Source organism: Gracilinanus agilis, chromosome 5 (assembly GCF_016433145.1).
Source record: "Gracilinanus agilis isolate LMUSP501 chromosome 5, AgileGrace, whole genome shotgun sequence".
NCBI lineage: Eukaryota > Metazoa > Chordata > Mammalia > Didelphimorphia > Didelphidae > Gracilinanus > Gracilinanus agilis.
In genome coordinates, this window is record NC_058134.1 from 111,543,731 (window position 1) to 111,687,909 (window position 144,179).

The window sequence follows — 144,179 nt, forward strand, 5'->3', positions numbered from 1 at the left end:
ACTCCATGCGGGGGCAGCTGGGGTAGCTCTGTGGATTGAGAGCCAGGCCTAGAGACAGGAGGTCCTGGGTTCAAATGTGACCTCAGACACTTCCCAGCTGTGTGACCCTGGGCAAGTCACTTGACCCCCCCATTGCCCACCCTTACCACTACTCTGCCTTGGAGCCAATACACAGTATTGACTCCAAGACGGAAGGTAAGGGTTTAAAAAAATAATCAACCAATTCAAACTCCATGAAGCTGCCAAAGTGATCTTGGTAAAGTCCCAGTAAGACCTTGTTGGTCCCCAGCTCAAGAGACTGCAGGGTCTTCCTCTTGCTCTAAAGTAAAATACAAACTCCTTTGTCATTTAAAGCCTTCAGCAACCATGGTTATTATGAGGAAAATGATCTAGTATTTTATCATTATTCAGTATTCACAAAGTTCCTTAATTTTCCTTTATTTTTTCTTTTGATAAACTTTTTACCCACCCCATTATAGCCCGTCTTCCTGTGCTGCTATCACCGAAGATAGCCATCTCCCGGAGGCCGGCCACCTTTGTGGCGATGAGCCCTCTACGAGCTGGTGCCCGGCTGACAGAGGCACCGTCTCTCTCCACGTCTGGTCTCAAAGCCTTTGCAGCTTGATAACACCCGTCAGAGGCTGCAGACCACTGGTATCATCTCCCACAATTCAGGGGCCCCTTTGTGCCCCACGAAGGCATCGGGCTAGGATTTTAGTGGAGGACCATTAAGTCCATCATTCTTTTCCAGGGTAAATGAATAATTGTCAGAGTAAGCTTTGCTCCATAGCTACACTGAGGGAGATTCAATGACTCTAATTGTGGGCAGGATGAAAGAATCTAGTATTTTAGTTGGAGAGAGTCATTATAATTATAAGTATTATTATTATTATTTGACACAGATGTAGAAACATGAACTCCCTTTCTGTCTTTCTAAATAGTCCCATTGTTGAAGTCTGAGAAGCCTGAAGGATTCCGTTTGGGACTTAAAATGTCAGCCTTCTTAGGATTCTTAAGCTTCTCCTACCTGTTTGGATATCGGTTTTCAAAAGGACATTTTCAGCCTCCCCAAAGCAGTTCTGCGCTCTGCCCTCTGGCAGATACTGTCTTTCCCAATAGGAAGTTTTAACAAAATCAACGATTGTGTGTTGGAACTCCTTTCCTACTCACTAAATGAATGTAGTCCAAAATTGGTGTAGCCTGATTAGTCCATCCCTGCTCGGTGCACCCACATATACAGGAGTTTCTTTTTTTTTTTTTCCATGACTACATTTTGTGTTTTTTTTAATTGTATTTACTTAATTAATTTAGAATATTTTCCCATGGTTAAATGATCCATGTTCTTTCTCTCCCCTCTTCCCCCCCCCTCCCTTCTGTAGCCAACGTGCAGTTCCCCTGGGTTTCGCATGTGTCATTGATCAAGACCTACTTCCATGCTATTAATATTTGCATTAGGGTGATCGCTTAGAGTCTGTATCCCCAGTCATATCCCCATCGATCCATGTGATCAAACAGTCGCTTTTCTTCTGTTAAATGTGAGTTTCAGCTGCAGGAATTAAAAAAAAATCATTTAAACTATTTTTTCTTCAGTGTTAAAAATAATGGATACATTCATTACTTTGGAAGAAAACATGAATGAATGAATAAAGAAGCCTTTATAAAAAAAAAAAAAAGCTTACTATGTACCATGGACTTCGCTAAAGGGGGCATGGGGTGAGATAGAAAAAAAATGAGCTGCCCTCAGGGAACTCACATTCTAATGGGGGAACTTGAACCCAGGAGCCAGAAGTAAAAGGATGGGGTTGTGGTCAAAGCATGCTTTGGAGAGTAAAAACTGGCATGGCAACCTGGTTCAGGTCAAGAAGAGGTGAAAAGCTAGATGGTTCCGTAAATAGAGAGCCAGACCTGGAGACTAGAGGTCATGGGTTCAAATCTGACCTCAGACACTTCTTAGTTGTGTAACGCTGGGCAAGTTACTTAACTCCCCCCCCAACCCCCCCATTGCCTAGCCCTTACCCCTCTTCTGTCTCGGAGCCCATATTTAGTATTGATTTTAAGACAGAAGATAAGAGTTTAAGAAAAAAACGAAAGAAAAGAAAACTCCTGGACTTCCTAACAAATAATTCCCCTCCCCAAATCCTGAGAAAGTACATTCTCGGAAAGTTAGTGTATCAGTGAACAAAAAGGAGGGACTTGGTCTTCTATCCCCAGGGTTTAGCGCTTAGAAAGTGCTTAATAAATACTTCTGGTTGTATCCAAAATACTTGGACAGTAGATACTATGCCACCTTGGAAGGAGGGCGCCAGTTAGGGTGGGGATGGCCTCTCACAGAAGGGGATGCTTGAGGGAGGGATGAAACTAGGCATTGTAAGAGGTGATGGCATGAGATGGCAGCGCATGGAGGGTGCGAGGGATGGCCTATACAAAGGAACCAAGAAAAGAGCTGGACCGCTCTGCCTGAGGAACAGCAAGTAGGCAGATGTGGCCGGATCACGGAATGAGTGGAGGAAAGCAACGAGAAGGTAAGAAGGAACCAGACTGTGCAGAGCTTCAAAGGCAAAACATTTTGATGCTAAAAGGAGCCACTGGCCTTCAGAGGGCCATAGATTTAGCTCTGGAAGGGACTTCATTCCACTTTTGCATTTTACACATGAGCAAACTGAGGCATAGAATAGTCCGGTGCCTGGGGACATGGTTAGGTGTATACTTTAGGGAAAAAAATTGCTTGTGGAAAGGATGGAGTAGGGAGAGATCTGAGGCCCGGAGATCAGGAAATGGGAAACCTCTAATATTTTTGCCAAGAAAACCTGAAATGAGGTCATGAAGAATCAAACATGACTGAAAAAATGACTGAACAACATTTCTTTCAATGTGCAAGGAGCATAATAGAATCACAGACTTAGAATGAGGAAGAGTCTTTCATACTTATCCTTTTTACAGATGAGGAAGCTGAGGTTTGACAACCTACTTTTATGAAAACCCAAATTTTCTGGCCACGTGGGAACTTGCCTTCAAGAAACTAAATAGGAATGGTAGAGATAGTCACATTTTAAGAACCCTTTTTTGGTTTCTTAGTTTCTCTTATTGTAGTTAGGCCTCTCCCAGATACCCTAGTCTCTGGCTATACATTCTTTCCCAAGTCTCTAAGTAACCAGACAGTTGTTTCACTTTGAGTTGTATTCCCTAAGCTATAAATAGAACCCCAACTTCTTTTAAAAAATTCCCATTCCTGGGGGCAGCTGGGTAGCTCAGTGGATTGAGAGCCAGGCCTAGAGATGGGAGGTCCTAGGTTCAAATCTGGCCTTAGACACTTCCCAGCTGTGTGACCCTGGGCAAATCACTTGACCCCCATTGCCTACCCTTACCACTCTTCTGCCTTGGAACCAATACAGAGTATTGACTCCAAGACAGAAGGTAAGGGTTTAAAAAAAAAATTCCCATTCCTGATGTTTTTTTCCTGGAGACAATTCCCAGAGTCTCAGAGCTTGGCTCTGATTGATGTGTGTGTTGAGAGAGACTCTGTGTGGTAGCCCTAAGAGTATTGTCTTCCCTTGTCCTGATTAAAGACGTGTTCCTTTGGAACTGCTTGGTGGGTTGTGTTTTTCCAGGTTGACAGGCTCCTAGAGGTTAAGTAACTTGCCCAAAGTCATATAGCTGTCAAGGGTCTCAGATGAGATTCTCAGCCAGACCCTCTGGCATTTTTCTACTATGCGACACTTTCACTCCTAGGAGGGGATGTTCTTTTCCTTTTTGGAAACTCTTTATTTTCTGTCCTAGTAACAACTCTAAGACACAAGGGCAGGGACTAAGCAAACAGGGCTAAGTGACTTGCCCACATCACACAACTAGAGATACTCTAAAGCCAAATTTGAATCCAGATTCCTTGCCTGGCATTCTATCCACTGAGCCATCTAGCTGCCCTTATGTCCTTTTTTTTTTTTTTTGTAGAAAATAGGACTTTATTTTTTAATTTTAAAATTTATTTAGAATATTTTTCTGTGGTTACATGATTCATGATTCCCCACGTCCCTTTCCTTCCCCCCTCAAGGAGCTGACAAGCAATGCCATTGGGTTATACATGTATCATTGTTCAAAACCTATTTCTATGTTATTCATATTTGCAATAGAGTGATCTTTTAACATACAACCCTAATCATATCCCTATTAAACTACATGATCAATCCTATGTGTGCATTTCTGTTCCCACCCTTCTTTCTCTGGATGCGAATAGCATTCTTTCTCATAAACCCCTCAGAATTATCCTGGATCATTGCATTGCTGCTAGTAGAGAAGTCCATTATATTCAATTGTGCCATAGTGTATCAGTCTCTGTGTATAATGTTCTCCTGGTTCTTCTCCTTTCACTCTGTATCAATTCCTGGAGGTCATTCCAGTTCACATGGAATTCCTCCAGTTCATTATTCCTTTGAGCACAATAGTATTCCATCACTAACAGATACCCACAATTTGTTCAGCCATTCCCCAGTTGAAGGACATTTTCTCATTTTCCAATTTTTTGCCACCACAAATAGCTCGGCTATAAATATTTTTGTACGTGTATTTTTCCTTATTAATTCTTTGGGGTACAAACCCAGCAGTGGTATGGCTGGATCAACGGGCAAGCAGTCTTTTAAAGCCCTTTGTGCATAGTTCCAAATTGCCCTCCAGAATGGTTGGGCCAATTTCGCAACTCTACCAGCAGTGTATTAGTGACCCAATTTTGCCACATCCTCCAACATTTATCACTTGCATTTGTAGCCACATTGGCCAGTCTTTATAGGTGTAAGGTGGTACCTCAGAGTTGTTTTGATCTGCATTTCTCTAATCAGGAGGGATTTAGAACACTCTTTCATGTGCTTTTTGAGTTTTGATTTCTTCATGTGAAAACTGCCTATTCATGTCCCCTTGGACATTTGTCAATTGGGGAAAGGCTTTATGCCCTTATGTCCTTCTGATAAAGATTAATTTTGTAGTGGGGAGAAGGATGGGTTTGGGGTGGGGTGAACTGTGGACAGGGATTAAGGAGAGGCTATTGAATTCAATCATGTGATAACAAGAGATTGTGTTAGGAGAGAGATATGAGAATAGAATAGAGTGATAGGAGGGTCAGCTTGCAGGAAGATTAGATAGGATTTGACAAATGGAATTAGAAATTGTGGGAGAGGGTGGAGTCCAAAATGCCTCTTGAATTTCAAGCCTGAATGACTAGAAGAATGATAATATTATTACCAGAAAGTACAATTCCAGGAGGAAGAGCTGAATTGGGAAGGAAAATAATGACTTGGCTTGCTTATAGTGCATCCAAAATGTTTTTTATTTCTAGGTATATACCACTGCCCCCCACCCCCACCACTGATTTCTCCTTCTGTAACAAAGGAGACAAGTATATTCTCTTCTCTGATCTCTAGAACCAGTTCTTTTTGCTTTCTCAATCAGTTGGATTTCAGATTCCTTATTGTGAACTTTCCCTTTTTATCATAGCAGTAATTATTACATTGATATATCAGTTTACTTATTCTCTACCTATTGGGCACCCACTTTGTTTCTAGCTTTTTGTTACCACAAGGAATCTTGCTCAGACTCTTGTTTTAATCTTTGAATCTCTTAGGGTTTATGTATAGTAAAAGGATTTTGGAGGTCAAGAAGTATAAACAGTGACATCACATTTTTGCATAATTCCAAAGGGATAAAGAGAATAGTTGGATCAATTTACAGTTCTTCCAACAGTGTACTTTTCTTCCCATAGCTCCTCCAGCATCAATTATTCTTATTTTGGCTTTCTTGTTTAACTTTTTAAATTCAGTAAACATTAATCACCTACTATTTACAGATAGCAATAGAATCTAAGATTCTAAAATGTTTAACATTTCTTTTTCAACGGTAAAAAAGGATCTTTAAATATAAGCAGAAGAAAAGATAGTCATCATGATTATAGAAATAACTTAAAATTCTACTTTGCACTAAACAATCATCTTATTGCCCCTCTTAAGATTTAGTAAATCCTCTCCTGCAGTTTGTCATTTTGTCAATTCTCATTTGGTGTAAGTGAACTTTTTTCTTTTTAAAAAATTCTTTATTCTTTAGATAGATAGAATGCATTCCCAGGTATCTCAGTCCTTCCTCCCTCCCTCTTACCCCCAATAGAAGGGATCACCTGACAAAAAAATAAATATATATAAATTATATCTTTAGTGTTCCTATTAAATCAACTAAGAAGCTAGTGGAAATAACTGATAGCTTTAGCAAAGTTGCAGGATACAAAATAAACTCACATAGATCATCAGTATTCCTATATATTTCTAACAAGCAGCAGCAAGAGTTAGAGAAATTCCATTTAGTGTTTCTATTTATTAGTTCTTTCTTCGAAGGTAGACATTCACAAATTATCTTCAAATATTAATTTGGTAGCTGTGCATAATGTTCTTTTGGGTCTACTCATTTCACTCTTCACTATTTCATGTAAGTCTTTCTACATTAAAAAAATAATCTGCTCACAGTTTCTTTTAAAAATTTTTTTTATTAAAACCCTTACCTTCCAACTTAGAATCAATACTATGTATTGCAAAAGAGTAGTAAGGGCTAGGCAGTGGGGGTTAAGTGACTTACCCAGGGTCACACAGCTAGGACATATCTGAAGCCACATTTGAACCTAAGACTTCCTATCTCTAGGCCTGGTTCTCAATCCACTGAGCCACCTGGCTGCCCCCCTGCTCATAGTTTTTTTTTTTTTTTTTAAACCCTTAACTTCTGTGTATTGACTCCTTGGTGGAAGAGTGGTAAGGGTGGGCAATGGGGGTCAAGTGACTTGCCCAGAGTCACACAGCTGGGAAGTGTCTGAGGCAGAATTGAAACTAGGACCTCTCGTCTCTAGACCTGACACTCAAACCACTGAGCTACCCGGCTGCCCCCCAGCTGCTCATACTTTTTTAAGGCACAATTATATACCACAATTTATTCAGCCACCCCCTCCCCAGCTAATAGACATCCCCTCAATTTCCAATTCTTTGCCACCATAAAGAAAGTTGCTATAAATATTTTGAGACATGCAGATCCTTTTCCTTTCCCCCCAATCTCCTGGAGGAACAAACCCAGTATTGCTAGGTTTAAGGGTATATGTAGTTTTATAACTTGCTGGGCATGATTCCAAATTGCTCTCCAAAGTGGTTGGATCAATTTGCAGTTCCACCTGTATCCCATTCCCCACCCCACCATTTGTCATTCTGCCCTCTTGTCATTTTTGCCACTCTGATAGGTGTGAGATGACACATCAGAGTTGTTTTGGTGTGCATTTCTCTAAGCATTAGTGATGATTTAGAGCATTTTTCATATACATGACTAAAATTTCTTTATCTGAAAATGGTTTATTCATATCTTTTGAACATTTATCAATTGGGAAATGCCCTTATTCTTATAAATTTGACCAAGTTCTCTATATGTATTAGAGTGGGGAAAACTCAAGAGTTGTTTTAATTTGCATTTCTCTTGTTCTCAGTGGAAGTTAATGTACTTTGTGGTTTGCAATTCTTTCAAAAACTCTTCATATCCTTTGACCAGTCGTCTATTGAGGAATAGCTCTTGATTATTGGCTATTACTTTTTTGTTATCCTTTGAGTGTCAATAATGCTGGGAACACAATTGCTATTTCATAAATTCTTCCTGTTGACTCAATTCAACAAAAGTTTATGGAAATAATTCTGTTATTAACAACAGAGAAAGAGAAAACTATCAGGGTCAAGTAACCCTTTGAAACTAGGTGGGAAAGAACTAATACCTTTTTGAAATTGGACATTTCTTCATCTGTCCTCTTTTAAAAAGCAAAATGAATCTTATTTCAAGACTTCCCTTCATCTAGGAAACTGGTAGAGTTTGGTAGTCTTGACTATAGAGGCCCAAATTTCATGCTTGTGTGTACTTGGATTCATCAGGTGTCATCTTTCTGAGTTTACCCACACAGAACAAAATGAGCGTGAGAAACCAGAGACTCCAGCCAATAGCTGCTGCAATCCAACCGTCTTCATTCATTCCATGCTTACAGCACTGGGCCGCCTGAGAGCAAAAATCTAGACCTATTGAAGAGGAAAAAGAGACATATTTCACCTTCCTTCTGCTTTTCCTCCTCCCCACCTAAATAGCGTTTCACTTCAAGGTCTCTATTAATAGGAGGTGGAATTTCCACCACTGTAGAGAGTTGGCAGGTAGACTTTCAATAACCCTTTGCTGAATGATGAAGTGATACTATTGACCAAGGATTAGAAGCATGTGGAATCTGGGTTATCCCGAGAGTGGGGATGAATTTGCCTGATTTATCTGCAAATTTCCCTGGCTCCCCTCCCCATAAATGAGCCATATTTATGAGAGAATGTGCCTGTGTCAGAATTATGGCCATTGAATAAATCAGGGGGTCTCCAGGAAAATCAAATCACTAAAATCTTGAATTCATCACCTTCATGTTGTTACCGGCAGAACTAACTGATCTCAGACAGTGAAACACGAAAGGGACTTCTAGCTTTATTTTGTAAGGGCTGCCCTAAAACAAAGTTTTTATTTGACTGTAGTTTGTAGAAAACAACAAACGTTTATGTCTAACTCATCTGAACCCCCAAACCAGTTTATGATTGAACTATTGACTACTGTAGTACTTTCTTCTATCTGTTCAGAAATAGGCAAAAAATGCTGTTTGAGCCCATAATAATGCATTTCACTCAACTTCACCACTTGATTAAGGGCCATCAATTAGCAGCACAGTAGAATTCAGACAAACGAACACTTTCATTTTCTATATAGTAGTTTAGCTAACGGTTGATGACTTCTTTGGGGATATTCTCAAGTTGTTGTTTTTTTTAAATCTGGAAGTGCAAAAATGTTTGTTTCCCATGTTCCTAATGCTAATTAAGTTTTTGAATATCATTGTAGAGTAAGATTATCTCCTTAAAAAAAGATGATAAAATAAGTAAAACTAAAGATCAAAGAGAACATTGTCAGAACAGGCACAAATCTACTATTTATTATTTCTAATATTTTAATCATAGGAGCATGGAAATAGAGCTAGAGGGCATCTTAGATACTGGGGAGTCCAATTCCCTTGTACAGATGAGTACCTCAAATCTTGGAGAAGGTAAGTGACTGGTTCAAGGTCACCTAAGTTTTAAGTTACTGAGCTAGACTTCTAAGCAGGTACTTTTACTCCAAAAAAGCCCCATGATCCTTTATAGTAACACGTCCACCTTCCCTTTCCATCCTGTCCCCCAATAGGTCTGATATTTTGATATGCAGGTGAAAAACCTCTAGATCCTAACAAATTGCAATCAGTGTCTACGAGAAAACTTACTTCCCAGATACACTGGCACCTCTGTGAGTATCCAGGGGCCAAAATGTTAGTATCTAATGGAAGTTTAAGGGATACATATTTTGACTCAGCATGGAGGGAATTATTATCATGATTATTTTTTTAAACTTTTACCTTCTGTCTTAGAATCAATACTGTCTATTGGTAGGCAGAAGAGTGGTAAGGGCTAGGCAATGGGTTTTCAGTGACTTACCCAGGGTCACACAGCTGGGAGGACAGATTGAACCTAGGAGCTCTAGCCTCTAGGTCTGGCTCTCAATTCACTGAACCACCCAGCTGTCCCCTATAGAGGAAATTAAAACAATCCCCCCGCCCCAAGCCCTTATCTTTTGTCTTAGTACCAATTCTAAGACAGAAGAACAGTAAGAGCTAGGCAATTGGGGTTAAGTGATATACCCAAGGTCACACAGCTATGAAGTATCTGAGGTCAAATTTGAACCCAGGTACTCTTGACTCTAGGCCTGACTCTCAATCTTCAGCTTCCTTCAGAGGACATTTCATTTCAGACCTGTCAGCCTGAGGGGCAGGGAAAAGAGCCCTGGACTTGGAGCCTAGAGACTTGGGTTCTATACCTACTTCTGCCTCCCCCTTGCTAGCTATGTGGCCAGAAGCAAATCTGAACCCAAATCCTGCCTCAGCCACTCATGACTTGAGTGATCTTAGGCAAGTTATTTTACCTTCCTCTGCCTCCTTTTCCTTATCTATAAAATGATGAGTCTGGAGCAAATGACTTCTTTTTTTTTTTTTTTTAATGAAAAACCACTTAAGTGCCTATTATATATCAGATACTGAGGCTATAATACAAAAATGAAATAGTTTCTGCCTTTGAAGAGTTATAATCTTTTTTTGGTTTTGTTTTACTTAAAAAAATTGCATGTAGGGGGGGCAGCTGGGTAGCTCAGTGGATTGAGAGCCAGGCCTAGAGACGGGAGGTCCTAGGTTCAAATCCGGCCTCAGACACTTCCCAGCTGTGTGACCCTGGGCAAGTCACTTGACCCCCATTGCCTACCCTTACCACTCTTCCACCTATAAGTCAATACACAGAAGTTAAGGGTTTAAAATAAAAATTAAAAAAAAAAATTGCATGTAGAAACAAATTTTGACTGTTATTTCCTGGCATTTTATTTGTTAAATTAAAAAAAAATTATTTAAAAATTTTATAACTCTTACCTTCCATCTTGAAATCCGTACTGTGTATTGATTCCAGGGCAGAAGAGTGGTAAGGGCTAGGCAACAGGTGTTAAGTGACTTGTCCAGGGTCACATAGCTAGGACGTGTCTGAGGTCAGATTTGAACCCAGGTCCTCCCATCTCTAGGCCTGGTTTTCAATCCACTGAGCCACCCAGCTGCTCCCTTCCGGACATCTTATGGTTCAGATTCACTTCCTCCCCTCCTCCATTGGTACATAGTCTGCTATAGGTTATAACAGTGTGTTCGCCAGTGTTTTTCTGCAACACATACTTCCATATTGCTCATGCCCTGGCAGAAGACACATACACATATGCAACAAAAAGCCTATGAAGGAAATCAAGCAGAAGATGGCGAGCAGATGACTTCTAAGGTACTTTCCGATTCCATAATGATTTCTGTTCCAAGCAGTCTTATGAGGTAGTAAATTCCCTTTCACTGAAATTCTTTAGAGACTAAGTGACTTTGTCAAAAAAAAAAAAAATACTACCAAAGAAGCTCTTGCACTGAGTAGACTGGACTAAGTGCTTTTCAGTCCTCTGCTTCTGTCATTCTGAGGTCCTCCCTAAGATTTGTCCCCCAGTTATATCAGGTGCCTGGATTATTAGGTTCTCCATGAAGTCTTACCCACAACAACCTAGAAGATGGATTATAATCAGTAATCTTAAACTTCTTTTGGAGCAGAGGGGGAAACTAAGTTCATGCTCAAGAAGAGCATAAAGGGGGGTGCAGCTGGGTAGCTCAGTGGATTGAGAGTCAGGCCTAGAGACGGGAGTTTCTAGGTTCAAATCTGACCTCAGACACTTCCCAGCTGTGTGACCCTGGGCAAGTCACTTGACTCCCCATTACCCACCCTCACCACTCTTCCGCCAAGGAGCCAATACACAGAAGTTAAGGGTTAAAAAAAAAAAAAAGAGCATAAAGGGCCACAAGATGCCTAGTAATCATTTCAACTAATAAATGAGACTTAGTTTATAAGTCATAGTTACTCAGGGTACACAGAGGTTAAGTGACTTGCCCAGGATCATCTAGCTAGTAAATGTCTTATGCCATTTGAACCCAGATCTTCCTTATTCCAAGTCCAGCTGTCTGCTCATTACTCACTATCGCATCCTCTTAGAGATACTAAAACCCAAACAAAACTCTTAAATCTGCAGTTCGTGGAGTTTTAGCACTTGTAGAAAGCTTACTAGAGCACTGTGCCTTGATCGCCGCGTCTGAGACAGGAGCATGAAACACGGATGAGGAATTGTGTGTTTCTGAAAGAATAAAAACGAAACAGAGAAGCAGAATCAGTTCAACAAAGTACCCTCAGAGAAAGGTTTACCAGTCTTTCCTGGAAATCAGAGATGATTTAGAGCCTTCCTGACTCAAAGTGAGGGGGATCGCCATTGTTGCCATTACAAGTTTACCCTTGTCGACGTGGAATCTAGAGACCCCAAACTTGTGGCTCAGTGAGATCTGATGAACCCCAAGTTTTAGAAATAGCTTGTAGGTTGGAGACCCCCAGAGCTTGTACTTCCCTGTTCTCCTGAGAATCCACCCTGAAGGGAATCTCAGACTAGCAGTTGCAGATGGAATAATGGACCCTAGGGTAAAAGCTAAGTGATTCTTTTGCCACATCCCCCTTCCAGGGATCGAACTCAGGACCTTCAGCTTACAAGACTGACACACTGCCAACTGGACCAAAGAGTCAGCTTTTTTTTAAGCTCATACCTTCCGTGTTAAGATTTGTTAACTGGGAAAAACCCACAGAACTATCAAATAGTCAGAAAAGCCACTCTTTAATTAAAGAAAGAGGTACAGGGATGAGTTAGGCCTCCACACAGAGCTGTGCACCACACGCCTACAGAGTCCAAGCATTGAACTCTGGATGCTCTGGTCCCTAACCCCTTGGAAAGCCAACAGCACTAGATTGACAACTCCAAGGAGCCATTAAAATTGGGAAGCTTAAATACCTTTCTAGGGGAACATGGGGACTATGGATGAGAGGGATTGACTTTACAATGGTAACAAAGGAAAATGAGGAGTCCTAGACAGGAATAAGGGACTCATGCTTTAGAATGGACACAAAAGGGAAAGATCCAGGCAAGGGCTGGGTCACCACAGTATAGGACTTAGGTCTAAGGGGAGAAACCTTAGGGGCAAAACACCGAATCATCACTCACAAGGTCAACCCCCGGACTTTCACCTTTGAGTGAAAGGGGTTCATCGAGTCTTTCTAGGCTACAAGTTTGGGGGCTTCCAGATTCCACACTCAATACTGTGTATTGGTTCCAAGGCAGAAGAGCAGTAAGGGCTAGGCAGTGGGAGTTAAGTGACTTGCTCAGGGTCACACAGCTAAGAAGTTATCTGAAGTCAAGAGATTTTCATCAGCCTGGGGCATTCTGGGTTTAGAAAGTTCCTCCCAACAAAGCAAATCTATGTCAAAGATTCCAGATTCACAGAGGTTAAGGGACTTGCTCAGGATAATAAATATCTTAAGGGTTTAAATCCAGATCTTTCTAATTCCAAGTCCAGCAGTCTATTTATTACTCAATATTGTCTCCCCTTAGACTGATACTAAAAACCAAAACAAAAGTCAGGAATGTTTAAACACATAACTTGTTTTCAAGTTAGCCAGTTTTGCAAGCTGCTTAAAGTCTTAGACACACTGTATGCAAGGCTAAGCAATGAGGACTTTAGGTTATCAGTCTAGTCCTTCATCATTGACACCACCTTCTAGGCCATTCCTTATCCTCCTGAGCATGCCTTGTGTCAGAGGTTATAGGGAGCCTCACTTGGCAATCAATGATTGCAAGACACTGATAGAATGTATATGAAAGTTCTTTGTGATTGTAACTTTTTTTTAAAATAACCCTTCCCTTCCACCTTAGAATCACTACTGAGTATTGGTTTTAAGGCAGAAGAGCAGTAAGGGTTAGGCAATGGGGGTCAAGTGACTTGCCCAGGGTCACACAGCTAGGAAGTGTCTGAGGCCAGATTTGAATCTAGGACCTCCCATCTCTAAGCTCGGTTCTCATCCACTGAGCCACCCAGTTGCCCCCATGATTGTAATTTACTGTACAAAGCTGAGTCACTATGAAGTGGATTTTAATGAAATACACATATTTATTAAGGAATCTGGAACATTACTATAGGTGCTTAAAGGTACAAACCCTCAGGGTAGCTAGGTAGCACAGTAGATGAGGTACCAGGTGTGGAATTGGGAAGACCTGGGTTCAAATCTGGACTTCCTAGCTGTGTGATCCTGTGCAAGTCACATAATCCCCATGACCTAGCCCTTACCACTCTTCTTTCTGTCTTAGAATTGATACTAAGACAGAAGGTAAGGGTTTCAAAAGAAAATTCCAAACCTTTGAGCAGCCCTAGAGAAAAGGGGAGCTGATTAAAGCCTTTTATATACATGATAGGAAGAAGATAAATATACTGTTTGGGTTTCCCCAGCAGATAGTGCTAGGAAAAAGTTTTGAAGATGCTGCTTCCAGGATATCATAATGGTATTCTTCCTATTTTCCTGGGGTGGCAGAACATTCTGGAAAGCTCCCAAGTTCCCATCCTAGACCACCGTGTCCTTCTGGGGCATTGGTTTTTGCAGTGGCAGTGGAATACTATTTTGAAAAGGGGTCTATTATTTAGCCAAAGGCATGAAACTGTTGTTTCAACTACAGTTTTATGCTACCCTACCTCAAGCATCTCAAATGTCTGGCCCAAGTAATATAATGTGTAGATGTAATTTGACAAATTATTTACATCTGAAAGACATTTGGGTGGGAGAAATTTTGTTTCCTCAACTCTTTTCACCTTTCTAATAAAAATTATTTTCTTGACTTTAAATGTTTCCCACTTCTGTGGAGCCAAAGTCTAGTGGTGATAGAGTTCCTGCAGAAAGGAAACCCCCCCCCCCCCATATTATTTCAGGATTACAAATGGAGTTGGGGGAACTTTCTAAGCACTTTGATGCAAAGGAAACCTTTAGCTCAGGATAGGAGAAGAGTTAAGGATCATTCATCTTCAGAAGTTTTGTCCTTAGGAGCAGGTCTGGAATAGGATGCCAGGAGCTAGGGGGCCGAGCTGGCTTCACCCAGAAGAAGTGGCTTGCCCATAGTCACTGATAAGTGTAAAGTTTGAACCCAAATTCTATGACTCTAGCCAGTACATTGGTATGTTGGATGGTGATATGGGTTTGATACCACTAATAGGCAGAAACTCGAGATAAGGTTTTATCTCTTTAGAATAAGTAGTTTTTTAAGGTTGTTTTCCAAAAATATTATTTTTCCTCTAAAGATTTAATCTTTCCCTCCTGTTCCCTTCTCACCACATGTCCTCATGCTGTTTTCCCTTTCTGTGAGCCATTGTTGCAAATCAAGAAGTCTAGAAAGTAGGGCCAGAAAGGGGAGGATTAGATTGGTTTTGGCTTCATTACAAAATAGATAGGAAAAAATAATATAATTTTTAAAAGTATAAAATCTTTATAGCAGCTCTTTGTGGTGTAAAAAAACAAAGACAAATGGGACCTAAAAGGATGCCCATCAATTAAAGGAACAAGTAAACAAATCATGATTTGTGAATATGATAGAATACTATTGCACCATGAGATATGATGAAAGATGATTTTAGAGAAATCTAGGAAGACTTTCAAGAACTGATACAGAATGAAAAGGGCAGCACCAGGAAAACAATTTATAAAGTATTAACATTATAAAGAAAACAACTTTGAAAGACTTAAAAGCTATGATCTGTGCAATCCCAGCGAGCTAATAGTAATGCATACTACCTACCACTTAACAGAGAAGTGAGAGCTTAAGGAACAGAACCCAGAAATCTGTTTTATTTGACTATATTTATTAGAAAGATTTTGGTTTTCTTTCTTTTTTTTAAGTGGGGGACGATAAGACGGGATCAAAATGAAATTAAATTAAAAAAAGAAATGGGATGGATCAGTCTGTTCAATAAAGGATGGATTAGGTGGTGGGCCATGATGGCTACATAGGTCTTAGATCAAAATGATTTTCCTCATTTTATTCCAAGACAAATCTGAATATCCATTTTGAACATCAGATTACCCTAATCTTAAATTTCTATGGCTCGAAGTCTTAACCTTGTGGAGTGCCTTTTTCCCAGTCTTATTTTATTGTGGATAGGGATGAATGGTATACAAGACAAAGGTGCTCATTCTGATACCTTGAACTGCTATAAAGTAAGGTGACTGATTAAACAGCAACAGAATTTCTACATCCTGTTAGGTATTGTCCCTTTCAAAGTCACATTGTATACCTGTTTACCAGTGGTGATTTACACGGCGACTTCATTGTTACCAAATGCTCAGCCTCTCTGGTCTCGGATAACCTAAATGTTTCAAGGCTCCCCTTTTAAAAAGAAATAGCCTGAGTCACTTTACACGCCCTAAAATGAAGCATCTCATGGCTTTATACTGATTCCTGGTTTGGAACCAAGAAGCTAGCCGTATCCACCTTATTCATCATTAATTGCATATGCCTATTAGTTGTTTTCAAAATTCAGTTCCTTGGAGAGATGTAAAATAATATACTGAAAGCCCTTCGTAAGCCTTAAGCACTAGGCTGACTATCCGTATTACTGCTATTATGATTTTGTTATTACAGTTTATTAAGATCTGCCACCAAGAAAGCTTTTTCCAAAAAGAATGCGTCACAAACTCGGATGCCAATTCCAGCGGAGAAATTTCAAGAACTCTTTTAAGCCGGAATACAGGCAACGTTAGAACTGGTAAATAGTCTCTCACAATGACTGCTCTTCGGGACAAAACATTCAGATTCTGAAATGTTTGTTACAAATTAGTCACGTTACCTTTTGAATCCCACGTCATGGCTCTCAACCACTTGCCACAATAAACATTCCTGGTAGTTATTTTCTGTCTGCTTTGTAATGAAGCCAAACTCATGGAACCCTACCCTTTCTGACTCTACTTTCTATGCTCCGGGGAGAAGTCTGAGAACCCCTGGGTTTGCCGCGGCTCACAGGAAGAGAGAAAACAGCACAAGGAGAGCCAAGGGCCGAGAAGGGAGCAGGAAGCGGAGATTAAATCTCTGGAGGAAGAAAAATGGAAGTGTAGTGTAGTATTTCCTAACAAAACGACACTGGCAACTGGTTGTCTTCTCTAGAAGCAGTGTGGTCACCAGCTCAAAGCGGAAGGAGCAAGACCGGGACGAGAGGACTGCGGGGAAATAAGGGGGGGAAAAGCAGGACACAGAGAGGGGTCCTTTGAAAAAAAAATATTATATGTGTGTGTGTGTGTGTGTGTGTTTCACAGGGCAGCTAGGTCTCACAGTGGATAGAGAACCAGGCTCAGGAGGAACTGAGTTCAAATTTGACCTCAGGCATTACCTTTCTATGTGACAGGACAAGTTACTTAACCTCCCCCCCTCCCCCCCATTGCCTAATCCTTGCTGTTCTTCATATCCATATAGACTTATATCCATATAGTTATTTATATATACTTATAGATGTATATATATATATGTGTGTGTGTAAACAAACATATATATACTTATCAATTCTAAGATGGAAAGTAAGGGTTTTACATAAGGATCTTTATAAATAGATTAGATCACTTACCTGAAAAACAAAACTATGCAGTCAAGATAAGAAGAAAAACAACCAATGATTAGGAAAACTATATGACAAAAAAAAACAAAAAAACGACAGATACAAATTGAACTCCTAAGATTTATAAGGAATTTGCTCCAAATCAAGGGCAACCTCCAGTTCCCACTAGGGTATGGTCAACAGATATGAACAGAAAATATCAAAATGTGGGGAAATGTATTGCAAATCATCATTAGATCTTTTACATAAAAAAATCCCATCAAAAAAAATTGAGACATTCTCATACTTCTATTAAAGTGGCAAAAACAACTAAAAGTGAATAGAAGAGTTGAGAAGAAATAAGGAACTAGATCCATTGCTGATTGAATGAAAATTAGGGGAATCTTTTCTTTCATCTTTATTATCTTTAAAAATTTTATGAAACAGAATTGTAGGTGGATATAATGTATAAAAGAGTAAACTACTTATTAGGTGCTAAGGTGTATTTTGTAATTGGTTTTCAAGATAAAAGTAGTAAAATTTCAGCTTAATTCTTGTTTAAAGTTACATGCATAATGTATTACTTAATTTAAAAGAAGCAGCAAGGATTTCCATTAGTAACAGACCACTAAAATTTGCTGTCAGTGCTGGTCCAGACTGGCAGTTGGGAAATAATAGTGCAGAAAAACAGTTCTCCCTGGAAATTAGGGGAATCTGATGCCTCAGGTTCTTCATCTGTAAAATGAACAAGTTGGACTAAATATCTCCAAGTTCCCTCCCACCTCTAAGACCTATTCTAAGAAATGTGTGGCACATAGTAAATACCATACAAATGCTTGTTCTTCCCCCCCTTTAGATCCTTTTGATGTCCTGAACTGTGATCGATTCTGGGTGCTTTCTTAACCTCTATTTCCATTAGTTTCTTCTGCTTGTCAAATGAGGATATTATCTCATTCTATCTTCTTGGATCAGATTATAAATCAGTTTACTAGAAAAAGCACCTGGAGTGATATACTAAAAGGATTATCCATTTTGAAGGAAAAGAGAAATAATAGGGGGTTTAGACTATTATAAGAAGGAAGCACCTCCCGTAGGGAGGAAGGAGAGAAGACAAAAGAAATATACACACTTCCAAAAGATTCATGACTTCATTGGTGAGGGTGCTCCCTCTCAGATCTAGATCACAAACCCTTCATGGATTAGTAGACAATATAATCAGTCTACTATTGGCCAGTTGTTGTAGCCAGCCCAGAGATAATGAGCCTTCTAGAATTAGGCTAACCTGGCCCTTAGATGACAGACAATCCATTCCAGATCAGAGTGGAAAGAAGCCTTCCCTTCTCTCTACTGGCATAGTCTCCTGAGGACTCGGGGTCCCTACAGTAGAAGTAGAAAAGGTAACCCCAAAAAAGGCAAAAAGGATCATTTTACTGACCTCCTGGGGAAGGAAAGAGAAGCTAGTGGTAAGTAATAAAATAAAAATCCTCTGGGATTATTTGAATTGTTAGACTTGGGGAAACCTTTTTTTTTAATGTTTTGCTTTAAGCAGTGGCAAATAAATGCTGACTGAGTGCGTATAGCTAGCGGTAATAGTTTGTAGGTAAGATCTGGGAATTTGATCTTTGTCAACAGACTCTCCCCACCTTTCAGCTATCTTTTGACTGTAAAGTCCTGATTCTTTTTTCTTTGGGTCAAAAGCCCTCCTTCCCTCACTCTACTGTCCCCCCCCCCCTTTCCCTCCTCTCCCTCTCTCCTTCCTTTGTGGAGAACAAACCCCACAATTCTACCTGCTAAGCAAGTTGTGTGCCAGGAAGCGGACAGGAGGACGAGGCTGATGGGAATGTAGATCATCACACAAGTAAACAGCTTCATGGTGGAGATGGGAAGCTCTGGACGGACCGCTCTCCAACCACTTGTCCTCGGGAAACCTTGAAAATGACTCTGGCAGACCACGAGGAAATCTCAGCTCTGGGGTTTAGGAGCAAAGAGAAGGGGTGGAGCAAAGAGAACTCACACATCTATCATGCCAGTTGTTTTTGCTTCCGTAAGAGAGAAAGGATTTCCTCCCCCGCCCCGGGGTCCCCCTCCCACCTTCAAACTCCGTTGAGTCTGGGGAGAAGTGGGGACAATTTTTCAAGTCCTGACTTAAAAAGGGAGTTTTTATTCATTTGTGGAATAGTGGACATTCTATTCAATGCTTTCTTTGAGCAAGACCTCGAGTCTGGGTGTACTAAGAAGAAAAAACAATTATGAACCAGTTGCGCTTTTCAGGTACTTATATTTCATTAAAGGCAAATAGGTGGGGCAGTGGATGGAGTTATGAACTTAGAACCATGGAGACCTGAGTTTGAATCCTTCCTCAGACACTTGCTAACTGTGTAAATCATTTGACCCCTCTCAGCCTCAGTTTTCTCATGTGTAGAATGGGGATCATAATAGCACCTAATTCACAGGGTTGTCCTGAGGATCAAATGATATAACATAAAGCACTATATAAATATCAATGATTATTTCTAGGGAGGGAGAAGAAACAAAGCATGCATAGTAAGTAAATGCAAAAAATATTGTTGCCCATTCATTGTCAGTCATATACAACTCTTCTCATCCCCATTTGGGGTTTTGAGGCAAAGATAATGGGATGGTTTGTCATTTCCCTCTCTAGCTCATTTTACAGATGAGGAAACTGACGCAAATGGGGTTAAATGACTTGCCCAATATCACAAGAGCCAGTGTCTGAGGTCAAATTTTGAACCTGTGTCTTCTGAACTTTAGGCCAAGAACTCTATCTGCCTGACTATCTAGCTGCCCACAAAAAGTAATTTTATTTTATTTTACTAAAAATTTTTTTATTTTTAAATATTTTCCCATGTTTCCATGATTCATTTTCTTTCCTTCCCCTCTTTCCTCCCCCCTCCCAGAGCCAACAAGCAATTCCACTGGGTTGTATAAATGTTATCACTTGATACCTATTTCCTTAGTATTCATTTTTGCTATAGAGCGATCTTTTAAAGTCAAAACTCCAAATCACATACCCATATAGACATGGGATAAGCGATGTCATGTTTTTCTTTTGCATTTCTACTCCCATAGTTCTTTCTCTCAATGTGGATAGTACTCTTTCCCATAAGTCCTTCAGGAGGGTCCTGGCTTGTTGCATTGCTAATAGTAGCAAAGTCCATTACATTGGATTGTTTTCCACAATGTTTAACTTTCTGTGTACAATGTTCTCCTGTTTCTGCTTATTTCACTCTGCATCAGTTCATTGAGGTTCTCCCAGTTCACATAGAAATCCTCCAGATCATCACTCCTTACATTACAATCTGTAATCTGCTAGGTATGAGGTATATGCCAAGTAATTTTAAGAGGAAGAGAATACTAATAACTCATGAGACCTGAGTTCTAGTCCTACATTTACCTTTAACTTCCCACATGACCTAGAGCAAAACATCTACCCTCTTTGGGTCTCATATTCCTCATTATATAAAAGAAAGGGGTGGAGTATGGAGATCTTAGAGGTCTCTTTCAGGCCTAATGTTCTAGCACTAGATGGGCTCCTTATTGCTCCCATTTAAGAAACCATTGTTTGCCCCCCCCAAAAAGCTGCTCTATTAGATTACAGAATTTTGGAACTTTACTGCATGGGACCTAGGAAATTTATGTAGTTGTGCAGTTTATAAATATTCTAAGCCTCCCTGCTACAACTTCCCCGACACCTCCCACTTCCACTTCCACTTCCTTTGTGGGAGGTGTTGGAGAAAGTATAAAAGAGAGTTTTGGCACCTTTAGAGGCTCTCTGGACCCTCTCCCTCTCTTCAGACTACCAGGGAGGCGGAGGAGACCCTCTTTCCCTGCCTAACCTTTCCCTTTCCTAATCTAAATAAAACCTAGCTATTCTATAAACCCAAGTTGTTTTCTGATCTTTTATTTGAGCCCCAAAGGGCTCTGGTCAATTTCCCCTGCCAGGGCTGGGCACTGCTACCTTCCTTTCCCTTCCTCTACCTTCCTCTCTTTCTCCCATCCATCCGTCCTCCTACCTTCCTCCCTTACACCCCTCCCATATAGTCCTATCCTTCCAATTAAGATGTGAGGGAAAATGAGACCTCAAGAGATTGAGCCTTTCCCAAGGTCATACGGATGATCAGTTTTAGGGTCAGGCTTTTGAACCCAGGTCTCTGATTTCAAATCCAGAACTGTCTACAACAGGCTGCAGAGCTTTTCAGCTGTAGGTTCCCAGTCATAATAATATGCGCCATCATGGCCTTTGGCTAATTTCCATTTTTTCTTGGAAAGAATGCTGGACTTGGAGCTCCTGAATTTAAGTTATTTACAAGCTAACCTGGATAAGCCTCATTTTCCTAATGAGGGAAGTTTGGACCTAATGATCTCTAAGAGCCCTTCTAGATCTTAAATCTACCATCCTATGACGAGTTGCTTCAGTTACAAAATGGAAATGATGATCCTTGTCTCTGAGTTTAGAGTGCTACAGTGGTGGTGACCTTTCATAACATCAGTAGGACTTGTATGCTGATGCTTTTTTTTCTAAGACGGGTCTGTAGTGCACAGATCTCTTCACATTTTCCTTGTGACAATGGCACTTGTTTTTGTGAAGGCTGGAAGGAGCTAGGTCTGAAGACAACAAAGGAATAAACTAAAAACAAGGCACCCTTCCTCCCACTCCCTACTCTGAAAACTACCTTCTCCCTTGGATGTCACTTTTCTTTTTGTTTTGTTTTGTATCTCTCTAATGCAATTTGTTTTCACTGTGTTTACATGCTTTCTTGCTTTATTAGATCTGCCTAAGGCCCAAGTTGTCCCAGAAGTCCTTAGTTCTCATAAATTTAGTAAAATTGGAATTGGACAGGACCTCAGAGGTCACCAAGTCCAGAATACAGCTGTAGATGAATCCCACTTGTGATCTCACCAAAGGAGCATTCAGTCTCTAAGGGAAGATCTCCTTTGCTGGGGAGCTTACTATGTCCTAGGAAAGCTCATTTCACTTGTGGACAGCTCTAACTGAGCACCTATCACAAAGGCCCCCAAGAGGTTTTTTCAGTGGATTCACACATGGCAATATTCTTCCTGATAAGCAACAGCACAGACTGAGAGCTTGGATGTGATATTAGAGATTATATATTCTACCACATCAGGTATATAGTTGCTGTTGTTCACTTGTTTCAGCTGTGTCTGACTCTTCCTGACTCTGTTTGGGGTTTTCTTAGCAGATATAATGGAATGGCTAGCCATTTTCTTCTCTAGGTCACTTTACAAATGGGGAAACTGAGGCAAACAGGGTTAAATGACTTGCCCAGGGTCATGCAACTAGTGAGTGTCTGAGATCAGATTGGAACTCAGTTCTTTCTGACTCCAGGCCAGCCCATCCAATGGGGCCATCTTGCTGCCCTATACAGTCTATAGAAAGAAAATAATTTGCCCAAGGTCACAAAGACAGGAAGTAGTGGAGTCAGGATTTGAACTCAGGAACTTATGGTCAAATACAGGACCTTTTCTACTATCATATCCTCTCATAAACAAACTTCCCCTCCCCCATAGCCCTCCCCCCAAAAAACCAAAAAAACCAACAAAAAAAGTGGTGACCACCTAGTTTTATGAAACCCTCAAGCAATTCCTGGGTCACCCTAGGTAGGATTAGTCAGGCTGTCCTAGACTGAAAATGAACCTTCAAGTATCCATTGATTTCACCCCAGATAAGATTAGCAGATATAATCAGATCTCCAGGACCCTTTTGACTTAGAAATTTTCCCCACTATATTTAGGCTTCTCCACAAGTAGCTCAACCTCTTGGTAGAATCCTTCTTTCCCCAGCCTCCAGGTAAGCCAATCAATTGTCCTTCATTTCCTAAACTCCCTAAAAAGTATTTCAGACCCCAAGTTCTTCAGTTCCATGGAAATTCCCGCCATTTCTGGTATAGTTCCTAGAAGACATTGTTCCTAGAGTCTCAGACCTTAGCTTGGCATGGTGTTGGGGTATGTACTCACTCTGGTGACTCTGAGGTGGCCATAAGAGCATCTTCTCTCCAGACTTGATTAAAGACTTGTTCTTTGTAACTGCTTTGGTGAGTCTATTTTTCCAGGTTAACAGGAGGTATACTAAGAAAATAGATATGATGTAAGAACACTTGGCTTCCACAATGCCAAAGGGCACTCTGGTCATGTGGAAGCCACTTTCCTTCTAGACCTCTGGTACCTCATAAGTGGGTTGCATGAAGGTCATCTCCATGACCAAAGTTCTAGGATCTTGAGAAAGCTTGAAAAAGCTTTCCCTCTTTACCTCCAGAGATTGTTAGGACGGTCCATTAAGACCATGTATGTGAAGGTGTTTTGCAAGCTGTCAAGTATGACATATACGGGCCCATAATTCAGTGTTGACCCAAAAAGGCAGGGTTGTACTGGTAAATATTTAACATCTGCCTCTCTGGGTGGAGGGGAGGAGGTGGGGTAAATGTACTCATGAAAGAATTTTTAAGTTTAATCTTTATTTTTAGCATTTTCCCCATCACTTAAAAAAAAACACAAAAAACCCCTTACCGTGTGTCATAGAGTCAATACTAAATATTGGGTCCAAGGCAGAAGAGGGATAAGGGCTAGGCAATGAGAGTTCAGCAATTTGCTCTGGATCACACAGCTAGGAAGTATATGAGGCTAGATTTGAACCCAGGTCCTCCTGACTGCAGGCCTAGCTCTATCCACTGGGCTACCTAGCTACCCCTCAATTGTTTATTAAAGTCTAGACAATCAACAAAATAGTAAATATGACCTGGATTTGTAGCATTTGTCTTTTTTCATGCTGGAAATTCAGCTGATCTTTGCAGGCCCCAACATATCCTTGGTTGAAGTGCTTGCCTGATTACCTAGAGAGGCTGCCTCAGTCTTTTGGTGCTTTAGAAGCTTCTCCCATTGTACCAAATCCCCCTTTCAAGGATCGAACTCAGGACCTTCAGCTTACAAGACTGACACGCTGCCTACTGCCCTAAAGAGTCATTAGCTTTACTCTAGGGTCCATTATTCAGTCTGCAACTGCTAGCCTGAGATTCTCTTCAGGGTGGATTCTCATGGGAACAGGGAACAGATTACAAACTTTGGGGAGTCTCCAACCTACAAGCTATTCCTAAAACTTGGGGTTCATCAGATCTCACTAGGCCACAAGTTTGGGGTCGCTAGATTCCACGTCGATACTACCTCACCTTTAAGCATTCAGTGTCTAAAATAGCAAATGAAAAATAAAATAAAGTAAAACAGCAAATGGCACTGAGCTAGGGTTAGTGGCAAAAAGAGGGGGGGAAATGCTGTTAGTAGGGAGAAAGGGAAACATGACAACACTGCAACAAGTCTGTGATTTTCACAGTATCAGGCATTCCCACCACTGCCTGAAGATCCCCAGCCTTCCCTCTAGCTTCAGGAGGTGGTTTTTTGTAGTTGCTTTTGGCTCTACCAGGTGCTAAACCTCTCCGAATTGAACTAATCTGGTTATCCGAAAGCAAAAATACTGAATTTAAGAGACTTTTATTGAAATCCTAGCTCTGCTATCTATCTCCTAGCTGTGTGACCTTGGGGAAGTCATTTAGTATCCCTGGGCTTCAATTTCTTTCTCTGAGAAGAAGGTGATTGACTAGCTGTCCTTCGTTCTTCAAAAAACAAAGCAAAACAAAACAAAAAACCCCTTATCTTCTGTCTTAGCATGAGGGCAGGACTTCAGAGGTCACTGAGTCCTAAACAGGGATGGAAGACTAAGCAACTAGGGTTGTTACTTGTCCAGTGTGGCACATCTAGGAAGTGTCTGAGGTCACATTTGAACTCAGGTCCTTCTGCCTCCAGGCCTGGCATTCTATCCACTGAGCTACCTAGCTGCCCCCTGCCCTTCCTTCTTATGCATTTCTGTATTTCGGAGTTGTTGACAGGATATACAATGGGCATTTTCAGGTGGAGGAGCCCCCTCTGAGTCTATGAGGAGGATGGGGAACGCTCACACCCCAGAACTACAAATATTTCAGTTTTCTCTCTTTGTGAGAGATATTTCAGTTGGCAATGCCAAGCCTGTGGTCAGATTGGCCTGTTGTTTGGTAAACACAAGTCTGAGGATGCAGAAAGTAATTCTAAGGTAAGGTGTTATGGCAACAAACAATATGTTCTAGAAAGCCAATCAGCTCTTTTCCTTTTTTCAATCTGGTCTATATAGACTTGGGATGGAAAGTGAGTTTGGTCAAAGGGTTGGCTGGCAAATTAGAGCTTTGTGCCCTCACTCAAGGACACCCCAGAGGCCACCGATTTCATCCAGAAATGAGCTTAGCAACCAAGTTAGGAGCATTGTTGATATCACCCATCTAAGGGGCAGTAGAGTAATGAATCCCCCTCCCCCTCCTCCCCCCACACCTCTCTCTCTTTCTCTCTCTCTTTTTCTCTCTGTCTCTCTCTCTCCAGATTTATCCTAATTTCCATCTTGTGTAACTTGCATATCATGAATTACAAAGTTGATTTGAGGGCCCTCTTGCTGTTTTGTTGGAACACAAAAATGGTTTTTTGCAGATTTGTTTAGAATTCTTATTTCTCCCTTCAATTTTTTCTTCTCTTTTTTTTCCTTCTCCCTTCCCTGCTAATGATTTCTGAGCTTGATGGAAGGCTTTGGGGCTGAAGAAGTCAATGACTCCAGAACACCACCACCCCCAGTCGGGAAACCTGAATTCAATTTCATCACCCTCTTCTGTTTTAAGGAAGTCAGTTTACCTCCATGCTCATTTTTCCATTTGTAGATTGGTGATCATTCTGCCTTTTCCTGGAAGAGAGCATTCTATAGCCTAGAAACAGGAAGCAAAAGAGGGGATTGTGGATATGAACAAGGTCTTTCTGTCACTCTCCACACCTATTGAGTCGGGGAACTCAGTGTCCTGAGAGATGTGTGGTCCTTGTCAATCCACTTCCTTAACCAGCCACATCATGTTATCTGGAGTGAATAGGGCAAAGGGGTAGGGAGTGGGATGCCATTTTACTGTTAGTTAGGATTCTGTAATGATTCTCTTTTCCTCATTATCTCTATCTATGCCCATGGCAGGTAAAGAAGAAGATTTGGTTGTCAGGTTCAGACCCTGAGTTGGGATAGTGATATTGAGATTTTAGGGTTTACCAGCATGTAGCCAGGGTGTGTGTGTGTGTGTGTGTGTGTGTGTGTGTGTGTGTGTGTGTGTGTATGGGTGACCTGGAGTCAGCAAGATCCAAGTTCAAATCTGGCTTCAGATCTTTATTAGTTGTGTGACTCTGCGGAAGTCACTTATATCTGCCTCAGTTTCTTCATACTATAAAATGGGGACAATAATAGCCCCTACCTCCAGTTGTTGAGATAATTAGTTATAAAGTGCTTAGTGTAGTACCTGGAATAGAATAAGTGCTCTATAAATGTTAGCTCTCCTTAGTTTTGAAGGGATAGGTGCTTCTGATGACATTTCGCAAGATGATCCCACATGGCTGAGGCATGAACTTCTGCCAAATGTCTTCTGAATCCCAGGTACAAGGACACAACATAAAGGAGGCTCTCAGTTTTTAGTTCACTTCCATTCTCTGAGAGCCAGGGGATAGGTAACTACGGCTCTCATCCTTCCATGAACATCAGTGCCAATTTGGAGAAATTCCCTAGCATATTACAATCTTTAATAAGAGTCATAGAAAGACAAGTGTCTAATTGGCAGTCTGCCTTGAGATTCCCCCATGGAACTGAAAATAAATTTCTCTTAGCCTCAGTTTCCTCATGTGTAATAGAATTTCTTTTTTTTAATTTAAAATTTTCTTTCTAAAAATATTTTTCTACGTTTACATGATTCATTTCCCCCTCCCTTCCCTTCCCCCTCTCAGAGCAAACAAGTAATTCCACTGGGTTACCTATTTCCATATTATTCATTTTTGCAATAGAGCAATCTTTTAAAACCACAACCCCAAATCATGTAACCATATAAACAAGTGATAAGTCACAAGTCATATATTGTTCTTCTGCGTTTCTACTCCCACAGATCTTTCTCTCGATGTAGATAGCATGTACAGTAGGATTTCACTGGTGGGAGTAAGGAATTCTTTTCCTCCTCATTTCCTCACCCCAACTTCCCTTATCTCTCTCCAGTTCCAGCTAGATTCCCACCTTCCACAAGAAGTCCTTCACAACCTCCCGGGGCCAATGCCTTCCCTTTTTGATTATCTACAATTTATCCTGTAAATAGCTGGTTTTGTGCAAAGTTGTTGATGTGTTGTTTTTCCCCAGTAGACTCTTTTGTATTTCTTTGCATCCTCAAAGCTTACTAGGTGCCTACCGCAGGCTTGTTTACTCATTGAGAATCATGTGAAATAACATGTAAAGGAAGCAGGAAGGAATAAACAATTATCTAGCTCTTATGGAGTCCTAGGAACTGTGCTCAGTGCCTTAGAAATATCTCTTTAATCCTTACTTTGCAAGCCTCAAAGAAGTATGTAAATAATGTTCATTATAAATCAAAGAATTTGGGCAGCTAAGTAGCATAGTGGATAGAAAGCCAGGCCTAGAGAGGTCACAGACACTTCTTGCTGTGTGACCTTTGGCAAGTCACTTAACCCTAATTGCCTAGCCCTGTGTTAGTGAACCTATGGCACGCCTTCTAGAGGGGGCTGCTCCCTTCCCCCTCTCTATGCGTGTCTGAGGACATTTCTTTCATCATCTGCCCTTCTGCCCAGCAGCCCAATTCAAGCTGGAGCACTTCCTCCCTCTCCCATTTGGGTAAGGTGGGTGTGTGGGAGGTGTATGGGGAGGCTCACATGTAGTTTGAGGGTTGCCATTTGGGCACTTAGTCTCTAAAAGGTTCACCATCACTGGCCTAGCCCTTGCTTCTCATCTCATCTGTCTTAACTGATACTAAAGCAGAGGGTAAGGGTTTAGAAATCAATTAGTCAAAGAACTTCAGACATATAAAGGAACTTGGAGATCAGTTAGTTCCAGAGACCCATTCTCCAGATGAAGAAATAGTCCTAGAAAAGTTAAATAATTTGCCCAAAAGTATACAAGTAATAAACAGCAGAGGTAGGATTCAAACCCAGTTCTCTTTCCATTATACCTTGTTGTCTCTGCTATCCTAACCCTCTTTAGCATATTCTTCCACAGCAATATGCCATACTTCATACCTAATGTAGTTTTAAGAATGTTTATTATCCCAAAGGATGGCAATGAGATGTATCCTCTAAGCTATTTTTTTCATCAGTAGCAGTATAGATAATATTAAACTTTATGGGCCATTGGTATAGACATCATTTGGCTCTAGACAAATGAAAGGCGGTGAACATGGAAGACTGCTGGTCCCAGGAAACTACTTCCAGCTCCTCAGAATTACCTCTAGAATCCTGGGGGAGAGAAATAGGCAGCTGTTCTCTTTAGAGCAGACTTGCCAGGGGGGGGGGGGGTAGGAAGACTGAACCCAAGAACCTGTACTTCTAGCTATGGGCCATGGAGACAAGAGATGATGGAATGTCTTGGATGAGAAATATCTAGCAGGCTCTTTTGACTTAGAATGGTGTCTGTGAAGGAGAGCGCTGTGGAACAATGGCTGGAACAGTAGGGGGGAGCCATCCTGTGGAGATTTAAGTGCCAGACGGAGGATTCCAATCTTTAAGAGGGAGCCACTAAAGTTTGTTGAGGAGGTTAGTGATAATATTCTGATAAGTCATTTAGGCTCATCTGTTTGGCCACTGGATGGAGAACTGATTAGAGAGGGGGGAGATTGGAGGGAGGGAGATTAGGAGACTAAAGCAATGGTTCAGAGATAGAAATGATTCAAGTAATAAAGATGGTGCTCAGAGACAACAGTTGAGGTGGAAAAATATAATGTAGAGGTAAATTTGGAATTTCTGTCTCAACTTCTTCAAGTCCATAAGGATTTCTTAAGTTCTAAGTGCCAGGACTTATTCTGACCAACAGGACGACCGAGAAAGAGGGGAAAACAATTCCTGTTTTCAGGGAGCAACAGGAAGACAGAGGCAAGTGATACAGAGGAAGAGTTGTGGATAATCAACAGAAGGAAGGCACTAAAATTAGGGGGGATTGGGAAGGGCTTCTTGTAGGGGTGGAGAGTTTAGCTTGCACTTGAAAGAAGCCGGAAAGCCAGGAGTTGTATGTAAAAAGGAAGGCAATTCCAGGCATAGGGAACTGTCAGATGGAGAATCCTGCAAGCAAAAAAGCAAAGGGGTCATTTTTGGATTGCAAAGTACTTTGGTGGATGGTGATAGGGATGGGGTGGGAATAAAATATGAGAAGATTGAAAAGTGGAGGGACCCAGGTTAAGAGGGAATTAACAGAGAATCATTCTCCCATATTTTTTAGGATCAATATTGTGTTTTGGTCCCAACCCAGAGGGCTAGGCAATAGGGGTTAAGTGACTTGCCCAGGATCACACAGCTAGGAAGTATCTGAGGCCAGATTTCAACCTGGGACCTCCTGTGTCTGGGCATGGCTCTCAAACCACTGAGCCACTCCGCTGCCACCAATTCTCCTCTGTCTAAATTCTAGTTGACTAGGATCATAGGTGAAGAGGATTGAGTGTCAGAGCTGGAGTTGAATTCAAACCTGGCCTCAGACACAGCCTGGCTGTGTGCTCCTGGCCAAGTCACTTAACACTGTTTGTCTCAGTTTCCTCATCTGTAAAATGAGGAAGTAGCAAACCACTCCAGCATTTTTGCTGAGAAAACTGCCAAGGGGTCACAAAGATTGGATCTTGTTCAAAGCAGTACGAGATTGTAATTCCCTGGGAAACATTTCTGCCGCCTGAGAAACCGTGGCAAGGTGGAGGACATGACAAGGGTAAAGCTGTCCTCCTCTGGGCAATGCCCACTTTGTCACCATTTACAACAGGCTCCTTGTTGACACAATAGAGCTGGCTCTAGTTAGGGTTTAGACATGCAAGAATGAGAATGAGCCAGATGTGGCCAGCTCACCCTTAGGCCAGCTGGCTTGCTGGGGTGGAGGATGGGGAGGGGAGGGTGTGGAGGGGGAGGAGGAGGGAAGAGAGAAGAAAATTCCTTCCTTCAACCCTCCTACCCTTTGCCATAGGCTAAAGAGCACCTGGAGGAAAGGTCATTAAACTTTCTGCTGGAGGCTGCCGTAAACTGCTGAAAGAGAGAAGTCCAAGAGAAGGCTTCTGGCAGCCTGGCGAGAGGCAGGAAGACTCCTGGCCCCGGCTCCCAACCACCCTTAAGGAGGAATAAGGATTGGATGAAGTCAAGGTAACAGAAAGCGTTCCACTGTCTGGAACCCCCTCCATCTTCCCTTCCTTTCTCTTCCCCTCAATTTTCCTTGCAACGGAACATTCTTCCTAGATATTTGCTAGCATGCCACAAACTCCATGAGGGCAGGAATGGTCATTTGCTCGCCTCCCCTAGCACACAGTAGATGCTTAATAGATGGTGATTGGTTGAACATTCCTGCAAGGACAAAGGAGTCCTTTTTAGCCACTGGAGGACACATTTAACAAGCATTTCTCAAGTCTCTGCTGTGTGCCAAACCCAGTGCTAAGTGCTGATCCTAGGAAAAGCCGGTAGCTGTTCTCTAGGAGTTCCCAGGCTGATTATTGGAGAAAAGAAGGAAGCGAAAAGCATTTCTTCAGAAGGAGAGCTCTGTCTTCCCTTGGGAGTGATGTCAGAGCTCTCAGGATAACCAGGGAGACCTGGGAACTAAAAGGTAAACTTGGCTAGCTTCGCTGTCCCTGCGCCAACTGCTAAAAATACCCACCACGAAGATGGAACTATTGCTTGGCAGTGAGCGAGCTTCTGTCAGTAGGTAGTCGGCCTAGCACTGTGCGTGGGTGCCTTTGACAGAGTATGCGCTTAATCTTGCAGGTAGTCTAACAGAATATTTTACGGAAGGGGGGATTATATTGATCTCCACTTGAAGCATAATCGGTTAGCTTTTTCCTGGTCTTAGGTACTTTGCTAGCCTGGGTAAATCAGTGAATCTCTGAAGGCCTCAGTTTCCTCATCTGAAAAATGAAGGTAACCCTGCTTCCCAGGGCGATTATGAGGATAAAATGAGATTTTTGTAAAGTGCTCTGCAGACTTTTAAAATGTTACATAGGGGGCCGCTGGGTAGCTCAGTGGATTGAGAGCCAGGCCCAGACGTGGGAGGTCCTGGGATCAAATCTGGCCCCAGACACTTCCCAGCTCTGTGACCCTGGACAAGTCACTTGACCCCCCTTTGCCTAGCCCTGACCACTCTTCTGCCTTGGAACCTATACCTCGAATCCATTCCAGGAAGGTAAGTGTTTCAAAACAAAACAAAAAATGCTGCATAAACAAATGCTGGCAATTTAATTCTTTGTTTTTAATCCTTACCTTTTGTCTTAGTTTTAGCTCTAGGGCTAATGTCTCGAGGCCATATTTGAGCCCAGGTCCTCTAGACTTCAAGGGTTACCCAGGTGCTCCTTATTATTTAATTCGTAGAGCAGGCTTGAGTTTTATTACAAACTTGGGAAGTTCCAGAAGTTTTCATAGTCGAGACAGCTTTCCTGAGGGGATATACTCAACTAAATGAGTCCGGAAAGACAGGAGAACTGATTAGGTCCGTGGGGCCTCGTATGTGGGGTGGCCCAGTGGGATCTGGAAAGAATGAGACCCTCTCCCAAACCACTGAAGTCTGATGGTATCTTCTTTTTGTTTTGTTTTGTTGTTGTTGTTGTTTTTTTAAATAAAGTTTCTTCCCTGAGTCTATAGGTTTTAAGGGTAGTGTGAAGTGTCTGGGCTTGGGGATTGGTCATACTGATGGGAGGAGGGAAGGTTCCTTGAGAATGAGTGGCTAGATGAGTTTCAAACTCTCCAACCCTGGAAAAGAGGATTTCTGACATTACTGTGCTTCTTTTTTTTGACTAGGTGATTTGGTTTCTTTGTCCAGTCCTTTTGAGCTTCCTTGGGGCTCTTTTCTTTACTTGGGTGGGGAAGCTTCAGGGGTCTTTACAATCTTCCCTGCCTTCCTACTTGCTAAACAAAACTTGATCCTCTTTGCCATCTTGTCCAAGGGAGCTTGCAGCTGGTATAAAATCCAAGAGCCACGTTCATAAAGAGCCAATTAAAAGGGCTGTGAGTCCACTTGCAATATCTGTATTTGCCAGTCACTCCCATTTACCTGGGTGGAACTAGGAAAAATAACCCACTGCTCCTTCCTCCAACCCTGGAGCCCCTAATATCCAGGGGTGACAGGCTGTCATTCTTCTGGGAGGCCTGCTGATTTTAGCCCCAGTGCTTGCTGGTTCTCAAGGGGGAAATTCATGGATCTCCTACCTCCTCCAGTTGGCAGTGGGAGTTACTACCTTAGTGCAGGAGGGATGGTAGGAGGAAAAGTTAGCCAGGTGATGTCAGAGACTGTTGCTTCTCCCAGGACATACCCAAAGTCAGCCCAATTCTGCTGCCCAGTTCTGGGCAACACCAGCAGGCAATCACAGCAATGGTGGATCCCTGGGTCATTTTTATAGTAAGCTGTATTGGTGTGAGCAGATTGTTTTCCCAAGTCACCTAAACATAGCCGTTCCCTTCTCCCCCAGCCCATAGCACTGGTAGTAAGGACAGATCAAATCTCCATGACCTTATTCTCTCCTGCTGCTTGAGAGAACCCTGACCCCTAAGTAAGTCAGCTTTGTGTTATGGAGGCTGGTTAGAAGAAGTAGCCCCTGAAGAAAATTCAGTGAGGTTTTATTCCTGTCCCATTGCTTCTCCCCTTTCCTTCTCCTCGTACCTTCTCTCCACCCTTTGCTTGGTAGCTGGAGGATTAGTAGATAAGGGAGAGAAGAAAGTGGAGATCTGGTGACTGGGAATAAGGGTGAGAATTCAATCCTAAACAAGCTTCCAGTGTACCTTTGTTAGGTGGAGGGTCCGCCCGCAGCCTAGTGTCCCCGTGTCCCCTCTTCCCAAGCCTCTGACAGATTGACCAGATTATTGAGTACTCTGATTCATCATGACTCCATGGACTGTATTGTCCAACGGGTTTTCTTGTCATTTCCTTCTTCTGTGGATTAAAGCAAACAGAAGTTAAGTGACATCCCAACCTCACGTAATAAGTGTCTGAAGTGGGATTTGAACTCTGAGTCTTCCTGACTCCAAACCTGGCACTCTATTCACTGTGCCAACTTTCTGCCTCCTTTGGCGGGATCCCGGTGCAAAAAAAAAAAGAAAGAAAGAAAGAAAAAGAAAAAGAAGTCCAAATGCAGATTGAAACATACTGTTCTTCACTTTATTTCCTCCATGGATTTTTCCCTAAAGAAAGCAACATGTGACCTTTCACAACATGAGGAACAGGTAATATATGTACAACCTCTCATATTACCTGCCTTCTTGGGGAGGGGAATGAGGAGAAGAATGAGACAGAGACTTACGGACATAGCTCAAGTGAGAATTTGTTTCTCTTGGATAAACATATTAGAATAGCAAATCACATATTATGCCATTGTTGTGTTGCAGATTATAACATATGAACAAAATATGCATATTATATATTATTGCATAATATATAATGTATAACATATAATATATAGTTATAAAATATAATGTAATAATAATATATAACAAAGTAGTGTATATTTTTAGAGAGAGAAATAGACAGAGATAGGTAGGTTGACAGACAGACACAGACAGACAGATAGATAGACAGATAGACATAGATAGACAGACAGACTGACAGACAGACTGACAGGCAGACAGACAGACAGACAGACAGACAGACAGACAGACAGACAGATAGGTAGATGTTTGTTATCCGGGTTGATGCCCTGAGTTACTGGTTAGGAAATTTTGGTAGTTACCGGGGGAAATTCTGGTGATGTAAAAATCTCAGAAGACATAAATTACAAAACTTAATTAAAAATCACCACCGCTACATTTCAGCCTTAGCTTCCAGGTCCTTCCAATATAGGTATGTATGTGTGTGTGTGTGTGTGTGTGTGTGTGTGTGTGTGTGTGTGTGTGTGTGTGTGTGTATGTATATTTTTCCTTCTCCCCTGTTATCTGGGGTTCTTAACTCTCCATGTAAAAGGACACTTCAAAGCTTCAAAGTCCTCACTCACTACCACCCCAGGGTCAGTGAAAATGAGGACTATCCATTTCCTCAGGCTCTCGGGAGGTCCAGAACCTTGACAATGGCTCTAAGCTCCCTTGCTGAGCTGAGCTGAGCTGAGCTGAGCTGGGTTTGTGTCTCTTTGAAGTAAGGCGCCAGAAAACAGGTTGGAAAAACCTGGCTCTATTATGTAGAGGAGGCTTCTTGGCCTCTCTCTCCAAGTCTTTCTTTCTCTCTAAGCCTCCTGAGCTGGTTTTGAATGCTGCAGGATAGGGAGAGCAAGCAGCTCCTGTAATGTGGCCATATTATCCCATGCCTCCTTGGCCACCCTTCATCTGATTAGGGACCCAGGGATCCCGAGCCTCTCTGGGGGTGGAGGATTTCTCTAAGGAACTTGGGGACTTGGGAGATTGTTTTTCAGTTTCTAAGAGGGCAAAGCAGGGATCCTGAATTTAGCAATGCTTCAGGAGGCAATGGTCAGTGTCTAGGAATGTTTTTTAAACCAGAAACCCAGAGGTAAGTACAGATCCTTATGCCACAAGTAAACAGGAATGGGGTGGGGACGCCTGGCCAAATACTGCCTGAGGGGCCACTGATGTTTGATAAATTAACAGATTTTGCTGGAGTCAGTCAAATGGTGCAATGACTAGAGAGCCAGGCCTGGAGTCAATAAGACTTGCAGTCAATTTTGATCTTGGACAACTGTTAGCTGTGTGATCCTGGGAAAGCCACATAATCTCCACTTGCTTCAGTTTGCTTATCTGTAAATGGGGACAATAATAGTGCTTCCCTTTCTAGAATCAGGAAATACAGAAAGATCTATTAATAAATCAGTAAATTAATACTATCAGTTAATAAATTAAAAAAATTCAAGAGGCAAGAGATAGGCCGCCCTCAAGGAGTTTACAAACTCCCAATAGGAAATTTTATTCCAACTGGTAAGAGGGGAGAAAGAGTATTTCTATACTAATTCAGACACAGAAAGAGCCCAGTTGTGTGCCTTGGTTTTACTTCTGGATGCACCAGGTTTTCCCCAGCACACACGTGTAGTGGGCCGGCCTTTTAAAAACCCACTCATTTTAGGCAACCCCTCCTGAGCAAGCCTGCCTATTGTTTTGTTATCCTGTTCCTTTCCCCATTTTGTCTTAACACAGGCTTTGCAATGCCAAAGTCCCTACGGAAAAATGTGGCTATCTCCCTTAAATTTTACTTATGTTGCCAGGGGCAAAAAGATGGAGGGACAAATGGTTAACCTTTTTGGAGTAAGAGAAGTGCTTTCTCCAGAAGACTTGGGATATAGATATAGCTGCTAAATTCTTGGCCAAATTCATTTTTTTTAATCCCTCAAAGCATTAGTGCCTTAGGGGAAGGACACTAGTGACTAGGGAAACTGGGAAAGGTATCCTATAAAAGAGGGGACTTGAATTAGGCCTTCAAATGGTATCATTTCCAAGGCAGAAGAGTGGTAAAAGCTAGACAATTGGAGTTAAGTGACTTGTCCAGGGTCACACAGCTAGGAAATCAGGCCAGATTTGAACCTAAGTCCTCCTTGACTCTAGCCCTGGTGCTTTATCGGTTGTGTTACCTTAGCTGTCCTTCTATCAGCATTCTTAACCCCTAAGAGCCAACAAACACATCTACTTTTCTTTTCTTTTTTTTTTTTGTGATTTGAAAAATTTTAATTAAGAATATTTTTCCATGGTTACATGATTCACGTTATTTCCCTCTCCTCCCACCTCCTGTCCAGAACCAATGAAGCAATTCCACTGGGTTTTACATGTATCATCGATCAAGACCTATTTCCATATAATTAATATTTGCTACTTTTATTTTCCATTGAAGTGAAATTCAAATTAAGGTAAAAAACTCAATAGTAAATTTGCTTTGATAATGAATGAGACTCTACCATATAGACACCATTGAACTGTGTTGAAGGAGGCAAAACTGAGATCAAATATGGGTCTAGACGTGGATTGTAAATTAAATTCAGAAACGGTCCATTAAGCACCTCTCTGTGATGAACCCAGCACTTCCCTAGATGCTAGCTAAACTCTTTAGATGAGGGTCTTTTTTGTCACTGATTTATGTAGAGCTTCCACTGGGGGCCAAAGGGGTAGAGCAGGAGATAGAATGCTGGGGCTCCAGTCAGGAAGTCTCATCTTTCTGAATTTGAGTTTTGTCTCAAATACTCATTAGCTCTCCGACCCTGGGCAAGTCTCTTAAGCCTGTTTGCCTCAGTTAAATCATCTGTTAAATGATCTGGACAAGGAAATGGCAAACCACTCTGGCATCTTTGTCAAGAAAACCCCAGGGGCAGCTGGGTAGCTCAGTGGATTGAGAGCCAAGCCCAGAGAAGGGAGGTCCTGGGTTCAAATCTGGCCTCAGACATTTCCCAGCTGTGTGACCCTGGGCAAGTCACTTGACCCCCATTGCCTACCCTTACCACTCTTCTGCCTTGGAGCCAATACACGGTATTGACTCCAAGAGGATGGAAGGTAAGGGTTTAAAAAACAAAAAAACAAACAAATAAACAAAAAACCCAAATGGGGACCTAAATAATTGGATGGAACTGAATAACCAGGAGGGGGGAACAAAATACCAACCTCTGTGTTCGAGATCAAGAGGAAAGATTGTGAAGGACCTTGAAGGCAGGCAAAATGGCTTGTACTTTATTCAGGAAGCAATAGGGACAAAAGGTACTGAAGTTTTTAGGGTTATGTATAAGGAAGGTTTTTCTGGTAGAAATATGAGTTCTTGCCTGCCATGTGCTAGTGATAATCAATAAACATTTATTAGACACCTACTATGTGCTAGGTACTGTGCTAAGCCCCCAGGATACAAAAAGAAACCAAATAGTCCCTACTCCTGAGGAGCTCATAATCTTCTTAAGTGATCTTAAGAAGCTGATATTTGGCCTTAAAAGAGATAAGTTAAAGAGGCAGAGCATAACAACTGAAAGAGGAATTTGACAAGGTAAAGGAAAGAGGTTTGGGATGATGATGGAATGTGCTGAGACCCAACTATACTCACCTTTGTCTCGCTGGTCAGAAACTTCACTGTCACGGCACCATCTGATGCCTTGAGTTTTTCCATAGCTTTCTGGTTTTTTTTTTTCCCCCTGCCTCAGTTTCCCCCATATTCCAATCCCACCCTTCATTTAGCTATTAATGTGATCTTTCTAAAGCACAAGTCAACAAACTACAATGGTTCCCTTTTAACTCCAGAATCAAATTTTAAAAATCATCTGTTGGGATTGTTTTTTTAAAAAGTAAAACTCTTCCTTTTTGTCTTAGTAGCAACTCTTAGACAAAAGGGCACAACGATTGAATTTGAGTGACTTGCCCAGAGACATACAGCTAGGAGAAGTGTCTGAGGCTAGATTGAACCCAGATCTTTCTGACTCCAGGCCTGGTGCTCTATCCACTGACATCTATTTGGTTGTTAAAGTCCTCCTTTATCTTTCTCTACATATTCTCCTTTCCATGGGCATTGGTTTTCTGCTTCATCTCAGGACTGCCTGGTATTTTTAAATTTAATTAATTTAATTAAATTAGTTTTAATATTGCCAATGCCTAGAATGCTCTCCCTTATCTCAACCTTCTGGATTCACTGGCTTTCTTCTAGTGTTAGGGAGAATTGTACCTTCTGTAAGAGCGCTTGCACAGTCTCCCTTAGTGCTAGTACATTTCCTTTGACATTACCTCCATTGTATCATATATATATATAATTAATTTCTAGGGAGATTTTTGCATGCTGCCACCCTCAATTCGACTGTGAGCTTCTTGAGGGTACAGATCACATTTGAAGCTGAGTGGACAGAGCAGTAGAACCGGAGTTTAAAAGACCTGAGTTCTAATCTGGCCCTAGATAGTTACTAGCTGTGTGATCCTGAGCAACTCATTTAATCTCTGTTTGCCTCAATTTCTATCTCTGTAAAATGGAGATAATAATAGCATCTACCTGCCAGAGTTATTGTGAGGATCAAATAAGAGTAAAGTGCTTTACACAGTGCCTGACACAAAGTAAGAGCTATATAGATGATGGGTTTTATTATTCTTATTCCCCCAGAGCCTGGGAAATACTGTGTATAATAAATGTTTATTGACCGATTTGGATGTGGGAACTAAGGGACAACTGGGTGTAGGAGTGGGCAAAGCCTGGGGAAGCCTTTCTCTCCTAGCAGTAAAGAATTCACAGCCCTTTCTTAGCCCTGGGAATCTTGCACTTAGAGTAATAACAAGGAGAGAACTGGAGGAAAGGTTTGGTTCCAAAGTGAAAAAATTTAGGAGGCATCCTATGCCTGGATCTCCCAGCACAACCAGCTCCCACTTACGTGAGCTCCCTGCCCTATCTACTCCAGAGGCAAAACCACCTCAACTTCTTTAATGTTTCCCTCTTCCCCCCACCTCTGTTTCCTTGACTTCCTTCTAGAGTCAGTTCAAAGTCCACTTTCTGTTAGAGGCTTTCCTGCCAAAGCCTTCTTCTCTCTACTCTGTATATATTTTTATTTTGTTTTTTTAAAAAAGAACTCTTTACCTTCTGCCTCAGAATGGATACTGCATATTGGTTCCAGAGCAGAAGAGCGGTAAGGGCTAGGCAATGGGGGTCAAGTGACTTGCCCAGGGTCACATAGCTAGGAAGTGTCTGAGGCCAGATTTGAACCTAGAACCTCCTGTCCCTAGACCTGGCTCTCAATCCACTGAGCCACTCAGCTGCCCCCTCATGCAGCATTTTTATGGGAACTGATGGGAGTCAGTGAAGTGTTAACTTTGGTAGTCTTCTTATATGTTAGGTGATGACTGTTGGTGTCTAGTGCCAACAGGCAAACACATAAGCAATCAACAAGCATTAATTATATTAATAATATATTAGTGGGGGCAGCTGAGTGGCTCAGGGACAGGAGGTCCTGGGTTCAAATGTGGCCGCAGACACTTCCTAACTGTGTGACCCTGGGCAAGTCCCTTAACCCCCATTGCCTACCCCTTACCACTCTCCTATCTTGGAGCCAATACATAGTATTGATTCTAAGGTGGAAGGTAAGGGTCTTAAAAAAATATTTGATTAATGCTATATTAACATAATGATATGAATAATAAACAATATAATTAGCATTACTGTGTTAGCATGTTAATATATTAACATTGATAATTAAAATATTAACTAATTTATTAATTCCTATGTGCCAGGCACTGGGGATATAAAGAAGAGCAAAAATAGTCCCTGCTGTCAAGGAGCTCATGTTCTCATTGAGGACACAACACAGGGACATACGAGATCCCTGAGGAGTAGATAGAGGCTAAGCCAGGAAGTCCTTGTTAGGGGCAGCACAAATAAAGGCAGAAAGACTTGGGCTTGGTTCTCATCCCTTGCTACCTCTATGGAGCCTCATTTTTCTCAGTCATAAAGTTGAGCTTGAACTGGAGGGTCCTTTTGAGCTCTAAATTCAGTCATTCTATGTGTCTGATGTGTATACCTCGTCTCAATTCTTTCTGGTTGCTTGAATTTACTATAGTTTTTCGGACCTGAAATATAGGTACCTTCTTTGATGTCTTGCTATGGTAACACGCCCATCACTTCAGTAACGTCCTTTTCCCCCTCCACGTTTCAGACCAAGACCGAGCCAACATGGCATCCATGTTTCGGAGTGAGGAGATGTGCCTGTCACAGCTGTTCCTGCAGGTGGAGGCTGCTTACTGTTGTATAGCAGAGCTTGGAGAACTGGGATTGGTTCAGTTTAAAGATGTAGGTACAGTATCATTTGGAGACACAGAGGGGTGGGAACCGGAGACTTAACGATTACTCTCTGCTTAGCCTTTTTGTTTCTGTGGGGTACCTTAAGGTTGATAAAGTTATAAACTTACAACCTGAGGGTTATAAGGTTTATAAAGTAGTTTTTCTCCTCCTTTCCCTGTGAATTATGTTGTAAGAGTTTTTTTTATTTTGTTTTTTAAAATGTGGGTCTATTTTTATTTGTAAGTGATGAAGGCTTTCCTTCTGGTGTGCTAAATTAGTGGAGACTTTGGGTAAAAGAATTTTTACAAGAGCCACCTAGTGGTTGTAAATCCCAGACTTCCTCTATCAGTATTTTTTCATTTTACAACTTGATCTGATGTTTCTTTAGTTATTTTTTGAAATCCTTTCTGTCTACTGTAAATCTTACAAATGTATCTGTGAATAGTAAATCTGCACTATTTCTTCCCTTTTGGAAGTTGCAAATTCCATAATCTGAAATTGTATCTTCCCTTTTCTCCCCGACATATTTAGAGACTGTATAAGCTTTAGGAAATCTCTGTCTTTTACTTAGTCTTAATTAGGTCTCACTCTGGGTCTAGGCTGAGCTTATAATAAACCTGTGGTTTTTTTTTTTTAAACCCTTAACTTCTGTCGTATCAATTTTAAGACAGAAGTACAGCAAGAGCTAGGCAATCGGGGTTGAGTGACTTATACAGGATCACACAGCTAGGAAGTGTCTGAAGCCAGATTTGAACCCAGGTCCTCCGAATTCCAGGCCTGGCACTCTATCCACTGTGTTACCTAGTTGCCCCTTAACTTGGTTTTCAGATGTCTTTCTGTTGAGAAGTGTCATGGGCAGCAATATCTATCAACAAATCATTTCATATTGTTTATTTCATTTTATTCTTATAAAAGCTTCCATGAGATATATGATGTAGTTGTTCACACTTATGTCACAGCTTAATATTTCCAACTGGTGTACCAGTATTATTCCTCCCAAGACCTTATTAGATGTTTTTTTCCCCAATTGCATGCAGAAACAGTTTTCGACATTTGTTTTCTGACATTTCGTGATCCAAATTCTTTTCCTCCCTCCCATCTCCCTTTCCTGAAGCAGTAAGCAATATATTATAGGTTATATATGTGCTCTCATGCAATACGTATTTCCCTATTGGTCATATTATGAAAGCAGGGTGTACAAGTATTATTAACCTTTTTTACTGATGAGAAAAAACCCTAAATGATGAAAAAAAAAAACCAACAACCCTTGTACACAGTCACGTGGCTAGAGTCAGGGTTCAAACTCTGATTTCTTAATCCCAGATCCAGCACTTTATGAAATTCCTCCAGAAATAACAGTGTTCCACATTAAAATATAATTTTTTTCCCTCTGTGGCAGTTTTTGGAAACTTCGAATTAGTTCAGTAATTTGATCCCTAGATATAATTAGCATAATGAGTCACTGAAACTTAAATACTTGCCTACACAGTTAAAATTTTTTCCTCAGATGTGAGTAGGATAATGGTTCATTGAATCTAATCTACCTAGATAGGTGGCATAGTAGATAGAGTGCTAGTCCTGCAATCAGGAAGACATGAGTTTAAATTCTGCTTCATATGATTTACTAGCTGAGTGACCTGGCCAAGTCAGTTAACCTCCGTGTGCCTCAGTTTCTTCCTCTGTAAAACAGTAATAATAATAATATCTACTCTGGGGTTGCTGTAAAGATCAACTGTGAAAATACTTGTAAAAGTGCTGTGCAAACCTTAAGGATTATATAAATGTTAGCTCTTATTAGTTGTGTGAACACAGGAAGTCCCTTAACATCCCATATCCTTAGTTAACTCATTTGCAGAATGGAGGTGGTACTCAATTTGACCTTTTATAATTTTGGAGACGACTCATATTTTTATCAATTTGGCTCAGTTCTCTATATATTTGAGCAATGTGGCCTTTACAAATTTGCTGTTAAATTTCCCCCTGGATTTTGCTTTCCTTCTAGTTTTGGCTGCACTGGTTTTGTTTGTGCAGAAAGTTTCTAATTTCATGTAGTTAAAATGATCAGTTTTACCTTCCATGATCACCCTCGCTTATCTCTCTTTTGGTCATAAACTCTTCCTTTATCTACAGATCTGATAGATAAATTTTCCCATGCTCCCCTTATTTGATACCTACCTTTATGACATGTATCCATTTTGACTTTATTTTGGTAAAATAATATGAGATCCTGGTCTATACCTACTTTCTGCCAAACTGCTTTCTAATTTCTCTAGTTGTTCTTGCTCCCCAAATCTTGAGTTTTGGGGCATATCAAGCATTAGGTTACTATGGTCAGTCAGAGAATTGACTGGGGCAATAAAGTGAATGTGGGTCAGAGAATATACTTGAACCCTGATTATCTTAACTTGTAGATCACACATATTCACTATGCCACACTGCTTCTATGTTGGCCAATGACAAAAATACCAGACTGAGATCTAGACTAAGGATTGAGGGATAAGACTTTTTCTTTTTCCTGTGGTGGAGATGATATTTGGAATTCTAATGGAGAGATGGGGATTCAGATAGTACCTAAGATTATTTCCTATTTATGCTGAATATAGTTTGTTTGTACAGTTATTTTTCATGTTGTCTTCCTCATTAGACTGTGACTTCCTTTAGAGCGAGAACTCCCTTTTGCCTTTTCTTTTTATCCCTAGTGCTTAGGGCAGTATCTGGCACATAGTAGGTGCTTAATAAATATTTAATGAATGATTGACAAGACTGTTGTTAGGATTAAATGAGTAATAAATGTAAAAAAAACTTTGCAAACTTTAAATATTTATAGAAATAAATTATATTTATTTATTTATTTATATAAAAGTTATAAATGCGTGTTCTTGTCATTTACTGGCCCTCACATTCTCATTGGAATGGGAATTTTAAGTTTCCCCTTAGTAGTAGGTTTGTGAAATTTCTTTTGTCTTCCCCCCTTCTCACCATGATCAAGCCCATACAAAGGGGCTGGCTATCTGAATCTTGATGGTTTTTCATTTTACTGAGCATGGAAGGGGCTCAGTTTGAAATTGAAATTGATGGAGTGGATGGAGCCACAAGTAAGGAACCCTTGGAAGTGAAACATTTTTAACTTTTGTTAGGTTTGGGGCAGATCCAAGTTCTTGCAAGGAGTATGGAGGGTACCTGAATGTGCCAGTCTGTCTCATGTAACTTTTTCAGAGTTTTTTAAAGGGAAGAAAAGGAATGAATAAAAGAGAAGATGCTAGCAGATAACTACTATTGCATTCTTTTTTTTTTTTTTTTTATAGCTAAATGCAAATGTGAACAGCTTCCAGCGAAAATTTGTGAATGAAGTCCGAAGGTGTGAGTCTTTGGAGAGGATCCTCCGTAAGTCAGAAACCTGCTAACTGTTTGAGAGAATTCTTTGGTCGGTAGCCACAGAACAGGGACTAAAGGGAGCTCATGCAATGCTAACAACAGAATAATACAGCTGCCACACATTGGCAGACTTTCTCTCCCAACGACTGTCTAGTCTTCTGTCTTTTACAGATACATAAAGGTTCCATTTATAGGATAAGCAGGGCTCCTCTGCACTTGAGTTTCAGCAACAATGGGGAACATCTCAAAACTGCCTTAATAAATCCATCCCACAATATTTCAGTTACTGTGTATACTATTCTCCTGGTTCTGCTTTTTTTACTCCACATCAGTTCATGGAAGTCTTTCCAGTTCTTATAGAAATCAATCAGTTCATCATTCCTTATAGCATAATAGTATTCCATCACCATTAGATACCACAATTTGTTCATCCATTTTCCCAACTGAGGGACATCCCCTCATTTTCCAATATTGCCACCACAAAAAGTGTAACTACAAATATTTGCACAAACAGGTACCTTCCAGTATTTTAAAGCTCATTTCCTATACACGGGCATTATAAGTTGTATTATAAAGGTGGTTATATGTTTTGATGAGCAAATCATTATTTTCCTTAAATCACATTCCATTTTAGCCTCCTTTTTTCCAAATGAAAACATCTTAGTCCTTTTCATCCTTTACAAGATTTTAGATCTTTATCATATTTTCCAGCTTTTAAAAAAATTCCTTCTTTGCAGCAATGAAGTCACCAAAACTATACATAGAATTTCAATGTTTAAGGCCCCCCCAAACCATAGCAATGAACATGCTTCATAGAATCCCTAGCTTCCTTTAAAGTTTACTCAAGTACTATTATTTAGAGCAGGGCTTCTTAATTTGGGGGGTGGGAATGCATCTTTTAGATTTGGGGGGGTCTATAAACTTGGAACAAATTCCATCTTTATTTGCACTAATCTCTAAATGAAGATTAGATTTCATTTTATGAATTATTTTTTAAACCCTTATCATCTGTCTTAGAATTGATGCCAAGGATCAAATGAGATGATATTTGTAAAGCTTTGTAAATAACTAGCTATTATTTTATAATTGGTTACCATGCTGGCACATGAAAGATTTCATACTGCGGACATATGTCACAAGCTGGGGGTTCCTTCATTCTTATATTCTTATTCCCTACCTCTTCTCTATCATCCTTCATAGCCCAGGCAAGTCCCTTCACTCCATAATAGCAGTGAGGGAAATGCTTCTGTACTGCTAAGATGATCCTTATCCTCAGTAAGTGAAATGTTTTTAGTTAGTTTGATCACAGTCTCCCTGGCTTCCTTTAAGACTCAGTTCAAGGGGCAGCTGGGTGGCTTAGTGGATAGAGTGCCAGGCCTAGAGTTGGGAGTACCTGGGTTCAAATCTGGTCTCAGACTCTTCCTAGCTGTGTGACCTTAGACAAGTCACTTAACCCCCACTGTCTAGCCCTTCCTGCTCTTCTACCGTGGAACTGATACCATTCAAAGAAAGAAGGTAAAGGTTAAAAAAAAAAAGACTCAATTCAAGTCCCATCTTTTGTAGGGGCACCTTTCCCAGTCTTCCTAGTCACTGGTACCTTCCCCCTAAGGCTATTTTTCTGTTTAGTCTGTATATAGCTGGACATGGTTATGTATGTGTCTCTTATTAGAATAAAATCGCCTTGAGGGCAGGGACTGTTTTTGCCTTTCCTCATACCCGTATCTCAGCACAGTTTCCCCGCCAGGAGTAAGAACTATGTAAATAAATGTCTGTCTTGTATTGAGTAATTGAACTCTTCTTTATTTTGGTTGGCCAGACTTGGGGTCTGGAGCCTCAGACTTTTATGAAGTTCAAGCCACAAGATGTCATCATTGACAACATCCTTAGAAGACTCAGTCTAGAGACAAGAAGAGGAGGAAATTGTGGGTGGGTTCTTCGAAGCCTGGCTGGGCTGGGCAGGACAGGTGAATTGGTCCAGATGGCCCTCATGGACTGGGAATTCCTGGACCCCTCTCATGTTGGAATGGCCCCTTTACCAGTTTTCTAGGTCAAAAGAGAGAAGATAAATTTCTGGATCAAGGCGATGATCCTTTAGCCTAATTTCTCTGATGTGTTTTTCCCCTCTTAGGTTTTCTAGAAGATGAGATGAGAGAGGAGATTGTGATCCAAATGCCTGAGAAATCCCCACAGACACCGCTGCCTAGGGAAATGATTGACCTCGAGGTATGTTTAGGATGTTCTACCAGTAAAGAGCACCTCGATAGAATGCCTCTGTCCCTTAGAGCACTGAAATCTGGGCTGATAATGCCTCATTTGCTGCAGGAGTTGAGGAAAATTGGCAGGTAGATTTCTAAAAAGTAGAGGAACTGGCTCTTAGATAACAGAGCTGGAAGGGACCTTAGAGGCTATCTAGCCCTTTTATAGTTAAGGAAACTGACTTGCCCAAGGCCATATACATAGAAAAATAAAAAGTGGGATTTGAGCCCATTGACTATTGTTTAGCCAGTTTTCAGTTGTGTCCAGCCCCATTTGGGGTTTGCTTGGCAAAGATATTGGTGTGACTTGCCATTTATAAGGAAACAAGTAAACATAAGGAGGCAAGTAAAGTCTCATAGTAAGGGTCTGAGGCTAGATTTGAACTCAGGGAGATGAGTCTTCTTGACTCCAAACCTGGCACTCTTATCTACTATACCATTTAGATCCTCTAACTCAGTGATGGGCAAACTTTTTAAAGAGGGGGCCAAAGGAAAGGAAATGCTCATCTGTCAGTCTGTTTCTAAGGCAAGTCTTTTGAAGTTTTACTGTATTGTATCCTAATCATTGTATTTGTCAGATTAGGAATAATGTTGCTTGCAGATGTATAGAACATTTCAGCCCCCACCCCCACCCCCATCTGGCCCTCAGGCTGAAGTTTGCCCATCACTGCTCTAACTCTATTTTTTTTTTATTCAATTTTTATTTTTTAGAAAATTTTTCCATGGTTCCATGATTCATGTTCTTACTCTTCCCTCCAACCTCCCTAACTGTGGAGAGTGGAGAAGGGACACACTGTGGCCTTTAACCTCTCCCACTAGAGGTCTGGTATCCTTATCTTAAGAAGAATGGGAGAGCCACAAGGCAGGAGGAAAAAAGGGAGACACTTTGCTATGTGCTAGATATTTTCTTGACTCCTACTACTGAAGCTAGTGGCCTTAGCATCAGCATATTGAAGAGATAAATAATGGGAAGAAATGAATCTTGGCTCCATCTGAGATGGAATGGAATGGATTCAAGAGTGCACATGACTGTGTGACCCTGGGCAAGTCACTTGACCCCCATTGCCTAGCCCTTACTGCTCTTCTGCCTTGGAACCAATACACAGTATTGATTCTAAGTTGGAAGGGAAGGGTTTAAAAAAAAAAAAGAAAAAAGTGCACATGAGCTTAAGGTGAGACCATTTGAGAATAGGAAGAATAATACATTTGTCAGTAACCTGTAGGGTTGATCTTGGGTCTTTCCCTTGTGTGGTCATACCTTCCTGGAGTGTACTTTCTCAGGCTACACCCCTCAGGATTTGCCCTAAGTAAAAATATCGACACCTAGGACTCCAAATAAGATCCAGCTCTATCTAGCTTTACTCTGCAATAACCTGCTGGCAAATCTGTCTTTGTCAAGTGTTTCCTCATTCTGATCCATACTCCATTCAACCATTGAAGTGATTTCCTAAAACTCTGGTCTGATCATGTTACCTTCTCCCCCTCAATAAACTTCAGTTGTTCCCTATGTCTACAAGATCAAGCACAAAATCCTGTTTGATTGGTATTCAGAGCCCTTCATAACTAGCCCTTTCCTGCCTTTTCCATCTTTTTCTACCTTATTTCCTCACACATACTTTTTTATCCAATGACACTAGACTCTGTACCTTTTCATGAACAAGACACTTTATCACTCTCCTCTGCATATTTTCTCTGGCTGCCTCCCAGGTCTGAACTGCTCTCCTTCCTCTTCTTTTGCCTATTGGCTTCCTTTAAGTTTCAGCAAAATACCACCTTCTATAGGAAGCCTTTCCAACCCTTCTTAATTCTAATTTCGTCTTTCTTTTAATTTCCTACTCATACTGCATATAGCTCGTTTGTACATATTTTTTTTTTAAACCCTTGTACTTCGGTGTATTGTCTCATAGGTGGAAGAGTGGTAAGGGTGGGCAATGGGGGTCAAGTGACTTGCCCAGGGTCACACAGCTGGGAAGTGGCTGAGGCCGGGTTTGAACCTAGGACCTCCCGTCTCTAGGCCTGACTCTCACTCCACTGAGCTACCCAGCTGCCTGTACATATTTTTTGACTTGTCTTCTCTATTAGATCGTGAGCTCCTTGAGGATGGAGATTACCTTTTGCCAATTTTTTTTTGGTATCCCTAGTACTTAGCACAATGCCTGGCCATAGAAGCTGCTTAATGAATCTTCAGTTCACTCACTAGCTATATTGTGCCAGATGAAGTGACACCTAATTTTCTGGGAATGGATTTTGGTGATGTTATGTAGGAGTTGGAACTTTGGAGTTGGAGCCAGAAAGAAATGGAATCAAATTCTTTTCACTAGATTTATAACTCTGGGCTTCACCTCTCTCATTTCCTTTTATAAAATTAGATTAATTCTTTCTACCTTTGGGGGCTGAGTCAATCAAATGAGATATTGCAGATCAGACCATAGTGAGCTATTATTGTGGACCTTTGGTTTTGTAACTGGAATGAGAGTAAAGGTAAGGTCTGTGAATGATGGAAGAATAACCCGTGGAATTTAATCTGAATAATTCACCATAGATGCAAGTGGGCATCATATTTCCACATTGGAATTTTCTACTGGATTGAGTTATTCTCAAACCTCCCTTTTTGTTTTGTCAGCTAGGTTGTAAGATAGATAGAGCCCTCAACCTGAGTCAGGAAGACTCATCTTCCTGAATTCAAATGTGGTGTCAGATATTTATTAGCTATGCGACCCTGGGAAAGTCATTTAACCCTGTTTGCCTCAGTTCCTCATCTATAAAATGAGCTGGAAAAGGAAGAAAAACCCCACAAGGGGTCACAAAGAGTTGGACACAACTGAAAAAAAAATGACTGACCCAAAGTGGCTTGAAGACTGTGCCTTTGTCTTTTAGTTTTCTGAAGTTATTAACTTTATTATTCACACTGAGAGTGTCCAGAATACTTGCAAAGTTGTTCCCCCTTTCTTTTTCTTTTTAAGATTGTTCTGGAAAAGTTGGAGAGAGAACTGCAGGAAGCCAACCAGAACCAACAGGCTCTGAAGACCAGCTTCTTGCAACTGTCAGAACTCAAATATCTCCTGAAGAAAACTCAAGACTTCTTTGAGGTGATGATTTGGGCTGGAGTGGAAGGAGAGTCCACATTCTTTCATTTGGAACACTAGGCAATTTGATTTGGAATAGGAAGAAATCACTCTCTATTTTTATATTCCATATGGGTGGGACAAAAGATGGGGGATAGACTTGGGGAAAGAGGAAGCAGCATTATAAAAGGCAATAAGATTACACTGAGTCCATCAAGTGATAGCCTGAATGGAGTAGAACTCTGCATGTACTAGACACTCATGAATACACTTTAGGGGCAAGATAGGTCACCAGGCACAAAAAGCTTAGACTCACTAGCTTCCTTACTCTGGGCAAATCACTTAATGTCCTCATTTGTAAAATAGGGATAATAATAGCACCTACCTCCCAGGATTATTGTGAATACCTGCGCCTTGTACAGAAAAGGTGATGCATAAATGTTAGTTAAGGGTTTGACTAAATGTATGAGAATTCTAAATTAATATTGTGATCACTGATTTAAAAATATAGCTCAAGCCAAAATGACTTTTAGTAGTTTTATTTATATAGAGGTAGAAAGAGTGAAAGTAGAGAAATGTAAGAAGAGGTTAGAGAAGATGTCTAGCCTATCACACTAAATGTTGCTCCGGTGCCCTGCTCAGTTCAGCAGGGCTTGTTAACCCTGGATTGGAGGACCCGGTGTTTCACTCACGTGGTCTCCTCCAAGAGGAGAAGGCCTCTCCAGAACTAATCTCTCCAGAAGCCAGGAAAGGAAGGCCATCTACTCATTCACCCAAGACAGACTCCAAAGGAGAAGATCTAGGAGTAGTCCTCCCAGAAGCAGTTTAAGAGCCAAACTCCCAGTCCAACCTGACTCATCAGGAGAAGATCCAAGCTGAAGATCAAAGGAGCAGTCTCAAAAGCCAAGGTCACCTCCAAGAGGCAAGTCACCAGCCAAAGTTCCAAGACAAAGATTCAAGTGGAAAACTCTTTGGTCAGGAATTTCAGGACTTCCTGTCCCTTCCTCCATTTTAAGGGAACCAATTTCAGTCTTTAAATTTGCCTAGCACTGCCCAGGGGCAGGGCAGTCACCTGGGCTTTTCACCTCTCCTTCTCTGAGGGTATAAACTCTTAAGGATTCACAAATTTCTGACTGATTGAGTTAAAAGGGTGGAGCTCTCCAAGTAAGTGATTTGTGAGCTCCCTTACTTAGTGTTAAGTAGGGGTGTTTAAGGTTTTGGTTGATTAACTCAAAATAGACAAAGAGAATAAAGAATTTCTTTTTTACAATTCCCTCTGTGATTCTTTGGGAGACTAGTTTCCCCAATGAATCTTTTAACATAACCAGCTTATACCTCTAAAGGTCTTCTAGCTACAGGTGCATACCATATTGCACTTTTTAAGAGGAAACTACAATAGTTAGAGATAAGAGGGAAATAGAAGAGAGAAAGAGAGCAAAACCAATGTTTGCTAAGTGTATTGACAAAAATCTAACTAGGGGCTGTCCCCTTTGGCATAAGAGTTTACATTCAGAATAAATGTAGTCAACCCCCTTCAGTTCAATTGATTATATCACAAAGTTCATTCTGCATCTTCTGATGCAGTGGAGGTTTTTTTTGTGGTACTTTCTCCCAACAGTTCATTTTCTTGATTCAAGGAGTTAGCTAGTGGGCTTCTTCCTGAAATTTTTCTCAAAAAATTTCTCCTGGATCTTCTCCTTTGGAGTCCATCTTGGGAGAGTGAATAACTGGCCTTCCTTTCCTGGTTTCTGGAGAGATTAGTTTCAGAGAGGTCTTCCCCTCTTGAAGGAGGCTGCGTGAGTGAAACACCGGGTCCTCTGGTTGAGGATTAACAAGCCCTGCTGGGCTGAGTCGGGCACTGGAGCAACATTTAGTGTGATAGGCTAGACATCTTGTCTACCCTCTTCTTACATTTCTCTACTTTCACTCTTTCCACCTCTTTGTAAATAAAACTACTAAAAGTCATTTAGGCTTTAGCTATAATATTTTAAAATTGGTGACCACAATATTAATTTAGAGTTCTCATATATTTAGTCAAACTCTTAATTTCATTCCTTACATTTTTTTTTATTATTTATGTTGTTTCAATATGAAAGCATTATCATCTCAGTAAAATTGGGAGGAGTCTGAAGGAGCAGATACCAAATAATGTTCAGATAAAAGCAACAGGTGGTAAAAGGTATCCCCATCCCCATTTGGGTTTTTGCTAGGGAAAGATTGGGAAACACTTTCTCATATGCCAAAAAACAGAGCCATTAATACTTTAATTCTTACCATCTTTAAAACAAGTAAGAGATTCTGCCTTTAAAGATGTTTAGAAATATGTGAATTCAATGGATTGTGTTTTGACTTTTCAGACTGAAACCAGCTTAAATGATGATTTCTTTAGCGAAGACACCTCTGGCCTCCTGGAGCTAAGGAGCATCCCTTCAGCAGTGGCTGGGAAGCTGGGGTTAGTACACTGACTCTACCCACACTCATGTTCTCAACACTTTCTTTAATTCTGATTTGAAGCTTGGCTTACTAAAATTCTTTTTATATTCATGTCCTTAGTGTCCCCTAAAAGCCTATCTTCTCAAGGGCACCTCAGACAGGGAAATACAAAACCTTCATATTGTGAAAGAAACAAGTGGTTGTTTTTGGGATGGGAGAGAGTGATGATAGTGCTTAAATTGAGAGTTTAGGAGTCCCAGGTTACAATCTTAGTTTTAATCCTTACTTTACTACCCTATGTGACCTTGAGCAAGTCACTTAAACTCTGTTTTTGTTGGCTCATCTGTAAAATGGAGTTAATAACAGACTACAACTGATATCTCTTCTTGAATAGAGCTGTGGAAAAAGGTTAAGAGGCAGCCTGTAGTAGGAAGAGAGGGCAGGTCCTAGAGTCTAGATGGCCAGGACCAAGTCCCACCTCCCACCCATCCTAGCTCCATGATGGTAGGCAATTCACTTAACTAACTTCTCAGTGTCCCAGGCAACTCATTAAGATTTCAAACTCAGTGTTATGGAGAGAATTGCCTGTATGGATAAAATCACAGTCCATCCCTTGTATATATAAGAATATACTCAAAGTAGCTAGATGGTCCACTGAATAGAGATTTCTATATATAGAGTCACCAAGAAGAGTTCAAATATGATCTCAGATACTTCTAGCTGGGTAACCCTTGGTAAGTCAATTAACCTCTGTCTGCCTCAGTTTCCTCGTCTATGAAATGAAGTTAATAATTGCACCAGTCCTGTTGTGAAGATAAATGAGTTAATATTTGTATATTTTCAATACATAAATATTAGCTATTATTTTAAGCTTTTAATATTAAATTGTACTAAGACTTCTGGGACAATTATTTTTGTTTAAATTTTTTTGTTTAATTTTATTTTTTCTAATTATATGTAAAACTAATTTTTAACATTCATTTAAAAAATTTTTGAGTTTCAAATTCTTTTCCTTCCTTCCTACCCTTCCCTCTCCTTGAGAAGGCAAGCAATTTCATATAGATTATACATGTATAGTCATGTAATTTATTTCCATAGTAGCCATATTGTGAAAGAGGACACAGACCAACCCCTCCAACCCCTCCCCTGCCAAGACAAACAAATAAACTAAGAAAGTAGAAAAAAAAAGTAGGCTTCAAACTGCATTTAGACTCCTTCAAATCTTTCTGTGGAGGTGGATAATGTTTTTTTTTTACAAATTGTTGAATAGCTAATTCATTCACGGTTGATCATCATACACTATTGCTGTTACTATGTATACCATTCTGCTTCTGCTCAATTCACTCTGCATCAGTATAAGTAAATCTTCCCAGGTTTTTCTGAAACTGTTCTGCTTGTCATTTCTTATAAGGCAATAGTGTTCTGTTATAATCACATGCCACAACTTGTTAGTCAGCCCCCAGTTGATGGACATTCCTTCAGTTTCCAGTTTTTTGCCATCACAAAGAGAACTACTATAAACACTTTTGAACATACAGCTCCTTTTCCCTTTTTTGAAAAAAGAATCTTTGGAATACAGATCTAATATGGGATAATTTTTGATGAGTTACAATGCAATCACCCAAAAGCCTATACAAGAGGAGGGTAGAGGTCCTCAATGGAACTTAGTCTGACCCTGTTTTTACTCTTCCTTTTAACACACACAGTTTAGAATGCTAATTTGTGGATCTAAGTGATCATTTATACTATTTTCCAGTAAGAAAACTTGTTGGCATCAGTGAAGCACCTACAAAGTACCAGACATTGTATCAAGCACTCTACAGGTGCCAAACGTTTGTGATTTTTTTTGAAATGGGCTTAAGGGGGAAAAAGATGTTCCAGATGTTCCAGTTGTGTCTCACCTTTCAGTAACAATAGATGTTTCAAACACCAAATGGAAAGAGTTATTGAGAAATAATGGCACAAATTCAAAAGTGACCATTAACATGGGTAGTAATCGTTTCAGTGTGAATTGAAATTTTATGAAGGTTTGTGGCTGAGATAATTTGGTATGTTTAGGAGACAAAGGGTAGGACATGAACATATGACCTAAGTCATTTTATGGTGGGAATTATTTTTTTAAAACCCTTACCTTTTGTCTTAGAATCAATAATAAGTATTTATTCCAAGGCAGATGAGTGGTAAAGGCTAGGCAATGGAGGTTAAGTGACTTGTCCAGGGTCACATAGCTAGGTGGTACCTGAGGCCAGATTTGAACCCAGGACTTCCTCTTTCCAGGCCTGGATTTCAATCCACTGAGTCACATAGCTGCTCCATATGGTGTGAATTATTCTCAAAAAACACATGTAATGTACCTATGACCATAATCTTCATTATAAGTGTCAGGTTGCTAAGGCATGTGAATATTTTTTTGCCATAGTTGAGACTAGTTGTTTTATTTTAAACCCTTACATTATGTATGACTTCTAAGACAAAAAAAGAATGTCTAGGTCTAGGCAATGGGGGTTAAGTGACTTGCACAGGGTCATACAGCCAGGAAGCATCTGGGGCTACATTTGAACCCCGGTCTTTCCAACTCCAAACTTATCAATTATGCTACCATGGTGCCCCTTGAATGAATATGGGTCTAAAAGAATGTAGCAACATCTTAAGAATATGAGATTCTCTGAAAGTTTTTGCAAAATCGACCATTCTCATTTTACAGATGGTTATACTAAAGTCTTATGATGGAGGGAAGCACAGTGGATATAGCACCAAGTCTGGAGTCAGGAGAACCTGGGTTCAGATCTGACCTTAGGTGCTTCCTAGCTATATGATCCTGGGCAAGTCATTTAATCCCATTCGCCTAGTTCTTGCCTTTCTGTGTTAGAGCTGCTAAGATAGAAAATAAGGCTTAAAAAAAAGTCTCACGAGACTCATCTATTTCTTTGTGTCACAGAATAACCCAGTAATACACATGTAGATACTTACATACACATGCACACATAGCTGAATGCACATGTCATAATAATTCATACTTATATAAAACTTTGTAATTTACAGGATATTTTTTTCTCCAACAATCCACTGCATAGGTTTTAGAAATATTATTATCTCCATTTTATAGATGGGGAAACAGCTTCACAGAGGCTAACTGTTTGCCCCAGGACAGAGTGAAGAAATGGGAGGTCCTAGAGATGGGAGGTCCTGGGATCAAATCTGGCCTCAGACACTTCCTAGCTGCATGACCTTGGGCAAGTCACTTAACCCCCATTGCCTAGACTTTACTGCTCTTCTGCCTTGGAGCCAATATTGACTCCAAGACGGAAGGTAAGCATTTAAAAAAAAAAAAGAAAAGAAAAGAAAAAAGAAATGGGAAGTAAGCATTTGTGTTTTCCTGATGCCATGAGATTGATTTTGTGTATGTGTCCCCCTCTGAGACGACTGTTGTCCTTCACACAGATGCCGCATCTCTCCCTGTCTCCCCCATACTTCCTTAGTTGTTATAGTACATTTAAATGACTCAGGAACATTTTTGTTCTTATAACCTACTATTCAGGTTCACGGCTGGTGTCATAAACAGGGAGAGGATGGGTCCCTTTGAGCGCTTACTGTGGCGAGTTTGCCGAGGAAACATCTATATGAAGTACACTGAGATGGATACCCTCCTTGAGGATCCTGTCACAGTGGGTATCTCGGGCTGCTCCTCTCTGTGGCCCTTACGGGACGCTGGTCCATCACCTCACTCTCCTCACCAAAGGGCCACCTTCTTCTAAGACAGAGCGAAGGAGTCAATATGGGTTTTTCTAGCATTTTGTTCTAAAGATGCTGCTCTGGTGATGTTTATCATCTCTTCATAATTTTAGTTTCTTTTCGATATTTTTACAATTTAAAAAAGACAACTTACCTTCCATCTTAGAATACATGCTGTCTATTGGTTCTAAGGCAGAAGAGCAGTAAGGGCTAGGCAATGGGGGTTAAGTGACTTGCCCAGGGTCACACGGCTAGGAAGTGTGAAGTCAATGTGAACCCAGAACATCCTGTCTCTATAAAATATTGATTCTAAGGTAGAAATGCAGTAAAGGCTAGGCAATGGGGGTTGGGTGACTTGCCCTGGATCACACAGCTAGGAAATGTCTTAGGTCACATTTCAACCCCAGGATTTCCTGTCTCTGCTAAGTATTGGTTCTAAGGCAGAAGAGTGCTAAGGGCTAGGCAATGGGGGTTAAATGACGTGCCCAGCTGGAAAATGTCTTAGAACCAATAGACAGCATGTTTTCTAAGATGGAAGGTAAATTGTCTTTTTTAAATTGTAAAAAGATTGAAAAGAAACTAAAATTATGAAGAGATGATAAACATCACCGGAGCAGCATCTTTAGAATGTCTGAGGCTGCATTTAAACCCAGGAATTCCTGATTCCCAGCCTGGCTCTTTGTCCACTGAGCTTCTTAGCTATCCCCTTTTTCAATCTTTTAAAAGAAATGTATTTGGGTTTCTCAAAAAAGCCCAAAACAGATGTCATGCCTAAAACTTGGACAAACTGTTATCAGGAGACAGTGCTGTACTTGGATTCAGGAAGACTTGAGTTCAAATCTACCCTCAGACACTTAGTAGTGTAACCCCGGACAATTAATTAGATAATTGCCTCTTATCTGTAAAAAGGGAATGATTAAAATAGCACCTCCTTCCCAGATTGTCCTGAGGATGAAAGGAGATACTTGTGAAGCTTTGTGAACCTTAGAATGCTGTCCAAATGCTAGTTATGATGCTGACAACGCGCCCACCATCGATGTTATATCAATCACAGGATGCCATGGCTACACCTTAGACTCAATCATGATTTGAGGGTTACACCCCTGCCAGTATTCCCAATTTGGAAAATCCCATCATCTGAGCACAACCTGGATCCCTTTTTCTTTTTTCCCTCCTGCTAAACTCACTCTTTATCTTTGCAGTGATCACTCAGGCTGTCCCTACTCAATCTTTCTTCCTTCCATTTGACTCCTACCAGCCCTGGTCTCGTACCCTGCTGCCCCTGTATTGTTGTTCTGGCTCAGCTTTGGCTGACCCTGGGATCCATCCCCAAAGGTTACGTCTGCTACCGGCCTGAAATTCATGGTTTCCCAACCTTCTGCTCTTCTCAATCTGGGAATCCTCACGCTTGAGCAACCCGCACCATCTGATTTCTGCATTCCGGTGCCAGGACTGCTGAGCGATCCCGGAGCCAGACAAGAAAGTGAGGGGATTTTACCCATTACAAACTGATGGTGCAGAGCTTGTGGCTGCTTTGGGACAGTCTTAACTTTTCTTCTTTTCATTTGTAAATTGTATCTTTTGTTTTTATATTGTCTGTTTCCCTTTACATGACTTTCATCATCCCCTTCTAACCAAGTTACTCAGTGGTTAGAGTGCTGGATCTGGAGTCAGGAAGACCTGAGTTCAAGTCTAGCATCAGGCAGTTAGTTGGCTGGATGGTGGAGTGCCTGGCCTGAAAACGGGAAAACTCACCTTCTTGAGTTCAAATCCAACCTCAGACATTTACCCAGATGTGTGAGCCTGAGCAAGTCACTTAACCCTCTTCCGTGCCATTTCCTCATTTGTTAAATGAGCTGGAGAAGGAAATGGCAAACCACTCCAGTGTCTTTGCCAAGAAAACCCCAAAATGGGGTCACGAGGAATTTAAAGTAACTGAATAACAACAAAACTCAGGCCCTTAGTAGTTGTGTGGCCCTCAGCATCACTTAGCTTCCCTATCAGCAAAAAGGGGGTAAAAGGGGATAATAATGGCATTTACCTTCTAGGGCTGTCCTAATAAAATGGTAGAATATCTGTAAGGTGCTTTGCAAATCTTAAGGTGTTATCTTCAACTACTATAAATATTTAAATACTAACTATGATTATTAATAGTCTCTCTTAAATCGGGAATGCTGTCCAGGTTCCCTTTACCTAGATTGGTAGGTGAAGCATTTGACCAAGTTTGGTGTCATTCTTGTGGACAAAAGGGAGAGCTGGGAGGCAGACAGTGAGGCAGTTTCAAAACGATTTGACTGTCTGCTTCTGAGGAGTTGTCATGAAGGGTGGGAAGAGAGGTCATTGGGAAGCAACAGGGATCATCAGTAAAACATTTCCTGCAAAGAAAGAGCAGCCACTAATTATCCTGATGTTGATTTGGTAGTAAGAGTGTAAGGAGGGGGCAGCTGGGTAGCTCAGTGGATTGAGAGCCAGGCCTAGAGACGGGAGGTCCTAGGTTCAAATCTGGCCTCAGACACTACCCAGCTGTATGACCCTGGCAAGTCACTTGACCCCCATTGCCTAGCCCTTACCACTCTTCTGTCTTGGAGCCAATACACAGTATTGACTCCAAGACGGAAGGTGAGGGTTTAAAAAAAAAAAAAAAGAGTGTAAGGAGACAGAGCTGACTGCCATTTATGTGATTGTGGCACTCACTCTTTATATTTGTTGGCCCACTTTCTCCTCATGAGAGTGTGAGCTTCTTGAGGGCAGGGACTGTCTTTTGTCTCTTTTTTGCATCCCCAGAACTTAACACAACTGGGTATTTATTTGCTTAATAAATGCTTAATGATTGATTGATCTGTAGACTGAAGGAATTGGAATCGGAGTGAGAAAAGGTCTCTAGTGGATCCAACAAGCCACAGAGGGCTAGACTTGAATCTTAAAGATTAGGGTTCAAATCCTGCTCCCAGTGCTTACAGTGGGACTCTCAGTTTCACTTTTTATAAAAATTCTAGTACTTACCCCTCAATGTTGTTGGGCAGATCAAATGAGATGACATAGAGTGCTTTGCAGATCTTAGGAGTGGGTGCTATAAAGTGTTGATTATTTTTATCTGTTCAGTTTTAGGCCATTGAACAGCATATCCTTAGAAAAAGGCACAGATGACATGCTTAATTTTTATAACCCTTTCAAGTTTGCAAAATATGATCTCATTTCATCCTCACCAACAACCCTGGGACGTAGGTGCTATTATGACTATTTTAAACTGAAGGAAATAAGAGTTAAATGACTCACCTGGGGAATGACCCTGGGCAAGTCACTTAACCCCCATTGCCTAGCCTTTACCACTCTTCTGCCTTAGAACCAACTGATTCTAGACTTAGAACAGTATTGATTCTAAGATGGAAGGTAAGGGCTTAAAAAATAAATAAATAAATAAGAGATTGGGTCAGGCACTGCCCATGTGGAACTCTCCATATGCTATAGATGCACATGTTGGTTAGTTTTGTGGAACTCTCCTTTCTATAAGAGATAGTCCAAAACCCCAAACTCTTTAGTAAATAAAAATTCTATGTTGATCCTTCAGAAAGAAGAGCTGAAAAAGAACATATTCATTGTATTTTATCAAGGAGACCAACTCGGAAAGAAAATCAAGAAGATCTGTGACGGGTAAGAAGGCATGACAAAGACGATTTCCACACTGGATCTGTGTCAATTAAATGGAGAGACTTTGAGCAAAGAGTCAATTTTATGGGGCTGAGATTTTAAGGACTACTAGAAATTTCCAGTGCCCATTTATCTGCATTTCTTAGGGTACACCTGAGAATACAACCAGGTCTTAATTACTTAGTTATACTGTGAGAATCAGTCCCAGAGAGGGTCTCGATAAACATCATCTGTGTACATGGTTCAAAGCAGATGTTTCCCTCCACCAAATTTTTTGCCAGCTGCTAAACTAATCCCGTTGATATCTGGTGAATCCTAAGGAACCCTTCTCAGAACAATGCTTTCAGTGCTTAGAATACATATGATTCCAAAGAAAACTCAGTGATGTTGAGTTAAATATGTAAATTTTTTTCCCATGAAATTTCATAGACCTCTTTGGAATCATAGATCCCATGGATCCCTTGGAGAAAGAGTGCTATTCAGAGCCCCTGTGCCAAATGGAAGGAAAATGGGTTAATTTGCTTTTCCCTTTTGAGTCTGTCTCCACAGAAAGTTTCTGTTCAGATCCTAGTGATACAAATCCACACTCAGAAGGACTGATTATGAAATTCTGACCCCAGGGTGGCGCGTCTTGCCCTAAAGCCTCCCTGCTTAATTTGCTCAGATGTTTTCTGGTTCAAAAGCAGGCCGTTTATGGACTAGTATTCCAGTGGCGATTCCCAATTATAGTGAGAAAAATGGGAAATCCTAGGTCTTGGATTTGTTTCCCAGTTACTAAGAAGTTTATTTTGCTCTAGGAAATCATTCATCCTGTCAAGTCTATAGCCACTTAAGGATGGCTAAGTTCTTTTGAAATATGGTAGAAAAATGTTCTAGGCTATTTTCAGTAATGCTATATGGAACATCTTTGGCACACAGGTTTAGAGCTTCTGTTTATCCCTGCCCTGAAGTAGCTGCTGAGCGAAGAGACATGCTGGCCAACGTCAATGTGAGACTGGAGGATTTAAATACTGTAAGTAAGAGTGATTTTCTTTTCAATGGGGGTGATCATGATTATTCTCAGGGACCTCTTTTGAATGAAGTTCACATCAGAGGCAGTGTGGAATAGTGGGTAAAATAAGAGCCAGTCCTGCTTCAAATACTTTCTAGGTTGTTAGAGTTTTGGGCCAGAAGTCAGGAAGACCTGAGTTCAAATCTTGTGTCAGATGTTCTCTGGCATTGTGATGTAGGATGAGTCATCTGTAAAATGAATATAATAATGATACTTGCCTCACAGGGTTGTTGTGAAGTTTGGCTAAGATAATATTTGTAAAACACTTTGCAAAATGTTAAAGTGCTAGAAATAGCTATTATCTTTAGTTGTGTGACTCTGGGTAAGACACTTAACTTCTCTGCCTCATTTTCCTCATCTGTAAAATGAAGATGTATTCACCTGCCAGGTCAGGATCCATAGTCCTGAGGTTCTGTGTTTTATTTTTGCTATTACCAGATGGTGTTTAGCATCCAAAAGGAGACAATGGGATAATACTAGAAATTATGTTCAATTTGGAATCCTAACCCCTTGGCTCTTTCTCGTTGTTGAATTAGTGATTCTAAACCTCAGTTTCCCTATCTGTAAAAATGGGTGTAATAAGCTTTGAAATACTTAGCCCATGGGGTTGTAATAAGGGACAAATAAGATAAAGTTTGTGAACATGGTTTGTAAACTGTAAAGTACTATATAAATATGTCAGCTATTATTTTTAGATTCTCTCTTGAAATCTGCCTGAGGGTGCAAGGATCACATATAATGTGGGACATAACTACATGACTACCATGTGCCAATATTTGCAATTTAGTCTATCATTCAGTGATTTAAGGACCCTTATATCAGTCCAAAGACAGAAACTCCAAGTATGTCAATAAAATAGCCTATCACCAAGTTCTAGAAAATGAAATCCAGGAAGCTATTCAGACTTCCTGTGTCCTTTTCCCTTCATCATTGAAACTGACCAAAAGGTGAAATCTTACCCAATAATCTACAGCTAGTTGATGGCAGGTAGCCTGGCACTAAATCCTAGGTTTCCTGAAGAATGGTCCTCTTTACACCCACCCATAACATGAATGAAATATGGTGCAATCTTTGTGTCCGAGGCTCCCTCATAATTCAGAGGTCCTGGATTGCTTTGGGTTCTTCTTCTCTGGCTTATTTGCCTAGAATAGCACTTGGGACTTGGGAATTGGCATTCCTTCAAATGGTAGCTATCAGTTCCCCTTATTAAAAATCAAATACAGAATAAATTTTATTTATATAATAGAGAGCACTTTTTCTCTATGGCTCCTATTTCACACAGTGAAGACTTGTAGATTCTTCAAAATGCTCTTTATTATAATCTATCAGTGGGGCTCTAGTGGAGATGGTAGGTTGAATTATTCTTTACTTTGTATTAATTGGGTAATTTGAACAGTCAGCAGGGGGTGTTATCCCATTATCCTGACTTCTGTAGCCATGATACTTATTTCACTTTCTTTATCTTTGAGAGAGATGGGACTTGTGATTAAAACCCTTCTTTCTCATTCTGCCTATACTACCGAATCACTTTTATAGAATTCTCACTTAAATGAAAGCACTTAGAAAAAATACAACTTCAGAAATGCTCTGAAAATATGCCTGACGTAAACCATGAGCTCTGGACATTCTGTATAGGTGAGGTTCATAAGAAGTGTTCTCCATCTCTTCCATGGATGTATTTGCCTATCTAAGTGCATTTGCCTTGATTTTCCCTATTTTTTCCTCTCCATGACCACACTCTTTCTTGCCTGTGCTTCCTATGTCTCTTGTCTCAATCTTAGCAGCAGATATTCATATATTCTTCCCTTCAGTCCCCCAGAGAGTCTTGTGTAAGTCACGAACTCACCAAAGGAGATACTGAGTTTTCTCTCCTTTCCCTTTAAAAGAAAAATCTTTATTTTATTCCAGTTACAAATTTACATACAAGTTTTCCAGGATTACCTGATTCATGTTCTTTCCCTCCTCTCTTCCCTCCCCACTCCTGGTGTCAACAAGCAATTCCCCTGGGTTATACTGGTATTGTCTCTTAAAACCTATTTCCGTATTATTCATTTTTTTTTTTTAAAACCCTTGCCTTCTGTCTTGGAGTCAATACTGTGTATTGGCTCCAAGGCAGAAGAGTGGTAAGGGTAGGCAATGGAGGTCAAGTGACTTGCCCAGGGTCACACAGCTGGGAAGTGTCTGAGGCCAGATTTGAACCTAGGACCTCCCGTCTCTAGGCCTGACTCTCAATCCACTGAGCTACCCAGCTGCCCCCTCGTATTATTCATTTTTGCAAGAGTAATCTTATAAAAGCAAAATCCCAAATCCTATACCCAAATAAGCAAGTGATAAATCATATGTTTTCAATTGCATTTCTATTCTAACAATTCTTTCTCTGGGAGGTGGATAGCTTTCTTTTTCATAAGTCCTTCAGAATTATTCTGGATCATTGTATTGCTGTTAGTAGCAAAGTCTAGCACGTTTTATCATTCTACAATGTTTCAGTTACTGTGTACGATGCTCTTCTAGTTCTGCTTATTTCATTCTGCATCAGTTCATTGTAGATCTTTCTAGCTCTTTCTGAAATCATCCTGTTAGTCATTCCCTATAGCACAATAGTATTCCATCACTAACATATAACACAATTTGTTCAGCCATTCCCTGACTGCTGGATACCTCCTCAATTTTCAATTGCTGGATACCTCCTCAATGTGCCACCACAAAAAGCGCAGCTATAAACATTTTTGTACATGTAAGTCCTTTCCCTTTTTTTAAAAAAAATCTCTTTGTGATACAGACCTACTAGTGGTATCTATCCCTGGATCAAAGGGGAAGCATTGTTTTATAGCCCTTTGGACATAATTCCAAACTGCCTTGGGTATTCTTTTCTTATGTAGATTATAATCCATCTATGTCTACTCATTGAAAATTGGAGAAGGGAACAAGCAATTATTAAATTCTTCTTATGCTAAAACTGTTCCCTTTCACCAATACATAAGAACATTTGAAGAATATTCCTGTCTATAGATTATCTCTTTCCCTATTGGACTGAGTAGCACTTCATAACAGTGTTAAATGCTTTAGGAATTGTCCTTACTCTGGGCCTTGCCATATACACAATCAAATGATTGTTGATCAATTATCTCTATGATTATATCTGTCAAGGAATACCATATCTTCTTAGCCAATGCTTGGGAGATATCTTGTTGAAGGACCTTGTGTTTTACCTTGTCAAATTAAAAAAAAAATAAACATATAAACATCTCAATATCCTCTATATCTTTTGATGAATTGTGTAACAATAAGTGTGAGTTGGTGTGGAAAATTAACTATAGGAGCAGTTAGGTGACTCAGTGGATAAAGAGTCAAACCCAGAGTCCAGAGGACCTGGGTTCAAATTTGACTTCAGACATTTCCTAGTTGTGGGACCCTGGGCAAGTCACTTAACCCAAATGCCTAGGCTTTACTGCTTTGCTTTAGACCCACCAGTTTTGAAGAATTTAATTATTTAGTTTCCAATTAATTTTAAATTTGCCTTTCCATGGACTCTTGTTAATTATAATTTTTATCGCATTATGATCTGAAAAAGTTGCACTTATTATTTCTGCTTTTCTGCAATTGTTTGTAATATTTCTATGCTAGTAAATGGTTGATTTCTTTATATCCCATGTACTGCTGAGAAGAAGGCATATTCCTTTTTATCCCTGTTCAATTTTCTCCAGATATCTTATTAACTCTAATTTTCCTAAAATTTCATTCACTTCCCTTACTTTTTATATATATTTGTTAGTTTGATTTATTTAGTTCTGAAAGTGGAGGGTTGAGATCCCCTACTACTGTGGTCTTACCATCTATTTCCTCCTTAAGCTCCTTTAATTTCTCCTTTAGAAATCTAGATGCTATACCATTTGGTGCATAAATGTTTAGTAATTATATTACTTAATTGTTTATAGCACCTTTTAGCAAAATGCAATTTCCTTCCTTATTTTTTTTAATCTGATTAATTTCTAATTTAGCTTTGTCTGGTATCTTGATTGCTACTCCTGCTTTTTTTACTTTAGATGATGCATAATAAATTCTGCTCCAGCCTTTTACCTTTGATCTGTGTGTCACCCTGCCTCAAATGTATTTCTTATAAAAAACATATAGTAAGATTCTATTTTTTAATCCACTCTATCCATTTTATAGGTGAGTTCATCCCAATCACATTCAAAGTTATGATTACTAACTGTGTATTACTCTTCATCATATTATCCCCTTTAGATCTTACTCCATTCCCTTTCTCTTTGTTCCTCCTCACCAGTATTTTGCTTTTGTCACCCCACCACCTTCCCCTCCCTCCAATTATCTCCTTGCTTCCTTGTCTTATTCCCTTTCTAAGTCTCTGTAGGGTAAGATATAATTCTATACTCCACTGAGTATACTTGTCTTTCCCTCTCTGAGACAGTTATGACGAGAGTAAATTTTAAGCATTTCCCATCACCACTCTTATCCTTTCCTTTCTATAATGATTTTTCACACCTCTTTATGTTATATAATTTATACCAGTTCTATTCCTCCCTTCCCTTTTCTCTCAGTACAACTCTCTTTCAGCCCTTGATTGATTTAAAAAAAAAAAATATATATATATATATATATACAAACATCTATCTATCTATATATATCTTCTTCTGCTTTAGAGTCAATATTAGTATAAATTCTAAGACAAAAGGTAAGGGTTTATAAAAAGAATAGAAAATGAATTACAAAAGCCTGCAGAAGAGTGGCCTTCCATATATACATAAATTAATCTCCCCTAAATTCTTGAGCATATTTACCTTCTCTGAGATATCACTATCTATAATTTGTTTCTTTCCTTTTTTTTAAACCCTTACCTTCTGTCTTGGAGCCAATACTGTGTATTAGCTCCAAGCCATAAGAGTGGTAAGAGCTAGGCAATGGGGTCAAGTGACTTGCCCAGGGTCACACAGTTGGGAAGTGTCTGAGGCCAGATTTGAACCTAGGATCTCCCGTCTCTAGGCCTGGCTCTCAATCCACAAAGCTACCCAGTTGCACCCCCTTACCTTCCATCTTAAAATTGATATTGTGTTGGTTCCAAAGGAGAAGAACAGTAAGAGCTAAGCAATGGGGTTAAGTGACTTGTCTAGGGTCACACAATTAGGAAATGTCTAAGGCCAGATTTGAACTCAGGACTTCCTATCTTCCTATCTCTAGGCCTGACTCTCAAACCACTGAATCATCTAGCTACCTCCATATAATCTTTTCCATTCTCTTGGGATCTGGCTTTCTTTGTGATCTGTAAAACAAACCCCATTGTGCATTTAAAACTTGGTCACTTCTAGCCTGTGCTTTTTCTGTTGGTCCAAGTCCAGATCCTCTTGATGAGTTCATCTTTTCAAGTACCAGTTTGTTTCCTTCATAGAAGACCTCTCAGCTTGAGGTATTAAAAGCCTGGATAGGGTCATTTCTTCCTCACAGGTGTAGGAGTTAAAATGAATGAAATACTCCAGATAATTTTAAATTAAAGGATTTAATTAACAAAAATGAGAGGGAAAGGGATTCCTTCAGTTAAGTGAGCAGAGCACAGAGCCAGAGACCCACACCTACCACACTTTAATGAAAGCAAAGCTCAAGCTCTCCAAAAAGAGCCCTGCAGTGTGGGTCTCGGCCAAATTTATCTCCCGAACCCCTGTAGGTCAACTGAGGATGTACTTAAAAGGATGCTGGGAATTTAGCTCAGGTGTGGCAAATTTCCCACCTGCACACAGGTGATGAGATAAACCTGGTAAATGGTACAAGTTGGCCACCATCTGGCATCCACACATTGAGGTCTTTTTGCTCATGCTTCTCATGAGTGTGACCCTGCAAAGATTGCCTTATGATCCTTATCCTTCCTCTCAGGAGAGAACCTGTGAATCCTGCTATCATGAGCTGGAACTTCTTTGTCTTCTGGTTTCATTTAGAGTGAGACTATCTATAGATAGATTCATTTCCTCCAGGAGTGTGTGTAGCATCTAGTTGATTGTTGGGCAAAGATTTTATATATAGAGAATGTTAACAATTAAATGGTTGCTTGTATATGGTCTACAAACTACAGGATTATTAGTCCTCTGCTTCTCCCCCATCTCCATTTTCTAAAAGCTTTGTAAATCCCAGAGTTCTTTATCGATGCTAGCTATAATTGTAATTACAACAACTATTGCAAAAAGATCCATCTGAGATAAAGCATCATTTTGGGTTTAAAAAACGCTTACCTTCCATCTATATATTGGTGGTATATATACCATCAATACTATATATTGGTTCTAAAGCAGAAGAGAGGGGTAAGGGCTAGGCAATGGGGGTTAAAGTGACTTGCCCAGGGTCACACATGTCAAATTTGAACCTATGACCTTCTATCTCTAGGACTGGCTCTCAATCTACTGAGCCACCTAGATGACCTCTTAAAAGAGCTATATTACCCTGACTCTGAAAAGGTTAAGGAAGAAGACTATATAGGTTTCCTCCTTCCCCTCCCCCCAATCCCTTAGCTTCCATCTTAGAATCAGTACTGTGTATTGGTTCTAAGGCAGAAGAGCAGTCAGGGCTAGACAATGGGGGTGAAGTGACTTGCCCAGGATCACACAGCTGGGAAGTGTCTGAGGCCAGATTTGAACACAGTACCTCTCATCTCTAGGCCTGGCTCTTGATCTACTGAGCCACCAAATTGCTTCCATTTCATATTTTTAAAAATCAGTTTTATTCATTGATGATTCATCTATTGATATGCATTTATGCCAACCTTCTGGCAAATGAGCTCCTTTGCCCTGAGCCAGGTAAGTCCTCTCTGATAGTCTTTGGGGACTGAGATTGTTCCCTAGTTTCCTTTCTTTATATTCCTAGTACCCAGCAGAATGCTGGTATATGCATGGTAGGTACTTTTTTTTTACTTTAATGTAATTTAATTTTTTAAAATATTTTCCCCATGGTTACATGATTCTTGTTCTCTTCCTCCCCTCTTCCATCCCCACTCACTTCTGGAGCTGACAAGTAATTCCACTGGGTTATACATGTATTATCATTCAATACCTATTTCCATATTCATCATTTTTTAAAACCAAAACCCCAAATCATATCATGGTAGGTACTCGATGATGCTTATTGAGGTGGATTGAAATGAGACTCTTCTCAAAATCTTTCTAAGACAGAACCTACCAAACTTGCGTTCTACTGATTCACTCGAGGAATCCAGGGTCCTCCTATATGACAAAGCGAGGCATCAGAGTAGAACTTTGGCAGAGGCATAAAACCTCACAAGGGACAATAAAAAAGCACACAAGAACTTCTGCCACATTCCTTCATGTTTGAGAATGGGAAGCATGTAGAAGACCCCCCTGCCATTTGGAAATGAAAGCCACCATAGCAAATCAGCCTCATGCACTCATTCAGGCATTAAACAAATATTTGTTGAGTAATTCCTGCCTGTAAGAGACATGGTGGAGAATGCATTGATAAACAAGGCAGTCCTTGCCACCCAAGGAGCTATCCACCCCTTCATGGAATTTGGAGTCCTAGGACTTGTGTTCCAATACCACTCCTGCTACCAACATAGCCACGAGCAGGTCACAAACTCCCTTTGGGCTTCAATTTCTGGGCTTGGGTTCAAATATCATGTGGGGTTTATTCTCAGTGTGACTGGGTTGACCTCCCTGAGTTTCTTCATTTCTTCTATCGTGGGCTTAGACTAATAACTCTTGGAGTTCAACTCAGTTCCATATCTGAATCTGTGAAGAGATTAGACTCAATGACTTCAAAGGTCCCTTCCCGTTTTCTGGTCCTGGGGCTGGAGATGGTTAAGACAAAGACACAAGGAACAGGTGAGTATCCCACAAACGGGATACACTCCAGGAGCTCAGTGGAAGTCAAGACCTCTTTCAGGTGGACGATAAACACATCCCTGGTCCCCACCGTTTGTTTACAGGTGTATAATTGTTCTCTTTCTCTTTTCATTTGGGTCTTGTAGGTCATAACCCAAACAGAATCACATCGTCAGCGACTGCTACAGGAAGCTGCTGCCAACTGGTACTCGTGGAGCATCAAAGTCCAGAAAATGAAGGCCATATACCACATTCTAAACTCCTGCAACATTGATGTCACCCAGCAGTGTGTCATTGCTGAGATCTGGTTCCCCGTGGCTGACACTGTGTCCATCAAAAAGGCATTACAGCAAGGAGTCGTAAGTAGTGAGAGAGCAGCAGCAGAGAGAAGGGAGTTTTAAACAAGCGCTTTGGTGGCCTCTGTTGACCCATAAAGTACCTTTGCCTCTTTTGCCCTAATTCCCTGGCCAAAGTGAGCTAATGGAAAAGCTGCCAGTTCCTGGCCCAACTGTTCCACTACTCTACTCTTTACTTGGATTCCCTGGAAAATACCTGGGAAAAGTTGACCTTTGAGTCATACTCGATTTGGTGAGCAAAACTGTTATCTTCTAAGCTAATATTCATATAGTGCGAGGTGCCAGGCACTGTGATAAGTGTGTTACAATTATTAAATCACATTTGATCCTTACAACAACACTGGAGAGTAGGTGCTGTTATTATCTCCATTTTATACATGAGAAAACTGAGGCACACAGAGGTTAAGTGTCTTGCCTTCGATCACAAAGCTAGTAAGTGTCTGAGCCTGGATTTAAACTTAGATTTTCCTGATCCAAGGCCCAGTGCTGTAGTCTAGAGCTCTATTATACCACCTAGCTTATCTTAGTAATTTAAAACTAGTTTTGGCATACTGCTTTCTAGTTTTTCAAAGAGTTTTGGTTAAATAGTTATTCCTCTAGTTAAAAGGGATCTTTGGGTCTATCATCTCTTTGCCTCTTAGAATTCTTAGGTTCTTTCAAGACTTAGCTTAGATGCTATTTCCTTCATGAAGTTTTTTTCTGATCATCTACTTGTTCACATTCTCTTTCTTTTCAAATTGTCTGTTTTGGTATTATATCTTCTAGTAGAATATAAATTTCTTCAGGGCAGGCTTAGCTTTTCTTTTTTTCCTTCTTTCTCTTTCTCTCTCTCTGTATCTTGAATACAAAGCAAAAGACTTTGCATACACTGGATGCTTAATGAATGTTGGTTTTTTTTAAACCCTTACCTTCCCTTTTGCAATCAATACACAGTGTATTGATTCCAAGGCAGAAGAGTGGTAAGGGCTAGGCAATGGGGGTTAAGTGACTTGCCCAGGGTCACACAGCTAGGAAGTGTCTGAGGCCAGATTGGAATCCAAGACCTCCTATCTCTAGGCTTGATTCTCAATCCACTGAACCACCTATAATTCCCCTGCTTTTTTATTTTAATTGAATCAAAATTAATTTTTTCTCTTTTCAGGAAAGAAGTGGCTCACCCATTGTTCCCATCATGACAGCAGTGGAAATGAAAACAACTCCTCCTACCTTTAATAGAACTAGTAAATTCACTGCTAGCTTCCAGAATATCGTGGATGCTTATGGAGTAGGGAATTACCGGGAGATAAATCCAAGTAAGTGTATCTCATTGTATTTTAACTATTTAGTCAATGACATCAAATCAATAACACCATGTTGTTCATAAGATGGCATTCAAGTTCAGGATGCTCTTGGGCAAGAATTTATCCCTATTGTAATGCCAAACATATAGCTTGCCCAATCCATATTTTGCTTCCTTCATCAAAGTGTCAGAGCAACTCTTTGAATCCATTGAAGATCACATCTAATTTTCTTGTAGTTTCATGAATGCCACATAATTCCCAGTCTAGAAAGAATGGTTGGAAAAGCACCTCTGGACAAGTGAAATGCTCATCATTAGTGGTGATCACCTAAGCTTATTCGTCGATTTGTCTCTAGGCTTTTTCCAGAGCAACATGGCTTTTTGATGTCATAAACAATTTCCCTTCAAGCCAGGGTAGGGAAGTTGTCTTTTCTTTCTAACTTTATCTTCACGCAATAGCCTCTCTGCTCATAACCAGTCAAATCTAGATGCAGAATGGAATGGAGAAAGACATAATTCTCATAGATAGTCCTGGTGTGGGTGATAACCATCTCCAGAGTTCATATGGTACCAGTGGTAGAACCAGAGACATGGAGGCAGCACAATCTGAATATCAAGATACAGTTCTTAACATAATGCCTGACACACTGTGCTTAATAAATGCTTCTTTTCTTGTTTTCTTGGCTTTACGTGGAGGAGGTGTTGAAGGTCTCAGATATGACATGTCTTCTTTTTGTTGGCTCTTGGGTTTAAGGGAGTTTCTGTAAGCAGGACGAGGTGTTCAGCTGGGACTCATTTTGTAGATGGTTTGATGCCAGATTTTTTCTATGTCTTCCCAGTTGATAACAATAACCACATTCACTGGGTGACTCCAGAATTAGTATATCTCTCTTGTTCTGGACCTCACAATGAGATCCTTCCCACAATGATATCCTGGTGTTCTTGGACACCCAGCAATGGAGAATAACACAAAGTCTAACCTTCCTCATCCTCATCAAAGATAACTATCTAAAAGTAGACTACGTGTGCTGCCGGTTATCACCAAGAGAACATCATAAATGCTTGTCAATTGGTTGATTCAGAGTCTCTTTCATTTCTGGTTCTATGATCCTAAAAATGACTAGAGTCTTTGGAATTCTTCTCTAGATACTTACCAGTTATGGAAATAGAGGACTTGGAAAAGTTCTCTTGCATTAAATGTCTAGGTTTTAATTTGATCCCAATCTGCTGCTCTGCTTTCTCCAACAGCCCCCTACACCATCATTACTTTCCCCTTCCTGTTTGCTGTGATGTTTGGAGACTGTGGCCATGGAGCAATCATGCTGATTTTGGCCCTTTGGATGGTCATGAATGAAAAAAGTTTGCTTGCCCAGAAGAACAATGGTGAGGTGAGTATCTAACACCAAATACCTGACCTGATTTCCCTTTGGATTTTTCAGCTCAAAAAGTAAGAAGTTTTTTTTATAGTGGAATGACCAACACTGGCTGGGCCGTCAGGAGATCTAAGTTTTATCTGTATTTTCTCATAAGTTGTGTGAACTTGGAGAAGGAAAATATGTGTCCATAAATTATCCTAGAACTTATTCTAAATATATAGAATAAGTTCTAAGGACCTTAGAGGGCATTTGGTCTACCCCACCTCCTTCTTTTTTCATATGAGGAAACTGAGGATCACAGAGCATAAGAGACTGGTCCAACATCACACAGCCAGGAAATATCTTAGGCAAGATTTGAACTTGGATGCTATTCCCTATAGCTTCCTGGGTTACTGAACTTATCTGGACCTCCATGATCTCTATAAATTCAATTTTAAAATGAGATATGGAGCCAAAGGATACTAAGTGTCCCTTTTGGATCTAAAATTCTGTTTTCATGAACATTTTGTTCTCTACCAGAGAAAGAGGAAGCCAGATAATACAGTGGATAGAACTGGATATCAGGAGTCCAGAAGACCTGAGTTCAAATGTGGCATCAGACACTCTGTCTGTGGCCCTGGACAAATCATTTAACCTCTGTTGCTTCAGGTTCCTCAACTAAAATGGGACTAATAATAGAGCCTACCACCCAAGGAAATTAGAAGGATCAGTTGAGATATGTTTGTAAAATGTGTAAGTTTTAAAATTAATATTCAATGCCTCAAATGCTTAGCACAGTGTCGAGCATGTAGGGGCTTAATAAATGCTTGTATAAGGGCAACTAGGTGGCTCAGTGGATAGAGAACCAGAACTGGAGATGCTGGGTTTAAATCTAGCCTCAGACACTTTCTGATTGTGTGACCTTGGGCAAGTCACTTAATCCCCATTGCCTAGCCTTTACCACTCTGACACTTAGTATTAATTCGAAGCTAGGAGGTAAGGGTTTAAAAACTAAATATTTGTTTACTTGATATTTGTTTTAAAGAGAAAAGTTGATGTGCTTGTTATAGTTCCCCCCAAAACAAAATTAAATGTGTTTTACTTATAGTTAGCTTATAAATATCCTTTAACTGTTTCTCTGTCCTTCCCCCATGAATCCCTGGTTCCTGCTAGAAAGAGGGTTCTTTAGCTGTTGGGTATTAGCATTTTCTGTGGCTCTCCAGCACTTCTAAGCCCCATGCTAAACTGTGTGGAGAACTCTAAAGGGACTAATGTTTAAAGAACTATTGAGAAATATGTTAAATACAACCGATGCACTTCACTTTGTGTACTTAACATTAGAAAGACTAGATACATCAGGGGGTACAATGGAATTGTAATTTTACTTTGAAGCAAGTATTTTCATCCTACCTCTCTTTTCTTTGCCTTATGGGTAAAAAAAATAATAATTTGTATCACATGGCACAGCTCAGTTCTTCAAGGTATTCTTAAACTCTGGTTCTTTTAGTGTTCATTGTTCTGTAAACAATCATTTCTAGCAGTGATGTTCCTTTTTTTAAAAAGCTACATTGAATTATTTTAGAATGTGAATAATTCATAATAATTAAGCAATTGAGCAGCAGCAGCTTACTCTTACCCTTTGTCTGGAAAAATGGGATTTAAAAAAAATTGACAACTATTTGCATAAAGGAGAAGTTGTGCCACGTATCCTTCAGGTGGGAGATGATCTTTGTGTAAAAGCCATCACTGAGGCCAAAGAATCAGTGCTTCATCTATCTTTGAGCATATAACCTTCTATTACTCCATCTCTCTTTGAGCAGATCTGGAATACATTCTTCAGTGGACGATACTTGATCCTGCTCATGGGTCTCTTCTCCATCTACACTGGCTTCATATACAATGACTGTTTTTCCAAGGCTTTCAATATCTTTGGCTCATCCTGGAGTGTCCGGTCCATGTTTACAAATGGCACATGGACGTAAGTGATTGAAATTTGCTGAGGTCACTCTTTGGCCACTCGAAGCAACTTTGCAGTATGTCATCAGGTTTATTTTTCGTGTTTTAAACAATTTCCCCTATTACATGTAATAACAATTTTCAACACATTTCCCGAAATATAAGATCCAAATTGTCTTCCCTCCCCCCTCCCAGAGACGGCAAAAGACTTGATCTGAGTTGTACAATATCAGTTTTTTAGGAGAAAATCTAGGGCCGGAGCCTTTAACTACCCAATATTCTTGGGACTAAGAGATGTGTGTTGCTTGTTTTTTCAACTAATCAACAAGAGTATTTGTTGACATATCTTAGAGAGGGTACAAATCAATCACCAACTAATCCACATTTATTAAGCTCCTACTATTGTATGTACAAAGGAACTTGTATTATAGTAGGAGAGAAAAGCTATTTATTAAATGTGATCCCCTTCGGTGGTCTGTAACGGATCCATGGTCCGAATGTTTCCTAAATGCAAAAAATGAATACATAGGATTACAAAGGAAAACAATTTATATTGAAATATATTAATCAAGAAAACAATTTCACTGATCACAGATGAAGAACTCCTGTTAATACAGAGACGTATAGAAAGATCCTCTCTCGTATTGTAAACCACTTTTTGAACTTAGCAATGACTGGCTTTGTTTTTACTTACAAAAGGGTTCATCCCTGTTTTCTGTTGATCTGGAGACTAGGAGTTAGGAGTCTGAAGGAAGGGGATAAATACTTTTGGACCTACACAAATTTCATTACCTCATAATTGTATAGAATCATCTCTCCTACAGAAAGCAAGACAGTTGGAAAAAGTATCTGGCCTGCTTTGCAGACTGACCTGTCTTGTTATGTGCTAACCAGGCTCTGCATGAATATCTTAGATTGCCTTTTAATATCACCTGCTATGGGCCATCAGCCTGGGAGATGATTATTTGTTGTCTCTTTGTAGTGATCACACGACGAGAACCAATCTATTTATGCACCTGGACCCAGCTGTCCCTGGAGTATTCTCTGGAAGTCCATACCCATTTGGGATTGACCCGGTAAGAATGCCTATTTGGAGGAGCACCTGGGTGCTTCAGTGGATTGAGAGCCAGGTTTAGAGATGGAAGGTCCAAGGTTCAAATCTGGCCTCAGACACTTCCTAGCCGTGTGACACCCTGGGTGAGTCACTTAACTCCCATTGCCTAGCCTTTACCTCTCTTCTGCCTTAGAACCAATACACAGTATTGATTCTAAGGTGGAAGGTAAGGATTTAAAAATAAAAGGCCTCTTTGGATCACAAGTTCTGGCAGCAGCCCCTTTGGAGTCTAGGTCCAGTGGTTGGTCAAATGAGCATTTGCTGAGCATCCTTCATTCTTCTGACTGTGAAGGAACTAAAGAGAGAAGACCTGGTGCTTGTCCCTACCCTAGAATCATTTAATATATTAGTTATTGGGGACACACATGAGTATCCTTATAAAATGGGAATAGTGCAGAGATGAAAACATACTATAACATGGATGGATTCTATACATTGTATTTATCATATATGCATTGTTAGACTATAGCGTACATATACATACAGAAATATAATGTTTATTCTTCTATCTTAGAATATACTATATATGCACACATAAATATGCTTAGATGCAGGCTAAAATAACAATGAATTGGCTTGAGCTAAGTCATTGTTATCAACCAGGATTTATTATGTGCCTATTCTGTGTCTGGAGATACAAAGGAAAAATAAGTAATTATTTCTGCCTTTGAGGATCTCACATTCTTATGGAGAAGACAACAGGTAAACAACTGTGTACAAACAAGCTATATACAGTGTAGAATGGGGGGAATTTTAAAGGGCTTTAAGACACTTAAGAGGGGACAAAGAGGGTGGACAGACCAGGAAAAGAGTCCTGCTGAAGGTGGAATTTGAGTGTCCTTGGACCACAGAATATGTAATAGGGGAAATGACTGGAAAGGTAGGAAAAGGCTGGATTTGGAAGGACTTAAGCTAAATGGGATTTTCTATTTGATCCTGGAGGTAAGAGGGAGCCACTGGAGTTTAGGTGACATGATCAGACCTGTGCTTAAGGAAAGATCACTTTGGCAGCTGGATGGAGCATGGATTGTGGTGGAGAGAGACTTGAGGCAGGGCATTAATCCAGGTGTGAAGTGATCAGAATCCACACCACAGTGGCTGCTTGAGTGGAGAGGGGGGGAATTTTAGAAATGTTGTGGAGGTAGAAATTACAAGACTTGGCAACAGATTGCTATACCATTATATACAGAACACTGTACTAAGCTCTGCAGGAGACACGAAGATTAAACAATGAGGTCTCTGCCTTTATTTAGATGACAAACTTCTACCTCCTTGACTTTGTTCATATCATTTCTTACATTTAGGACACTGTCCATCAAACCATGGCTATAATATTCTCCAAGACCCAGCTCTTCCTGAACTTTCTCTCTTGGTAATAATGTCATCAACTCCCATGAATTCAGTTATGTTCTCTATAGAGAAGAATTTCATATCTATTTGTCCATACACAAATTCTTTCATGACCTGGAGTCATGCATCACCAACTGCCTTTCAGATAACTCCAATTAACATGTTGAAAGTAGAACTCATTATTTTTACTCCCAAGTTTTTCCTTCTTCCCAGCAGCCATTTTATTGGGTAAAGCACCACCACCTTCCTAGTGACCCAAGCCCATAAACTCAGTGTCCTTCTCATAACCAATCTGTTACCAAGTCTTGTAATTTCTACCTCCACAACATTTCTAATATTCATCCCCTCCCTCTTATTTTCTAAATTTTATTTATTTATTTAGAATATTTTTCCATGGTTACATGATCCATGATCTTTCCCACCCCCTCTTCCCTCTCCCCTTCCAGAGTTGATAAACAGTTCCACTGGGTTTTACATGTATTATTGTTCAAAATCTATTTCCATATTGTTCACATTTGCAATAGAGTAATCTTTTAAAGCAAAACCCCAATCACATCTTCATCAAACCACATGATCAATCATATGTTTTTCTTCTGAGTTTCTGTTCCCACAGTTCTTTCTCTGGATATGGATAGCTTTCTTTCTTATAAGTTCCTTTGGATTGTCCTGGATCATTGCATTGCTGCTAGGAGCAAAGTTTTTTCTGTGTAGAATGTTCTCCTGGTTAGGAGCACTGTTTTAAAAAGAAGCATGAATTAAATACAAATAGTCATCATATTAATTTCAAGTTGTCCTTATTATAAAATTGAAGCAGTTCTTTTGCATGGATCTCTAAAGACAATGCATTATATGTCCAATTGGTGTGTAACCCCAAGTATAGAAACAGACCTTTAGAGCAGGAAGAATCTGAGAAATCCTATAGCACAAACCCTTCTCTGGTTCATTTTGTCCCATCCCCCTTGCACAAATCCCATCCTTATAGGGGTCACTAAATGCTTTACAATTAGTATCTCATTTGATCCTCACATGAGCCCTTAGAGGAAGGTGCTGTTATTATCATTCCATTTTATAGGTGAGGAAACTGAAGCAGATAGATATTAAATAAATTGCTCAGGGTCACATAGCTAGTAAGTATCTGAGGCCAAATTTGAACTCAGATCTTCTTGACTCTACATCCAATGCTCTATTCATTGTACCACCTAACTGTCTACTAACATGTAATATCTGAGGTGAAAGATCGTCGTAAAGCTCACTTTCTTGTAAACTTTAAAAGCTTTCAGTATTATTATTAGAAACCCACATTATTTTCTTTTTTTAAAAGATGTGTTAAAAGAGGAAAAAGGAGAAAACACTTTCCCTCCTTGGTGAGATGATCCTATCCACCATTCTTGAAAGAAATCATCTGTAGAAATAAGCCATGCATAGGGACAGTTTTTATGATTAGTTTCTGAAATCTTAGCTGTGGCTCAGGCTTGTGCAGATCTTTACTCAGTCATCTGTGGACAATGTACTTATAAAACCCATTGCTCCTGCCTTCTGGGAAACTACAGGGCACATCTATTAATAATTGTCTTAGTTAATTAGACTCTAGTGAAATACCATTTTTTTCCCTGACCCTGCCTCTGCATTTAAATGGTTTTGGTGAGAGCATCTATCAAGCCATGTAGTTATTTGATGCAGCTGCCACAAGGTGGCATCCTTGCTTTCAAAAAAAAAAAAAATAAAATAAAGTGGGCCACCCTCACCAGGGAGAGAGACCACAGCAACAAATGCTTCTCTGCTGCTCTTCACCCAACATGGCGCCTAGCCCTGCAGAGTTAGAGGAAAATGGGTTCAGCACAGGGAAAATGGCCCATGCCTTCCCATTCTCCCTGCAGCCCTTTCTGCTTTCAGGGCGCCCCCTCCCACCAACCCACATCCTTTAAAATTTTATATTTCATCGTAAAATAAAAGGCTTTGTTCCCTATTGAGCAAATTTCAAGCATTCTTAACAGGCCGATGGGGCAGTGTATAAGATTTGGGAATTGGACTAATGGACTCTTAGGTCCATTATAAGTCTGGATCCCAAGGAGAAGAGAGAATTTCATACTTTGTACTTGTATCCCCAATAACCCAGCACAGTGCCTGGCACACAGTAGGTACTTAATAAATGCTTGATGATTAATTTATTGGTCTATGCTGGGGGAAGGAGGGAGCATTGAACTTTCCTATTTCCTCCAAAATTTTTCTCATCAGTCAAATCAAAATCAAATCAAAAATCAATACAAATTTATCTCATCCTAGGACTTGCCTGGGCAGCTTGTTGGTACAGTGGATAGAGAGCCAAACCTGGAGTCAGGAAGATTCATCTTTCTGAGTACAAATCTGTCCCAGATACTTATTCGCTAGTCATTTAACCTTGTTTGCCTCCGTTTTCTCATCTGTAACATGAACTAGAGAAGGAAATGGCAAGTCATTTAACCTTTTTTGCTTCAGTTTCTTCATCTGTAAAATGAACTAGAGAAGGAAATGGCAAGCTACTTCAGTATCTTTGTCAAGAAAATCCAAAATGGGGTCATGAAGAGTCAGACATGACTGAAAAATGCCTGAACAACAATAACAGCAGGTGCCAGGTACTATGGGAAATGCTGGAGATGCAATTAATAAAAAAGATAGCCCCTTGCTCTCAAGAAATATACAATCTAATGGGAGGAGACAATATGTTATATAAACTAAAAGCAAAAAAAAGCAGGGGGAGGCCAGGGGATATCTTGTTCCATGGAGTTGAAATCAAGCAGGGTAGCAAAGTGGAGTGAGCTGAGAATCTAGTTTCTCCCCCTAACTAAAAAAGGAAGGCATTTATTGGGAAGAATATGGTACTCCTCTACCCTCCAAGAGGCTGAAGGAGTTGGTATCAATCTAGTTTGGAGATAGAGGCATTTGGATAAGATTAGGAGTGATGAGCTCATCCTGAGAAGGGTACCCACACCCCACTTCAGGGGCTAGTCCACTCACCTGGAAGGTGACAACTGGAAGAGAGTAGAAAAACATTGTTTTCCAGGACATTGACCCAAGGCTCAATAAGGCGTACACCACTTTTTTCTCATGAATAAACAACTACTTTCTTGTAGACATAAATTTCTGCAGGAGTATTATAGCCCAGTAGGCTCTCAGGCAATCCCAAACCAACTTCCCTTTAAATGGTCACTCCCATCCCAGTTAATGCTAGTCATTTACCTTTTCTTAGTCTGCCTTTGATAAAGCAGGAAAAAGTATTTGTTAGGGTTTTTTAAAAGTTCATTCAAGGGGCAGCTGGGTGGCTTAGTAGATTGAGAGCCAGACCCAGAGATGGGAGGTCCTGGGTTCAAATCTGGCCTCAGACACTTCCTAGCTGTGTGACCCTGGGCAAGTCACTTAACTCCTATTGTCTAGCCCTTACTGCTCTTCTGCCTTGGAACCAATACACAGTATTGTTTCTAAGATGGGTTTTAAAAAAAAGTTCATTCAACAAACATTTATTGTCTGCTATATTTAAAGCAATGTGTTTTATTTGTAAATAAAATTATACCAAATCTGAGAAAAATTGAGGGACACTGTGTTATAGTGGATAGAATTCTTCTCTCTCCAATGTCCTGAGCAATGCCAACCTTAAAAGCAAACAAGCAACATTTTTGTCACTGTAATAAACCAATTTGGCAAAGAACTCGGTAGCAGAGATATTTATTTCCATTGAGAGAGTTCAAAAACTCAAAAACACACACCTGTGTGTGTATGGGTTTTGGATAGATCAAGGCTTATATAGTTTGTAAGAAAAGGGGGGGGGGTGACTAGGCAAAGTGGGAAACTTCTGCCCAGCACAAGAAATACACTGTTAATCTTTTGGAATGTACCAGGATGCAACTTCCATAGAATGTAGGAACAACTGGGTTTACTTCCTACTTCTGACACTTACTAAGTATGTCATATAGCTATTTGTAGCCAAAAGGAAAAGGGGTTGAATTCTTTTTTTCCTTTCCCTTCTGAATCCTTACAATATATTTCTTTTCCATTTTTTCACTTTATTTCATTTTTTATTTCAATAACAAATTTCCACATGTTTCCAAAGCTATATGATCCATACTATCTTCCCTCTCGCCTCCTAGAGCTGACAAACAATTCAATCTGGGTTGTACATGTATTATCACACAAAACATTTCCATATTATTCATTTTTGTAAGTGAATAATGAAACCAAAATCCAAAATCATATACCCAAACAAATAAGTGATAAATCATATGCGTCTGACTGCATTTCTACTCCAATGGTTCTTTCTCTGGAGGTAGATAGCATTCTTTATAGGAGACCATGCCCATATATGATTTTTTGGGGTCCTGAGCGGCGTGGTGGCATAGGATGGTTAAGGTAGGAGAAAGAAAATGAGAACAACTAGACTAGTGGTTAGCCCATGCTGTTCTGAATTCTGCGGGCTTGGGAGTTTATTATATATTGATTTCAAGCAAAGAACAAAAAGGAATCACAGTTGTGAAGGGGTAATAAATCACACACAACCCATTGAAGTCTAAAGAGTAAAGGTGCAAAGACAAATGGTCAAATTTCAAACACCAACTTAGTAGGGGATAATTCTGGGAGAGGAAATACCCCATGGAGATGCTCACCAGTCAAATCCTAAAGGAGCCAGTTCTAATCTGAATATGCACTCTTATCTAAGTAACATTTGTTAGGATTCAGGCTTCTCAATTATCAAGGAAAGGAATCATTAACTCAGTAGATGCTGGTCTGCCACTTCAAAGCTCTCCAATAAGAATTCTAAGAAAGGTGGGGATCAAAGACTGAGTCAAAAGAGGAGCCTCAGATTTTTATCTTAGATGGCCCATTCTGTCTGCATCCTGACATGCAGTGCAGAAAAATCATACACACAGTTTTACTTGCCAATGATTTTGTAATTGAGGGATCAAGTTGTTTTTGGATTAACCTACCTGCTGGTACCAGAGCTTTTTGGGGCTCAGGTGACCAGAACCAAACACAAAGACTGCTTCAGCCTGGATTGGTCACATAGGGAATCCAGATAACAGGCCCTAAATTTGATCCTATTTCTCCAATGGCATTTCTACATCCAACGGCTCTCAACAATTCTTTTCATAAGTCCCTCAGAATTGTTCTGGATCATTATATTGTTATTAGTTGCAAAGTCTCTCACATTTGATTGTTCCCACAATATTGCAGTTACTGTGTATCATGTTCTCCTGGTTCTACTTATTTCACTCTGCATCAGTTCACATAGGTCTTTCTAGTTCTTTCTGAAATCATCCTATCATTCCTAACAGCACAATAATATTCCATCACCAACATGTACCACAGTTTGTTCAACCATTCCCCAATTGAGGAACATACCCCTCAATTTCCAATTCTTTACCACCACAAAAAGAGCAGCTATAAATAGGTCCTTTCCCATTTCTTTGCGGTGTATTTTGAACAAAACAACAATTTTAAATTAGTTATCCAGTGAATTCTTTACAAAGAAATATCGAAGAAATTAGTTCCTGGTTTCAAATATTGGTGACTGCTACTGCTAACAGAATATTGGAAAAACATAACTCCTACATGAAGAGGTTTTTTTTTTTTTTCAGAGCTCATTTGTGTTGCCAATGAGCTATATCTCTATATCTATATAAAGCTTCTGTACTTGGAACTGAATTCTTTTTCATTTCACTTCTGAATCCTTGCAATGTATTTTGAACAAAACAGAACAATTTTCAATTAGTTATCCAGTGGATTCTTTTCAAAGGAATAAGGAAGAAAAAGGTCTAGTTTCTGCCATAATTTAAAAAACAACTCTCATCTGTTATGTCTCCTTCTGTCTTTCCTACTTAGGTCTGGAATTTTGCTTCAAACAAACTCACATTTATGAACTCCTATAAAATGAAGATGTCTGTCATTGTGGGGATTATCCAGATGGTTTTTGGGGTTGTTCTTAGCCTTTTCAACCACATGTAAGTTCTACATTTATGTCATGTGTTTATTTGAATGCTTGGATCCAACAATTTGATAGGTCAACCTTCCTTCCTCTTGATACTATTTCTGGGGCTCATTGTGAAAAGAGGATTGACAATGATTGCATGTATTTCTTAGTTAATCTAGCAATTGGGATGTAATTTAATATTAGTTGTTCAAATTAATTACTTAAAATATTAACTTAAATAAATTCTTTCTCTTGACCCTTATCATAGGTGTGGTCCCTATCTAAACAGCAATTGAATTACTTGGGTGTTCAGGAGACTAAGAGTAGGCTGTGATCTGGTGAATGGAAGCCTGGGGGGATTGGTACTGGTGCTCACATGTGGTTTTTCCTTCCTCATGACCTCAAGCAAATTCCCACTTAAGTGGAGCTTCAGACTTGAACACAACTGGCATAAGATGTCCTGTTGCCTTTTTCAAGCCTTCTTCTTGCCCATATTATCCAGGAGCAAACTCCTTGGACCTTCTGACTAGGATATCTGCTCTGTTCATTCTGAACTCCTAGCCCATATTACCTAAAGAACATAATTTACAAACCCACTTTTGGGGTTGTCAACCATTTAAAAAGATAACTATGATTTCCTCTGTAGTTCTATGTATTTGATTTTATACTTTTGAAAAACATTTTGAGGCTTCACCAGACTCCCCCAAAAGGTCTATTACAGACAAAAGGGTAAAAAGCCCTTGTTTTAAAGCAAAAGTGACTAACCCATAACATAAGCATTGGCACTAGGGCAATTGATGCCTCTCTTGTTGACTATTCTCTTCCCTAGCCAACCCATTCTGCCATTTGTATTTTCTTTTCTTCTCTACTTATTTTTCCTTTCTCTCTCTGCCCCCCCCCCCCCTTCCTTTTTAAACCTTCAAGAGATTTCCAGACCCATGGTGAACCTTAGAATGAAAGAGTTTGCTAAGTAGTAGAATGGTCACTATGGAGATTTGCCATGATTTGAAATAGGAAGTCTGGAAAATGAGTCAAATACCAAATTGCTACTGAGTTACTTTATTAGCTTAGGAACTGCTTATGATTTCATTCAAACAAGTCGTCCAGGATCCCTACAGAGAAAACATTCTTCTGTTGTTGTTTTTCATTTCCACTCTACTTCTTTTTATAGATACTTCAAGAAAACTTTAAATATCATTCTACAATTCATTCCTGAGATGATCTTTATCATTTGTCTGTTTGGCTACCTCATTTTCATGATCTTTTTTAAATGGTGCCAGTATGATGTCTCCACATCCAGGAGTGCTCCAAGCATCCTCATCCATTTCATCAACATGTTCCTGTTCAATTATGATGACCCAACCAATAAGCCCCTGTATGCGCATCAGGTATTCTTTTTTGTCTTGGTGCATTTGAAAGAAAACTTAAAATTATAATTATGACTAGATGTTCCTTGATTTAAGTAATGAAGTTACTAAAAATTGTGCATGAATTGAATTTGTATAAACTAGAAGGACGACAGGAGGATCATAAATATAGAATCTTTTCACTTTATAGATGAGGAAATGGACGCTTGGTGAGGTTAATCTATTTAAGATCACACAGAGAGCCAGGTCTAGGTTCAAATCTGACCTCATCATACATTTCCTAGCAGTGCGACTCTGGGAAAATCACTTAATCCCCAATTGCCAACCCCTTACTGTTCTTCTACTTTGGGACCAATAGAGAACATTGATTCTAAGACAGAAGGTAAAGGTTTTTAAAAAAAAGATCACTCAGGTAGAAATAGGATTTGAATCCAGTTCCTCAGACTTCAGACCCCAGTATATTTTCCCATTGTGTTACATTGCTTCCAAAGAAAGGAAGTGTCAGAAATGAGACTGAATTGAATTCAGTCTCTTTTTCCTCCTGCTTCTATTCTCATTCCAAGGGGCCATTTCATAGATCATCACATAGAAATGATTGTAGAGGTTATAAGAAAGCATTTGTGACTTATTAGGTGACTTGGTTTTCACTTTGAGGCCTCAGTTTCCTCATCTACAAATGGAGGCAGTTGAATCTCTAATTGTTCTTCAATAGACAGTTTCCCAATCCTTAAAACTTCAAGTTTCTCAATTCAATAAACATTCATTATGCCCATCCTCTGTATAAGGCATTATGCCAGTCAAAGTACAAAAGCCAATATAAAGACAGAGCTGCAAGGCTTGTAGCCCTTACAGTTTGTTAAACAATAAATAACACGTGCATGAGTAAGTCTGTACAGAGTAATTCCCAGAGAATGAAGGTCTACCAATTAGGGGAATGAGAAAGGACTTTGCATAGGAGGTCTTAGCATCTCTTTCAAGTAGTTCATAAACCATTTAAAAATACCTATTTAAATGGATCGGGAAAAGGTGAATACATAAAAGAAATTTATAGGAAATAAAAAATGATGGATTAAAAAAACTTTTTCCACATTTTGTGCAGGAGAAACTAGTCAGGAGACTTGGTTTTAAATCTCGCCTGGGTATCCTTGGGCAAGTCACTTTATCTCAGGGCACTAATTGTTTTCTTCTTTTTAAAAAAAATTAATTTAGTTTTGTTACATTAAAACTCCCAGTTATCTCCTACCCTCCTTTCTTCTTCACACTAAAAAAAAGCATCGTTTAACAAACAGATATATGTATATATAAAACTCTGTCTTGCTCGTTTCTATTTATCAATTCTTTTTCTGGAGGCAGACATACATGCCATTCTTCAAACAATATTTTATCTTGCTGTATATGTTTTCTTAGTTCTTCTTATTTCACTCTTCATAATTTTGTGTAGGTCTTTCCATGTTTTTCTAAAATTAACCTGATCATTATTTCTTATGGCATAGTGTGGTATTCCATCCCAGTCATTCCCCAATTGATGGGCATCCCCTCAGTTTCTGATTCTTTGCCACCACGAAGATAGTTGCTATAAATATTGTAGAAAATACAGGTTCTTTCCCTTTTTCCCTGAGCATCTTAGGAAGTAAACTAATAATAGTATTGCTGGATCCAAAGGTATACACAGTTTTATAACTCTTTGGGCATAATTCCAAATCGCTCTCCAAAATGTAACAACAGTGTATCAGTGTCCCCATTTTTCTACATCCCCTCCAACATTTGTCAGTTTGCTCTTTTATCATTTTAGTCAATCTGATAGTTGTGAGATATCTCTGAGTTGTTTTGATTTGCATTTCTCTAATCAATAATATTTAGAGCATTTTGCATATTCTTATTATATAGCTTTGACTACTTCATTCAAAGACTTGTCTGCTCATATCTTTTGACCATTTATCATTTGAGAAATGGCTCATATTGTAAATTTGACAAAGTTTTCTATGTATTTTATTTTATTTTATTTTATTTTTTTATTTTTTATTTTATTTTATTTTTTTAAACCCTTACCTTCCGTCTTGGTGTCAATACTGTGTATTTGTTCCAAGGCAGAAGAGTGGTATGGGTAGGCAATGGGGGTCAAGTGACTTTCCCAGGGTCACACAGCTGGGAAGTGTCTGAGGTCAGATTTGAACCTAGGACCTCCCGTCTCTAGGTCTGGCTCTCAATCCACTGAGCTACCCAGCTGCCCCCTCTATGTATTTTAGATATAAGACCTCTAGCAAAAAAAACTGCCTAAAATTTTTTCCCCCAGCTTCTTTTTTTCAAATTCTATTTGCATTCAAAACTATTCATTTTACAAGTCACAATGCTATCTGTCTCTTGTTTATTCATAAGTTCTTTTCCTATCCATAAATCTGATAGGTAATGTTTTCCCTGTTCTAATTTGCTGATGATATCTCCCTTTATGCCTAGGCCATATATCCATTTTGATCTTATCTTGGGAAATGGTTTAAGATATTGGTCTATATCTAGTTTCTGCCAGACTGCTTTCTACTTTTCCCAATAATTTTTACCAAACAGTTCATGTTTATCTCCAAAGGTTGTTTCTTTGACAAAATATAGAGTTTAGATTCCAAAGTATAAAACTTGCCACCCAAAGGGCTTAATGTGCCAGCAAGAACCAGATTAAGGTTGCTTTGGAAGGATCCTCAGAGCAATTCCAGCTTTCACTGCTACTAAGCTGCCATCTTGGCTCCACCTCACGCAACCCCATTGCCTGCCCCCCTCAATTAAAATATAATTGGGAAATGTTTGGCAAAATAAATAATAATACAATATAATTTTAATTTGTGGTTTTCTAACTCACTAAATGATGATACCACTGGACTAGATGTCCTCTAAGGAAGAGAGGCAACATTGCCAAATGAATAAAGTGTTAGACTGGGAAACCAGGGAGATTCAGCTTAAATCCTCATATGTAAAACGAAGGGATTATACTAAATGATCTCTAAGATCTATTTCAATTGTAAATCTTTGATTTTTTTCCCCCATCCTTTCCAGCCCCAATTTTATGACCTTATGAGCCATTTATTTCACTGACATCCCACCATTTAAACTAAAAATAAATGGATTGGGGTTTATTAAGTTTTCTTTCAAGGTAATTTCAATGCCTTCTCATTGAGCAAGTTACCTGGATGATTAAGCAATGCTAAGGGATTCAGTGATGTTCTGTAAATATTACTTGTTGGAGACACGCCTCCATTCTTTTAATATTTGGAATGTATTCTTTGGAAGGTTACCATCACCTTGCTATTTCCTTTGGCTAAAGTCAGAGCTTACCCCAAGGCCTGTGCACATTGCAGCAAGCTTGAATGTTCAGTTGTCACTCCACCTTTGGTCTAAGATGTGATTTTTATGAGGACATATTTTATATAATGGTTAGCTCTGCCTGTTCAAATGCTTTTCTGTAGTGGATCTTTAAAACCATTCCTTTTCATGAGATCTTTTTTTCTCTTCTAAATATCATTCATAACCAATACTAATCAATAAATCAAATATGGGGAAAATTTCCAAATAAGACACCTCTATTTACTACTTCCATTTGAATTAAATACCTCAATAGTTCATTTGGCCAGTGATCTTATTGATGGACGTTCTTCTTCCAGGGGTTCTGTTTATAAGCCAGCTATTCCTCTTATCCTGTGTGACTCTTGTTTCCATTCTTAAGCACATCTTCCACAGTAAGTCTGACATGTACTAAGACTTTCTGGAAGGACTTTTGACATTTCATTACCAATATATGTGTTGTACCAATGGAGCACTTAAGTGGGGGTATCCCTGTGTTACTCCTTGATCTCACCACAAGACTACTCATCTCCTGACTACTTTTTCTTATGCAAGTTTTTGTCCACAAGCCACCTTTGTTAGTATGCTGCTGACTACAAATGCTCTTTAAATCACTCCATTACCCTTTGGTTCACTGACAATTTTTATTTTTTGGAGATTCAGGTTAAAAACATAAATGGGTTCAAAAAAGGTTTAGATAATTCATTGTAGATTGCTCATATGTTGATTAAAAAATTATTCCACAGGCACCCCGATTGGCAGCTACATATTATCAACAGAGCAATATTGGTATTAAAAATTTAGGTTTCATCTAAAGATTTTAAAGGGATGAGAAAGAAGGCAATGTTCATGTACTTAAAAACAAAACAAAACAAAACAACCCTTACCATTCATCTTAGAATTGATATTGTGTATTGGTTCCAAGAGAAGAGTAGTACTTGCTTATACAGAGACACATAGCTGGGAGATGTTTAAGGTCAAATTTGAACCCAGGATTTCTTGTCTCCAGGCTTGGCTCTCCATCCACTAAGCCACCTATCTGTCCCCTGTTCCAATTTCTTTTCTTCTTTTAAAATAATACTATCAGTGATTTTAAAAAAAAATTAGCCATTTGGTATCTTCTACTCTGAGTTCAAAACTTATTTATCCCATATTTTCAAAGTTATGCAACCTCTAGCACAAGTTCTTCTATTTGTAATATAGAAACTCTTCTTTAAGTACATTTCAATATAAATCTCATTAATACAGTAGGTACCAAAATGGACTTAAAATGTGGACATGCCACTATCATTGGTGATAAGAATTGATCATTAACTGATCTGTACCATTTTTTTTTTTTTTTGCCTATGTGTTCCTTTTGCTGCTGTAATCTGGAAAATACTCTCAGGATGACCTACTTTGTTTGGATTTCTTGACAAATTTTCTATAAGTTCATTTTACCCCCATTGTTTTTCTCCTTTTTGAGAAGTAGTAATGCTTGTAATTTTCCTCCTTTCTTCTCTGTATTATTTCACAAACGAGAGTTTGTATTCAAAATTGATATTGATGGAGATAGCTGTGTGACTCCGTGAACTGAGAGCCAGGACTAGAGATGTGAGGTCCTGGGTTCAAATCTGGCCTCAGACACTTCCTAGCTATGTGTCTCTGGTCAATTCACTTAACCCCCCATTGCCTGGCCTTTCTACCTCAGAGTCAATACACATGATTGATTCTAAGATGGAAACTAAGGGTTTAAAAAACAAAACAAAACCAGTGTTGATATTGGCTTTCACTTCTCTTTCCTTGTATTGCCAAGCAAGCTCCTATGCCCTTTTGGTTTATTTGTACAGATTGCTTTATAATAAGGAAACTTGAATTCAACAAACATTTTTAAACCCCTAAAATCTGTGAGGTACTGTGTAAGACCCTTCAAGAGGAAAACAAAAACTGGAATTTGATCTTTGGAGATTGAATTGTTGTTGGCTTGAATTTCCCAGGCCTTAAGTTTCATAGCAAAGAGCTGCAACTCACCAAATACTCTCAAAGCCTAATACCATTAATCAAGGCTTCCTTTACTAAACAAAAAAATCCTTAAATATAGAAGACTAGAGAAACACCTTAAATCTATTTTTTGTTCTCCTTCCCCTGCCATGATAGATTTTAGCTGGCCTTATTAGTTAGATTCACCTCCCCTTAACATAAATAACGTTGAGTTTTTGTATAGTCCTGGTGAAATGTTTCATGTAGTTGAAGTTCAAATAGAGAGCCAACTAAAGTCCTTTGCACTGTAGCTTGAACAATGGTGTTCCTATAAGTCATTCACACGAAAGGGCAGTATTTACTTACCATGTAGGGAAGAACTCAAGGGATTGATGGAGTACAATGTGGAGCAGGTACACAGGTATCACATAATGTCTCATCTCCTTTCCACAACCCCCTCACTTTTTTTGAGTAGGTATGTCACAGCTAAAACTGGAGGGAATGTAGGAATTGTAAGGGTGAGTTGCTCCCACCACTGGCAAGCAAACTACCCTTTGCTGATTCCTAGGAGAGAATCATCCTCCCTTGACTTAATTTCTAAAGGAAAGCCCCAGAAGAGGTGTGAGAAGTTTTAAAACAGCATTATTCGCTCCTTGTCCATTGTTCTGACCAAGCTTTTAGAAGCCTCTTGCTGTTTTTTTTACCAATAGAAAGGCCTTCCAAGAGAGAAATTATGGGGGGGGTGCGGTGGGTGGAAATCATGCTTTTGCTTTAGCAAAATAAAACCTAGAGAGACAAGGGGAATGTACAAAAGGGGAGGCACTAGGGAATTAAATATGACATTCTCAAAAGGTGATGGTGGGTGGGGATGGGAAATTTGGTCAGGTTGCTTCAAGTTCTGACCTTTACTTCCAAGTTTTTAAAAATCTCTTCTCTCTCTGATTTGTACTTTCCCTGCTTGGAAACAGGAATACTACTCATCCAGAGATGATGCAGAGAAGAATGGTATCTCTGAAATACTTAGTATCTCTTTAAAAAAAAAAAGTATATGTTAGGAAAATGATGTTGTATAATAATAATAGTTAGTGTTACCTGCTATGAGGCAGTAGAGTAGTTAATAGCTATGTAGCCACAATAAGATAACAGTATCTCCTTTTTTGGTCTATGATAGCAAGAAGTCCAGAGTGTCTTGGTTATTCTCGCTTTGATTTCTGTGCCATGGATGCTCCTGATTAAGCCTTTTATCCTTAGAGCCCAATACAAGAAATCTCAGGTAAGGACCATTGAATACATCTTGTGTTTTTCAGAAGCAGAAATGGGCAACTCGGAAGAAAGTGGGTATGTAGGTCTGAAGGGAAAATACTTGGGGACTGGCCAATCTTTTGTGGATTTAGATTTTCGCAAACACTGTCAAATACTGAAGAAACAAAAAGAGCATGATTGAGATGGCTCTTTTAGGGACACAGTTTTAGCTTAGTAGTAATCTCATAGTTTTAACTTAGTAGAAATGGCAGTTTAACTTTTTCTTACTCCAACCCCTAGAAGTTCCTTGAGGACTGTTTTGTTTTGGTCTATAAATCTCCAGTGCCCATAATAGTGCCTGGCAGAAGGTAGGCACTTAATAAATGGCTACAAAATTGGTCTATTGATTCTATTGTGCCCCCATTAGGTCTGAGACTGGAGGCATCAATTAGAATAGTTTTTCAAAGTTAGCACCTGATGGTGTATGGAATCTAAAAGTGAAGTTAAATGATCTATTAAAGTGTAGATTCATTCAGTTTTCTATATTACATCCTTTATGTTAAGGAGTTTTTCGTTATTAGCCAAAAATAAAAAAAAAATTATTATGTATCTTAGACTATGTCATAGGGTCTGTGAGAGATAATTAATGAAAACAAAATCAAACATATGATTCTCATTATTGTGTATTATCTGTGGTCTAATGTTAATTTCAGACCAGTATCTCCAACCAACTATGTGGCTAAGTGCATGTTGACTCATTTCAGTAACATTCTGAGACAAATTGAATTAGGAAAGTTAATCTTCTGGGGGGAAAAATGTATCTCCAAATCAAATAAAAATTGTTTATATTTTCCTTGTGGATGATCAAGTTGAATATATTGTGATAAAATACTTTCTAGACTATTGCAAATGTTTTAAGATTCAATTTGAGTTGCTTAAGAAAATGTTTGGTGTTTAATCAAAAAATCATATAGCAAATCCCTTTATTTTATCCCTTCATAAAGAATTTTCTCTCATTTTCCATTCCCTCATTCCATAGTCCTATTGTATATAACTTTGCTATATTTCTTGCTTTTTCTTCCTTTCTTTTTGTACTGCCACCAAACCAGCAGAGGTCTTTGTTAACACCTCCCTGGACCATTGCAATGGCTTTCTAATAGGTCTTCCTACTACCACCCTTCAATTTATTCTTCACACTACTATCAAAAGAATCTTAGGCACAGATTTGTTCATTCCATTTCCCCCTTACCCTGCTCTGAACTTTTCAGTGGCTCTCAATTGCCTATGAAACAAAGTTTAAATCCTTTAGCTTGGCATTCAAAGCTTCCCATGATTTTAGTCTTACAGCTTTATTTCAGAGACAAGTTATAATGAACAGAGAGCCACTGATATCAAGATTCAAATTCTGCCTCTGACATATTCTGGCTTTTTGAACCCACTAGTGAGTTTTCTCACTTGGGAGTGCTCTAAATCAATGAGTCATTGATCCAGTCTCTATTCTTAGCTCATCCTGCTTTATTCCACTATCTTCCATCCACATTGGTCTCTACTCAATTGTCTTGCATATATGTCCTATGCCTTTCTGCCCCTTTGCCTTTATTTACCTTTCCTTTTCCCTTTATTCTTTTTCCTTGCATTGAATTATTGTATGCTTTTTTATTTTGGTTGATTAGATCCAACATACTACCTTTTTGTAAATGTTGAATAAACATTTGTTGCATTAAAAGAACTCTATTCTTTTTCAACAGGAATGCATTATTTGTGTAAATTATATGGATTATGTGGTAGTTATGCACATGACACAGTCTACTTATTACATAGATTCTCGGGGTAAATGTAATGAAGGAAAAGCCCCCAAATTGCTATGTTTGTTGGTTCTCTGATGATTACAGGCACTTATTACTAATCAGGATGCCACAACAGAAGTCCAGTTGGATGGGTCCAGTCATTCTAAGAGTGCTGGCAAGCAGAATTCTGCTGGTGCCCATGGGGAACATGACGACCATGAAGATGAGGTATTTGGAGAATGGAATGAATGTTTTTCCCTGTAATTACAGGAATTCATTCATTCACAACCCTTATAAAGGACTTCCAATTCTATAGCCCAATTCTGAACTCTTCCTAACCACAATAGATACAATGCCTAAATAAATGGAGTTTAAGTATAAGCTCAAAATTGCTTCCCTTATGTGCACTCTTGTTTACCTTAAATATTTTGATGCTTCTGAGGTCTTGTGTTAGATAGAGTTGCTGCTTTTTGTTGTAGTTGCTACTATTGTCTATGGGCCTTGTCTTGGACCGTTTCTAAGAGATTTGGTACTGTGTTCTTGGGTTGGCTGGATTTTTTTTTTTTTGGAAGAGCCTAAAGAGAAAAAGTTCTATGTGTGGTAGCAGCAAGCTTAGTCAGTTTTTCGAATATTATTATTGCCCTTTTTATCTGTGAATAGTTGGAGACATTGATTTGATATCTATAATTTCTTTTACATTGATATCAGATCAGTTGTCTGAGTTTGTATCCTTAGAGTAACATAGGGACATATAGAGAATAAATTTCTATTTAAAAGTACTATCCTATGCATTTCTTTCACCTTGATTGTTTATTAGGGAACTATATACTGATATCCTCAGGCATAATTTTCTTTTTGCCCAAGAACCTATAGTAGCTCCCAGAAACCTGTTATCAAATCTCAACTTTCCCTCCTACTGTTTTTAAGATAATCCTAGGAAGTTTTAACACCAATTTTTTTTTCTGGTTGCTTCATGTGTTTGTCTTTTCTCCTTAGCAAAACTCTAAGCTCCTTAAGGATAAAAATCCTTGGAGGCTTCTACTTCTATATCTGTCATAATATCTAGAACAGTGCTCGCCAGTTAGTAGGGAGTTGGTAAATATTCATTACTTGATTTATTGTTCAAGTACTGCAAATTGTTTGCTTCTATAGCCAACCTGCCCTCTAGTCTTTCCTTTCCTTTTCAGCTCTAGCCAATCTCCAATTTATTATATTCTACCCGAGTCCCCCTTCCCCCAACTTATTCTTCCTTGTTTGGTTTCTATTCATCTTATCTCCAACCTGGAAAGTATTGCCCCTTTTATTCCCATCCTAACTGTAACCATTTCTTCTTTTAAGACCTGCATGGAAACTCACCTCCTCCAAGAATACTTTCCTAATGAACCCTAACTGACCCTCTTTTCTTCTATCCTCATTACTTATGGGTATCCTTTGTGCTCTATTACCTTTTTCTTTCTTTTTTTTAAACCCTTAACTTCTGTGTACTCCTTGGTGGAAGAGTGGTGAGGGTGGGCAATGGGGGTCAACCCTTTTTTTTCTGTAGTAATTTCATGTGCATATGAGTCTGTCCATCTTTTACCATACTTAATATTTCTTATGGGATAGAAACTGACTTCAAACTACTTCTCTGGTGCTCAACCAACACTTCCATTTTCTTGGCTGTGGGGATATATTCTTATGCATTTTCCCTTGGGCATTTACCTGGAAAGAGGGAAAGGAGTGAAGTAGACCAGAATGGTTACTCTCTTGTTCATTTCAGTTCAATTTTGGAGACATCTTTGTTCACCAAGCTATCCACACCATTGAGTACTGCCTGGGTTGCATTTCCAACACGGCATCTTATCTTCGGCTCTGGGCTCTCAGTCTGGCTCATTCACGTGAGTAATTATGGCCCGATCTTCTCCGTCCCTTCTATATTGTTAAGTCAGGGTGGCTGTCTGAGGGAAGGGTTCTTATATATCAATGTAAAGTTCATTGCTTCTGTTTCATTTGTACCCATTCTCCAAGGGGAAAGAGTCTTGTAAAAGTACCAAAACAGTCTAAAATGAAATGGCTACCCCTATTTGTATGCTTCAGGGGAGATATCAGTGAGACTGGGACTTAGAGGGAGGGGTTAGGGTTGGGAAGAAGACCTTAACCTATCAGTGGCCCAAGTCCTCAGTCTCTAGAAGTTGCAGAATAATTTTGGGTTTGCTTTGGTAGAGGGGATATCATTCCTGGGAGTTCCCTACACCAATGAAAGTACAGTTCTGGAGAAGGAAGGAAAGAAGGACAGATAACACGAGTAAACACAGAAAAGGACACTAGGAGGCATATGCCTTGTCCTTTTCACCACTACCCCTAGGTCTTGGGTGAGTTGATTTAGGAAATCTAGCAGTCTGGACCTGAGTGGCTTGTGGCACTTCAAAGTCCATGTTCTTTTATATCCAGGAGAACAAAGAGAAATAGAGCTCTAACAAGTCTAGGGCAATGGCCTCACAGGTACTTTTGAATGTACCCTTTATAGCAGTGATTCCCAGAGTGGGCACCACTGCCCCCTGGTGGATGCTGCAGTGATCCAGTGGGGTGGTGATCGCCACAGGCGCATTTATCTTTCCTATTAATTGCTATTAAAATTTTTTTAAAATTAATTTCCAGGGGGCTAAGTAATATTTTTTCTGGAAAGGGGGTGGTAGATCAAAAAAGTTTGGGAACCACTGCATTATAGGGTGAGCGCAGGGATTGGTAAAATTCCTTTGAAGATTCCCAGGCTTTTATGGAGGGACTCAAGTCAGAGTAGCTGTTTTCATCTATGCATGCTTCCCTCTGTATCAGCTATGGGAGGGAGCCTGGCTTCAGGTGTTTATCAGGAGAGACATTACCTGTTGAGGCTTATCCTTGTCTTGATTCATAGAACTGTCGGAAGTGCTCTGGTCCATGGTGATGAGAATTGGCTTACGCCAGAAGAGTTGGGGAGGACTCATTGCAATCTTCATCATTTTTGCTGCCTTTGCGGTTCTGACTGTAGCCATCCTTTTGGTCATGGAAGGTCTCTCAGCCTTCCTGCATGCACTTCGACTTCACTGGTAGGTATTTCCTATGTCATAAAATCTCTTTTGTTAATCTCTGCATCTATAATTCCCATTGGTCCAATTAGGTAGCTTAGTGGATAGAGCTCAGGATCTGGAGTCAGAAAGACTTGAGTTCAAATCTGGCCTCAAAGACTCAGTGTTCCTGAGCAAGTTATTTAACCTATCTGCCTCAGTTTTCTTATCTGTAAATTTGGAAAAACAATAGCATCTACTTTCTAGGGTGGTTGTGAAATTAAAATGAGATTATATACATGAATTTTTTTAAAACTCTTACCTTTCCATCTTAGAATCAATGCTGTGTATTGGTTCTAAGGCAGAAGAGTGGTAAGGGCGAGGCAATGGGGGTCAAGTGACTTGCCCAGGGTCACACAGCTGGTAAGTGTCTGAGGCCAGATTTGAACCCAGGACCTCCCATCTAGGCCTGGCTCTCAATCCACTGAGCCACTCAGCTGTCCCCATTTACATAATTTTTTTTTTTTTTTTGTAATTCTGGAGAGCTATATAATGTTAACTGACCTTAATAAGGCTTTGGTCTGTCATTTCATTGCCTGAGAGTTGGCTTTGGAACCAATTTGAAAAGCTTCTCCTGAAGAATGGGAAAGCTAATGAGTAAGATCATGGAGCTTTCAGGTTTGGTACAATCTATTAAGTAAGGTCAGCTAGGTGGCTTGGTAGATAGAGAACAAGGCCTGGAGATGAGAGGTCCTGGATTCAAAGATAGCCTCAGATACTTCCTAGCTGTGGGACCCTGGGCAAGTCACTTAACTCCCATTGCATAGTCATTTCTGCCCTTCTGTCTTAGAACCAATACTTAGTATCGACTCTAAGAGAGAAAGTAAAAGTTCATTAGACAGGTTCTCTCCATCTCTGCTGCAGACAGGCTTACCCCATATAATAGAATATTGCTCCAAAACAATGTCATTTTATAATAATATCAATATATGAAGAACTGTGAAATCCTGCTGTAACACCCTGTTTAGACACCGTGCTCAGGAGACTAGTCTCCCATGAACATTGTTTTAGCTAATGTTTTTCCAAAGAACTAATTCAGTTCTTTGAGTTGGTTATATCTTTGCTAGAAGTGTGATTTTTGGGCAAGGCACTTAAATGCTCAGAGACTTTGTTTTCTTCTCTGTCAAGTGGACATTATAAAAACTGCCTTGACCCTCTCAGGGGGTTGTTTTGAGCATCATCCACAATAATTATAATCATAAATGACAGTAAAAATAAGGCTTGCTAAATTGGTAAAGATTCCCTGCAAGGATGGGTTATGGTGTCCGTGTACGACATCTTCGCCCTGGGTCATCGTCCACATCATTGATGTGGCCAGCTCTCTGAGAGGCCAGAGGGAGACAAACTTGGGGCATCTCAGACTTGCAGTTGGGGCCAGGGTGCATGCACTCACAGAGGCACGCACCACATTTGGTCCCCTGAGTACGCAGGGGTGGATTACAAAAAGTGAAAGGACGAAGAGATGCTTAAAAATTGTGGCTAGAAAAGGGAAGACCAACCTGAAAAATCCAGTGGAACTCTGGTAGCTTAGCAAAGAGGAAATAGAAATGTGCTGACCTAGTATGGGCAACTCATTCCTGTGATAAGGAGGGGAGAAGGAAGCACTCAATGAGGACCAAAATGTTTCAATGAGGGGAGAGGGGATTGTTATGATAACTAACATTTATCTGGGGCTCTAAGGTTTGTAAAGCACTTTTCGGATACTCTCTAATTTGATCTTCACACAACCCTGCGAAATAGATGCTATTAGCATACCCATTTCATAGATGGGTAAACTGAAAGGTTAAGGCAATGTGTCCAAGGTCTCAGAGCTCTACCGAGTGTCCAAGGCAGCATTTGAACTCCAGGTTTCCCTGATTTTGAATAGCATTCTAGCCACCATGGTATATGGTCCCTATACTTGAGGACTATGCTGCTGTCTCAGTTGAGGACTATGTCCTGTTCAGGTTTTGGTCATTATTTTTAATTCACGAGAATTACTGTGGGCAGTTCCTAGACAAGCACATCTCCTTGAAAGAGGGAATTATATATACATCTCTCCAAAGTTAGCAACCTCCTCGATTGTTAGAAATTCCCCTCTAGCCCCTCCAATAAGAATCCTGTGGGAACCGCGCCACCCCCACCTCCCCATTTTTTGCATTATTATATTTTTTTCTCCAACAAATTTCCCAAAAAGTATATTACCCATGAAAACCACTACCAATGTGAAAGCCTAGGTAGAGAAGAAGAGAAAAGAAGGAAGGAGGAAGAGATCAAGGAAAGCTAAAGGAGATAGAGATGTGGAAGAGGTATATAATAGTGGAAAGACTAGAGAGAAAAACCAGCACATTTTGTTAGCTATTAACTTTTTTGTTATTGTGTATGTGTGTGTGTGTGTGTATATATCTATATATATATATATTTTTTTTTAAATATTGTTAACAGTTTGTTAGGTATTGGTTGGTTGCCCACACCTGGTACATTTTTAGGTCCAGGTGCTCGACTTTGACTGATGTTTTTATCTGTCTTAAAACTCCTAACCATCCATCAATATCTGTCTAACTTGCCTTTTCTGATCTTTACACTAGGGTGGAGTTCCAGAACAAATTCTACAGTGGGTCCGGCTACAAGTTTACTCCCTTCTCTTTTAAACAAATCCTGGATGGGACAGTAGAGGAATAGGTCTGAAATGCTGATGAGAGCTCCCCAACTTCCTGGATCGAGTCTCTCTTTCAATTAAACTAACAGTCTCTTTAAAAATCAATCCTGTGCAGTGAGCTCAATGGAGTCATTGTTCTGGACTAATCTGACACATAAAGCTCTGCTTTATTTGGTTCTAAGCTTTAAGTCTGTTAGGATTTAGCCCCACCTCAGAGAACAGATTTCTCTTATGGGCCAAATGGAAGGGAAAGAAGGTCTTTGGACATAAACTGAGGACCTGAATCTACAGAACGGGGTGCTAGAAAAACAAGGAAAGGAAAGCTTGTTAATAGAATATTTAGAACAGAAATGGGGGTCTACAGGTCATTAAAATTGACACCATCCTCTCATGGCAGAAACTGAGATCAAGGAAAGGGAAACTGACTTCCCTAGTGGCAAAGCCTAGGATAATAGAAATGACAGATTTTGAGTAGTTCCCAGGGCTCAGCCTATTCTATCTTCCATCATCTGTCAAGGAAGGACTTTTGGTTTATTCTTTTCTGTTTAATCTTATATTAAAGAGAATAAACTGCCATTGACTTGCTTGCTATTTACTCTACTGGTTTTGTTGTTGTTGTTGTTTTTACTAAAACCCCAAAGCAAAAAACTACTGAATTGATTTCCTAGCCAAACTGAGGGATGGCTAGGAAATCCCTCATAAAAGGCTTATGCTTATCTAACAGCCTTCCCAGAACCTTTTCCTCTCACTTATCTAGGGTTTTGCATTACAAGATTAGGAGCTTTCTCACGAATTTCTACTCCAGAGAAGAGGAAGAAAGGATAATGTTCTCTTTTTTGGTGGGCTGGTTGATCTTTTTTCTTTTGGTGTCTCTTGGACTGCTAAATCCTTTGGAATGAGGTATGACTGCATGAAATCATCCCATGCTTTGTTTGCCTCTTAAGCCACACAACTTTGCTTGGGTAACTGAAGAAGGCTGGCCCACTGGGATTCGAGAGAGAAAGAACAAGTTTCCCTGAGCAGAGTTTCAGGCGGCAGCAGCCTTCCAAACTAGATGAAGGCCCTGAACCCTACTTTTAGGTTGTTGGGCTGAGATATATTTATGGAACTTGAGCTGGATAACACCCTGGAGACCATCCAAATAAGGGGTTTTATAACCTCATAGCAGCCTGGCAAAATCTATGAACCTATGAATTAAAACAAACAAACAAACTCCTTACCTTCTGTCTCACAATCAATTATATGTATTGATTCTAAGGCAGAAGAACAAAAAGGGCTAAGCAATGGGGGCTAAGTGACTTGTTCAGGGTCACTCAGCTAGGAAGTGTCTGAGGCCAGCTTTGAACCTAGGACCTCCCATCTCTAGGCCTGGCTATCAAGTCACTGAGCCACCCAGCTGCTCCCTCAGAAGAAAGTTTTAAAATAATTTAAAAGGCTACTAAATATCAAGTGGCATAGTGGATAGAACTCTGGATTTGGAATCAGGAAGACTTCTCTTTATGAGTTCAAATCTGGCCTCAGACAAGTACTAACTGTGATTCTGAGCAAGTCACTTGACCCTATTCATCTCAGTTTCCTCATCTGTAAAATGGAGAAGGGAATGACAAACCATCTCCAGTATTTTTGCTGAGAAAACCCCAAATTGGGTCATGAGGAATCAGATATGACTGAACAAAAATAATACATTTCTTTTTCCCCAATAATCTTGTATTTTTCTCTCCAAGTTACATATAGAAACAATTTTTGACATTTGTTTTCTGACATTTTGCAATTCAAGTTCTCTCTCCCTTATCCCGTCCCCAAGATGGCAAGTAATGTGACATAGATATATCTGTTCTATCAGGCAATACATATTTCCATGTCTATTATGTAAAAGAAGACATTGCACTTTCAAGAAAAAATTCCTAAAGTGAAAAAGTATGCTTCGATGTGCATTCATACTTCTTCAGTTCCTTCTATGGTGGTAGAACCATCCTGAGTCCCTTAGAGTGGTCTTGGATCCTTGCATTGCTGATAAGTCATTGACAATTGATCATCATACAATACTGCTATAACTGAACAACAATTTCATTTAGAAGCCAGTGAATACATATATTTATTTATTTATTTGTTTGTTTGTTTGTTTGTTTGTTTATTTGTTCATTTATTTATTTATTTTTGCATACAAAGTCCCAGACTTCCATTCCTTACAGGTCTGTGGACCACAATCGATACCTCTGCTCTCACCCAAACCTTCATTTGATAGATGGGGAAATGGAAACTTGTGGGGTTTAAGCAAATTATCCAAGGTCTCACAAGTGGAAAGCACCAGAGGTGAGATTTGAACCCAGGTATTCTGATGCTTTCCACTATATTTTGTTGCCTGAATAGTCTGCATCTCTTTCAACCAGGTTAATTTAGGAATGCAAGAAAATCTCAAATACACAAGTATAACACCTGTTCAGAATGAGAAATACAAACATGCCATATCCAAGTAGGTATAACAGGTGGTAAAACAGGATTAGGGATGGCAAATTATTCACCCCAAGTAGCACTGTTAAAACAGTAGAATAAAAGGTTCTTATTTTCTAAACCAATTCTCTTTTGCAGTCAAACAATTTAATTAAATAATTTGTTAGATTAATATTCTAAGGCATTTCCCATCTTCCCTCCCCATCTCAGACAAGAGAAGGCATCATTTAACAAAAAGATATGTGTACATATTAAACTGTCTTTTAAAAGTTTTTTTTATTTTAAAATATTTTTCTATGTTTATGTGATGCATTTTCTTTACCCTCTTCCCTCCCGCCTCTCAGAGTCAACAAACAGTTCCACTGTGTTGTACAAATGTTATCACTTGATACCTATTTCCATATTATTCATTTTTGCTATAGAGTGATTTTTTAAAAGCCTAAACGCCAAATCACACATACACATGAACACACACACATATACACATGTGATAAATGATGTCATATGTTTTGCTTTTACATTTCAACTTCCATAGTTCTTTCTCTCAATGTGGATAGAATTCTTTCCCATAAATCTTTCAGGAGTATCCTAGCTTGTTGCATTGATACTAGCAGCAAATTCCACTACATTGGATTCCACAGTACTTTACTTTCATTGTACAGTGTTCTAGTTCTACTCACTTCATTCTGCATCAGTTCTTTGAGGTTTTCCCAATTCACATAAAAATCCTCCAGATTATCAATCCTAATAGCACAATAGTATCCCATCCCTATCATATACCACAATTTGTTCAGCCATTCCCCAATCAAAGTACAACCCTTTAATTTTTCTATTTTTTGCCACCACAGAGAGTGCAGCTATGAATATTTTTGTACAAGTATTTTTCCTTTTTATCTGGTTAGGTTACAAATCTAGTAGTAATATGGCTGAATCAAAGGGTATGCATTCTTTTAAAGCCCTTTGGGTATAATTCCACATTGCTTTCCAGAATGGTTGGATCAACCCACAACTCCACTGGCAATGCATTAGCATCTCGATTTTGCCACATCCCCTCCAACATTTATTATTTTCTTTTACTGTCATATTGAACAATCTGCTAGGTGTGAGGTGGTACCTCAGAGTTGTTTTGATTAGCATTTCTCCAATTATGAGAGATTTAGAATATTTTTTCTCATGCTTACTGATAGTTTTGATTTCTTTATCTGAAAACTGCCTATTTATGTCCCTTGACCTTTTGTCAGTTGGGGAATGGCTTGATTTTTTGTACAGTTGACTTAGTTCCTTATAAATTTGAGAAATGAGACCTTTGTCAGAGGTTTTTTTAATATAAATTTTTCCCCAATTGTTTCTTCCCTTCTAATTTTGGTTGCATTGGTTTTGTTTATATAGAAACTTTAAAATTTAATGTAATCAGAATTATTCATTTTACATTTCGTAGTGTTCTCTCTGTCTCCTGCTTGGTCTTAAATTCCTTTCCCATAGATCTGACAGGTATACTTATTCTATGTTCACCTGATTTGTTTATGATTTCCCTCTTTATATCCAAGTCATTTACCCACTCTGAGTTAATCTTTGAATAGGGTGTAAGATGCTAATCTTAACCTAATTTCTCCCATACTGTTTTACAATTCTCCCAGAAGTTTTTGTCAAATAGCGGGTTCTTGTAAACTCTTGTCTTGCTCATTTCTGTTTTATCAGTTCTTCCTCTGGAGGTGGACATGCATGTCATTCTTCAAGAAATATTTCTGTTGCTATATTTCATGTTCTTTTGGTTCTGCTTATTTTTTATCTTCATAATTTTGGGTAGATTCTTTCCATGTTTTTCTAAAATTAACTTGCTCATCATTTCTTATGGCACAACATTGTATTCCATCACAATTATAGGCTACATTCAGTCATATCTCAATTGATGGACATTCCCACAATTTCCAGTTCTTTGCTACCACAAAGAGAGTTTGTATAAATAATTAAAGCCTACAGATTCTTTTCCTTTTCCCCTGATCACTTTGGGAAATAAACCTAATGATATTGCTGAATCAAAAGATAAATACAATTTTATAACTCTTTGAGCATAATTTCAGATTACTCTCCAGGAAATGGTTGGATCAGTTCACAGTTCCATCAACAGTATATTAGCGTCCCCATTTTTCTGTATCCCCTCCAACAATTGTCATTTTGCCCTTTTATCATTTTAGCCAATTTGAAAGATAAGAGTTCATATCTCAGAGTTTTTTTTTTGATTTGCATTAATCTAATGAATATTATCTAGAGCATTTTTGCATCTATTTATATGGCTTTGATTTCCTCATCCAAAAACTATTCATATCTTTTGACCATTTATCAATTGGGGAATGGCTCACATTTTCATAAATCTGAAAAGTTCTCTACATATTTTAGATATGAGACCTCTATCTGAGAAACTGTATAACCTCAGCTGCTCCCTCTTCTCCCTCCCCCTCTGTTTTTCTGGTTTCCTTTTAATCCTGGATACATCAGTTTTATCAATACAAAACTCTTTAGTTTAAGATGTATTCAAAATTATCCATTTTACATGTCAATACTTTCTATTTCTTTGTTATTCAGAAATTCTTCTATCCACAAATCTGATAGGTAATATAGTCCCTAACCTAATTTGTTTGTGATAGCCCCCTTTAAGACCAGATTATCTATCCATTTTTATTTTATCGTGGTAAATTGTTTAAGATATTGGTCTACATCTAATTTCTACCAGACTGCTTTCCAGTTTTTCCAACAATTTTTGCCAAATAGGGAATTCTTATCCCCGATATCTTTACTTTTGTCAAACACAATTTAATTTTTTTGATGAACTAAAATCTATTTCTCCCCTCGTGTTTAAAAAAAATCTTTCTGACAAATATACATATTACATAGAAAAACAAATTCTTATATTAGCAATGTCCAAAAAGTATATATCTTAATCTATAACTTGCATGCATCACTTCTTGGTCAGGAGTTCTTTTTATCATGGGTTCTCTGGAATCCTGGTTGGTTGTTGTATTGATCAGTTTTTAAATCTTTGAAAGTTATTTGTAGAATCATTGATATTATATAAATTTTCCTCCTTGTTCTGCTCCTTTCAGTTTACATTAATTCATATTAGTCTTCTCAGAGTTCTCTGAAACTATTCCTTTCATAGTTTCTTACAGGATAATATTCCATTGATCAAATGATATGATATTTGTAAAATACATAACACAGTGCCTGGCATATAGTAGGTGCCATATAAATGTTACCTACTGTTATTATTATATTTACTTATCATTTGTTCAGCCATTCTCGAAATGACGTTTTCTGGATTTTTTGCTTTTGCTTGTTTGTTTGTTTGTTTTTTGTTTTTTTTTTGCCACTACGAAAAGTTCTAATTTCAATCTGCATTGGTTTTATTTCTCCAAAAGCCTTTTTTGGATTTTATGCAATCACAATTGTTCATTTTTTTTTAAACCCTTAACTTCTGTGTATTGGATCCTTGGTGGAAGAGTGGTAAGGGTGGGCAATGGGGTTCAAGTGACTTGCCCAGGGTCACACAGCTGGGAAGTGTCTGAGGCCGGATTTGAACCTAGGATCTCCCGTCTCTAGGCCTGACTCAATCCACTGAGCTACCCAGCTGCCCTACAATTGTTCATTTTTATCTTTTGTGATCCTCTCTGCCCCTACAATGGTCATGAATTCATCCCCTGTCCATAGATTTTAAAGGTCTTCTTTCTCTGATTTGTTTATCACATCACCCTTTATAACTAGGTCATATATTTCATGCTTCCATTAGAATCTTGTCTTGATGAAAGAAAGATATTGGTTGTTATCCAATTACTGCCAAAGTTCTTTTCAGTTCTATTAGCAGCTTTTGTCGAATAGTTCTTACCCTAGGAACTGGGGTCCTGGGATCAAGACACTAGGCTACTGTGTTCTCCTGCTTCTGGACATTGTCTATTTAACCTGTTCCACTGATCAGCCTCTTTATTTTTAAGCAATACCAAATCATTTGGATTATTACTGTTTTTCATATAGTTTGAGATCTGGTACTGTCAGTCCTCCATCTTCCTAGTTTTACTCCTCTTGATGCAAATTGTCCTCAAAGGTCTGCAAAGCACTTTTTAATTGTTATCTCATTTGATCCTCACACTAACCATGTAAAGTGGTATAATGCGTAATAAGCCTAGAAAGATTGGTTAGAACTAGATTGTAAAAGACATCCTGACTAACCATGCCGGATATCCTGACTGCTTGTTGTTAATCCTTCATTTCAAAGAGGTTCAGTGACATCAGTGATGGATGCCTTGACTCATGGGTGAATTGGATTTAAATGAGGCAGAGTTCCTCAAAGTCATCAGCCTCAATCTTCTAGAGTCATCAAAGTCCAGTGGCAAAACAAAAGAGAAGAAGACTGGCAATGGCCAGGGATGCAGTGAATGATCTTAGTGTGTTTGATGTCTGACAGATCTCTAAGCATTCCACAGTTCTTGATTGCTTATAGAGGGATCATAGACCTTGAACTGGAAAAGACCTCAAGGCCATTTGTACAGAGTCCTTTGAGAGTTCCTAGTTGCTCTACTATTCTCTGTTCTATTTCCTTCAACATAGTCTTTGTTAAGGACACAAGGATATAATTCCCAGTTTTAGACTCACTTTCAGTTACCCCCAGGTACCAGGCCTTGTCCAGAATGCCTTGCCTTCAGCCTCAGGACTCTTTCTCCTAACACAATCTTAAGTAGAATCTGAGCACTGGGAGGGACCTTAGAGTCTTAATTAGTACAACCTGTACCCAAACAGGAATCCCATCTACAATATCCTTAATAAGTTATCCTCCAGCCTCTATTTGAAGATCTCTAGATAGTTCTAATTTTTAAAGTTTTTCCTTATACTAAACTAAAATCTGATTCTGCACTTTTCATGCATTTTTCCTGGGTCTCCCCTCTGGGACCAAGCAGAGTAAGTATGATCCCTCTTCCACTAAATGGCCCTTCAAATACTTGAAAACAAATATCATATGCCCATCAGTTTTGGAATGGCCAAACAAGTTGTGGCATATGATTATGATGGAGTACTATTGTGCTATAAGAAATGATGAGCAGGTTGCTTTCAGAAAAACCTGAGAAGACTTAAGTAAACTGATGCAAAGTAAAATGAGCTGAACCAGATGATCATTGTACAGCAATATTATAACACTGATAAATTGTGAAAGTCTTAGTTACTCTAATCAAGATAGTTCCAAAGTGCCCATTATGAAAAATGCTACCCACCTCCAGAGAAAACTGATGAACTCTAAATACAGCTTCAAGGATCCTTTTTTAAGATGTTCTTTATTGTTTACTTCTTGGTTTTTTTTTTGGTAACATGACTAATGTGGAAATATATTTTGCATGATTTCACATGCATAATCAATATCAAATTGCTTGTCTTCTCAAAGAGGGAAGGGAGAAAATGTAGAGCTCAAAATTTTTTTAAATGTTGAAAATTTTTTACGTACAATTGGGAAATGTTTAACAAAACAAAAATATATTTAAAAGAAGAAAACTGATATCGTAGCTTCTGCTCCATCTCTAGATGCATTTTTTCAGCCACTTATATGCCTATCCCCTCAATCCTGATTCCACCCTCATGGGCATGTGCTGGTTTGTTAAATTTTTCTTGAAATTTACTTGTTCACACCAACATTATAGATTTCCTTTGAAAAAATGATATTTTATTATTTTCAAGTAGATTCTTGCAGTAACTCAAACCATTAGGTAACAGTGTTTCTTTCCACAAGTCTTATTGCATTTGTTTTAATGAGCCAATTATACTCCTTTCAAATTATATTATTAATCATATTCACATTGGTGCAACAAAGAGCTTGAAAATTATTCTCTTAAGTAGGTTAGGCATGTCTCCTTTAAATCCATTTAACCTATTGCTTTCCTTTCTAAATCCTTTTCCTAGTGAGTGAATGAAAAGGCAGACTCATTTTATCACAATATCTAAATTAGTGGAGCCTCTAACCTCTTCACATTTCTCTACTTTATTGTTTCCTCTCCATTTTGTAAATATTTGTAAATAAATTTCTGACTTGAGCTATAATAAATATTGACCACATAATTTCATAAAATTATTGTCCAACCATTAAATTTAACCCTTACATTTCTGAGTTCAAATCCAACCTTAGATAGTTCCTAGCTGTGTGACTGTGCAAGTCACTTAACTCTGTTCACTTCAATTAACCCATCTGTAAAATGAGCTGGGGAAGGAAATGGCAAACCACTCCAGTATGTTTTCCAAGAAACCCCAAATAGGAAACCCCAAAACAACCCCTCCATGCACTTCCCAGTCCAGCCCTGTTGGTCCTCTTGCCATTCCTCTCCTATGATGCTTTCTTCTATCTCTGCTTTTGTACTAATTATGCTTCATGATTAGGAACATTTCTCCCTTCTAATTTCTTCCTTTTAGAATACTATATATTTTTAAACCCTTTCCTTCTGTCTTAGAATCAATGCCAAGTTATTGGCTCTAAAGTAGAAGAGCAGTAAGGGCTAGTGTTATGTTAATAAATAACAGATATTTTGGAGAAGCAGATAATTATGCCAGGGCCAGTAACCTTCAAGACACAGACACAGATTGACAGGCTTCAGTGAGAAGGGAGGGGATTAGACACTCCTGACTCTCAAACCACTCCTCCCAAGCATTTGAGGTTTCAGTTGGAAAAATGGAGAACTGACTGAGGAACTTCTGGTAAGTTTCTGTTGAGGCTGAACTCTAATCCCTTTTCTTTAACTTATATTCCTCACAGGTCTGATAGAGGAATAAGTAGAAGCTAGTTATCTAAATGTTGAAGGACTGAGATAGATGATCTTCTTAAATCTGGCAGCTGACAGGATTCAAGCTAGATGACCAGACTTGAGCAGTGAGTATCCCCCAAATAATTCCCAGGCACAGATATTGTAGGTAAAGCTTATATTAAGAAGGAAGAGAAAAGCTAGAGAGAGTAATTAGGGTTTTGGATAAGGAAAGGGTGACCTTGATCTGTTAGGTTGAAGCTACCTTTACCCCCCCCACCCCCACAGGAGGGGGTGAAGGGCCCTTGACTAAATTGGCTCTCTTGCTAATAGTTAATATTTCTAATCACTAAATCGCTAAATAATTGTTATATTGATATTGATAAGGATTAACCCTACAAAGCCAGCTAACCCCTGAGTAGAAACCATGATGGTTTATGCTACAATGGCCACTCAGGTGAACCCCCCCAAGTCAGGAGCAGTAGCAGTCATCCGCTCACCTCCACCCCCACAAAGCAACTGTCTCAACTCCCTCTCAACTGCCCCCTCACCCAAAGTTCTCCAGGGGGGGTCCCCTGGAATTCTGGGTGAGGCTGACCCTATATTTTGCAGGGATTCCATGCTGCCATCTCTACATAACACTAGGCAATGGGGTTAAATGACAGGGTCACACAGCTAGGAAGTATCTGAGAGATCAGATTTGAACCAAGGACCTTCCATCTCCAGGCCTGGTTCTCTATCCACTGCACTGCCTAGCTCCCTCTATACTATACTTTCTTTAAGATTCAGCTCAAGCATCTCTTCCTGCAGGAGACCTTTCCCTTCAAGGCACCTTTTATCTAGTTTATATACATATACATTGCATACATACCAATTTATATAGATCTCATCTTCCTTATTAGAAAGTTCTTTCAGGTCTTGTGCTGTTTATGCTTTATCTTTGTGACTTAGTGCTTAGGGCAATGCCTGGAACATAGTATGGACTTTAATAAATACTCTTTGATTGGTTGGTTGGTTGGTTGGCTGGCTGATTTGGTTGGGTCCCACGCAGGAAAGGGAGCATGCCAATTTAGTCCCAGCAAGGAAGACCAGCCCAGAAAATCTAGAAGTTCTTTGGGCTACCATAATGACTAACCACGACGCGAAGGCAGAGAATATGTCTTAGCCTTCTTTATATTCTTCTACAATGCTAAGACACAGAACCATGTTCATAGATAATACTTAAGAAATATTTTTTGAATAAATGTTGGATAAATGGAGACTTATTTGATGAATTCTTTTCTTGATGACTTTGCTTTTTCATCACATTCATTTTTTAATATGTTCCTCCTATTTTCTCTCCCTCCCTTACCCAGGGAGACTGTAGAGAGCCATTGGAGAAATAGGGTCAAATTTAGGGCCTGTTATCTGGATTCCCTACGTGACCAATCCAGGCTGAGGCAGTCTTTGTGTTTGGTCTTGGTCACCTGAGCCCCGAAAAGCTCTGGTACCAGCAGGTTGGTTAATCCAAAAACAACTTGACCCCTCCAAGAGGCTATTAGGAGTCATTTAGAGAAATAGAGTCTGTAACAGATGTTTTATCTGGATCCCATTACAAAATCATCAGCAAGTAAAACTGTGTGTATGATTTTTTCTGTACTGCATGTCAGATGCAGATAGAATGGGTCATCTAAGGTAAAAATCTGAGGCTCCTCTTTTGACTCATTTTTAGATCCCCACCTTTCTCAATATTCTTATTGGAAAGCTTTGAATCCTTAAGCAGACCAGCAGCTACAGAGTTAACAATTTCTCTCCTTGATAATTAAGAAGCCTGAACCCTAAAAAATATATTACTTAGATAAGACCTAGACAGACAATCTAGTCCAGACTATCTGACCAGGTGCAGACCTGTAAATCAAGGCAGAACGCAATTAGTAAACATCTCTATGAAATATGTTTCTGCTCCCAGAATTAACCCCTACTAATTGGTGGTTGGAATTTGGCCCTTGTCCTTGTACCTATATCTCTACTTTTTGGACTTTAATGGATTGTGTATGATTTGTAACCCCTTCACAGTTGTGACTCTTTCTTTGTGTTCTTTGTTTGAAACCAGTATAAAATAAAGTCCAAATCCCATAGCGTTGGATCAGCATGGGCTAACCGCTAGTCTGGTTGTTCTCATTTTCTTTTTCCTGTCTTAACAATCCAATGCCACAAAATGCCACTCAGAACCCCTACCATATAGGCAGCTGGCTCTCTATAGGAGACCTTTGTAACAAAGATAAAACCCAACCCAAACCTAACAAGAAAATTAGAATTTTGGAATTGCTAATTGGAATTGACTCTGGGAAGGGGGAGAAAAGAGGGGAGGAAAAGAACATGAATCATGTAACCATGGGAAAATATTCTAAATTAATCCATTAAATAAATAAATTTTTTTAAAAAGGAAATTTTTTTTTCTGTCAAAACTAACCAATATATTAAATGAGACTGACAGAAAATGCCATCACAACCTTAACCCCTATCTCTTCAATGAAGGGAGAAAGCTCTATTTTGTCCATTTTTCTCTTGGGTCATCATCCTCACACACATCATCCTTAATCTTTGACCTCAGTTTACTCAATTGTAAAATAGGGATAATAACACCCACCTCACAGGGCTTTTGTGGATAATAACAGCTCTTACAAATATTGTCTCATTTAATCTTCACAAAAACCCTGGCAGGTAAGTGCTATTATCTATAACCCCTCTGAAGTAGGTGCTGTTGTTATTCCTATTTTACAAGGACTGTCTGGTCTGTGTCCACAGAGAGACTGTTCATTTGGTGGGGGGAGGAGGAGTATGGGCAGACTGGTTTCCCAGACTGTAGCTGACTTAACAAACACCAAATAAAGCAAGCATTTCCTTATACATAATAAATAGAGCTACCATAGGGCCATGCATAAAGGAACAAATCTCAGTGATGCACTGCTTGCCTTTATTTTAAGCTGTTCTGCTTGTCTGTGATTCCCTCTGAATTTCTTTCACTTTAGAATATTAAAAACAAAACAAAAACTTTGGTGACCCTCTTTATTTTATTTTTTGCTTTCTATTTGGTGAACTCCATCTCCACCCTGGCTCTCCCTCCTGAACCATTCTTTGTCTCACTGAAAAAAAAAATAGAGAAACAAAACCTTTGGGACAGGTCTGCACAGTCAAGCAAAATGAATTGTGTCTGTCTTATTCGGCATCGTGAATCCATTGCCCTTCAGTCAGAGGATGGTCAATATGGTTCCTTATCAGTCTTTTGGAACTGTGTTTATTTATTGCTTTATTCAGAGCTTTAAGTTCCTTCAAAGTTGTTTTTCTTTACAATCATCATTTTCATTTCATTGAAAAAACCTATTAGATTTCAAGCAACTAGAAGGTCATATTCCTGCCTTACACTTTTTAATATCCTTTGCAGGAGCTGGCCTTCTAGAGAGAGCTCAGAGATATTTGGATCAATTCACTTTGGGTCATCCTCGCTGCTTATAATGATTAATATAGCACTGTGTGCAAATGGCAGCCGCTCATAAAAGTATAGCTTTAGAATGGGAAGGGATCAGAGAAGGCCACCTTATCCAACCCCTTCATTTTACAAGATAAAGAAACTGAGCCATAGTAAATTCTGTGTGAATTGATCAAGAAATAAATAAACCATGACTATCAAGAAATTTCTTTTGGGAAAACACACTCCTTCAAGTTTATTTACAAATCTATGAAAACATAAGATATGTTTTCAAAGGGGTCTTTACCACTAAATTTAAAAAAAATGTAAATATCACTAGCATTAACAAATATGAACATTTCCATCTACAAATACTCATCCCCCTGCCCTCTCTTTCTTTGTGGCCCAACCACTTATCCCAGTGCTTGATACATATTGTTATTTAGTCATTTTTCAGTTGTGTCTGACTCTTTTGGACCCAATTTGGGTTTGCCTTTTTATTTCTTTCTTATTATTCATTGCTGTAATAGAGTAATCTTTGAAAACCAAAACTCCAAATCGCAGACCCATATAAACAAGTAATAAATCCTATATTTTCTTCTGAATTTCTACTCCCACAACTCTTTCTCTGGAAGTGGAGAACATTCTTTCTCATAAGTCTATTTGGGGTTTTCTTGGCAAAGATACAGGAATGCTTTGCTATTTCCTTCTCCAGTTCATTTTACAGATGAGGAACTGAGGCAAACAAGGTTTAGTGACTTACCCAAGGTCACACCACTGGTGGGTGTCTGAGGCCGGATTTGAACTCAGGAAAATGAGTCTTCCTGATTCCAAGCCCAGTGCTCTATCCACTGTACCACCTAGCTCTCCCATTTGATATGTAGTAAGTGCTTAATAATAACAATTAGCCTAGCACTTGTATGCTGCTTTAAAGTTTGCAACTTACTTTATAAATAGTCTCATTTTATTCTCATAACAATCCTGGGAGGTAAGTGCTAGCATCCTCATTGTGCAGATGAGGAAACTGAAGAAGAGAGATAACTGACTTGTCCAGGGTCACACAGTTAGGAAGTTTTTGAGATCAGATTTGAATTCAGGGCTTCCTAACTCTAAGTTGAGCTCTCTAGCCACTGCTCTACCTAGGTGACTGACTGACTAGAAAGAAGAATGAGGATGAAAATGTTCATTTACCATATGTGGCTCTTTTTTTTCTTCTAAATATGCTTGCTATCATGTAATTAAAAATATATCATTTAAAACTTTTTTTCATGGTTCCATGATTCATGTTTTCTCCTTCTCTTCATCCCTCCCCGCTCCTGGAGTTGACAAGTAATTCCACTGGGTTATACATATCTATATTATTACTCAAACCCATTTCCATGGTATTCATTTCTGTAAAAGAGCAACCCTTTAAAACCAAAACCCCAAATCACATACCATATAAACCAGAGATAAATCACATGTTTTCTTCTGGATTTTTCTTCTCACAGTTCTTTCTCATAAGTCCCTCAGAATTATTCTGGACTATCAAGTAATTTTAAAGACTTAGGATAATGAAATTAGTGACTTGGCAGTGAGTTGGGTTCATTTGCCTAAGGTTTTCCTTTGGTCTGACATAACCTTGATGCCCTTCATTTTGGGCAACCCCATGTTTGGCCTCATGCATCCCCCCTCGTCTTAACCACACTCCATACTTATTTCAGGTAGACTGAGAAATACGTTTCCAGTTTAGGAGCACCTACTTGGTGCAAATGTCCCATTGAATTATTCAGGCTGCTTGGCCACTGGACACACTTAAAGAGCTACTCAGTAGTCACTGCTGTTACCTTCTATCCACTCTCTTTTTTTCAAAGTACAATTTGAACCATCAAATTCCCATTTGCTAACTTTTGCCCCTGATGGCTGTTCATTGCCCTTCTAGCTGTAGTCATGGCCAAGTATTAGTGTTTTAATATTCAAAACATTGGCACTCCCATAAGGAATAGCAGGCATGAAGAGTAGAGAGGAATAAGGGGAGACTTTTATGAAGGAGGTACAGATTGCAAATGAGGACCAGGAAACTCAGTCTAATGCAGTGTACCAAATCATTGAAGAGCGTCTTTTCATTGGGTCATGATAAGCTGTATGTGTGCAAAGTAACATGTGTTAATACTTTCAATCACCATGTTAAGTTATTTTGTTTAACTATTTGGAGAGATTTGGGTGTTTAATGAAAAACATTTATTTGGCTAAAACAAAATGTATCTATCAATTTTATTTTATTTTTATTGACTTTTTTCATATTGGTCATTGTGGTAAGAGCAAACTCATACATAACAAAACCCCCAAAATAAAGCCATAAATACACTGATGTGAAAGAAAACTCCAACAGTTCTTTCTCTGGAGGTGGATTATCTATCAATTTTTTTTAAATTGTAGTTCTTTACTACCCTCAAGATAACCACACTCATTACTTATACAGAAAAGCCATCGAAAATATCTTCTCCTAGGAATATGAATAGGCAGTTTTCAGATGAAGAAATAAAAACTATCAATAATTACATGAAAAAGTATTCTAATCCCTCCTAATTAGAGAAATGCAAATCAAGACAACTCTGGGGTACCACCTCACACCTAGCATATTGGTCATAAAGGAAAATAATAAATGTTGGAGGGGATGTGGCAAAATTGGAACACTAATGCATTGCCGGTGGAGTTGTGAATGGACCCAACCATTCTGGAGGGCAATGCGGAATTATGTGCAAAGCCTTTAAAAGAATGAAATGCAAACCCTTTGATCCAGCAATACCACTGCTAGGCTTGTACTCCAAAGAGATAATAAGGAAAAATATTTGTACAAAAATATTCATAGCCATGCTCTCTGTCGTGGCAAAAAATGGGAAGATAAAGGGTTGTCCCTTGATTGGGGAATGGCAGAACAAATTGTGGTATATGATGGGGACGGAATACTATTGTGCTCAAAGGAATAATAAACTGGAGGATTTCTATATGAACTGGGAGAACCTCAATGAACTGATGCAGAGTAAAAGGAACAGAACCAGAAGAGCATTGTACACAGAAAGTAAAACATCATGGAACAATCAATGTAATGGACTTTGCTACTAGTATCAATGCAACAAGCCAAGACATCCCTGAAGGACTTATGGGGAAGAATGCTATCCACATTGAGAGAAAGAACTATGGGAGTAGAAATGCAAAAGCAAAACAAATGACATGTATATATGGGTATGTGATTTGGGATTTAGGCTTTAAAAGAGCTCTGTAGCAAAAAATGAATAATATGGAAATAGGTATCAAATGATAACATTGGTACAACCCCGTGGAAGTGTTTGTTGGCTCTAGAAGGGGGGAGGGAAAGAAAATGAATCATGGAAACATGGAAAATATTTTAAAATAAAAAAAGAAACTACCCTGTCCTGCCTTCCTTTTGGTCACAGGTCACATTTTTTGAAAACTCTTAACTACACTGTTCTCATAACCAATTTCCTCTGTTAGTTCCCTCCTTGGTCGGCCCCCCATTTCAGTAGGAAATAGCATCAGAGCTTCCATAAGGGCTGGTCAGGTAAAGTTTTGTGGAGAGGGCGTGCCCCAGGTGTAACTAATTCTCTCCAGCCCACTTGTGAGGTGGTGCCTTAAAGAATCCTGTAAGCTGATCAGGAAGGAGGAAGGGAAGAAAGCCCTAGCCTTGGGGCTCCAGAAGGGGTATCAGTTCTTGAGTTGGGGAGAAGTCTTAGATGATCACCCCAATTCTGAGTGGGAACCCCTGCAAGATTGGGAGGATCGAACAACAGCAGGAATAAAAATCTAAGAGCTTGTCAAGTTTGTGACACACTCAAGGTAAGAAAGTTTCTTTCAAGAAGATGATGCGTACCTAGGATTTTCTTTCCTGCCTCTGTGGGCATGTTAGAGTGGGTAGGTGTAATGAATTTTGGATTGTCATTGTTATAAGATTGGGAGAATCTCATAAATGTAGTTCGACTTCCTCATTTACAAATGGAGAAACTGAAGGCCAGAGAAGGGAAGACACTTGCCTAATGGAGGCCCTCTTTTATTTCTTCACCAGTGTGTATTTCCTATGTATGAAAGGCATAAAAAATATTTGTGTTGCTGCCACAGCATTAGGGTTCAAGGAACCTTTTCATGACTCAAAGCTGAAACCTTTCATTCGTGTTATCTCCCTCTTTAAAAGAATATGAACTCCTTGAGAGCAAAGACCAACTTGTGTTTCTTTTAGTATTTCCAATGCTTAGAACAGTGCTTTGCACATAGAAAAACAATAAATGGTTTATTCATTCATCAAAGGCAATGACAGTAAGTTCATCACACAAAAATAAATTGGTAGAAAGATCACCAAGCTCACTGTAGGTGCCCTATTTTTGTCCCATAGAATTCAATGTAGAAAAATCCCAGGCCAGCAAAAGCACGGAACGTTCTTGGAATTTGTGTAATGAAATTTGAGTTATAACATAAGCTGAATATTTGAACTTCAGTGCAATTTTATAATGGTTATCAGCCCTCACTGAGGGAAGCAGTATGGTTCAGTGGAAAACATGGTGAATGTGGAATGAGAGGACCTAGGTTCAAATCCCGATTCCATCACTTACTACCTGGGTGACCTTGGGCAAATTCCCTTCTCTGAGTCTCAGTTTCCTTATCTGTAAATGAGAGGTTGGACTAGATGACTTGCTAAGCCCTGTCTTGCTGAACATCTCTGATAGGATAGGATTCCATGGGAAGTCTAGTGGAGAGAGGCTGAAACTCTGAGTCGAGGCTTGGATCTGTACCCTATCGCTGCCATGTAGTAGGGAGAGCTGTGACCGGAGGCCATCGTCCCCTCTCTGTAATTGTGGCTCCTCATTTGTAAAAATAGGGACAATACTTTTGCTGCAGCCCTTTCACATGGAAGGGGCAGAGATGTGTTTTGTGCACCTTTCAAGGGTGACTTAAATGTGGTTTGTAGTTACTGGCTTTGACAGGCAGATAGGTGTGTGGTGAACAGAAGCACTGAACTTATGTAGACGCTTAAGGAGCCATTAAAGAATTTTCAACAACAAAATGTATTATGAACTCCTTGTGTGGTGTGACTTAATATCCTAACTTTACAGTTATTTATTGCTTAAGATGCCATCAAAGAATTTTTAGCACAAACCACTTGGCCCATAGTAAGAAGAGTAAGCACTAATATCACACCTATTATATGGCAGATACTGTGATAAGTACTTTTTAAGACCACCTTGATAGGTAGGTACTATTTTTTTGTTGTTGTTATTGTTGCTTGGTTGTTTTAGTTGTGTCTGACTCTTCCTGACTCCATTTGTGATTTTCTTAGTATGGATTCTAGAGGGGTTTGCCACTTCCTTTTCCAGCTCATTTTGCAGATGTGGAAACGGAGACAAACAAGATTAAGGGACTTGCCCAGGGTCACACAGCTACTAAGTGTCTGAGGTCAGATTTGAACTCTGGAAGAGAAGTCTTCCTGACAACTTCCAAGCCAGGCAATCTATCCACTTTACGATCCTAGGTGCCGTATTAGGTACTGTTGTCTTCATCTTGGCTTTATCACAGGAGAAATTGATTTGTTAAGTGATTTTCCTAGGGTCACAGCTAGAAAAGGGTCCTGACACTAGATTTGAACTTAGATTTTTCTGAGTCTAGGCCCAGCACTTTGTCCATTGTGCTGACAGCTGCCTCTGTATACTTGCAATCCCCTTCCCAAACCACTAAATGGGAACCAATCCAACAGCTAAATAGATTAAATTGAGAAAATTGTTTGGCATGGCTAGTTTTTAGTGTGACTCTGGATTTGAGAGGGCTTCCTTTAATAACCAATCAGTATCCTGGCTTGTGAGACCATGGACAGTCCATGGTTGACGCTGTTTATAAAGAAAAAGTAAACATTTAAAACGAAGAATGATAAACATACCTTCTGGAGATGCAGAGAGAAATGCTTCAGGCTTTCATAAGGAAGCCCGAGGGGAGAAAAGAGATCGAAAATTACAACCTTGGGTTCTGGTTCAGCAACTCCATGTCTGTCCCAACAACATTCCTTGTGTCCAATTGGCATAAAATCTCAGTCTCAGAGTCACTGCCCATTTTCTGACTGTCTCTCCCTCAGCTTCTGCTTTCCCAGTTCCATATGGCTTCCTCCAGTCTTTCTTCAGTTCCATTCATCTTTTAACTCTTATTAGGAGTTGGGTTCCTTCTCAAGTCTAGCGTTAGTCTGAACTCCTTCAGACTAGTGACCAGCTATCATCTCTCCTACCTCTAGCTTCAGCTCAGGCCCTGATGCAGTATTCAGCTGGCATTTACATGTACCTTTGCATATTATCCCATTTGACCCTCAGAACATCCCCACTGCCACTGCCACTACCACCACGCATGCTCCATGACCAGCCACTAGTATTATCTCTATTTTGTAGATAAGGAAACTGAGGTTGGAGAAGGCAAAATGATTTGTTCTGGATCACACAGCTAAGAGGGAGGATTTGAATACAGGTATTCTTAACTCCAACTCTATCCACTGGGCCACCTGGCTGCCTATGATTTGTAAATGATGAAACAGAGATGTTAAGTGATTCTTCCCTGCTGCCTCCTTCCCCAAGAGCCACACATCTACTAAGGATCTGATGCAGGATCCAAACCTAGGGTTCCCAGTGCTAGGTCCATTGTTTGTCTACTGTGCCATGCCAGGATGTGATCATCTTTGTGGTTGGAGGGCTCACTCCATTCTATAACAGCTCAGTGATTTTCAATAGAGCAAAGATGAGTCAATCAATATTTAAATGGCTGGTTGGAGAGGTTGCAAGGTCAGAGTGGTTCTATTGTCTAGAGAAACGGCGACAGTTTTCTCATCTTGGTCCCTTAAATGTTCTGCTGTAAAGTGCTTATATGTTATTGGATAGAAATGAAGTTTTGCTTGGAGATTCATTTTTCTGCTAAGGCAATGGTCTCTAGTGAAACAGAAATCTCAACAGCTTTCTTTAAGAAGAGGAAACTGTTTGAAAGCTTCATGAATGTTTTAAAAACCTCAAAGCATTAGAGATTATTAGATGGGACCTTATTCACATAATCAGACTGTTGTATTACATGTAAAAGGAGACCTTGCCAATGATTCAGTGAGGAGGGCCCTTCCATCAATACCTTTCAGGAAGCAGGCTTCCTAGCTGCTTTTGCCCAGGCTGGCAGAATGCCCTGGGGAAAGGGCTTCTGTTGACCAGTCATCATAGATGGAGAAGATGATTTCTTCTTATTCATAATTAGACCAATTTATGGTGCCTGTCCAAGATTTAGGTATTGATAAAATTGCTTCTCTCAACCTATAAAATGTTCAAAAGAGTCTGTTTTGGGGACTTAGAGTGTTTTTACAGAGGAATTTGGCAAACTTGTCAATAATAAAATCAATCTTACTTTTTTATTAATATTTATTTTTTAGAAAAGTTAACATGGTTACATAATTCATGCTCTTTCCTCTTCACCCCCTGAGCTCCCCCACCCATGGCTGGTGTGTATTTCCACTGGTTTTAACATGTGTCATTGATAAGACCTATTTCCAAATTGTTGATAGTTACATTGGTGTGGTAGTTTCAAGTCTACATCCCCAATCATGTCCACCCCAACCCATGCATTCAAGCAGTTGTTTTTCTTCTGTTTCCATACCTGCAGTCCTTCCTCTGAATGTGGGTAGCATTCTTTTCCATAAGTCCCTCAGAATTGTCCTGGGTCATTGCATTGCTGCTAGTACAGAAGTCCATTACATTCAATTTTACCACAGTGTATCAGTCTCTGTGTACAGTGTTCTTCTGGCTCTGCTCCTTTCGCTCTGCATCAGTTCCTGGAGGTCTTTCCAATTCACACTGAATTCCTCCAATTTATTATTCCTTTGAGCACAATAGTACTCCATCACCAGCAAATACCACAACTTGTTCAGCCATTCCCCAATTGAAGGACATTCCCTCCTTTTCCAGTTTTTTGCCACCACAAAAAGCACAGCTATAAATAATTCTGTACAAGTCTGTTTATCTATGATTTCTTTGGGGGTACAAACCCAACAATGGTATGGCTGGATCAAAGGGCAGGCATTCTTTTATAGCCCTTTGAGCATGATTCCAAATTGCCAGCCAGAATGGCTGGATCAGTTCACAGCTCCACCAACAATGCATTAATGTCCCAGTTTTGCCACATCCCCTCTAACATTCATTACTCTCCCCTTCTTTCATTTTAGCCAATCTGCTAGGTGTGAGGTGATACCTCAGAGTTGTTTTGATTTGCATTTCTCTAATTATTAGAGATTTAGAACACTTTCTCATGTGCTTATTGATACTTTTGATTTCTTTATCTGAAAATTGCCTGTTCATGTCTCTTTCCCATTTATCAGTTGGGGAATGGCTTGATTTTTTTATACAACTGGTTTAACTCCTTGTATATTTGAGTAATTAGACCCCTGTCAGAGTTTTTTGTTATAAAGATTTTTTCCCAATTTGTTGTTTCCCTTCTGATTTTGGCTACATTGTTTTTGTTTGTACAAAAGCTTTTTAGTTTAATATAATCAAAACCATTTATTTTACATTTTGTAATTTTCTCTAACTCTTGCTTGGTTTTAAAATCTTTCCTTTCCCAGAGATCTGACAAGTAAATTATTCTGTCTTCACTTAACTTATTTATAGTTTCCCTCCTTATATTCAAGTCATTCCCCCATTCTTAATTTATCTTGGTGTAGGGTGTGAGATGTTGATCTAAACCTATTCTCTCCCATATTGTTTTCCAAATTTCCCAGCAGTTTTTGTCAAATAGTGGATTTTTGTCCCCAAAGTCGGGCTCTTTGGGTTTATCATACACTGTCTTGCTGATGTCACTTACCCCAAGTCTATTCCACTGATCCTCCCTTCTGTCTCTTAGCCAGTACCATACCGTTTTGATGACTGCTGCTTTATAGTATAGTTTAATATCTGGTACTGCTAGGCACCCTTCCTTCACATTTTTTTTCATTATTTCCCTTGATATTCTTGATCTTTTGTTATTCCAGATGAACTTTGTTATAGTTTTTCCTAATTCAGTAAAAAAGTTTTTTGGTAGTTTAATAGGTATGGCGCTAAATAGGTAAATTAATTTGGGTAGAATGGTCATTTTTATGATGTTAGCTCGTCCTACCCATGAGCAATCAATGGCTTTCCAATTGTTTAAATCCAGTTTTATTTGTTTGGAAAGTGTTTTGTAGTTATTTTCATATAATTCCTGTGTTTGTTTTGGTAGATAGATTCCTAAGTATTTTATATTGTCTAGGGTGATTTTAAATGGTGTTTCTCTTTCTATCTCTTGCTGCTGTGATGTGGTTGGAAATATATAGAAATGCTGATGATTTATTTTGTATTTATTTTGTATCCTGCATTTATTTTGTATCCTGCAACTTTGCTAAAGTTGTTGATTATTTCTACAAGCTTCTTAGTTGATTCTCTAGGATTTTTTAAGTAGACCATCATATCATCTGCAAAGAGTGATAGCTTAGTCTCAATCAATCTTACTTTTTATTTGGTTGAAAAGAATGGCCATCTGGTTAAACTGGAGGCATCCAAGGGAACATAAAGAGGAGGGCAAAGAAAATAGGGAAGGATAAGAGAGCAACAATAAATACCACCAGAACAGGTCAGAGAAGGGCTCTAGACAGGGATGCCCCCAGAGGCTCAGGCATTGGTGGTCCTTAGACTGAGGTAGAAGAAAGGAGTCCCTGATGGTCCTGCAATACCTGCTTCCACCACTTGGAACAGACTTTCAATAAACACTTACCCATTCTAGGGGTGAGGTTTCTGGGTCTTCTTGCCTTCTATATGGGAAAATAAGAAAGCTGACAAAGGCCAGATGTTTTTATAGGGAGGGAGACGGTCTCACTCTGGCATGTTTGATTGACTTTCCACCTTTCTAGCACAGGAAAATCAATGAGGATCCAGGACAATTCTGAGGAATTTATGAGAAAGAATGCTATCCACATTTAGAGAAAGAACTGTGGGAGTAGAAATCCAGAAGAAAACATGTGATTTATCACTTATTTATATGGGTATGATATTTGGGTTTTTGCTTTTAAAGGATTATACTTTTGTAAAAATTAATAAGACTAATATAGGTATTTTCTCTAACCCCTCTCACATTTCTCTATTTTATCGTTTCCCCTCTAATTTGGCAAGTAAACTTCTGACTTGAGATATAATAACTTTGGTGACCATGTTATTTCATATAATTTCATATAATTAAGTCCAACCACTAAATTTAACCTTTACACTGGAGCCATTTATTCTCTTTTATTCTTTTTCTTTTTTTGTAAAAATCCTTACCTTCCATCTTCCTGTCAATACTGTGTATTGGCTCCAAGGCAGAAGAGTGGTAAGGACTAGGCAATGGGGGATTAAGTGACTTGCCCAGGGTCACATAGCTGGGAAGTGTCTGAGGCCAGATTTGAGATCTCCCATCTCTAGGCCTGGCTGTCCATCTACTGAGCTACCCAGCTGTCCCCTGGAGCCATTTATTCTTTTTTTTTTGCTTTTTAAAAAAATTTTTTTTAACATTTATTAATATTCATTTTTAACATGGTTACATGATTCATGCTCCTACTTTCCCCTTCACCCCCCGACCTCCCCCCACCCATGGCCGATGCACATTTCCACTGGTTTTAACGTGTCATGTGGAGCCATTTATTCTTAAAATATTTTTCTTATTTTTTTAACTTTCTTTTCTTCTTAAATTTTGAGTTCTGAATATTCTCTCCCTCCTGCCCACTGAGAAGGTAAATAATATGATAACAGTTTTACATGTGAGAAACCATGCAAACTATATTTCCACAATAGCCATATTTAAAATTTAAATTTAAAAAATTATTTAAAAAACTAGAAAAATAAAGATACTGAGAAAACTCAACTTCAATTTATACTCAGAATTTATCAGTTCCTTCTTTGGAGGTGGGCAGCATTTTTTCATCCTGAGTCCTTTGGAATTGACTTGGATTGTTGTATTGATCAGAGTAGCCAAGCCTTTCACAGTTGATCATCATTATAATCTAGCTATTACTGTGTACAAGGATCTCCTGGTTCTGTCTGTTTCACTTTGCATCAATTCATAGAGGTCTTGCCATGTTTTCCTGAAACTACCCTCCTCTCACCATTTCTTGTAGTACAGTAGAGTTCCATCATAGTCATATGTGACAATTTATTTGAGTGTTTTCTAATTGATGAGTATCCCCTCAATTTAAGAACTGCTATAAATATTTTGTACAGATAGATCTCTGGGATATAGACCTACTTAATGGAACTGCTGGGTCAAAAGATATGCACAGTTTTATAGCCCTTTCTCGTGGTTCCAACTTGTTCTCTAAAATGATTAGACCAGTTCACTGCACCAATAGTTTGTTAGTTATACCTATTTTTCCCTCATCCCCTGTAGCATTGTCATTACTGTTAGGTATGAAGTGATACCTCAGAGTTGTTTTAATTTACCTTTCTCTAATCAATGATGATTTGGAGCATTTTTTCATATGGCTATAGATAGCTTTGATTTCTGCTTCTGAAAATTGTTTATATTCATTGACCAGTTATCAATTAGAAAAAGGAGTCATTTATTCTCAATTTACCTTATTGTGGAAGGAGCCTGTGCTCATGAAGAATAATATATTTATTTCAAGTTTCAAAAAGGGACCTCTAAATAGGTGACCACAAAGTTCAACTTGAATGACCACAATAGTAGATGATGCTTCATGTTCCAAGGCCTTGTCTGGTTCAAGAGTGGCTTAGAGGTTTCTGGCAGTTTGTCTATCACTTAAATGCCAACTCAGTATGGAAGAGCAGATCCATAAGTAGACCAGGGACACTGGATCTTTTATCCAGAGTGGGAAATTTATAGGTTCCCCCAGTACTGGCTTCTCCCCTAGTCTGACCTCATCCCTCAGGGTGTGGCAGCAACCTTATCTTTGAGAGTATTGCTTCTCTCTTCAGCTTCTTAGACACCATATGATTTCCAGGGCATACTCCTTCTCCCAGTGGTTTGTCCCCAACCTTTCCCAATTACTGTTTGCTCCAGATGTAAAAACTGGTGGGCATACTTCTGATAACTTGTGTATTCTCGATAACTGATGGGCAGTATTTATGCTTTTTATCCCTGCCCTCACTGCTCCCATTTCACCTCTCACATCCATCTTCTGCTGTTAGTGGTGAGCATTCAAATTATGAAACAGGATAACTTTTCATTACAAAAGTTTTAGGGCTCAAACTCTCCTCTCTGATCCTGCTTTCCTGTTGTTACTGCCTTAATTCTTACCTGCAGTATAGGGCCAAAGCTCATTAAAATAATATGAAAGTGAGGGCAGCTAGGTGGCTCAGTGATGGGAGTTTGTAAGTTTAAGTCTGACCTCAAGACATTTCCTAGTTATATGACCTTGGACAAGTCACTTAACCCCCCACTGCCTAGGCCTTACTGCTCTTCTGCCTTGGAACCAGTACTTAATATTGATTTTAAGATGGAAGGTGAGGGTTTAAAAAACAATAATAATAATATGGGAACTGGTGCATAGTGCCCTCTCCCCCACAATTTTCAGCATATACTCATCTGTCTGGAGTTTGACATCACCTCCTTGATCTGGTTGCCAAGTTATTTCTAACACTCAGGGCTTATTTCTACCTATATTCTGAATCTATCCTTTCCCCCATCAATCTGCCTTGGATGTCATATTCTCAAGGACTAATCTAATTATTAAGAATTTAATAAATGACAGACTGTGCTAGGAATATAAATACAAAGAATGAAACGTTCTTTATTTTCAAAGAGTTTATATTTTAACAAGCTGACCACTAGCTCAATTGAAAGTAACATGCTAACAGCCGAGGTCTAGAAAGCCACTTTCTGAAATCACGACCATTTTACAGCATCTTCTGAAGATGCCCATCTTTGCCTTTATCACAAACAACTCTACTGGTGGGAATTTCAGACTAAATAGGGAAACAGGTGAGGATGAATTTTTTGGGGGAGGGATAAGGGAAACTTTTTTTTAATTATATTTTTATTTTGAATATTTTCCCCTAGTTACATGTTTAATGTTCTTTCCTTCTCCCCAAAATCCCTAACCCCCCTTAGCCAACACACAATTCCTCTGGGTTTTACATGTATCATTGATTAAGACCTAATTCCATATTATTGATAGTTGGTCTAGAGTTATCGTTTAGTGTCTTCATCTCCAATATCCTATAGGGGAAACTCTTAAGCCCATTTAGAGTATGTGCATACTATGCTGCCCACATTCTTTCAGGTGACAAATGTGACATTGAAATTGCAGAGTGGAATTCCAGTTGCAAGAGAGGGGGTCAAGCCACAACTCAGAATTCCAGCCCCCCCACCCCGAATTCTGAGTGAGGGGGCAGTTTAAGGCAGTTAAGGGCAGTTAATTCCTGGGATAGAGGTGAGCAGGTAGCACTCTGTTTGCTGATCCCAGATCTTGGTGGCTCTTGAGGGCTTTAGGCTTGAATCTTAACCAAGCCATTTTAGTTCTCTGCTGCCAACCTGCTTTAGCTTGACTAGACCTTCAATCAACATCATAGTTACCTCTAATAAGTTATTTAGACCATAGGAGAAGATTATCTATAAAAGCTAGAGAGCTAATTACCTATCCAAGATACCTTTCCCCTCTGGGGGGAGGGGCTGCTTGGACATAACAGTTTAGGGCTTCCCAGACCGTATCTATCCTTGTTAAATCTCCCTTCCTTCCCTTTCCCACATAACATTAAACTTTTCATCATTTGGGAGTTGTGTCTGGCTATATTGAGGGAAATACAACTCCTCAAGCTGATTTCCTCCTGCCATGTAGCCCCAAAAGCAAATCCTTTCCTCTGTGCCTGAAAGCTTCAAGACATCAAGCTTTTACTATTTTCTCCTTACTCAAACTCGTGGGGAAATAGTTTAGAGAAAGTTAACATCTTTAAGAGTTTTGTACTTCCTAATTTTCTGACTGAGCCCAGAAGATAACAGATCAACCTCCATTTTGTAACTGATTTCCTAACTGCTTGGTGGGAGGGGGGGAAGCAAAGGAGCACTCAGCAAGATCATACCCCTCCCTGCTGACAAGCCTGCTTGAGAGCCTGTGTGTGTCAACACCATAAATCAAAGATTAGCAAGACCTGATTACTCTACAGACCACTGGCATTTTAGAGCTTCCCACAGATATAACTGTTTAATAAATATAACACAAATGGCTTTTAAAAATTTCTCTTAAAATGTATTTTATTTTGAAGTTAATGAATGAATAAAATGAACATTCATATAATGTAGGACAGGAGAAATTATACATGAAACTGAACATCTATTATGTAGAATTTGCTTTTCTTCTAAAGTATATAATAAAGGGGAGGTAGGTGGCTCGGTGGATAGAGAGCAAGCCCTGGAGTCAGGAGGTCTTAGGTTCAAATATGCCTTCAGTTGTTTCCTAGCTGGGTGATCCTGGGCAAGTCCTTAACCAGTTGCCTAACCATTACTGTTTTTCTGCTTTAGAATTGATTCTTAGCATCAATTCTAAACAGGAGGTAAGGGTTTAAAGAATAAACAAAGTATATAATAAATTCAATATGTAACCACTGTTCTGTGGATGATTCTTTCTGTTCTCATCTGGGGAAGGGAGTATATACTACGTCTATGTCTAACCTAACTTTCCCACTTTCTAAATTTGGAAAAAGGAAAAACACTGTCATAAATACATAGTCAAACAAAACAGATTTCACAAATTGGCTGTATCCAAAAAACGTTATGTGTCATTTTGCCCCTGGCATCTCTCCCCTTCCTGTCAGGAGGTGGGCACCTCACTGCTTCATCTGTCTGCTCACGTTGTGGTTAGTCACTGCATCGATGAGAATTCTCTGGTCTTTCAAAGTTTCATCAAATGTTCATTAAGCCCCTTCTGTGTGTGGAGCATATATAGATGCTAAAGACAGTCCCTGCCTTCCTTTAAAGCAGGTTCTTCATGTATATGTAAGGATCTCACACAATTTGCCTGAAAGACTTGTTTTGTCACAGACTTTGTCCTTGCGTAGGCTGGGAAAAGCTTTCTCAGTTTCTTTTCTCCCTGGCTGACTTAGCACTTCAATCTATTCTGCTTTATCTAAGCCTAGGGAATTAGGAAGATGTGGGCTGGGGTGCAGGCTGTCCTGCCACCCTGATGGGTGATCAGAATAATGTTTTTAAATGCGTGAAATCAAATATATAGCATTGCCAAGGAAGCCAATTACCCCAAAATAATGATGCCGTTTTCTTCTGTCCAAGTTTACATGGCTCATGAATTTATCCATGTGCGGCAGGTGATAAAATGACCAAGGAAACATGGTTTAGGCTTCTGAGCATTTTGATTTATTAAACAATGCATGCCAATTACCTAACAAATCTGGACAAGCCCTTTCCTCAGCTTAGGGCTGGACCCTGAATAAAGGGGGAGACAGACTTGTATACATGAAAAAAAAATTAATCAAATAAGACCAATTAATTAAATGGAAACTATACAACATTAGGTAATCTACTTTCTAATTAGAGGAAAGATTAGGGACTTTCCAAGTTGGGTGTAGAAGAGTGACCAGATACAATTCCCTAAGTTCAGAAAAAGAAGCATTTCACTCCTCCTCAGTGTCTGTTTACTAGGAAACATGTTCAAAGGAATATGGAAATAATAATTTATCAGTATAGGACCATTTCTCAGATAAGATGCATGGGTGGCCTGAGATGTACAACTATGAGAATGGTCCTTGCATCAGTCTTTGGATCTGATTTGGTTTCTGATCAGCACAACCTAGATCCTTAGTTAGGGAGCTCTAGCCAAAGGGTAGAGGTGGTCCAGCTTTCCAGCCACACACAGGGCCAGTTTCAAACAATGCAATAAGGTTTTATCCCAATTCCTACAGCAGAATACACTTTTCTTACAAGAAATTAGACTAGACCCATAATTGAATAGAAAGGGAACTGAGTCATAAGATGGAGTCAGTGTGGTTCACTCAATCCCCACAGTCAACCATTTGTCCTGATCCCCTCAATTCCCTCACGTTGGACTCCACTTTAAGAAACCCTGTTTTAATCATATCTTCTAGGTCCAAAGCAGAGATAAATAGACTAAATACTCCCCTCTCTTTCCACCTGGACCTGCCTTTCTTGTCTTGAGAAGCTGTGGTAAGAGTTCCTATTGCTCTACCCATCATGGAGCAGAGAGGAGGTTCGGGCTTCCGTGCTAACTTTCTTATAAGTTCTGCAGGCAAATTAAAGGTGGTGGTGGACATTTATCCCCAAGATAAAGGAGTGATATTTCACATAAACCCAAAAATGATTGGGTGCTTACTATGTGCCAGACATTGTGCTAAACAATTTACAAATATTTTTTCATTTTATTCTCACAAAAACCTTGAGAGATAAGTCCTATTATTATCCCCATTTTACAGTTGAGGGAACTGAGGCAAATAGGGGCTAAGTGACTTGCCCCTAGTCATCTAGCTAATATCTGAGGCTAGGTTTGAACTCTGTTCCTCCTGATCCCAGGTCCAGCCCACTACTGACTGTACTATCTAGCAAATTTATCTAAGACAAAAGGATTTTTGTGGGAGATGCTTCCAATCGTACCCTGATAACCCTAGCTTGAAATCCCTATTATATCATAATGACCAGGCATGGTTCCAAGAAGAGAGAAGAAAATGTAATGCTCTCCTTTTATTGAAGATAAAGAAGGGGATTTACGCATGTGGAATGTTGTGGATATTGTCCTGGTTGATGTATAGGGGTGTGTGTTTTATTTTTTTAACCTTTACCTTCCACCTTAGAATCAATACTATATATTGGTTCTAAGGCAGAAAAGTGATAAGGGCTAGGCAACGGGGGTTAAGGTACTTGCCCAGGGTCACACAGTTGGGAAGTGTCTGAGGTCAAATTTGAACCTAGGACCTCCCATCTCTGGGCCTGACTTTCAATCCACTGAGCTACCCAGCTGCCCCTTACAGGTATCTTTTAATTAGTCTTTTTTTCTTTTTTTCCTCCTTAAGTCTTGTTTGGTTGCCAAGCCCTGGACTTGAATTTTGCCTCATTAACCACAGTCTGGACAACCAGTCTGTCCTTCCATATTTCCCCTCACCTGTCCATGAATAATGTTTCTATGTAGACGTGCACAGAGCAGACTGTCCTTGGATCAGCCCGACAGATGGAGACTTTAGCCAGGATCCTGCGCCAGTTGTAAGTTAGAGACAGTCCCAAGTGACTAACTGTAATACCTACCACGTGAACATGGGAGGGGAAGAAAGGCTTCATGCACATGCTTGAGTTGATTCTCAAGGCAAATAGATGGTACAATAGGAAGAATCAGGAAGATCTGAATTCAAATACGGCCTCAGACATTTACCACCTGTATAAACTGGGATGAGTCACTTAATCTTTGACCTCAGTTTACTCAATTGTAACATAGGGATAATAACACCCACCTCACAGGGCTTTTGTGGATAATAACAGCACTTACAAATATTGTCTCATTTAACCTTCACAAAAACCCCGGCAGGTAAGTGCTGTTATTATCTATAACCCCCCTGAGATAGGTGCTGTTGTTATTCCTATTTTACAAGGACTGTCTGGTCTGTGTCCACAGAGAGACACTGTTCATTGGGGGGGGGAGGGGAGGGAGGGGGAAGGAGTATGGACAGACTGGTCACCCAGGCTGTAGCTGAGGAGGCAATGACGAAGGATACACCAGTGACCACATCGATGTTATGCGAATACCCCCAGTGGCGTCATGGAGGATACGTTTTGGAGAAGTAAGGCAACATCATACAGTAACATCAGCTCTTTCAGTGTGGATTGTTGCTGCATTTGGTCTTTTTCTTATGTCTCCCCTTTCCTTTGATGAGTGCCTAAGGATGGGGATCATATATTCTCTATTCTTTCCTTTTTTTTTAAACCCTTAACTTCTGTGTATTGGCTCATAGGTGGAAGAGTGATAAGGGTGGGCAATGGGGGTCTAGTGACTTGCCCAGGGTCACACAGCTGGGAAGTGTCTGAGTCCAGATTTGAACCTAGGACCTCCCGTCTCTAGGCCTGGCTCTCAATCCACTGAGCTACCCAGCTGCCCCCTCTTTCCTTTTTTTCCATTATGCCCAGCATGATGAGCTCATTAAATGTTGGATGAGTTTCTTGGGCAAGGTGTGCTCTAGTGCTAGCTAATGTTTATTCCTCTCTTAGTCTCTAATACAGTGCTCAACCCACAGTAGGTTCATAATAAACTTTTGCTCCATTGATTTTAAACTATCGACTGATTCTTTACTGGGGGCATTTGGGTATTTTAACGCTGGTGATTCCCCATTATTTACACCAGCTCCTTCTTTCCTTTTTGCTTTCTCTTCTTACCTATATCAACACAAGAGGGAAAGGAACAATATTTATTAAGTACTTTCTGTGGGCCAGGCACTGTGCCAAGGACTTTACAAATGCTTCCTTTGATCTGAAATCCATACCATACTTTCTGTTGAGCTGAAGAAAATGAATGGGTTGATAGATGTGGAAGGTCAAGGCACATCCTCCTTGATTTCCACAAGCAGAAGCCTTGGGGTGTAGAGATTCATTCATTTAATACTGATTAGTCTAGTGTTGTACAGTTGTATGAAGTCACAGTAGTATTAGCTAACATCTCTGAATAGTGTTTTACTTAATTCATTTAAGACTCACAGCATGAGAGGTAGTTGCTCATTTTAGTCCTATTTTGCAGATGAGGTAACTGAGGGAAGATAAATGACTTACCCAAGGTCACACAGCAAATAAGTATCTCTGATTCATGACTCCTATAATTATCTTTGTCTCTCTTTTCTCTGTATTCATGCTATCAAAGCTTCCAAGGTATTTCCTCTAGGGTCTCCTCTCTAGGTGCTTTCTGCCACTGGGTTTGCCCATGTGTTCTTTTCCGTAGTGCCTTATTTCCAGAGCAATGCCTATCATCATCATCTTCATCAACCTTAATAGAGTGATCATCATGTACCAGGCATTTGCTAAGTGCCTTACATTTCTTATGATCCACAGCAACCTTGGAGATAGGTGCTATGATTATCTCCATTTTATAGGTAAAGAAACGGAGGCCAACAGCAGCTAAGTGACATGCCCAGGATCACAAGACTAGTAAGTGTCTGAGGCTAGCTTTGAACTGAGGTCTTTCTGAATCCATGCCAAGTACTATCCACTGTGCCAGCTAGCCCCGATAGAGCCCTTCTTCTACCATGTCCCTCATTATGCAATCTACCACTCATCTACATCCTCTTTTATTGACCTCTCCCTACCACATTTGTCTGGAATCTCCTCCCCATGTCGATGTCCTTTTACTCCTCCAAGTGCCAGGTGCCCCCCAGGACAAATAGAGGGTTTTTTTTAACTCTTACCTTCCATCTTAGAATCAATACTGTGTATTGATTCCAAGGGAGAAAAGAGTTAAGGACTAGGCAATGGGGGTTAAGTGACTTGCCCAGGGTCACACAACTAGGAAGTGTCTGAGGTCAAATTTGAACCCAAGACCTCCCATCTCCAGGCCTGGCTCTCAATCCACTGAGTCACCTAGCTGGCCCCAAAAATCAATCTTAATGTTCTCACCTCCTACATTGTAATATAGAACCATATAAACAGTATTCACCTGTAGGCAGTGTGGCCAGGTTCAATTTGTAATACCTACTTTGCACCTGTTATCTCTACCAGATTTCCATCTTTACCCCATCCCCTGTGGACATTAAGGAAAAAGTCTCTCATTGATTTCCCTATTGTCACTGTTTTTGTCATCCTCTGCTGTATTTATTCACTCCTACATGCCTATTGTTTGGGGTGTTTCAGTGGCAAATAATCTCTTCAGTTCTAGTTTTCTTCCTAAAAATGTTTCAAACTTTATTATTAAATATCCATTTTTTATCCTGTCTAGTTAAACTCATATTTGCAGGATAGGTCACTCTGGGTTGCATCTTGAGCTCCATTGCTCTTTGGAATATATTATTCTATCCCACCTTCATTTTCTGGTGGGTTTAGAATAGCCTTGAATTATTCAAATGTCCTTTGCTTATATTAGATCTTTCTCCTGTTAGCTTTCAAAATCTGTTTTTGAATTGAATTATTAAATTTAATCATTATGTGTTTTGGAGTTTGCAGTCTTGTTTTTTCCCCCTGAAGGCAATATGTTAATTTTTCAGATGGAATTTCATTTTTTATATTTAGAAGTTTTGGGCAGTCCTCTTCTATTATTTCCTTCAATATGGTTTCAAGGTTTTTTGTCCTGTAGTGTTTTTCTGGGAGACCTTATATTTAGGTTGTCTCTGTGCCTCCTGTTTTCAAGTTCAATATGTTTTGCTTACATAACAAACATAATTTCTTTTGATGTTTTTTACTTCTGTCCTTCTACATTGTCCTCCAGTTTTGTGTGTTTATATTCCTAGTCTATTGTTCTCTCTTTGTTATAGCTTGCCATTATAGATTTCTTTGGTATAGTTTGCCATTATAGATTCAAGATTTTCTATTTTGTTTATAATTTTTGCTGTGCAAAAATAAATTCTGCTCTCATTCTCATTTCTCATTTAAACCATTCAGAAACAGCATGTTTTAGCTCCACATTCTCCTTAAATTCCGTAGGATCTTCTGTCTCATCAAGTATTGAATCTTTTTTTTATATTATTAATTCATAAATGCTTGAACTTGTTTGGTAGATCTGGAGGATGTATTTCCTTCTGTGGTTACTGTTTTTCCTGTTGATTTTCTGTGAACGTTTAAAATCTTTGAGTTTTCTTCTTCCTGGAATCTTTTGTATGTTGTCATTTTCCCCCTTACTTCCCTTATCTTTCACTTCCTGACTCCCTCCCCTCTGATTATGGTTTCATTGGCGTCTGGATCTCAAAATGTCTCAGCTTCTTTCTATGAAAGGCATTTCATAAATGAACAAATAAAAATTTGTTTACTTTTGTTGGAGGATGAGCAAATTCTCTTATTCTTGTTCCATAAGTGGTTGTCCTATTTGATTGGTATCTTAGGCTAAGTGTTTGCTGAATCAAGCTTTGCTTTTATTTTTTTTTCCTTTAGAGCCAAAGATATAAATAAAAAAATTCTCTACCCTTAAAGAACTAATAGTCTAGTAGCCAAAGATAACAGATCTGGATGAATGGTGGCCAATGAATGCAGCTTTGGTGTAGGAGGTATAGGTATAGGTGGTATATAGGAATGGTGAGTTGATCTCATACAACAGACATGTTTGAGAAGCAAGGATAGTATGAGTTTGCTATATCCATAACAGGAAATGAAAAGAGGTAGGTAGTATGTTGCATGATGGCAGGCGTATGGTAGATGGTCTGACTGGCTAGCTGGGATGTGATGCATCATGGTCTGTTATGGAGGCAACTAGATAGAGGAAAGGGTAGCTAGGTGACATAGTGGATAGAGTTCAGTGCCTGGACTCAGGGAGACTCCTCTTCCTGGGTTTAAATCTGGCCTGAATGGTGTGTAACCCAGGCAAATCCCTTAACTTTTTTGCCTCAGTTTCCTCACCTGTAAAAAGAGTTGGAGAAGGAAATGGCCAACCATTCCAGGATTTTTGCCAAGAAAACCCCAAATATGGTCATGAAGAGTCAGACAAGACTGAAAACAACTGAACAACAACAGCTAGAGGAGGCAAGGTGACATTAACTTCAGTCACCAATCAGTATAGCTCAATCTCAGGGTAAGATTTCTAAAGCCAAGGGAATTAGCTGCCCCAGGGTCCAGATACATGTTTTTTAGAGGTCTGGAAGGTGCTATTTCAGGTAGGAGAGCACTCAGGTGGTGGTTGTAATGTTGCTTGCGTAGATGACTAGCTGGCAATATTAACTTAATTCTTCTTCTTTTTTTAATCCTTACCTTCCATTCTAGAATCATACTAAGTATTGGTTCTTAGACAGAAGAATAGTAAGGACTAGGCAATTAGATTTAAATGACTTGCTCAGGGTCACATAGCCAAGAAACATCTGAGGCCAGATTTGAACTCAGGATCTCCTGTCTGTAGGTCTGGCTTTCTATCGATCAAGTCACCTAACTGTCCCAATTATTAGTCTTTTAAAACCACGTCCAGTCTGTTGGAAAGAATCTGCTAAAACCTTTGTTGGCTAGTCAATCTGAGGAGCTTGTGGGAGTTGCCATGCTCGGCTGTGTCTTTAGTATCACCAGTCTTCTATTCAGAAACATACAAAGTTATTGAGGTTTTTTGCCAGTGGAAGAGAATAGTATGGATCTGTGAGTTTACTTTAATAGAGCACTCCCTAGTGAGGAAATTCCTTCTGTTAATACAAATCAGCAACTATGTCTGTAATTTATTATCTCAGAGGGTAGCCTAGGACACTAAGAAGTAAATGACTTGTCCAGGGTGAGACTTAAGCCTAGTTTTTCCTAATGGAGATCTGACCATTTGCCTTGCCAGATATTTCTTTTGTTTGAATCACTTTTATCGATGCTTTTTATTTTTATAATCAAATCATTTCTGAAGATACCACTTTTGCCCATCTTATATTAAAACTTCCCTTGTAAAAAAAATACTTACAAAAAGAAAACCTAATAAAATGACTGTGTCTGACTGTAATAAAATAGGCCTTGGAATTCCCTGCCTTCCTGATAAAATGAAGGAGGTATGACTGCCAAAGAATTATGCAAAGATGACAATAAAATCCCAGCTGAAGCTTTTTGTGGATTCCTTATTTCCTCAGGAGACCTCAAAGTGGAAAGAAGGGCAACCTGGGATTCTGACCCCTTTAGAAGATGGCCACCAAACAGACCGAGCCTGTAACCACTATTGGCCTTGAAGAACTGAGTCCAGAATCCTCAGAGCCACAAAAAGGTAAGAGTTTTATAAAATGGAGAACAACCTCCATTATTTTTCTAGAGAAGTGAGTAAATCCTCCAACTTGTTCCACAAGAGGTTACCCTTTTCGGATGGCATTTTAGACTAAGTATTTAGTTAAACCTGACTTTGCCTTTCTTCCTTAGAGTCAAAGACATTCACAGTAGAAGAGGCTGTGGAGACCATTGGATTTGGACGGTTTCACATAGCACTGTTTCTAATTATGGGCAGCACAGGGGTAAGTGTTCTTTTGTTATTTAATTCTTCAGATATCAAGCTATCTTTCCCTGAACACAGGGAATAAACCATTGACTTTGAGTCATCCACAGCAACAATAATCTCAAGGGGTAGACAAATTTAATAAATAAAATTAATTTAATTTTTAATTTTTATTAAAGCCATGCAAAACACACTTCCATATTAGTCATTGTTGTAAGCGCACACTCATACATAACCAAAACCCCAGAATAAAAGCATAAATACACTGATGTGAAAGACGACTCCAACAATTCTTTCTCTGGAGGTGGATAGCTTTCCTTGGAGTAAGTCTTTCAGGAATCGTCCCAGGTCATTGCACTGTTGAGAGCCAAGTTTTCACAAATTATAATTGTCCAATATTACTGTTATTGTGTACAATGTTCTTCTAGTTCTGCTTATTTCACTGCATCGGTTCTTGCATATTTTTCCAACTTTTTCTGAAATCATCTTGCTTATTATTCCTTTTAGCACAGTAATATTCCATCGCCAACACATACCACAATTTGTTCAGCCATTCCCCAATTGATGGACATTCCCTCAACTTCCAATTCTTTGCCACTACAAAAAGAGCTGCTATAAATATTTTTATATTAGTATGTCCTTGCCCCTTTTTCGTTATCTCTTTGGGATACAGACCCAGTAGTCACATTACCAGATCAAAAGATATGCACAATTTTATAGCCCTTTGTGTATAGTTCCTAATTGCCCTCCAGGATGGTTGGATCAGTTCACAACTCTGACAATAATGCATTAATGTCCCAATTTTGCCACATCCCCTCCAACATTTACCACTTTCAATTACTGCCATATTGGCCAAGCTGATAGGTGTGAGGTGGTACCTCAGAATTGTTTTAATTTGCACTTCTCTAATCAAGTGTGATTTAGAAATTTTTTCTTATATTGATGGCTTTAATTTCTTCATCTGAAAATTGCTTGTTCATATCCTTTGACCATTTGTCAACTGGAGAATGGCTTGTCTTATAAATTTGACTTAATTCTTTATACATTTGAGAAATTTGACCTTTATCAGATAAAATCTGAAATAAAATTTTTTCCCTAGTTTGTTGTTTCCCTTCTAATCTTGGTTAGATTAATTTTGTTTGTACAAAAGCTTTTTAATTTAATATAATCACAATTATTCCATTTACATCTTATAATAACTCTCTGTCTCTTGTTTGGTCATAAATTCTTCCTTTCTCCAAAGATCTGCCAGGTTCTGTGTTCTTCTGTTTTAGTTATGGTATCACTCTTTTTATCTAAATCATATGTCCACGTTGACCCTATCTTGGTATAGGGTGTGAGATATTGGTCTATACCTAGCTTCTGCCATACTGCTTTCCAATTTTCCCAGCAGTTTTTGTTAAATAGTGAGTTCTTATCCCAAAAGCTGGGATCTTTAGGTTTATCAAACACTAGGTTACTAAGGTCATTTACCCCTGTATATTGTGTATCTAATCTACTCCACTGATCTACCATTCTGTTTCTTAGCCAGTACCAGATTGTTTTGATGATTGCTACTTTATAGTGATGTTTGAGATCTGGTACTGCCAGGCCTCCTTCCTTCACATTTTTTTCATTAGTTCCCTTGCTATTCTTGACCTTTTGTTCTTCCAGATGAATTTTGTTATTTTTTTCTTGTTCTATAAAATAATTATTTGGTAGTTTGGAATGGCACTGAATAAATAAATTAATTTAGGTAGAATTATCATTTTTATATATTAACTTGGCCTACCTGTGTGCAATTAATATTTTTTAAATTGTTTAGATCTGACTTTATTTGTGTGAAAAGTGTTTTGTAATTGTGTTCATATAATTTCTGTGTTTGCCTTGGCAAGTTGTTTAGAGTAATTTTAAATGGAATTTTTCTTTCTAATTCTTCTGCTGGTCTTTGTTGGTAATGTATAGAAATTCTGATGACTTATGTGTATTTATTTTGTATCCTGCAACTTTACTAAAGTTATTAATTCAACTAATTTTTAGTTGATTCTCTATGATTCTCTAAATATACTATCATATCATTTGCAAAGTTTAGTTTCCTTATTGTCTATTTTAATTCCTTCAATTTCTTTTTCTTTCCTTATTGCTAAAGCTAGCTAAAAATGTAATAAAACATAAAACCCCACATAGAATCCTTTTTTTTCCCCAATCATACCTTAGGAAATAAACAGTTATATTGCTGGGTCAAAAGTTATATGTAGTTTTATAACCCTTTGGGTTTAATTCCGGATTGTTCTTCAGAATGGTTGGATCAGTTCACAATTCTATCAACAGTATATTCATATTTCTGCTTTTCCACATTCTCTCCAAGAGTTTTCATTTTTCCTTTATCAATTTAGCCAATTTGATGGGAATGACATGATATCTCAGAATTATTTTGAATTGCATTTCTCTCATCAGTAATGAGCAGCGTTGGTGAAGGTTTTCAAGTTTGTGTGCCCAAACTACAACTTCAAGCTGTTGAGCCCCCCGCATTGCTCCTGAGAACAGAGGGAGGGAGTGCTCTCTTTGGGTGGCTGGACAGAGGGGCAGGATGCCCAAAAATGTCCTTAGGAGCTGGGAAGAGGGGGAACAGAACAGCTCCCTTGTGCCAGCTGGGCACACGTGCCAATACTTTGCCAACACTGATCTAGAGCATTTTTTTCCAGGTAGTTATGTATAACTTTGATTCCTTCATCCCCAAAACTCTGTTATATCTTTTGATCAATTTTCAATTGGGGAATGGCTCATATCTTACACATTTAACAAAGTTCTCTAGTTTGAATATGAGGACAACTTTCTTGACTTCCCCCCTTAATGCTAGTACCTTTCCTCATTTGATTATTTCCAATGTATCCTTTTTGTGGATAGTTAGTACATAGTTATTTGCATGTTGTCTCTTTCAATAGACTGTGACGATCTTGAAATTAGGGACTTTCCCCCCTCAATATCTCCTAGCAAATAGGCAATTAATAAATGCTTAACTGACTTGACTAACTCTTGTGTGTGGATAGAGATTCTGTATGCTGTACTAATTCCAAGGGGAACTCTGTACATTTTTTTCATGATGAATCTTGCCCTTATTATGTGATTCTTTGTAATAATTTTCCAACTGTTGCATATCTGTGTTTTCCTCAACTCTACTGTAAGGTCCCTGAAACCAGGTTTGCATGTCTTTTTATTCATCTCATAGCAGTCATCAGGACTGAGTATTTTATTAACAAATGAGGGAGGGGAGAAGACAGACTTGGAGAGAAGCTGTGGCATACTGGCTATTTTATTCAGCCTTGGTGTTCTGCTCCTTCTATAGGTTGCTGAAGCCATGGAGATCATGTTGATTGCTGTTGTGTCTCCTGTTATCCGCTGTGAATGGCATCTGGAGAACTGGCAAGTGGCTTTGGTGACCACAGTGAGTAGCCGCTCTCCACGCTATGTGCGTGTAGGAATTAGGGGTCCAGGGCCAATACAAACTGCCTTCTTCCCTTACTCCAACTTTGAGCCCCAAGACTGAGAATTCTAGAACTTGGTCATTTATGAGCAATTCACATAAAACACATTTCTAACAATTTCCATCCAACGTCTTCAAGTTTGCTTATTTATTCTACATCCTTATTAGTCTGACAGAAGCAAAAAGTGTCACACTGGTACTTTTTAATTGGTGCCTATCCCACTAGAACGCTTCTACTTCAAGAGGTCTTCAGGATGCATTGCCATTCCAAGTTAACTACTCATTCGTCAGAAATGATACTAAAGGTTAGCTGTGGTCTAATGAAATCAGTGCCTTCTACAGAATAGGTCCTTAATAATTTTTTGGGGGGGATGAATATACAAAGTATGTAATGTGTTTCTGAATACTTCTAGAGGGATTTTGAGTATTAGTTCATTTCATCCTTATTGAAATACGATTCTTCCCTGTGCCCCATTTGGCACCCCATCATCTTCCTGTTTTGCTCCAATCACCACTCATTCTATTTCCTGGGGATCTTTCTAATCTTTGGCCTTTTAAGAATATATCTATTGACTACATAAGCAATTTTGTCAGCAGTGGCTGCCAGCAACAATTTAGTCCAAAAACCATTAGGAACTAATTAGTCACCTTCCCACTCATATTCCAAATTCTAATACCCTGTGATTGTACATTTATTTTCTACTCAATTTGTTGCATTGTCCCATAGCATATTATCATTTTAAATTCTCTAACTGACCCAGATTTTTAAGTGTAGATAAAGAGAGCCTAGCTACAAGGGGTGTATGTGGGCAGATGTTGAATTGGTATCCAAATACATACTATCAACAGAATCCCTCAAGTTCCTTTCCTTAGAAATTCTAATCATGGCGTTTGATTAAAGACATGGTTAAGTCAGGGGCTCTTAAAAGGGGTCTATGGACCTCTCGATTTATAGATAGATTTCAAGGGCTGTATGAATCTGGATGGAAAAAGTACATCTTTATTTCAATACAATTGGTTTCTTTCATAAAACCATGTATCTTATTTTGTGCATTTAAAGACATGATTCTGAGACAGAGTCTCTAGGTTTCACCAGATTGTTTGAGGGATCCATGATAGAAAAAAAAAAGATTAGGAGCCCCTGGGTTATACTCATGATAAGAAAAGGTATCTTTGGATTTACATTTGATTTCAAAAGTTGCTTTTAATAATGATTTGTGCCAATAAAAATTAAAAGAAGTTAAAATTTTAAAAAAGATTTGTGCTGATGTTTAAAATTTACTTAATTTTATCTAATATATTTGCTGTTTTTATCAGAAATGCATGATTGTCTGGCTAAGGGAATACACTGATGCCACATTTTAGTAGCATAACTAAATCACATTAAGTAGGAGTCACAAAATCCACTAATTTCTTATCTTCTAAAATAGTAAACCAGGTCACAAAGAATCCACTATGTGACAAGTCCCTTTTTCACCTCTGTTAGCCAGCACTTTTATCTAGAGAAGATGGGTGAATGCTTAAGGTGGTAAGTGGGCATATTTGATTGCGGTTTAAATAATTATATATTCTCTGCTCTCCATAGATGGTGTTTTTTGGCTACATGGTGTTCAGCATCCTATTTGGCTTCTTAGCTGACAGATATGGTCGCTGGAAGGTATTTTAAACCCGGACATCTATGTGGACATTGTCACTTCTATTGAATTTTTAAAATTAGATTTTATTTTCAGTTTCAAATTCTTCTTTTCCTTACCTCATCCCTCATTCATTGAGAAGGCAAGAAAAACAAAATCTGTTACAAATATGTATAGCCATGCAAAACAAATGTTTACAGTAGCTTTGCCTATTAAAAAAAAAGGAAGAAAAATATGCTCAAAGTTTGTACTCTGAGCCCATCAGTTCTTTGTCTGGAGGTGTAGAACATGTTTTTGTCATGAGTCTTTTGGAATTGTGTGGTTGGTCATTGCACTGAATAGTTATTCAACCTTTTGAAGTTATTGTCTTTACAATAATTCTGTTACTGTAAATATTATTCTCATTCTATTCACTTCAATTTTTGTCAGTTTATACAAGTTTAAGGTTTTTCTGAAACCATCTCTTCCATCGTTTCATATAGTACAGTAGTATTCTGTCATATTCATATGCTATAACTTTTCCAGTCATCCCTCAATTTGATGAGCATCCCCTTAGTTACCAATTCTCTGCCACCACAAAAAAATGCTATAGATATATTTGTATATATGGGTTTTTTTCTTCTTTCTTGGTATCTTTGAGGTATTGAGGCACTAGCAATATTACCGGGTTAAAGGATATTCAAAGTTTAAGAGCTTTTTGATATAGTTCTTAATTGCTTTCCGGAGTGGTTTAAACAAATTCACAGCCCTGCAATGATGCATTAGTGTAACTATTTCTCCATATTCCCTCCCCCCCCCACCATTTGTGATTTTACCCCCCTTTTCTTGATCAAATTGTTTTAATTTTTTTCTGTTAGTAAGTTAAAGATTTTTTTCCTGTTTAGCTTTTGATGGTTTTGATTTCTTCCTCTGAAAACTGCGAGTTCATATTCTTTGACCATTTATCAATTGGGGAATGGTTTATTCTTATAAATTTGAGTCAGTTACCTATAGATTTTAGAAATGAAGCCTTTATTAGAGAAACTTACCACAAAGTTTTCTCTCAATTTTCTACTTTTCTTCTAATTTTAGCTACATTGATTTTGTTTATGTAAAAATTACCCATTATTGCCTATGAATTTTTCTATCTCTTATTTGGCCATGAACTCTTTCCTTAGCCATAGATTTGAGAGGCAATTTTTTTTCCCATGCTCTACTAACTTGCTCAAGGTATTGTCCTTTGTGTTTAAATCATGTACCCAATTTGAGATTATCTTATTATATAATATGAGATGTTCATCTATGACTACTTGTTGCTATACTACTTTCCAGTTTTTCCAATATTTCTGGTCAAATAGGGAGTCTATGAACCAACAGTTGGGATCTTTGAGTTTTATCAAATTCTAGATTATTGTACTCATTTTCTTTTGTACATTGTGTAAGGAATCTGTTCCAATGACCAACCATTTTATTTCTTAAACAGTATCAAATCATTTTGGTGGTTACAGCTTCATAGTATAGTTTGAAATCTGGTACTTCTAGGCCCTCTTATTCCACATTTTTTCCCATTGATTTCCTTAACTATGTTGATTGTTTTTCATCCAGATAAGTTTTGATATATTTTTTTCTAGCTTTATAAAGTAATACTTTGGTAATTTGGTATGGCACTGAATAAATTCAAGTGCTATTATTATTTTTGTTATATTAGCTCCATCTACTTTATGAATAATATTTTCCCAAAATATTTATGTCTGTCTTTATTTGGATGAAGTGATTTGTAATTGGTTTTTTTTTTAAACCCTCATCTTCCGTCTGTGTATTGGCTCCAAGGCAGAAGAGTGGTAAGGGTAGGCAATGGGGGTCAAGTGACTTGTCCGGGGTCACACAGCTGGGAAGTGTCTGAGGTCAGATTTGAACCTAGGACCTCCTGTCTCTAGGCCTGGCTCTCAATCCACTGAGCTACCCAGCTGCCCCCAGTGATTTGTAATTGTGCTCACGTAGCTTCTGTGAATGTATTGTTGGGTAGGGTCCCAAGTATTTTATACTGTTATTTTAACTACAATTTTTCTGTCTCTTTTGTTGGGAAGCTATAAAATGCTCATGATTTGAATAGTTTGTTTCATATACTGCAACTTTCCTGCAGTTGTTAATTGTTTTTACTAGTTTTTTTAGTTGATTCTTACCATTCTCTAATTAAACCATCATATTATCTGCAAAAAGTAAAAGTTTTTTTTCCAAAATTACTTATATTCTTTCAATTTCTTTTTCTTCTCTTAATGCTATAGCTAGCATTTCTACAATATTGAATAATATTGATGATAATGGACAGATTACTTTACCCCTAATCTTTTTAGAAAGGTTTCCAGTTTCTCCCCATTGGAGATAATGTTTGCTCTTGATTGTAGATAGATACTACATACTTTAAGGAAAGCTTTATTCATTTCTATGCTTTCTAGTGTTTTTAATAGGAATGAGTTTTTTATTTTTTTAAAAAGAACCATTTGTGTTAAAATAATCACACAATTTTAAAAATAATATAATTTTTGTTATTACTTATATGATCAATTATACTTATAATTTTTAAAATATAGAACCAGTCTTGCTCCTGATATAAATCCAGCCTGGTCACAGTGTATGATCTTTTTGAGCTGTTGTTATAATTGTCTTGCTAGTATTTTATTTAATATTTTTGTATCAATATTTATTAGTATTTTATTTTTAAAAATTTCCATCAAAATTCACTAGGGAAATTAGTCCATAGTTTGCTTTCTATGTTTTTGTTCTTCCTGGTTTAAGCATTAAAACCATATTTGTATTGTAGAAGGAATCTAGTAGGGCTCCCCTTTACAATGATTTTTTCCATATGGTTTATATAGTTTTGGAACGAAATGTTCTTTAAATGTTTGGTAGAATTTGCTTGTAGATCCATCTGGTCCTGGGCTTTTTCCCACAGAGAGCTCAATTATGTTGTATTCAATATCTTTTTCCAAAAGAGAGTTATTTACATATTCTACTTCCTTGTCTGTTATGTGGGAAATCTATATTCTTGTAAATATTCATCCAACCATTTCACTAAAATTTTCAGTTTTATTGGCATATAGTTGGGCAAAATAGCTCCTAAAAATGGCTTTAATTTCATCTTTGTTGGTTGTGCATTTACCCCTCTTATTTTTGGTACTCGTAATCTGATTTTCTTCTTTCTTTTAAAAAATCAAATTAGTCAGTGGTTTGTCTTTTTCCCTCCATAAAATCAGTTCCTACTTTTATTTATTAGTTTTATTTTTTTTAAACTTTCAACTTTAATATTTCCTTTAATTTTCAGGATTTCAATTTTGGTGTTTAGTTGGGAGGAAGGGTGTTACTTTGTGTTCTGTTAATTTTTTTAAAAAAACATATGCCCTATACACTGATTTGATCATTTTCTCCTTTATTGATATGTGTTTGAAAAGTATGCTTTCTTGTAGGTGCTCCTTATACTGTACATATTTCTTAAAATATGTCTAGGCTATTTTGTTGTTGTTGTTGTTCATGGCTTCCAGGTAATTAAAATTTTTTTAAATGATCTCTCTTTGATCTTTTTATCTTGAGCTATCCTGTCACCAGAATAACTCTTTATGGTCTGATTATTTTTTTGTTTGCCCATTCTTCCAGTCCATTTCATGACTGTTTTAATGCTCCCAAAGAAGTGTGATTGATGGAGAGAGCTGTTCATTACCCTCCTGGTCTGAGTTCTACAAGTTTCTGACCCAGGTTTGGGGCTATTGTCTTGTGAATGGTTGAGTCTCTGTAGATTACTGTTGGACTTGATCATTATTATTTCCTCTTAGAGGTTCTGCAGGGTAAGAGCTACTGAACCTACCTCTCCTTTCTTGACTTGATCATTCTACTACTGGCTTATGTTTTTTAAATTGTTGTTTTCTTTATTCATTACTTTCATTTCTTTTTCCCATTTTTCTTTGACCTGTCTTATTTGATTTTTGAATTACTTTTTGAGTTCTTCCAGAGCTTGAGACCAATTTCCATTATTTTTTTTGAAGTTTTACATGTAGTTGCTTGGATCTCACCATCCCCTATTAGTTCTGTGCTTTGCTCTTTGCCCACATAGACATTTTTGAGGGATAAATGTATCTTTTGCTGTTTGCTCATTTTCCCAGACTTTTTTTGATTGGGAATTCTGAAAACTGCTTGCTGAATCTATCTTCTTTGCTGGTTGTAGGGATTGGCACCGTGAGCTATTTTGCCCTGGGGCTAGGTCATCAGTGCAACCTTGAAAGGGCCTAGAGCTATGGACTTCTGGACCTCACTACAGGTTGGTGCCAGGGCCTGAGACTTCAATGGATATATCTGAAATGCCTTTTTTTTGTTGGTGTAGCTCCCCCATCCCAGGATTCTAAAATTAACATATTCCCAGATATGGAATCTGGTATGGTAGAATGGTAGATGGGGGTAGGGGGTAGTTATAGACCAACACTCCCCTGTATGCAGTTTTCCTTCTGGTTCCCTCTTGTCCCATGAAAATCAACTCTCTCTGTCTACCTTTCAAGTTGTGTTCAGCAGTTACACCCCTCACTCCATCTTGCTGTTTGTTTTTGATTCCTGTCATTTTCTGGCACTTTTTAAAGATTGGTTTGGAAGGATATTCCAAGTGGTTTGGGCTTTTGCTGTGATTAAGCCACCATATTGATTCTGCCCCCCTACTACTGGTTTAAGTGATGAGCTAAAGATTAAAACTGAGTCATAGTTCTGCTCCTAGGCTCAGGATCCCAGTTATATTTTTAGAACTTGTCCTTGCTCATCTAGCCTCTCACTCATGACTATTATTTTCCTCCCTGGATCCGTGATCTAGAACTGATTAATGAGCAACAGAAATGCCAAATAATACCTGCTACCCTCCCTGTTCTAGTTCAGGGGTCACCTGGGATCACTTTCTGCCTTGGTCCTTCTTGCCCTGGTGCTCTGTCTCGGCTTCCTTTCTGTCCCTGGGCTCTTACCATGCTTCTATACTGTTCTGTTATCTCTAGGCCTGGCTCTCAATCCACTGAGCCACCTCGCTGCTCTATGACTTTTTCTTCACTTTTCTGGTCAAAATTTGCTCTGGCAGGTTTTCTAGGTTGTTGGGGAATTGTGGTGGGTGATCTAAGCAAAAGTGTTTCTCTCACTCCATCATTTTGATTCTGTTCCTTATTGTTTCCAATATCAATAAGAAATGGTATCATACCAGAGAACCCTCACTAAATAGAATTCAATTTGATTCACTTTCCTTCTCTATTCTGTTATCCCATAAATTTGCCACTACCACTATCAAAGGACATTAAGGGAAAATGAAACCCTAGAACTGGGGGAAGAGAGGGATTTTTCTTTATAGATCTTACGACTGAGTCATGGCCTGACCTTTCCCTAATTCTCTACTATAATTCAGCTCACATAGTTAAAGGTGAATTAACATGAGTTATGTAAAGTATACTACAATGCAAGTAAAGTTGGGAAGGGGAAATAAACCATATTTTTAGAGGCAGTATAGTGACATGTTACTTAGCTTGATATAGATTTAAAACATTAAACAAGAGAACCTACTAGGTCCTCTCTCCTATAACTTCCAATTTGTCATCTGTGTGGCATGTGGACTGATTGAAATGACTGGGGAAACAAAGATTTGAGCTTCCAAGTATAATGATTCATTAAGCAATGCATGCTAATTGAAGAACAAATCAGGACTGGTGCCTTCTCAGTCTGACATTGGACCCTCCATACAAGGGGAGATAGATTTTTATGCATTAAAAAAGCAATTAACAGAATGCAAACCAAGATATAAGATTAGGTATTCTGATTTCTAATTGGAGGGAAAATGATGGATTTTCCAAGTTGAGAGGGAAGAAAGGTGAGTAGATTTCAAGGTCCTTCATCTTTTAGAATTGAAATATACTGATTAACTGTATCATCTGCATTTTATAAAACAATGGATGGCTTAAACCACAATGACTGATGAGACTTTACAAAATAGCTGAAGAAAAAAGAAAAACAGAGAAAGGGAAAGATATACCCAACTGAATACAAAATTCCAAAGAATGGCAAGGAGAAATAAGATTTTCTTTCTTAAACATAATGCAAAAATAGAAGAAAACAGGTTCTGGGTTAAGATGGCGGCAGAGTAAGAAGCAGCTCTTAACCTCTCCTTACCGAAACACACAAAACTCCTCAAGGGGACATAAAAACAAGTCCAGACGAACGGAGGAACCCCACAACAGGGCACAGTGTGGAACGTACATGGAATCGGGGCATTTCCATGCTATAAAGGGGTGAAACAGCTCTCACTAAATCGCAGGCTGAGCAACCGCACCACCCCCACCCCCTCCACACACACCACCTATAGCGCTGAAGCCAGCTAAAAAGAAATAGAGCAAGTTTGGGGCACCCATCAAGTCATTGGCAGCTCTGGGGGCTGTTCCTGAGAGCAGCAAGATTTAGGACCCCAAAAAGCTAAAGAAAGCACACAAACTCTGAGCGCAGAAGTAGGGTGCAGAGAGCGGACACAGGACGCAGAGCGCGGGCTGAGACCGCAGGCGTGGGTGGAGGCAGACACAGCCACAAGCTAAAGCTCTGAAACCCTGAGTGGGGAACCAGTGCAGACGGGTATACGACTGTGGAAGCAGCGCCCTGAGACTTGTAAAGAAACCTCCAGCAGAGGATCAAGCAAGGGGATCCACCAGGGGGCTTGACCTTGGAAAAAACCAGAACTCAGACCTCAGGAGCCAAAAGACCGCGGACAGACCCTGAGCACGAGGATAAACCTGAGAAGCTGCTGGGCTAACGATGGCTACTCAGTCTCAGGAAGTTCAGAAGAGAAAGATTAACAACAAGAAAAAGAAGTCTTTAACACTTGACAACTTTTACACAGAGAAAATCCAGACAACCGAGCAAACAGGAGGAGAACAAACAAGCATCCGGACCCTCCTCAAATAAGGAAAACTCCTCACAAGCTATGGAAGAGTTCAAAACTGAGATTTTGAGGAAAATGGAAGAGCTCTGGCAAGAAAATAACAGTTTAAAAGGTAGAATCTTGCAATTGGAAAGTGAGGCTCAGAAACCAAATGAACTGATAAGCAAATTGAACACCAAAAATGACCAGATTGAAAAGGAATAATCAAGGGAGGGGATAAGGGATACAGGCTTAAAGCAAACCACTGGTTTAAAAGGAAATAGTATAAGAAAAAGGGGGTAGGAATAGGGGAGGATACGAAAATGTCAGCAAATGCACAACTGATGATTATAACTCTGAATGTGAATGGGATGAACTCACTTATAAAAAGGAAGCAAATAGCGTGGATTAGAAACCA

The 144,179-nt window shown here is 39.2% G+C and overlaps 3 protein-coding genes across 3 annotated transcripts in view; 2 read left to right on the top strand and 1 right to left on the bottom strand.

Annotated features, from left to right (window-relative positions):
- Positions 1-6,833: 6,833 nt before the first annotated feature.
- Positions 6,834-23,116, bottom strand: TMEM213 (transmembrane protein 213). The gene is made up of 4 exons (XM_044677810.1): positions 23,099-23,116; positions 18,889-19,069; positions 11,725-11,793; positions 6,834-8,066 (listed from the first exon to the last, which is right to left on the bottom strand). Exons 2-4 carry the CDS (start codon positions 18,971-18,973, stop codon positions 7,897-7,899), a joined length of 324 nt encoding a protein of 107 aa, XP_044533745.1. The 5' UTR covers positions 18,974-19,069; positions 23,099-23,116; the 3' UTR covers positions 6,834-7,896.
- Positions 23,117-30,257: 7,141 nt separating this feature from the next.
- Positions 30,258-96,632, top strand: ATP6V0A4 (ATPase H+ transporting V0 subunit a4). Its single transcript, XM_044679385.1, has 21 exons — positions 30,258-30,340; positions 39,760-39,893; positions 43,190-43,268; positions 45,388-45,482; positions 48,478-48,603; positions 50,937-51,031; positions 54,551-54,677; positions 58,313-58,395; positions 59,311-59,404; positions 67,428-67,640; positions 68,779-68,929; positions 70,165-70,304; positions 72,092-72,249; positions 73,210-73,303; positions 80,542-80,660; positions 81,801-82,017; positions 88,454-88,555; positions 90,417-90,539; positions 92,071-92,188; positions 93,205-93,376; positions 95,962-96,632. The coding sequence occupies exons 2-21, from the start codon at positions 39,777-39,779 to the stop codon at positions 96,053-96,055; spliced, it is 2,517 nt and encodes an 838-aa protein (XP_044535320.1). The 5' UTR covers positions 30,258-30,340; positions 39,760-39,776; the 3' UTR covers positions 96,056-96,632.
- A 34,836-nt stretch (positions 96,633-131,468) lies between these two features.
- The window catches only part of SVOPL (SVOP like), a 75,683-nt gene continuing 62,972 nt past the window's right edge, over positions 131,469-144,179 (top strand). The window contains exons 1-4 of the mRNA XM_044677643.1: positions 131,469-131,547; positions 131,697-131,788; positions 135,095-135,193; positions 136,818-136,889. Of these exons, the coding sequence (XP_044533578.1) occupies positions 131,469-131,547; positions 131,697-131,788; positions 135,095-135,193; positions 136,818-136,889 (342 nt within the window). The remainder of the gene's footprint in view (positions 131,548-131,696; positions 131,789-135,094; positions 135,194-136,817; positions 136,890-144,179) is intronic.

Excerpts from the sequence above, each read along its gene's own strand:
- TMEM213 (XM_044677810.1), bottom strand. The coding sequence starts at position 18,973 with ATGAAGCTGTTTACTTGTGTGATGATCTACATTCCCATCAGCCTCGTC. Across the intron at positions 11,794-18,888 it reads GCACACAACTTGCTTAGCAG|AAACACACAATTCCTCATCC; the intron begins GTAGAATTGTGG and ends TTATTCTTTCAG. Across the intron at positions 8,067-11,724 it reads GATCAAGGCACAGTGCTCTA|GTCTAGATTTTTGCTCTCAG; the intron begins GTAAGCTTTCTA and ends CCTCTTCAATAG.
- ATP6V0A4 (XM_044679385.1), top strand. The coding sequence starts at position 39,777 with ATGGCATCCATGTTTCGGAGTGAGGAGATGTGCCTGTCACAGCTGTTC. Across the intron at positions 39,894-43,189 it reads GATTGGTTCAGTTTAAAGAT|CTAAATGCAAATGTGAACAG; the intron begins GTAGGTACAGTA and ends TTTTTTTTATAG. Across the intron at positions 67,641-68,778 it reads AGGCATTACAGCAAGGAGTC|GAAAGAAGTGGCTCACCCAT; the intron begins GTAAGTAGTGAG and ends TTCTCTTTTCAG.